At 48.3% G+C, this 133,286-nt stretch overlaps 1 protein-coding gene and 2 long non-coding RNA genes across 5 annotated transcripts; 1 reads left to right on the forward strand and 2 right to left on the reverse strand.

Annotated features, from left to right (window-relative positions):
* Positions 1–6,415: 6,415 nt before the first annotated feature.
* On the reverse strand, positions 6,416–32,719 carry LOC143824262 (uncharacterized). The gene is made up of 3 exons (XR_013226742.1): positions 32,624–32,719; positions 17,568–17,790; positions 6,416–6,568 (listed from the first exon to the last, which is right to left on the reverse strand). It is a non-coding gene; the product is annotated as an uncharacterized LOC143824262 (long non-coding RNA).
* On the forward strand, positions 27,268–75,983 carry LOC143824258 (uncharacterized). Of its 2 annotated transcripts, none has more exons than XR_013226741.1 (3): positions 27,268–27,328; positions 69,968–70,053; positions 75,603–75,983. It is a non-coding gene; the product is annotated as an uncharacterized LOC143824258 (long non-coding RNA). The 2 variants fall into 2 exon arrangements; XR_013226740.1 differs by lacking the exon at positions 75,603–75,983 and adding an exon at positions 70,746–70,879.
* On the reverse strand, positions 70,836–93,579 carry OSR1 (odd-skipped related transcription factor 1). Of its 2 annotated transcripts, none has more exons than XM_077311314.1 (3): positions 93,449–93,579; positions 79,136–79,811; positions 70,836–72,033 (listed from the first exon to the last, which is right to left on the reverse strand). In XM_077311314.1, exons 2-3 carry the CDS (start codon positions 79,780–79,782, stop codon positions 71,898–71,900), a joined length of 783 nt encoding a protein of 260 aa, XP_077167429.1. In that variant the 5' UTR covers positions 79,783–79,811; positions 93,449–93,579; the 3' UTR covers positions 70,836–71,897. The 2 variants fall into 2 exon arrangements, with proteins under 2 accessions (XP_077167429.1, XP_077167437.1); XM_077311322.1 differs by lacking the exon at positions 93,449–93,579 and adding an exon at positions 81,212–81,292.
* Positions 93,580–133,286: the final 39,707 nt, after the last annotated feature.

Consider the following 133,286-nt stretch of genomic DNA (forward strand, 5'->3'; position numbering starts at 1 on the left):
ATGAGAAGCCAGAATAATATTACAAAAGTGGCCTGTTTTTCCTAGTAAAGCTCCACAGGTACAAGAGAAAATGTTTACCTGCATACCGCAGATGTCAGATAGTGCACTTTCAATGCACTTTAGAAGTAGACTTTCCTGTTCTGCACAGGAAAATCCAGCTGCAAAAGCACATTGAAAGTGCATTAAGCCAAGGTGTACGGAATGGGCCCTGCTCTCACCAAGAGCAAAGGTAGATCATTCTGATTTGTGTATCCAGCAAATCTTACTAATCTTTGAGCTAAGAAATGATGGCCTAGTTTTATGAGTTGCTCCATTAAGACAGCAGTTCCTAGGACTGCAAACGAAGGGCTGGTAAAGAGACGTTTAGCCATTGAACCGTCAGGGCAGTGCGGATACAGTTAAGTACTTTACAGCTGATGTTCCTTCTGGAGCACTCTACCGCCATTTGAGAGGTGTAGGTATGAAGATTCTGATACATACACATTCAAAATTAAGTGTAACAAATGCCGTCGTAGTCATAATATAGTGAGTGTACTGAATCAGATTATAGATATCCATTGTATTCATTCTTGGCATACTCGGGGTATTATGCAAACATGGCAAGGACAAATTACTTGACAAGATGGAAGGGGGAGTTGTTTGTTGTTGGTTGCCAAAGATATTCACAATCCCCTTACTACTTATAAAAAAATGCTCAGTAATGGAAAGCACATTGCTGTGCCTTATTTTGCGTTGTTAATTGGCAGAAGATGGCCTTGCAGAGTACCAAAAACTTGGGGAGAATCTTTGCATCTCTAGGAAGGTTAGTCAAATACCAGAATGCTTCCCCAACTATGTCCTGCCCTGTTTTTCAGCTACAGTAGGTTTCTTACAATCAAGAATGTGCCTTCAGGAACAATTTTTTTCCACCTTCAGGGAACTCATTCCATGAACATATGTTTGCTATGAACATCTTGCACATTGTAGAAGCTCTGGGGACATGTTTGAAGGTGGTAGGACAATTTCGCTTTATCATTGCCCTTCATGCTAGAATACCTTCAATGGAATTCAAAGCTCGGCATTGCAGGACTGTTTTTTCAGCGAAACTGGTCTCCCATTACAGATCTTCTCATTGAGAAACCACACTGATCAACTTCCAAGGAGCTGCAGGATTTCCTATAGGGATGAAATTCTAGTTTAAGAAGAAGGTAGACCCCCATGGACAATGTGAAGTCACTGCCATCTATCAGGAATCATCCAGACTAGCCCAATATGCCATAAACACAAACCAATTACTAGAAGCATGTGTGGAAGAAAGAACTTTGTAGCCTGTGTAATGCTCTGTTTAATTTTTTGATGAAAAAAAAATTATCCTGATAGTCTGACTCCCAGAGGGCATGTGGGACACATACCTGTTCTGGGGCTACTTGGTCATTGTCCTCTCCCTTCCCCGCAAACACACAGAGGGAGACTCCATTCTCTTTCCCCCTCCAGCCTTACCTGTTGGTTTCCCAACCTCCTCCATGGTTCCTCCCCCTCCCTCATTCACAAACACACAAACACAGCCACACTGAGACCCCCCCTTCCCTTCCCCACTCCTGTTTCCCCTTACCTGTTGGATTCCCAACCCCCTCCCCTCCCTCCCTCCCTCCCTCCCAATCAAACACACACACACTCCCTTCCATTCCCCCTCCCATTTCCCCTTACCTCTAGGTTTTCCAACCCCCTCCCTTCCCTTCCCCTCTCCCTAGCAAAAGCACATGTGTGGACACATACATACCCTTCCCTTCCCCCCTCCCCTTCTCATTTATCTTTTGACCCTGGAGCCGCCTCCAATGCTTCCTCACCCCCCACTGGTGTTGCAGGCACTGGCTGAGCTTTGGGGGATGGGGTGGCATTGATTGGGTCCCCGGGGAGGGGGGGGCGCCGCAGCCTCTGCCGTGGCCTCCTCAGCTTCCTTGGCCTCTTCTGATGCACTCCCTGGGGTGAGACTACGGACATCACATCCATATTCATATCTGTTTCAGGAGGCACACCAGAAGATGTGTCCCACATCAATAAAATAAAAATAAACTGAAAATGTTTCTAAGCATTACCGTTTGGAAACATTACCACCCCAGCTTGATATCAAAACAAACAAACAAAACCCTGCCACTTTATGATATGTTTCAAGAACTTAGGCTTCTGAAAGTTACATCATGAGGAGCTGGTAGGATTGCAAGTTTACCTAATAGACAGAAAGGTCTCCCTTGGCAGCCTCCCAGCCTCTACTCCTTGAATGAATGGCTGGAGGAAAAAAGGGGTGGGAAGTAACATTAATTGACTTTACAAGACTCTAGGCATCCCACAACACTATATGGCAAAAACTATTAGAGATTCCTAGCACACAATGATGTCACTTCCAGGTGAAGCCCAGAAATGATGTCACTATGTTAATCAACACTTCCCTTCTCTGCCCAGCACCCAAATTATCAAAGGAATTGAAGGCATAGGTCTGGGAAACCTAAGTGCTGAATGGTTTTATTCTTTCCTTCACTGAAGAAGCCGAAAGAAAGATGTGGAAACCAGTTCCATAACCCTGAAACTATAATGGTAGGTAGGTAGGAAGGTAGGTAGGTAGGTAGGTAGAAAGAAAGAAAGAAAGAGTTGGTTCTTATACCCCACATTTCCCTGCCCAAGGGAGTCTCGAAGTGGCTTACAATCACCTTCCCTTCTTCTCCCCACAACATACACCCTGTGAGGGAGGTGAGGCAGAGCTTTGACAGGACTGCTCAGTCAGAACAGCACTATCAGGGCTGTAATGAGCCCAAGGGAGAGGAGCAGGGAGACAAACCTGGCTTGCCAGATTAGAAACCACTGCTCTTAACTGCTACACTAGACTGGGGGGCTTTTTGCACGGCTTCAAAATCGCACAATGGTTGCTAATTGGAAACGCTATTGATTTGCCTTAACGCACGACGTCGTAGACAATCTGCAACACTCCTGAAACCGATCAGCAAAAAGCGCTTCGTTGTAGCGCTTTCAGGGGAATCCCAAAAAGTGGATTCACCCTCCGGAAAGCGCTACACTCTTGCAAACAATCTGTAACACTAGCGATAAAGACCTGTGCGTTACCATTGTTGCGGTTTCTTCAAAGTCCCTCCTCCTGAGCCTGTCCTCCAAACTTCCGGCGAAGCGATCGCCATTTTTTTTTCTCCGAGCGAGCGGGGATAAACGCACCAGCGAGCCTCTTTCTGTTTAGAGGCTTCCCTGGCTTCAGTCCTTTACCTTTAGTCACTAAGCACAAACCACATAAAAGCCCGTTTGCTGAAATAAAGTCCCTTTATTTTTTACACATTAATTCAGCCGAAAATCGGGCCCGTGAGAGGGGGGGGGATTTTTTATCACTCGAGGCAGCGTGGCAACGATCATACGATCAAACGACAGCTCACATTAGGCAGCTGGATGGGTCTCTCCGTTGCAACGAATCTACCTAGATTCGTTGCTATGGGTCTGTTTTTTTTTTAAAAAACCTTTCTTAAAGGGAAAGGGGCTGTTTGGGAGCATGCTAACGGCTGCCCATTGGCTGCTTGACGGCCAAGGGCGGGACGAGCTTGGCAATAGCGCTTCCTTTCTAGCGATTTCTGCCGAGACCGGAAGCCTGTGGGAAACGCTAAAAAACGCAACTGATTCCACTACAAAGGCAGGTATGCATAACGACGAATTCCACTATTTTAAATGGCGATTTTTCATTCCGCAAACAATTTGCAACAAAGATCCCCGTGCGTAAAGGCCCTGGCTCTCAGGGGGGAATAAGCGAGTGCAGGGACTGAGAAGTGAAGAGTCATTGGATTTTGTCTTCTCAGTACCCAAAGCAGTTCAACTTGGAATGATGTAAGTTAAACACTGAGGTTAGGCACATACACCCCCCAGGAAAAAAAAACCCAAATCCCATTAACAGAAACTTCCCCAGAAAGGTATATATGTTTCACAGCTCACCTATCGAGGGGAGGAGGGCCGTTTGCAAACCCCACAGTGATCCATGAAGCACAGAATGATGAATTGCAAGAAGTACATAATCCAAAAATAATTGACATGGCCCTCAGTTCAAGAGCGTCCCATTGGTTGTAGCCTGTTTGCACAGGCCATTAATTTAATAACAAACACATTGGTGAAATCACCAACACAGACAATTTGCTAAGAGAAGCAGAATGCTAAGGGCATTAGATAATTTGCCCTCCTCGGAGAGTTCCTCCAAGCCCTAATTGGGATTACCGTGCACATTTTTCACCAGAGCGCTAAGCATCCATCACTGGCGTGGAGGCAACTACCTCCATCCCTCCTCGCCCCTCAAGAAGAAGAAAAAAAAACCCTGTCCCAAGAGCTGTAACAGTCCTTTAAAGCTTTTCTGCGTTCTGTAAATCTTTCTAGGCCTAAAAGTGGAAACAAAGAAATGTACCTTAAAGATGTGTAGAAAGAACGGGGGGAAGAGGGAGGGGAGTTTAACAGGTTCCTGAGCCAAACACGTCCAGCCACATGGTTTACATTACAGGCCAGCGTATTAAGACTTCTAGACCACCGCAACTTGCAGGTGGGAGTGTGTCTGGGAGCCACTGAAGTCTGAGGACAGAGCTCGGAACTTTCCCAGCGTATCACAATTACAGAAACATCTGGGCCCCGGTGGCTTCGTGCGTTGATCGGCTGTGAAAATTTAGTGCTCAGCAGCCCTCCGCATTTCTCGTGGCTTTGCTGGTCACAGGGTGGTCTCTGCAGAGCCAGCCGCTACACCGCCCCCATTCGTTCAAAATGCCAACATTATCTTTGAATCGAAGAGGGAAACTATCCACGGACCGTGCTTTACATATAGACGGTGTGTGAATACAGACGGGCACGTCGCCCTCTTGCATGAGCTCTGCACCTCTTAGACCCATTATGCACGGGGGTTTTAGCGCACATTCGGGGTGGAATCACGGATAACGCACGGAGCAGGCTGCAACCGGCTGCAGCTTCGGTGCATGCCGCCGAAAAAGCCGCGTCAGTGAAACGCGGAAGAAAGCGCAGCTTCCGGGTGAGCGGGGCGCAACCAGAAGCGGCGCCCGGATCGGCGCGTGCATAATCGGTTACTCTGGGTTTTGCCGCCGTCGCGCCCCGCCCCGTGTATAACCGGTATGCGTCGCGTCTTCCCCTTCCGCGTTTTCCATGTGACCCGAAATCGCCGTTTCGGCGGCCGTGCATAATGGGCCTAAGACAGCGTCAGATGCTGGCAGTGGAAAATAACTCGCTGGGAAGCGAGTTTCAAAAAACATGCTGAAAAGACGATGAAAACACCCACGGCAGGGTTTGAACGTGCAGGGCGAAAATAAAAACGCCCGGTTTCGCGGAGTAAATTCACTCTCCAGTGTAGAGCTCTGAAAAACGATGACTCTATTAGCGAGTTTTCACCAACTTTTCCATCGTGCAGAAGTCCCCCTGGTTTCAAATATTTATTTGCTTCTCTTATACCCTGCGTTTTTCCCCAAAGCAGCTTAGGTCATTTCCCTCAGCCTCCATTTTATCTTCTCAGCAACATTTGAGGCAGGTTAGCTGGAGAGAGAGAGTGACTGGCTCAAGGTTACTGAGCAAACTTCCTGGGCAAAGTGGGGGTTTGAACCTGGCTCTCCCAGGGTCTAGTCCAACACTCTAACCATGGTTCTTGATATCAGTATCAGCATCAGAATACCATAAAAGGCTCAGGACAAATTCTCCAGATGGAGTAACAGAAGGTAATGGTCCAGGGTGGAATGCCCCTGGCTAAATCCAATTTGTTCTGGGACTAACATTTTCAGTTAACCATGGCTCCAACTTCTGTAGAAGATGCCTTCCATAGAGGAGGAGGAGCATTGTCTTTTGCATCCTGCTTTTTCCTACCTGAAGGAGTCTCAAAGCAAAATACAATCACCTGTCCTTCCTTTCCCCACAACAGAGAATGGTTACTCTAAGAGAATGGTTACTGATCCAAAGTCACTCAACTGGCTGCATGTGGAGGAGTGGGGAATCAAACCCAGTTCTCCAGATTAGAATTCACTGCTCTTAATCACTATGCTAAGATGGCTCATGAACCTTATCACTCAATATTTAGCTGGATCAGAATGTTCCTCCTTATACACTGGCACAGTAGAAGAGGTCCAGACCCAGGGCAACCTATCAGGAATTCTTCAGATAGTACAAATAGGTATGGCTGACAGCTTGCACACTGCCCTCATGGTGCATGCATGTACACTTGCGTTTTCCTGGAAAGGGGAATGGAATGCTAATCTTTCAGCTCAAGAGTAGGTTTCACATGAGTAGCTCCTTTAAATTCCATGAGTACAGACAAGGTTGAACAGAACGGCACTCTTCTCTCTCCAGCATGGAATAGAAGAAACTATTCCAAAGTCACTGGCCACATTACAGACACCATCACTCACCTCCGGTTGGAACGGCTGGGATGAGTGACTGGTGGTGAACCCTTTGTGAACTCCTGCCTTCCACGTGCAGGCCCCACTGGGCCTCTTTGCAGTGTCCTAACATCACTCCTGATTGGTATTCAGAAATGATGTCTCAGTACTCTAGGAAGTTGTCCAGCCCTACACTGAAACAAAGAAGCAAAACCATAGAGATTAGTGAACTCCTAGAACATTGCGATGTCACTTCTGGGTACAAACTGGAAGTGACAGCAGGACATTGAGTGTCGTTGTGTGATGTTTCTCCCCATCCACCAATCCTACTGGTTGGCAGTATTCAGCTAGCAGCTTTGACAATCCCTGACAATTCTCTCCTGGCTAGTTCAAGCCCTCTGACATTTACCAGAGAAACCATTTTACACTGAATGAAATATTAGCTACTGGAAGTAGGTAGGAATGAGGTGGCAAATTTCAAAATAGAGTTGTACTTATCACCCTTAATGGGGATGGTCAAGTAGCAGCTCATGGGCAGCTCATTAATTTACTCACTGTTTATTTATAGGATTGGCTGCCAAGTAGGGAGCAGCAAGGCCTCGTCTACTAGGATGAGGGGAAATGAGGACTACCATCAGGCTATGTAAGAACATGCATTCATGAAATACTGCCTTTTATATGCAAAAAGTAAGCTACTGAACAGATTCAAGCAGCTTCTGAACAGCCTATGGAAAAAACATCTCCCTGCTTCCCATCAGCAAGTGCAACATGACCCAAACGACGATCAGGAGTCGCATTCCTTTTCAAACCATTCCGTTCCTCTCACTACATTTAACTGGCGGGGGTTTTGGTACCCCTTATCTGGTGCCCAGACTCCAAAGAGGAAAAGGCAACAGTCCTCAAAAATACTGATGTTGGCTGGCCCTCATCTCTGGGAGGGAGATAAACAGTGGAATTAAAAGAACTGGCTGCAACTTGGATTCTGCTCTTGAAACAGAGCTTGGACTTTCCCTGCCTTATCTTGGATCCTATTCCCAAATTCTAAGCCACAAATACAGCTTCATGCTCCCCAATAGGCATGTGCACCCCACAAAAAAATGTGGTCCAATTCCGGTTCAGAAGAACTCAATTTGGAATGTTAAAGGGCCATCTGAATCAGCTGATTCAGATCTAGCTTCAGCCAAATTGCTTCGGATGTTCAGCTAGAGGCTCCAAACTTTCAGTGTAACTGAAAATTCAATCAGGGGTCCCACCCTAGCTGAGCATCCCTTGTAATATAATAAACTAGTGCTGATTTGTCTAGCTGGACTCAGTAGATTGTGTTGGGATAGTCTGTTTCCGCCATCTTGTGGGTCGCTATATGTACTGGTACTGGTACTGTTTTAATGGGGGTTTAATGGGGTAATTGTTATGGTTTTAATTGTTAGCCGCCTCAAGGTAACAAAAGTTGTGAGAGGTGGGATATAGATCCAAGAATAAATAATAACTTGAGGACCATCTTTTCTAAAGACCCCCCAAGTTTCAAGAAGACTAGACCAGGAGGTCCAGTTCTAGGGGCACCCTAACTTGTTGCCTCATCCAGCCTTCATTGTATCCAATGGAGTGAGACTAGACTTGAGAGCCTGCATTTCCACCAAAGGATACAATGGAGCTGGATAGGGGCCCCTACTTTGGGTGCCTTTAGAATTGGACTCCCTGGTCCAATCTTCTTGAAACCTGGAGGGGGGGTCTTTAGAGAAAAGGGTCTTCAAGCTACTCTGAAAGTTTGGAGTCTCTAACTCAAACCCCCACCCCCCAGGCCTCAGAGAAGATGGAAATAGGAAAATTCACATTGAATATAATGGCCGAATCACTTTGGAGACATCGGAATCACGATTTGGAGTATTCAGACGGCTGTGATTCGGCCATGCAAATTTATGGCATTTGTCACTTTGGACCAAATTTGGCCGATCTGTGCCTGAAGCAGCCCTGATTCGGACATTTTTCAGCCAAAGCAGTGCTAAGCGCACATGCCTACTCCCCAACCTTCTCCTCAGAACCTTTACTTTGCTGTCACTTTCCCAAAACACCTTAAATGGCTACCCCGTTAAGACAAATATAATATCACTCTACTTGCTCTCTGGCTTTCTCAGGGCCTGCAAGATGGAGGGTGGGAAGTGTGAAAAGGCATCAGACTAGAGCAAGACACCAAAAAGGTGAGGAGTAGCTGGGAGGTGCGATAATATTTAGCGCTATACTATTTTTGCCGATGTGTGGAAATGCCCTCAGCTTCATGATGATGGGAAGATTCATGTGAGAGTTGACCACGTAGGCCTACTTTGCCATCAAGTCACAGCTGACTTGTGGGTTTTCAAGGTAAGAGACATTCAGAGGTTGTTTGCTGTATTCTGCCTCTGTGTTGCGACACTGGACTTCCTTGTGACATTGGACTTCCTTGGTCTCCCACCCAAATATTAACCAGGGCTGACCCTGCTTAGCTTCCCAGGTGAAACAAAATCAGGCTAACCTGGGCTATCCAAGTCACAGGGCATGGCAGTATTCAAGAAAAAGCTGTGCTTGGAAGTAAGGGTTACTCCATAGAAGCAGCTTGGAGGAGAAGCCAAACCACTGCCTCTACTGCCACAGAGGATCAGGTCACACCAAGCGTGGTCTGCTCAGTGACTGTCCAAAAACTTCAGAAAACACCAGCAGATTTATGATGTAGTGGGGGAAAAAAAACCATGATCAGGAGTCGCATTCCTTCTCAAACCATTCCATTCCTCTCACTACAAAGCCAATGGCGATAAACTCGGAGCTGAGAAGAATGAAAAGGAAGAACTGTAGCCGAGCTCCCGGCAAGCTCCCCGCAAGCTGACTGCCACTTGGACTCTGCTCCCGCATGCTCGTGCTCATGCGTGGTGTTCCAAACTCTCCACCGTGCTGCTTAAAGCAAACAGTGGAGATGATGGACAAACACTGTGAGCCAGATGTGTCCATTACAACCAGCGTGACACTCGACCTCCCTCTTTTCAGGCTTTTGATCAAGAGGAGTGTTGTCGCTTCTGAGAATCCAAGTGTTCCTGGCTGAGAAACAGCAGTAGGATGTGAGTACAAAAGGAGAGAAGCTGTGATAAGGGGCAGGGCCAATAATTCATTAACAATGCCCCCCTCCCCCCCCCCTGGACTACATAGAAATAAAGGATCTATTTCAGAATTCCCATCAGCTCCACTCTCCTTCCTCCCATCTCTTTTTCTCTCTTGGCAAGGATTTTCGTTTTCATAGCAGGGGGTGGGGTGGGGAGTGACATTTTTACCTGATAGTTCTGAGAGGATGTACAGGAAATAAAACCAAGGGGCTCTTGAAAACCAGCTTGGATGTGAGTCAAAATTCTGGATAGGGTCATGGGAACAAGGGGCTTGCCTTAGGATTGTATTATGACACTATACGGCAAGGGAGATTTGTTTTCTGAGAGGGGAAGAGATCAGACTTCTTTTAAGTATGGAGATGAGAACCTCAAACTCAACGGGCTTCTGGGTTTTTCTTTTAGGTTATTTTATTTTATTTTTGCCTTAATACATGTTCCCAGTGGAAATAATGTAGAATCTGCAAAAGTCTCTCTGTAGTTTGTTAGTGGACAATTTATTATACGTTTTTCTGGCACATGCTGTTTTTCAAATGCTGATTAGTAAGAAAAAGAAGAAGAGTTGGTTCTTATATGCCACTTTTCTCTACCAGAAGGAGTCTCAAAGTGGCTTACAGTCACCTTCCCTTTCCCTTCCCCACAACAGACACCCTGTGAAGTAGAAGAAGAGGAAGAGTTGGTTCTTATATGCCGCATTTCTCTTCCTGAAGGAGGCTCAAAGCGGCTTACAGTCGCCTTCCCTTTCCTCTCCCCACAACAGACACCCTCTGAGGTGGGTGAGGCTGAGAGAGCCCTGAGATTACTGCTCGGTCAGAACAGCTTTATCAGCGCCATGGCGAGCCCAAGGTCACCCAGCTGGCTGCATGTGGGGGAGCGGGGAATCAAACCCGGCTTGCTAGATTAGAAGTCTGCACTCCTAACCACTATGCCATGCTTAAGTAAATTGTGTGCTTAATCTTAACATAACTCCACATTTTACTGGTCTTCTAAATCATATAGAATAGAAAAGATAATGGAATAATGTGGTATATTGTTCAGCCAGGGAGCAGACATAGTTATTGTGGGTTGTCAACCTCCATATGGGGCTCATGTTCTAACAGAATTACTACTAGTCTCCCGAGGACAGTTACTCGTGAGCAAATGGCTACTTTGGAGTTTGGAATCTGGCATTAAACCTCACTGAGGTTACTCTTCTCCCCAAACTCCACCCCCGAATCTCCATCAATTTTCCAAGCAGAAGTTAGCAACCATTGCAGGTAGGGTTGTGCAGCTGGATATCCTTGTCAATCATAATGATTCCCAAAAGTGGTGGGGAACAGGAAGCAGGAGTTTAAATGGCCCATGAACCAATACGAACTGGTTCTGTTCACGAACTGGCATATCGGTTCGTGGTTCACCCACAAACCCAAATACAAAAATGTGGTTTGTGCCCATCCCTGTCAATTTTAGCTCTGTAAACAATCTTACCTTGGCCAATCAGTGTCTTCCTTTCGGGGGGGGGGAGTGTTAAACTGTACCCACCCATGCATTGGCTGTTTTGCACCTTGTGTCTGCTGTATGTATACTACACTCATTACTCTTTGAGTCTTGGGAGAGACACCTTTCTTGGATTACACTGGACTAATCCCATCAGTGTAATTTATTAATACTGTCTAGCCTTTCCCTCTTCCTTTTGCCCTGGGTAGGGTTGGTAAGAAGAGTCACCTTTGTTAATAGGGAGAATCTCGGAGATTGTTTCTACTGATGATTTGAGTTTTGTGAGGGTTAATATTTTACTTCTTTAGTTCTTCTGCCCTTCATCTTTTTTGCTTATGAGATGTTGATTTCTTGGGTTTCATGGGGGGGGGGTTCCCCTCGGTTTGGTTTGTTGGTTTTTGTGGTTGTCATCAGTTGGGAGGTTACCTGTTCCACGTTTTTTCAGATTAATCCATGATTTGGGGTCATGTCACATTTCTCATGGTTTGGGTTTGAATAGGTAAGCTGCCTTTCCTTCATAACCTGCACAGTGGGGCAGGAGGTGCCTCACAAAGCAGACACTGGAAGGACTACTCTGGAAGAACTTCTCCAACATGCAGAAAAGATGGCTGGTGGCATCACATTCAAGGGGTTCAACAAAAGTAGAGTCCAATAGCACCTTTAAGACCAACAAAGATTTATTCAAGGTGTGAGCTTTCGAGTGCACAAATAAATCTTAGTTGGTCTTAAAGGTGCTATTGGACTCTGTTTTTGTTGTGCTACTTCAGACCAACACAACTACGCACTTGAATCTATTTGAGGAGTTTTACAACTGAACCCCCTTTTCCAAGTTACTTCCAGTTTGGGAAGGCTTTCAAAGAGAGGGTGGAATAGGTTCTCTGACATTTTGATAACGTGGTAAAGAAACATCCACACAGTCTTCAATTTCTTAATCCCTGGAAATCAATAGGCAGGCATCTGATCCATGAATGAAAAAGGAAATGTGGAACACAAGTCTTCACAATATAACAACATTTTTTGAAGTTCTTAAACCCAAGACACTTTCCCTTCATGATGCAGAATTAAAACAATCATTTTCCCAGTGAACATCCCTTAATTCTGGAGATGTGGGAAAGGAAACCAGAAATGACCTCTGGAAGACTAGAATAAGGGTGGGGCTTTGTGATCCAAGCCTCACCGATGACTATATATGAATTTTCTACATTGTGTTCTTTAACAGCTAATGTCTAGTAGGCTGCATGCAGAGGAATGGGGAGCCAAACTCAGTTCTCCAGGGCAGAGTCTGCACTTACTTTTTTAATTCCATTGTCAATCCTGTTGAATTCAGATCGCTTTGAACTCGGGTCTTCCTCTCCCCCCCCCCCCATTGAAACAGGAAAGTCTTCTGCACGTGGTTAGGGAGGCTCAGAAGAGGGGGGGGGCAAATGGAGACTCTTTCTTTGTTTTCTTGAAGGGAGGGGGAGAGGATCCAAGAAGTCAGAGGAGGGAGGAAAAAATCCTTTCTCTTCTTGAAGGGGGGGGGGGAATGAAGAAGGCACAAAAAAAAAATCCAAGGCCGACAGAAGTTGAGAGAAATTAGGGGCTTCTCCTTTGAGGCAGGCTTGTCACATGACCACCTGTAGCCAATCACGGGTCCTCTACCACGGAGGAGAGCCCAGATTCAAAACAATGCGAATATATTAGCAACAGTCTGAGATATCCCACAATAAAGGTAGGGTCACTCCGGATCAATCCTTCTTGCTACAGAAGGAAAATTTAAATCACCCCAGATCCAAACAGAAATTGCATTCTGTGTAGAGGGCAGGGACTGAATCGATCTGGGGTTGGAATAAAAGCTCCGTGCAGTTCACACCCAGGTTAGAGTCGGACGCTCTTAACCACTATACCATGCTGGCTCTCACATGCATGGCCCTTTCATCCTATTTTTATATTTTTCTTTTCCATCTGGTGGAACGAGCTCCCTGAAGAGATCAGGGCCCTAACCGAACTCCCAGAATTCCACAGGGCCTCCAAAAGGGAGCTCCTCCCCCAGGCATTTGCGTGAGGCCAACCCACTCAAAACATCCGCTGGTCCCGTTCCCCTCCCCCCCCCCCCCGACGCCCTTCCATGACTGAACAATCTGACCTGCCCAGGGATTGTCATTGTTATGGTTCTGTTGAAATACTGCTCCGGTTGTCCTGTTAGGTTATGATTATGTTATGCCATGTTATGTTATGATTGTTATTTATTGCATTGTTATGAATACTCTATGTAACCATTCTACAACGTTTAATGTAAACCACCCAGAGCCGTATGGAAGGGCGGTACAGAAATCTAAATAAATAAATAAAACCTCCCATATAAAAGTCTGGCTGATTAAGACCCACTACATAGGGTTGCTAACTCTGCAGTGGGGAAATACCTGGAGCAGGGGTAGTCAAACTGTGGCCCTCCAGATGTCCATGGACTACAATTCCCAGAAGCCCCTGCCAGCGAATGCTGGCAGGGGCTTCTGGGAATTGTAGTCCATGGACATCTGGAGGGCTGCAGTTTGACTACCCCTGACCTAGAGGTTTGGAGGTGGAACCTGTGGAAAGTGGAATTTGAGGAGAGGGTATAATGTCGTACATTCCTCCCTCCAAAGCATCCATTTCCTCAACAGGAGCTGATCTTGAGCATCTGGAGACCAGTTGTAATCCCAGGGGGCTTCCAGCCACCACCCAAGCTCCAGTTCACAGAAGGGGAGGCCGAATTAAAATGTATTAGTCTATGAAGAACAACAACTGTTTACATTTTTTCAAGCTTAGTTTTTCACCAATAATTTTTTTTTGGGGGGGTGGGGAGTGTATCTAGTGAAAAAAAATGTTTTTATAAATGTGTCACAAAGAAATCAGAAACACATTTAGAGAAAACGGGTTACACAAGGAGTTTCACAAGGACAACAGGCAAACAAACAAGCAAGCATGAGAATGAATGAATGAATGAATGAATGAATGAATGAATGAATGAATGAATGAATGAAGGAAGGAAGGAAGGAAGGAAGGAAGGAAGGAAGGAAGGAAGGAAGGAAGGAGGGAGGGAGGGAGGGAGGGAGGGAGGGAGGGAGGGAAGGAAGGAAGGAAGGAAGGAAGGAAGGAAGGAAGGAAGGAAGGGAGTCCCTTCTTCCCTCCTTTCTTTTGGAACTCTTGTTTTCAAATGTCTTTCTTAAATATGCATTTAACAAGCATCCTTTCCTATATCCTGTTGGCAAATCAAGAAAGAAAGAAAGAAAGAAAGAAAGAAAGAAAGAAAGAAAGAAAGAAAGAAAGAAAGAAAGAAAGAAAGAAAGAAAGAAAGAAAGAAAGAGCAATGCCCTATTACAGAAAGTGATTTGAAAAGGCATCTATGCATGTTTGTGTGTCCTATATCAGAGCTTGCCTGTGTGGGATGTCTTGTAACATTTGTTGGTAAGGATTTCCGTCAGCCAGGATTGATGCTAGACTTCTCTATGGGAATGATAAAAAGAGCAGACTTTTAACTACCACATACCACCGTGAAACTGGAATGATTTATTGGTCTATCAGGCTTTTGAGGGGACATTGAGGGGCTGCCATCGAAGCGAATGAATTAGCATGGGAAACTCCTTTTTTTTCAGGAGAGCTCAAGTATTACCTAAGAAGCCACGAGCTGGAAAAAAAATATAACTTACAAATGGAAAACTGGAAAAAGCTGAGATCTTACCAAGAGCTTGGAGACTCACGTGTCCCTTGGAATGGCTCCTGGGCTGGCAGAAGGGAATGGGCACTGATCCCGGTAGCCTATTAATCTCTAGTCATGAAGCTCACACAGGAGGGTCATTTAGATATTGGGGAAATAAAACAGGTTTTATAAACTCGGGTTTGGTACTAATCATAGAGAGATTAAGCTCTTTGTGGGGCTGTTTGGGGCTGTCTATCTGATTTACTATAAGAGAGAAGAAATGCTGAGAAGCAACAGGACATGGGAAGCCTCCTAAATGTTAACAAAGAGACATGGTGGAAGAGTTGTTTTTTATACCCCATTTTTCTCTAACTTAAGGTGTCTCAAAGCATCTTACAGTCTCCTTCCCTTCCACTTCCCACAACAGGTAGAAGATTTTCATATTACCTTTCTAAAATGGGTGATATTCATTGTTGGCCTGGGCAGAGTCTGCACTTACTTTGTTTATTCCGTTGTCAATCCTGTTGAATCCAGATCACTTTGAACTCGGGTCTTCCTCTCCCCCCCCCCCATTGAAACAGGAAAGTCTTCTGCACTTGGTTAGCGTAGCTCAGAGGGGGGGGGAGCCAAGGCACTTTCTTTCTTTTCTTGAAGGGGGCGGGGGGGGGGAGGAGCCCAGCAGGGAGCCTCTTTCTTTTCTTGGAGGGGAAGGGGAGAGGATCGAAAAAGGTAGAGAAGGGAGAAAAAATCTAGGACCGACAGAAGTTGAGAGAAATTAGGGGCTTCTCCTTTAAGGCAAGCTTGTCACATGAGCATGTGTAGCCTATCAGAGGTTCTCTACCACGGAGCTTGCTTTCCCAATCTGGATTTGAAAAATATTGAGGGTTAAAAGCACTCTATCACACAATAAAGGTAGGGTCACTCCGGATCAATCCTTCTTGCTGCAGAAGGAAAATTTAAATTGCCCCAAATCCAAGCGGAAATCGCATTCTGTGTAGACGGCAGGGACTGAATCGACCTGGGATTGGAATAAAAGCTCCGTGCAGTTTACACCCTGATTTCAAGTAAAGCAATACAGGGTTTCATCCAGCAAATTTGTTTCCATTCATGAAGAGGATGAGAAGGAGGAGGAGAAGAAGAAGAATAGTTGGGGGTTTTTTGCTTCCCAAAGGAATTTCAAAACGGTTTAAAATATCCTTCCCTTTCCTCTCCCCACAACAGACATTCTGTGAAGTATGTGAGGCTGAGAGAGCCCAGAGCTCTGTGAGAACAGCAATATCAGGATGGTGACGATCTGAAGATCACCCAGCTAGCTATATGTGGAGGAGCCATGGGACATGCTCCTCCTCCAAGGCCTTACCAGAAATATTAAGGGGAACATATAATTAGAATCTTGTGAAATAAGTGGAAATCTTAATTGAGGCAAAAAGCTATCCGAACTATTCTAGGTTTTCCTTTTACAATGCAGTATCCAATTCCTACTGGTATAATAAACTTTTGGTTTTGAGTGTTCATCTTAAACTAGCAACATTTATGAGTCTATCAAAATGCCTCCTTCTCCCTTTGTGATATGGAGGCAACATTTCTCAAGTGTTTCATGAGGATGACTAAAAGACTCCTGGTACGGTTCTCTTGCTCTGCATTACTGATTCAATCAAGACAAGCAATTGTCTTCTAGAGAAAGTGTGAATCTATTATTGGGGAGAGGGTGTTCCACTATCTCCAAAGAGAGCCTGGAGATCTTCCAGAATCATATCCAGTCTCTAGAGCAGGGGTAGTCAACCTGTAGTCCTCCAGATGTTCATGGACACTGGCAGGGGTTGATGGGAATTGTAGTCCATGAACATCTGGAGGACCACACGTTGACTACTTCTGCTCTAGACTACAGGGATCAGCTCCCCTGGGGGAAAATGGCTACTTTCAAGGGGTGAATCTGTGGCATAATAACCCAGCAAACTCCATCCATGACCCAAACTACAATCCTCAACCTCTACCCCAGATCTCCAGGAATTTTCCACCCTAACAGTAGTGTTGATGTAGCTCAATCACACTATCCCCAGTAATTTCCGGAACTATGGCTCCCCTCCAGCTCAGGGTAACAGTGGACTTCAACCCATTAACTGGTGCTATCACAAGAGCCATAGGGACCACCTTTTTGGTCATGAGACTCTAATACAGGGGTAGTCAAAACTGCGGCCCTCCAGATGCCCATGGACTACCATTCCCATTACCCCCTGCCAGCAAATGTTGGCAGGGGCTCATGGGAATTGTAGTCCACGGGAATCTGGAGGGCCACAGTTTGACTACCCCTGGTCTAACAGAATGGCCATTTTGTCACTTTTTGGAAGAGCCACTTCAAAGGTGTGAATGTAGAGAACAGGGGCAAGAGAATTCAGTTTTAAGACATGGAGGTTCAGAGGAAAAAGAGTACCTCCTCTGCCTGTCATGTGACCCTGATGTGGCATCTTATGTCACATACAATTAGGGTTGCCAGGCCATGCTCTACAACTGCTGGGAACCGGGGGGGGGGAGCAGGAATATGGGAGCACAGAGTCATTTGGGATGTGACGTCACTTCCGGGGGGAAAACAGAAGCTACATTGCTATGGGGATTGGGGAAAACTCTATGGTAAAGACATATTATTTTCAGGAATTCCTGGAGTAGTGTAAATGTTTGCACTCGATAGGAGAGTCATAATTGAAGCCACTGTTGCTTGCAGAATCTATGCTGAAACACCAGGGAATTAGCACAGTTATTGATGGGAGACACATTTTCATGGTCCAGTTTGTACTTATCTTGTGGAGGGCTGGAGCCTTTAAAGAATTTTAAGGAGAAAAATACACGCACGCGCACACACACACACACACACGCACACACACATACATACTTTTTTTAAGTGTGCTGATAGAAATCCAGAGATTATACTTGGCTACTTACCATGATCATGGTACAATTCTTTGTCTGGCTTGTTCCTTGAGTTTTCATCTGCTTTTGTTAATGACCCCAGCTAGTAGAATATGTGGCCGCAAGCCCAGATGCACCTATTGTTGTTCCACCTGGTTTGTTGAGCTCTGTCCATTTTGGGCTGTTTGTGCAGCTGTCCAAGCCTACAGTGTGGATCATTTCACCACTTCCATATACAGGCAGTTGCTGAAATTCTCTGGAAGATATCGATATAAATACAAAACACTGAATACCTTCCAAAGAAAGATTTCATCAATAAGAGAGTCGCACCCATCAACACCTGGGAAACAGCCTTTCAGGTAACGCTCTGGCAATTAAATGCAAGGGTTCCTTCTAATTCAATACCAGGTAACCATATAGAGAAAGTCATATGGGTCAATGCTGTGTACCTTTTAGTTCAGATAAACTTCTGTATAAACACTCCCTGGTCTGTTGTTCCAGACTTAAAAGGCAGCACAAGGCATATGACAAGTGATTCTGCTAACATTCCCAGTCTCCAGGTGAGATCAGGAGTTCTCCTGGCATTACACCTGATCTCCAGGCTACAAAGATTTAGTTCCCTGGGAAGAAATGGCAACTTCAGAGCATGGACTCTATTGCATATCTAAGTTCCCTCTCCTCCCAAACTACACCCTATCCAGTCAGCATCTGCCCAATCAGCATCTCCGAAATTGCCAGAAATTCCCCAGGTGGCTTTTGGCAACCCTAGGTACAGTTGAAGTTCAGAACTGGGCAGCTCACAGTACAAACTTCCCCCTGCTTGGAAGTTTTGAACTAATTTTCAATAGGGGTGGGCACAAAATTGCATTTTTGCACTTTCATTTGTAGTTGGGGGCTGAACCACAAACGACACCATGAACCTTTATGAATGGGGAAGTTGGTTTGAAAATCAACTCAGTTTGTATCAGCTTGTGATCCATTTAAAGCCATGGGGAGCAGAAAGCAAGGGTTTAAATGGCTCCAAGCCATTTAAATAAACACCAAATGTATCTGTGCCGGCTCAATAAGCAATTTAATGAAGGAACCTCCTAATAGGAGTGTGCCAGTTTCCAAAAGAATAATAAACAAGTCCTGGTGAATTACCCTTGTTTTGATATACTTCACCAGTGTATAATGTAACAATCAATGGATGAAATGAGACACAATGGCAAGTGCCTTGTGTTCTCTCCATCTTCAGGAACGTGCAGTGGCCCGTGAGGGTATTATTTCTTGATAGTGCAGATATGAAAGTTTGATTGTTTGGTTAGAACTGCATTATTGTTTATATAATTATAAAGAGTATATCAAGGACTAGGGGGGAGGAAACGTAAGAAAACCTGGACAAGATCTTTTTAATTCCCATTTTAAAACTGGAATTTAAAAATAAATTTAAAATTCAAAAGGCACTTTTAAGGTATATTCAAGTGGATTTAAAAAAATTAATTTAAAATTTAAAAGTAACTTTTAAGATATATTCAAGTGGGAAGCCGTGTTGGTCTGAAGTAGCACAACAAAAATAGAGTCCAATAGCACCTAAGATTTATTCAAGGCATGAACTTTTGAGTGCATGCACTTTTCTTCAGACCTAATGAACAACCATCATGTATATATAAATTAAAATTCTAGTAGGTGATATGACCATAAATGGTTATGTTGACCCGTTTTCCCCCAATGGCCAAAGTGGTGGAAAGGGGAGGGGCCCTGGTCATAAAAATCCTTGCTGGCCAAAGTTCATCACATGTGGTAGCGATTGGGAGTCTAGAGATGTAAGTACTCTCATTTTAACTTAACTGCATGTGGAGGGAGTGTTAGAGGGCAACAGAGTGGCAGATGCCTGCCCAGACCTGTTTCCGGCCCAACAGTGTCTGAGTGATGTCACTTCTGGGGGCGTGTCAGGGAGGTGTGGCCTGCTGACATCACTTCAGGGGTTTGTCAAAGCGTGAAGAATGTTCCCAGGGTTTCTCAACATAAAGGTGACTCTAGAGAGGCACTGACAGTCAGAGCAGTCAATGCCGACCTTCATAGACTCATGGTCCGACTCAGGATAGGGCAGCTTCATACGTTCATCAGTGTTCTGAACTATGCTGCTATGTCCCACAGCAGCATCTTCAACACTAATGCCATTCAGTCCAATAGGACTGACCTTTTGCAGGTAGAGCCCAACCCACTGTATGTTACAACAAGTCTTAAAGAGATGCTCTTTTTTCTTCTCTTTTTAAAACTGTTCTCTGCAAATAAGATCAATGGATAACACACACCCCACACCCACATACAAAAAAGAAAAGAAAAAAAATCCAGAGACCTAACACTAAACATTTGAACTCCCAACTCCCTTCCCACCTCATTTCATGTCAGTTCATTTTTGGACTTCGTACAACCTCCAAGAGGGAGGGAGACAGAGATTAGTCGGCAAAGCAGGCAATAAGAATGAATCAAATTAATGCCTGTTCTTTATCGCGTGAGTCTATTTTTAATGTACCGGAGTAAATTAGGTCTGTGTCACTCTCCAATCTCAAACAGCCGTAGTCAGGAGAATAAAATATCCATTAAAAAGATATTTTTAAGGCTTATCAGAGAGTTTTAAGAGCCAAATGAACAATATTCTGCAAAGAACAGAAATGTGCTAGTAGTCCTTTGATCTCTTTAGCATTCTCGAATTTGGTTGGTAGCCAGAGGTCAATTTAATGCTGTCTCTTTACAGATTACCAGGAACAGGAAGAAATAAATGAGTATAAAAAAATTTTTTTTTTACTCTTTTTCACATCTCACTTACACCAGCTCTGCATGTTTGGTTCCAGATACTTCAGTGATTTACAACTGGTATAAGAAGAGCCATCCAAGCCTGCCATTTAGGCAGGAACATTGGAGAGGAAAAAATGAGCCGGTCTTCTGCTTAAAAGGAGAAGGAGCAGATTTTTAAGATTCTGTTTACACAACTCTACGGTTTCTGACTAAAGCTTCTTCTCTTTTAACAAGATCTCAGTTTGGGCTTTTAAGGAGCAGGTTAGGGTGACCAGGAGCTTTATTTCTTCCCATTTCACTGGCTTTCAGGTATTGCCAGAGACAATTCTGGTGATTATTTCCGGCCCAGGGCCAAAATGGAGTGGAGGGGGGAAAAAACCCAGACGCTATTTCTCACACCTTTGTTTGATAAACTGTCAAGTGAATATTCACGGGCTTGGTTGTTCCATGTCCACTCAGTATGCAAAGCAATGCCAACAACCTGGGGGGGGGGGGGAATGCCCTGCCTCTTTAACAGAGTCAGAATAGGTAGTTCTTTAGGCCTGAACCTTGAATGCCGATATGCATCTCTTAGGGCATGAAAGTTTTTTTTATCCTGGTGGTTGTCAAACCTAATTGTTTGTTTGTTTGTTTGTTTGATTCTATACCGCCCTTCCATATAGCTTCGCACCCTCTGATTGGGCCCTCACCAGGACATACCAGAGTTCCATCCAATCGAGAGGTGCCCACCCAGCCCAGCCAGGGGCAATCTGGAAACATCGCTGCCAGTCTGCTCCTGACCACCGCAGGGAGAGGAGGTCAGTAGGGCTGCCAAGGGGGATGAGAACAGAGGCTTGGACAGGATGCACCAGCCCTTTTCGCCCCAAGGCTGTCCTAACTGCCATGTCCAACTGCAAATTGCCTCAGAGCCCTGACAGAGCTGGCAGGAGGCTGCAGAGTGCTCCCCCTCCCCCCCTTCAGGCCTGCTGTGAAGGAGCCTCTGACAGCCCCTGACTCAGGGGAGCAGGCCTTTCCAAGAGCAACGCAGGGGAGCCTGAGGGCCTTCCTGTTGAGGGGGGGGGGACTTTCCCCTTCTGCCAAACAGTTGCCTGACAGGGAGGCCACAGAAAAGCCCCTTCTCACTTAAAATACTGCTCTGGCCGGGGGTTAGACACAGCCAAGCCATGTGTCTTTCTTCTTTGCAACTCTCTGCAGATTTGAGGCCTACTGCACAGCGTTATTCTGCAGATGAAATTGGATGCTGTTGCAGAGGTTCTTTTGTCTCCTGTTTCATCTGCACAACAACCCTGTGCAGTAGGCCTCAAGTCTTTCAATTCAACAACAACCTGTGTGGGAGGCCTTAAATTTTTCTTCTCTACCACAACCCTGTCCAAAGTAGCCCTTTCTGCCTGGGGTGGCTGATCTTTATACTATGAAGATGAGCTGCAATTCCAGGAGCTCTCCAGGCCCCACCTGGAGGTTGGCTACCCCAAGGTTGGAAATATTCCTTGAGTTTTGGAGGTGGGACTTCAAAATCGTACAATGCCTCAGAGTCCAGCCTTCAAGGAGGCCACAGGTGCGCTTCTGGACCCGGGGGTGGGGGAGAAGCCTTCCCCCTGTCCCCAAAAACACACCTAGCACCCGTTGTATTTACAAGTACAACGGGCTTGGTCCCTAATCAACAATAATCCAACAGTGGTTCTGAATCTTAATCAGCAACAATATAACAGGAACAGTAACTTAGCTAAGGCGCCTAGAGAGGTGAGACTGGTTCAGTCCATGGAGAGGATGTCTGAGGGGGGACATGTGGGACTCCACATGAGTCAAACACATTTTGTCCATCATTCCAAAAAAGAAAAAAAAATTGTCCGCTGTGAAATAAGATGGTTGCGCTTAGGAATCCAGAAAAGAAAAAGATAGGGGAAAAGATAAAATGAGGAATACAGTTTCCTTTCACATTTCCTAACTTTATTTTATGTATGGGCCATGCCACTGACTGCACGGCTAGTTAAATTTATTAACTGATTCAAACGAAGCTGTACTTAAAACAGCCATTTTTGTCTTATCACTTTGCTCAGAAGCCTGTGGACGGAAGATACCTTAAGATGGATGGGTTCCCTTTGCGGCAGTATAAAAATAATCCACCGGGCTCTGTTTTTAAAAGGTTTAATAATGCGAATCTTGTGTCTTCCTGTCCCTTCCCATGTTAGTACCTCCCGGCCATCACCATGTCAGTTCCTGTTCTAAACACAATTCAGCTGACTGACTTAACCCCTGAAAGCTGTTTCTAGAGCTCCTGTGGTCCAGGCCAGGTGCCCTAGATCAGTGGTCTCCAACCCCGGTCCAGGAACCTGTGCTGGTCCATGGATCAGTCAGTACTGGGCTGCGGCTCCTCCTCATCCTCCTCCCCAGCTGCTGCCTCGGGGGCTGCCCTGCCACTCTGCCGTCAGCTCACCTTTGGTGCTCTCCTGTGGCCGCCATGGCTGGGGCTCCCTCTCGACGTGGCACTGTGCAGCTGCTGCTGGCAGCGCCCCCCAGTGGGCGGCGGGAAGTCAGGGGCGCCGGTGGGAAAGCAAGCGGAGCAGAGGCTCAGGCGGCAACGTCCCTCAGCAAAAGACTACCCTCCCCCCTGGGCCTCAGTAAAATTGTCAAGCGTTGACCGGTCCCTGGTGATAAAAAGGTTGGGGACCACTGTTCTAGATAAGACAGCTCATATCCATCAGCCTTTTTACCTGAATCTTCTGCAAAACAGTGAGAGGCAGTAAGTGTCTGTTGCTTCCTGAGCTGCACCATTGATTCTACACTGTTTCACTGTCCCTGGGACTGTCCCTGTTTTTAGGTATGGTTTTGATAAGGAGTTTCTTACTTTCCTTTAAGCTCCTTTGATATAAGGGTCTGGAGAAGCAAATAGAGAGCCAGCTTAGTGCAGTGGTGAAAAGCAGCGGCCTCTGCTCTGGACAGCTGGGTTTCATTCCCCATTCCTCCACGGGCAGCCAGCTGGGTGACGTTGGGCTAGTCACAGTCCTGGTAGAGCTGATCTCACAGAGCAGTCTTGTCAGAGCTCTCTCGGTCCCACTTACCTCACAGGGTGGTCTGTCATAGGGAGAGAAAGGGAAGGCAATGGGAAGACGCTTTCAGACGCCTTTGGGCAGGGAAACGTGGAATATAAAAACCAACTCATTTTTATTTCTGTAAGAAAATATGATGGAGAGAGATTTGATCATGGCAAAATGCATTTTATGCATTTTATTTTTGACTGTAATTTCTGGCTGTGTTTTAAGGGGAAGTTTTATTGGGGTTTTATGCACATTTTGTAACCTGCCATGGGCCTTATTGGGAGTGGCAGGTAAGAAATTAAATCATCATCATCATCATCATCATCATCCTTGGTTATCTATCCACCAACAAATAGAAGACTGTATTTTAGCTAAAATAGGAGCAATCCTTAAGTCGTAATAAGAGTTATAGCAAGGGCATTCCACTATCATATGAGATAGGAGCTGGTCATTTCATATCACATTGGCAAAATCTATCTGAATAAGGCAGGTGACAATGACTATTTCCGCACAAGGAAAATGTTGCTGGACAACCTTCGCATGTTGGCGGCATATAGAGCCCCCCACACACACACACATCCCAGGGCTGTCCAGTAGCCATATAGCAATTTGGCTGTTTTTAACTCGCAATTTTTGAAATTGCCAAAACGGGATTTACCACCCTAAATCGCACGCACCACTGGTGAGCACTAGGGATAAGAGTGTATGAAATGGGAAATGCAAGATAGCCTGGCCAACTTTGTTCTTGCTCCCACCCTCCCTCTCCATTTCCTTCTTTGAGTAATTTTTTTTTAATGGTATGGTCCGTGTTGCAGTGCAGCCGCAAACCCACATTGTCAAAGGTGAAATAAACTCTTCTTTAAGGTGTCCACAGTCTTTTGGGGATCATGCAAGCACAACACAACCCCTTTTCTGTTTTCTGGAGGTGGGGAATGAGCTGGGAAAGGAAGGGGGGTGGCTGCCTTCTCTCGATCAGACGGGGTTCTGAGCACTCTGTTTTAAAGCCAACTATTAGCACAAAATGTCTTTTTGGGCTCCAGTTATCATGTTCAGGGTCTCAGAAATCCACCCAGATATACAGCAAAAAGAACATGAATTCCAAAGGGGGGGGGATGCTGTATCGTTCTTGTCTTTCTCCATAGCAATAGGGCAGTGTTGATTTATATTAAAGATCTGTGGCATTACCGCATAGCAATGTGGAAGTGCATTTTTTAAAAAAATAAATAATTTGGGGGCTGGGGAGGGGGGAGAAAGTTTCAGTCCAGGAGAGAACTGCCATGCTGTGATTGGTGGTTTGCTGTGATTGACAAGCCAAGGAGCAGAAGGAGAATTTTGTATTGCTTTCCCTTGCAGCCTCATCAGGAGGCAAAAAGCCGTGACAGGGCAGAGGGAAACTGCAAGAGGGGTCTCCCCATGAGGAGGGCTGCAAATGCAAGATTCACCATTCCTCGTCTGCAAGCAGGAAATCATTACCCCTGCATGCGGAAATGGTCTATATCTCCCATATAACACTGCTGAAGGGACAGTTAGGCGTGCAGGCATACTGTACAATAGCAAGGGCCTGTCAAATTTCTAATATAAATTGGGGTAATTAGGGATGGAAGAATGTCAAAGAATAGGGTACAGCACATTCTCCAAGTTCATATAACTGAGCTGGTATAATCTAGGTTTTTTATGGATTTCTTGATCGTTAATAAAGATTCGCTTCTTACCACATCATCCTTTGCTAAGCCAGAACTATGTAATTTCTTATCTAATTCTTGCATCCAGCTAGCGTGAAGCTGGTCTTGGCTGAGTTCATAGAGAAGGCTGTCCTTCATTGGAAAGATAAGCTTTAATCTGTGTTTGGATGCTTGCAGCCATGCTTTGGCTGGGATAGAGCCCTGGCCCAGTTCTAACCTTCAAGTTACCCCTGCTAGACATCTTGAGTTCCCCTGCTAGACATCTTGAGTTCCCTATATATATATATCTATCCAGAGTCTTTATTTAGAAAATATATATGCTGCCACTCCAGAGATCTATTCAAGGTGGCTCACAAATCTTTATCCATGGTTCCTCTATATATTTGTGAAACAGCCTGGGGGGTGGAACGTGTCCGGCTGTCCAAGTTGGAATAGGGCCAATCAGGGTGCACTCGCTGGCCGCCTCCCTCCCAGCCAAGTCCAAGGCGCCCCCCTCCCTGGCATTCCCCTGGCTTCTGTGTGGGCCTTGGAGCTCGGAGGCCCGCACGGAAGGCTCCACCGCCTGGGTGCCTACGTGGCATGTCCCCGGCAATTGAGCGAAGGTTGGGAACATTGTGGGGTGTGGGGGGGGGGTGGGCAGGTCAGGAGGCACTGCACGCTTCCCGACTAGTCAGTCCTGGGCCAAGTCGTTGCCCCCCATTCCGGACTGAGCCCACCTCCACACCCCTTAGCCTTTTATTTATACTGGAGAGCAGTGTAAATATATATTTCTGGTAAGGCCTTGGAGGAGTGTGTCTCATGGCTTAAATGCCACACAGCACTTAACACCCACTCAGGGTGGTTGTCCCGCCCCTGAGTGCCTCCTTCAACCGGATTCCTTGTTTGTCCAGCGGCCAGCTAATTGCCTTCCCTCCCCCCCACACCCCTGACCACCCCTTTCTCCTTCCTCTTCCCTCCAAGGCTTGGCAGCTGCAGATCCCTGCTGCATGAGAGCTGCCCGTGCTGGTGAGTTCCCTGCCTGGGAGCCTCCAGCCTCCAGCCTTTCCAGGTCCTGGGAGGAGGGAGAAGCCATCTGCAGAGTTCTTCCACCCTACCCAATTTAGTGCCCGTTGTATTCCTGAAGGGCTTCATAGAGATGCTTTGCAGAAACAAGAATGATAAAGTTGAACAATTACCAGTAATCCAAGTGTGAACCACATGCCATTTAAGCTAGTGCCTTAAAACAATAGCATAGGGTGCTCCTTATTGTGAGACCTCATGTAGGCTGCTACCTATTAAAAGTCTCACAGCATTTGATATTTGGATCAAGGAAATGTTATGGATTATAAATCAATGCCTCAGTTATCAGTAAGGATCTTAGCCTTCAGGTGAGGCCTAGCAATATCCTGCTGGTCCTCAGACAACATAGATCAGGTCCCTTGGAAAAAATGGCTGCTGCGGAGGGTAAACTCAAAATTTATATTCAGCTGAGGTCCCTTCCCTCCCCAGTTCCCATCCTTGGAAGGCTCCCCCCTCCCAAATCTCCAGGTGTTTCCCAACCAGGAACCGGGAACGCTAGTTATCGGTCATGTTAGGTGGATCAGTTCAATGTTGCAAATGGGGCTTCTTACATAGTCTCTTCATTGATCTCTTGCTCTGAAGTTTGGTGTAGTTTGGCCCTTTAATTGCAAAAGGCAGCAGACTTCTGCCTTCATGGGGAAGTAATCTGGAATACCCCCAAATCATAAACAGTGGCACCCAAAATCTTGCTGCACATCAACTGATCAGACCCAACTGGTCATATTATCGGGCTATGAAGGCATGGCTATTGTTCCAGTTGTTGTGGAAGATCCAACTAGCCAGCTTTGTGTTGCGCTTAGGAGTGCAGACTTCTGATCTGGTGAGCTAGGTTTGATTGCACACTCCTGCATATTAGTAGCGATTACAATTTGCCACACTCCTGCTACATTAAACTTGTGCGGAATGGACCTGAGTGTTGCTTGTGCAGGAGTGTAGCCCAGCTGACTAAAACCTGAGGGGCATCAAGTGAATTTGGCCAGCCAGTTCAATAGTGATGCTATTTATATGACTTTTGGTCTTCCTGTTGGTATTATGTAACTGTAACAATGCCCGATGATAGTAGGAGGAAATGTGTCATAGACACAGGTAACCAAGACTCCGAGTATTATGGTGTACACAAGCAGAACTCTATGGGCACGTTTCCATTTTACATGTCCTTTTGTTTTGGCCCCGCAGGGCTCCTATAGGGGAGTGAAATGCTGAGGGACTGATTGAGAGGAGAGGAGAACGGAAAAAGGTCCAACCGAGAGAAAGAGCTAAATTTTAAGGGCTCAGGCTCATTTCATTGTTATACATTTTATCGTTTACCATGAATACCATAGTCCCATCAAAGACACAAAGGAAAGATTATTACCTTTCTACATATTCCACTGTAACTTTGAAAGATTATCAGGTTGCTACAGATTCCACCATAACTTTATTAATATGGCACATTATAAAACTGTTGATTCACAAATGCTTGCCTTTTTCTCTGTCTTATACATTTCATTGTTTAACATGAATAACATAGACCAAATCAAAGAAATACAGGAAAGTTTATCAGGTTTATCAGGTTGCTACAGCTTCCACCATAACATTATATGGTACGTTATTAAACTTCTTCTTCACAAAGGCCAAATACAGGTGCCAATGTTTCTGAAATTTTTCTGGCAGTGTTGTATTTACGAAGCTTGTCAATTTTGCCATCTTACTCAGTTCACCAATATTGGCAAGCCAGCCAGTAAATCCCAGTGTGTTTTCTTGCTTCCATTTCTATGTTATTATTAATGGTTGTAGCATAGAAAAACAACTCCTTTCTGTCTGGCTTCTCAGAGCTGCTGGAATCCCCTTTTACTTCCATATGTGACTCAGGGATTTCCTCATGAGGGCTTCCTGAATTCTGGTGTGTCCCTTCTAGAACCTGTCCTGTAACACACAGACCCTCCATAAAGCCCCCAAAGATCCCCCCTGGGCTTATGCTGTATATCAGTGGTTCCCAACCTCCCTAATGCCGTGACCCTCTAATACAGTTCCTCATGTTGTGATAACCCCCGAGCATAAAATTATGCAAATGTTCTTTCGCGGAAATCAAACCAAGACTGACCAATGGTGTGAAGATTCATTGTTCATGATGTCATATAAATGATGTCATATAAAGGCCAGCTCATAGGGAACCAAAAGTAAAAGGATTCAGATGTCTTTATACTAACACCCGAAGCATGGGCAATAAAAAGGAAGAGCTGGAACTTCTCATGCTGATGGAAAGGTATGATCTAGTAGGCATCACAGAAACTTGGTGGAATGATTCTCATGACTGGAATGTAATGGTGGATGGATATGAACTGTTCAGAAAAAACAGAATAGATCGAAGAGGTGGAGGAGTGGCACTGTATGTGAAGAAAGGGCTTACCTGTCAGGAAATTCTAGTGAAGGAGAGCATATCTACAGTGGAAAGCATCTGGGTGAAAATGAGCAAGGGGAAAACAAACAGTGTGGTGGTTGGTGTCTGCTACCGACCGCCTGACCAACGAGAGGATGTGGATGCTGCACTTTGTGAGCAGCTTGAGAAAATATCCAAACGGCAGGACCTTGTCATCATGGGTGACTTCAATTTCCCAGATGTGTGCTGGGAAACAAACTCTGCGAAGCGTCCTCAGTCATGCAAGTTTCTGACCTGCCTGGCTGACAATTTCATTTATCAAATGGTAGATGAACCCACAAGAGGTTCAGCCATACTGGATTTAATACTGACCAAGAGGCAAGAGTTGGTGGATGAGGTGAAGGAGGTGGGGACCCTAGGGGGAAGTGACCATGTCCTCATAGAATTCCTTTTGAGATGGGGAGCCAAGGAAGCTTGTAGCCAGACGCGGATGTTGGATTTTCGTAGGGCAAACTTTAATAAACTCAGAGACATGATGAGTGTCATACCATGGACGAGAATGCTGGAAGGGAAGGGAGCATGTGAAGGGTGGGTGCTACTCAAACAAGAGCTATTGCATGCTCAATCAATGACTATTCCAGAAATACGAAAACACTGCAGGAGCTCTAAGAAGCCTATTTGGATGAACAGAGAACTTCAAGAGGAACTAAGAAAGAAAAGGAAAATGTTCAGGAAATGGAGGGAAGGACAGAGCTCTAAAGAAGAGTACCTACAGGTTACTAGGCACTGTAGATCAATCATCAGAAAGGCCAAAGCTGAGAGTGAGCTAAGATTGGCCAGGGAAGCCCATTGTAACAAGAAAAGATTTTTCAGTTACGTGAGGAGCAAACGTAAAGTAAAGGAGGCAATAGGCCCGCTGTTGGGTGCGGAAGGACAAACTCTAACGAAAGATGCAGAGAAAGCAGAAAGGCTTAGTGCCTATTTTACATCTGTTTTTTCCCACAGGTCAAAGTGTTTAGGCTCATCTAGAGATGGCTGTAGCCAAAGGATAGTGTCTGGGTGGCAGGTTAACATGGATAGAGAGGTTGTCGAGAGGCATTTAGCTGCACTGGATGAGTTCAAATCCCCTGGTCCAGATGAAATGCACCCGAGAGTACTCAAAGAACTTTCCAGAGAACTTGCACAGCCCTTGTCCATCATCTTCGGAACCTCTTTAAGGACTGGAGATGTCCCGGAGGACTGGAAAAGAGCAAACGTTATTCCGATCTTCAAAAAAGGGAGGAAGGATGACCCGGGAAACTACAGACCAGTGAGTCTGACCTCTGTTGTGGGTAAGATAATGGAGCAGATATTAAAGGGAGCGATCTGCAAACATCTGGAGGACAATTTGGTGATCCAAGGAAGTCAGCATGGATTTGTCTCCAACAGGTCCTGCCAGACCAACCTAGTTTCCTTTTTTGACCAAGTAACAGGTTTGCTGGATCGGGGAAATTTGGTTGATGTCATTTACTTGGATTTTAGTAAAGCTTTTGACAAGGTTCCCCATGATGTTCTGATGGATAAGTTGAAGGACTGCAATCTGGATTTTCAGATTGTTAGGTGGATAGGGAATTGGTTAGAGAACCGCACTCAAAGAGTTGTTGTCAATGGTGTTTCATCAGACTGGAGAGAGGTGAGTAGCGGGGTACCTCAGGGTTCGGTGCTCGGCCCGGTACTTTTTAACATATTTATTAATGATCTAGATGAGGGGGTGGAGGGACTACTCATCAAGTTTGCAGATGACACCAAATTGGGAGGACTGGCAAATACTCCGGAAGATAGAGACAGAGTTCAACGAGATCTGAACACAATGGAAAAATGGGCAAATGAGAACAAGATGCAATTTAATAAAGATAAGTGTAAAGTTCTGCATCTGGGTCAGAAAAATGAAAAGCATGCCTACTGGATGGGGGATACGCTTCTAGGTAGCACTGTGTGTGAACGAGACCTTGGGGTACGTGGATTGTAAACTAAACATGAGCAGGCAGTGTGATGCAGCGGTAAAAAAGGCAAATGCCATTTTGGGCTGTATCAACAGAGGCATCACATCAAAATCACAAGATGTCATAGTCCCATTGTATACGGCACTGCTCAGACCACACCTGGAGTACTGTGTGCAGTCCTGGAGGCCTCACTACAAGAAGGACATCGATAAAATTGAAAGGGTACAGAGGAGAGCGACGAAGATGATCTGGGGCCAAGGGACCAAGCCCTATGAAGATAGGTTGAGGGACTTGGGAATGTTCAGCCTGGAGAAAAGGAGGTTGAGAGGGGACATGATAGCCCTCTTTAAGTATTTGAAAGATTGTCACTTGGAGGAGGGCGGGATGCTGTTTCTGCTGGCTGCAGAGGAGAGGACACGCAGTAATGGGTTTAAACTTCAAGTACAACGATATAGGCTAGATATCAGGAAAAAGTTTTTCACAGTCAGAGTAGTTCAGCAGTGGAATAGGCTGCCTAAGGAGGTTGTGAGCGCCCCCTCACTGGAAGTCTTCAAGCAAAGGTTGGATACACACTTTTCTTGGATGCTTTAGGATGCTTAGGGCTGATCCTGCGTTGAGCAGGGGGTTGGACTAGATGGCCTGTATGGGCCCTTCCAACTCCATGATTCTATGATTCTAAATTGTTTTTTAGGGGGCTCTGCTACAAGGCGACGAAGACAAAGAGTTCTTATATTCCACTTTTCTCTACCTGAAGGAGGCTCATAATGGCTTACAGTCATTTTCCCTTTCCTCTCCCCACAACAGACACCCTGTGAGGTGGGTGAGGCTGAGAGAGCCCTGATAACACTGCTCGGTCAGAATAGCCTTATCAGTGCTGTGGCCAGCCTAAGGTCACCCAGCTGGCTTTTCTCAACTTTTTATGATTGAAATATTTTACCCTGAAATATTCTTCAGGCTTTGACAAACCCCAGAAGTGGGATCTCCAGGGATGACAATCTCTAGGTGGGACCTGGAGAATTCCTAATAACAACAACAACAAGCCTTTAATAGCATATAAAAGTAGAGAATCCCTAATATGAAAGCTCATCTCCAGACTACAGAGATCAGTTTCCCTGGAGGAAAGGGCTGCTTTGGATGGGTGTGTGTGTGTATGTATGTGTGTGTAGCACTCCCTTCTGCAGACAAACACACAGAGAGAATACAGAAGAAAAAAAGCATTCCTTCCTTCACAAATAGCAAACCTTATTAACCACAAAATCACCTTTTCATGTAGGAAATACCTGAGTGTCTCCCACTTTGGATTGCTTTGAGAAGCCATTGCTAGAAAGTCTATATTTAAAGGGAAAGAATTCCATAGCAGTCAATGAGCAAGTCAAAAAAGACTTACACCATCCTCCTGCAATAGCTTCTTCTGCCTGTGCTCTAGCTACATCTTTTTCACGCAATGGCAATTTGTACAGCTATGTGTAGTAGTTAAGAACAGCAGCTTCTAATGTGGTAAGCTGGATTTGAATCCCTTCTCCTTCACATGCTGGATGACCTTGGGCTAGTCACAGTCCTATTAGATAATGTTCTCACAGAGCAGTTTCTCTCAGAGCTTTCTCAGCCTCACCTACCTCACAGAGTGTCTGTTGTAGGGAGGGGATGGGAAGGCTGTTCTAAGCCACTCTGAGACTCCTTTGGGCAATGAAAAGAAGGGTATAAAACCAACTCCTCTTCTACTGGAAAGGTACTACTGGAAAACAGTGTCTCCCCCCCCATCCACATGACCTCATGGCATTTCTTTGCCCCATTTATAGTTCTCCCATCTTTCATGCCATTGGTCTCAAATCTGCTTTGTTGTGGTGGTCTTAGGAAGACTGCAGCAAGACCAAGGTGGTATCCATACTGAAAGGGAAAGTCTAGTCCCACCCACATCAGCATTAATTTCCCTGCTGCAATTGCCTGTGATGGTTACCCCCAAGGAACTCCACCCTTCTCAGACTGCAAATTGCAAACCTCATATGACTTACGCATGAATAAACATTCCCGGGGCAGAGGCTTTTCCTGGCCCACCCTGGGTCCCAGAGGGTCAGCAGGGGGCTGTTTCTGAGCCTCCCACATCCTCCCCCTCCAGAAGGCACACAGGAGACAGCTTGCTTTCCCCCATGTCCTCTGAGTTAAAAGAGGCCAGGAGGCCAGAGCAACTTACTGGCAACAGGGCATGCTCTGTTCCTCCTCTTCTACCCATCAAACTTCTGTAACCGGCAGGAAGTTGGAGGCAGAGAGTTGATCCCTCCTGATGAGGGTTATACGACCAGAGTAGATCAATTCTGCCTGAGGGCCATCTTTTATTGGGGGAATATTTCTGAGGAGACGAATCGGGTAGCGAGTAAATTGTCTGCTTACAATTTGAGCTGATTGGCCCTCACTGGAAGGGTACAATTTGAACTGACTAGCCCTCATTGGCAGCTTGCAATTTGAACTGATTGGCCATCATTGGCAGAATACTCTCTCCCTATTAGCAGCACACTCCCAGGGAGGGCTAATCAGGTAGGCCAGTTTCAGCTGGTAGCTGTGTCAATCTTCAGTAGAACAACTAGAATTGAGCCCAGGAGCACTTTAGAGTTCAACAAGGTTTTTAGGGAATGAGCTTTCGAGAGCCGAAGCTCCTCCCTGATGAAGGGAACTTTGACTCTTGAAAATGTATACCTTCACATTCTTGGTGCCTAAGGTATTACTGGGCTAGAATCTTACTATCAGTTTGGTGTAGTGGTTAGGCATGCGGACTTCTAATCTGGCATGCTGGGTTCGATTCTGCACTCCCCCACATGCAGCCAGCTGGGTGACCTTGGGCTCACCACAGCACTGATAAAGCTGTTCTGACTGAGCAGTGATATCAGGGCTCTCTCAGCCTCACCCACCTCACAGGTTGTCTGTTGTGGGGAGAGGAAAGGGAAGGCAATTGTAAGCCATTTTGAGCCTCCTTGGGGTAGAGAAAAGCGGCATATAAGAACCAACTCTTCTTCTATCACCTTCTAATGTCTGTTCCATCTTCAGTATTTCAATATATATTTTTAATTGTACATCTCATTTTAGTTTTCTAATGATTACACCATGTGAAATCATAGCAGGTTAATCACAAAAGCAGTGTTGCTGCACAACTTTTACAATTCTGATCCAGCACTTTTAGAAGTCCCACCGCAAAATCTGTTTCTAGACATTGAAATGGCAACTTAAAAGCTTGACACACATTCCTGTAAAAGATTTAATTGAGTAGAGCCCACAACATTTGGATCTTGTGTATAGACATTTGTAATATTGTGTGTTCTAATTCCATTGCATACCTCTGGCATTGCAAAGTGACTCATGCATTTATGACATCCTGGTTTCATGGAAGTTAACACAACGTGCTGAAGCTGCATTTTTCGTGAAATGACTTAGAAAATGTACCTGATCCAAAATGTTTTGGCTAGGGTGTTGATAAGCACCCCATGCACTGAGCATGTTATTTCTGTATTGAGAGATTTTGATTGCCTTTTAGGCAATCTATACCACTTCTATACCACTTCTCACTGAAGTGCTGGTTTTGAGCATTAAAGCCCATAATGGTTTGGGGCCAAGATATATGAAGAACCATCTGCTTCCATATTGTCCAGCCAGTTTTGGTCATTGAATGCATCTATGGGGACTGTGCTCTTTGTGCCTCCAATGAGTTAGGGAAAGTGAGATGGGAGAGAGCTTTTTGGAGGTGGTGTGTGATGATTCTGGAATAGGTTCCTCTTACAGGTTTAGTTGGAGCTGAAATTTTTGTTTCACTTAGCATTAGCATATTGTTGGTGTATTGTTCTGTTGTTGTCCTTGTTTGGATGCTCTTGAGTTTAATGTGCATTTATTCTATCTGCTAGGCATCCGTCCTTAACATCACCTTTTTCTTTAACTAAGATAAGATGTTTTGTCTGTATTCCAAAACCCCTTCTTAGAAGTAGTTTTTATATATCCTGCTTTTCACTATCTGAAGTAGTATTAGTAAACCAATAGTAAAGCATTAGTAAGGTAATAGTAAAGTAGTAGTAAAGCAACAGTAAGGCAATAGTAAAGTGGTGGCAAAGCAATAGTAAAGTCATAGTAAAGCAGTAGCAAAGCGATAGTTGAGTATCAGTAAAGCATTAGTAAGGTAGCATTAAAGCAATAGTAAAGCAGTAGTTAAGCATTAGTAAAGTAGTAGTAAAGCATTGGTAAAGTAATAGTAAAGTAGTAGTAAAGTAGTAGTAAAGTGGCGGTGAAGTAAAAGTGGTGGTGAAGTAATGGTAGAGCAATTGTAAAGTGTTAGTAAAGCAGTAGTAAAGCAGTAGTAAAGCAATAGTAGTAAGGTATTAGTAAATAGTAGTTCAGGTATTAGTGAGGTAGTGGTAAAGTAGTAGTGGTAGTAGTAGTGAAGTAGGAATGGTAATAGTAGTTGTTGTAAAATGAAGCTGTGTGGCTTTAACAGGAAAGTGGCATCTGCCCACCAATTTTGCACTAATGGAGCAAGCTGTATGAATGTAGCTAAAGCTTTCATAGGGCAGGCAGTAGGGAATAGATTTGGAACAATATCAGCTTTTTGTAGCAGCCCACTTGTACTACATGTTGGGAGGTCCCCCTAATCTTAAGCAGTAACTTTTCCATTGGGTGCATGATTTGCTGTTGAAACTGGTTGCCACGATCTTGTTCCATTCACAACCCACTGAGAATAAATTTCAAAACTAATTATTGTAGGCCACTTAAAAGTTACCATTAATACCTTTTCTCTTCAGACAATTCAGAATCTACAAGTTATTTGTATTCATTACAGGCATACATTTCTGTCTAGTTGTAATGCTTATCTTTGATTTAGTGCTAGACTTTATCAATGTTAAAATCTGGTATCCTTACCAATATCATACACTGGGTGTACTTACTATTGTTATTGTTGTTGTTAGGTGCAAAGTCGTGTCCGACCCATCGGGACCCCATTGACAATGATCCTCCAGGCCTTCCTGTCCTCTACCATTCCCCGGAATCCATTTAAGCTCGCACCTACTGCTTCAGTGACTCCATCCAGCCTCATCATTCTCTGTCATCCCCTTCTTCTTTTGCCCTCAATCACTCCCAGCATTAGGCTCTTCTCCAGGGAGTCCTTCCTTCTCATGAGGTGGCCAAAGTATTTGAGTTTCATCTTCAGGATCTGGTCTTCTAAGGAGCAGGCAGGGCTGATCTCCTCTAGGACTGACCGGTTTGTTCGCCTTGCAGTCCAAGGGACTCGCAAGAGCCTTCTCCAGCAGTGCTTACAATAGTAGCTATTTATTTGTATATCTAAAAAAGCAGAGCCGCCTTTCCTAATTGCCTTGTTCTCCTTCCGGAGCTGCCTGTAGCTTTTGGACTTCTTATAGCAAGCTGTCTAACAAACATGCTTTCCATTGCTGCCTCTGAAGACTCAGGTCATTGCGATGCTGGGAATATTTATCTATTAATACTGTGTAATTTCCATGGTGATAGTTTACTTCTGTATTATATGCAGGACTGGAATTTTGCAGTTGGCTAATCACGTGTGCTGAATTCAGTTTGCTGAGTACAGCTTTCCCCCAAAAGTTCTTTCCACCCTGAAAGGACAATATTGTTTCAGAAAATAACACTGAATCATAGCAGAGTATGAAATAACTAGTAATCAAGCCCGCTGTACTCACAATACAGCGGGTGCTAGGCAAGGGAGCCCCTTGCCCCTCGCTGCGCACGGCTGGCGGGGGCTCCCTTGCCGGCGGCCTGATGCGTCAGAGGCGCTTTGCGCCTCTCGCCACGTCAGGCCGCCAGCAAGGGAGCAACTGCGAGCCGCGCACAGCGCGGCTCGCAGTTGCTCCCTTGTTGGCAGGGCGGGAATCAGAGAGGCCAATCGGCAGCCACTTCGCGCCTGCCGATTGGCCCCGCCGAAGGTCTGTCCGGAGGAAGGGGCCAATTGGCACCCTTCCTCATCCTGGACAGAGCCCGCCCTAACTCCTCCCTCTAAGCCTTTACGGCTTTATTTAGTCCACGGCGCCCTTGGCGCCGCGGGCGGGGTTAGGATTATCACCCTCTAGATCAGTGATCCCCAACCCCCAGTCCTGGGACTTGTACCGGTCCGTGGATCAGTCGGTACCTGGCTGGGGCTCCTCCTCATCCTCCTCCCTGGCTGCTGCTTCGGAGCCTGCCCTGACACTGCCACCGGCTCACCTTTGGTGCTCTCCAGTGGCCGCCATGGCCGGCTCCCCCTTGGCATGGCAGCTGCTGCTGGCAGCGCCTCCCCAGCGGGCAGTGAGAAGTCAGGGGCACTGGCAGGAAAGCAAGTGGAGCAGGGGCTCAGGCAGCGGCGACGTCCCTCGGCTAAAGACTACCCCCGCGCAGGGACTCAGTAAAATTGTCAAGCTGGTCCCCGATGATAAAAAGGTTGGGGACCACTGAGATAGGGAATTGTCTGCATGCAATTTGAGCTGACTGCCCCTCATTGGCAGAGTGCTCTCTCTCTATAGGTGGGATGACCTCAGGGTGGGCCAACCAGGTAGGGAGTGAGTTGTCAATGTGAGTTTTTATTATGTTTAATGATGATGATGATGATCTGAGGAGTTCCAGCAATTCTATTCAAGTTTTACAGATACAAACCAGGCAAAGGGAAAGAGAACAAGGACCCAGGCTTCCTCCTAAGTGTAGCTTCTCCACTGCTTTATTCAACAACGCCTAAGTGCTGAAATGAACTCTAAGTCTTTAGTCCCTAGAGGCAGAGGCCGACACTTTATTTCAGTTTAGATTTTGTTTATTTAGATTTATTTAGACTATGTACAAATGTAGGCAAAGGCCTCTGTTGTCCTTGCTGGATTTATATGCAGCTTTTAATTCAGTAGGGACGTTTAGGGACTTTCAGAGAAAGATCTCCCATCTGTACTGTTCTAAGCTTGTGGACTTCAAATGATTTGGAAGAGTGTAGCTCTTCTTAGGATGGCAGTGTTTATGTACCAATGTTCTAAAAGGACTAGTTTGAACCATATTTTACCAAGAGATAAAACTGAAAATAAAATATTTGCATACTCAATTAATTTTAGAAATACAAAGAGAGAATACATAAAAGGAAAGACTATCCACAAACTATTTCAGGGCAGGAACCAAGTCATGAGTAAAGCAGTCCAAAGAGCTGCCAGATGACACCCAGTTCTCAGTCTTTTTATACAGTTGTGGGTTTGTTTGTTTTTACATTGGAGCTAACTACTCAAATCTAACTTAAATGGCAATGCAAAGTTTTGAGTTTCTATATTAGTATAGCACTGATATCCTGTAAGTATCCTGTGGCAGATTTGATGTTAAGAGGTATGATGGTTCACTCACACATACAAATTATCGGGATGTACTAAAACTAAAGATGGCAACAGCCGATATACAATACAGCAAAAGCTAAAGCTCACTATAAGCTTAGGCTAGCAAGAAATGAATAGAGACATCATAGGACCACTGCAAGGACAAGAAAGTGAAATTATAACAGATGATGAAGAGTGGGCTGAACTGCTTAACTCCTATTTCTCCTCAGTCTTCTCTTGTGAAAGAAATAGTGATCAATGTGGCAATAACGTAACACAACACAGGGGACGGGAATGGTGGCCTAAGATCACTGTGGGAGCAGTCCACAAACACCTAGTTTCTTTAAATGAAACAAAGTCTTCTGGGCCAGATGGACTGAATCCAAGGGTACTAAAAGTACTTGCAGATGTCATCTCTGAACCTCTGTCCATTATTTTTGACACTTCTTGGAGAACAGGTGAGATGCCAGATGATTGGTGGCGGGCAAATGTTGTCCCCAACTTCAAGAAAGGGAAAAAGGAGGATCCAGGTAATTGACCCGTCAATTTGACATCTGTAGCTGGCAAAATAATCAAACACTCGGTCCTTGAGCAGCTGGAACTGAGAGCTGTGATTTCTAAGACTCAGCAAGAACAAGTCCTGTCAGACCAACCTTATCTCTTTTTTCGAGAAAGTGACTACCGTGCTGGATCAGGAGAATGCAGTGGACATAGTTTATCTGGATTTTCAGGAAAGCTTTTGATAAGGTTCCACATGGCATTCTTGTTCACAAGTTGGTAAAATGTGGTATGGATCCTAATTCTGTCAGGTGGATCAATAACTGGTTGACAAATCATACCCAGAGGGGACTTGTTAATGGTTCAGCATCTTCTTGGAAAAGAGTGACAAGTGGAGTACCCCAAGGATCTGTCCTGGGGCCTGTGTTGTTCAACATATTTATAAATGATTTGGATGAGGGATTAGAGGAGATACTTATTAAATTTTCAGATGATACTAAACTGGGATGGGTAGCAAACACAACTGAAGACAGCAACAGAATACAGGACGATCTTGATAGGCTCGAGAAATGGGCTAAACTGAATAAAATGAAATTCAATAGGGACAAATGTAAAGTTCTGCATTTAGGTAAAGGTATCCCCTGTGCAAGCACTGGTTCATGTCTGACCCTTGGGGTGACGCCCTCCAGCGTTTTCATGGCAGACTCAATACGGAGTGGTTTGCCAGTGCCTTCCCCAGGCATTACCGTTTACCCCCCAGCAAGCTGGGTACTCGTTTTACCGACCTCGGAAGGATGGAAGGATTGAGCCGGCTGCTGGGATTGAACTCCCAGCCTCATGGGCAGAGCTTCAGACAGAATGTCTGCTGCCTTACCACTCTGCGCCACAAAACACCAAATACACCAATATAAGATGGGGGAGATTGTCTTGGCCATAGCATGTGCACAAAGGAACTAGGTGTTTTAATAGACCATACATTGAACATGAGTCAGCAGTGTGACTCAGTGGCTAAAAAGGCAAATGGGATTTGGGGCTGTATCAAACGGAGTATCGTGTCCATCTCTATGATTCTATGATTGCCCATAGGGAATACATACTTGCCTATAGGGAATAATGGAAAGCATAATTGCCTATAGGAAACAATGGAAGAAATTTCCCCATAGGAAACAAGGCAATGCAGGAACTCACAACTACTTGCCCACGTACCGTGACCCTAATTTCATGCAAAGTGATCCCTCCCACCCAAAACCTGATCCCTGTATTATTCCAGATACAATGTGAACAACTCCTTGTTCATTTCTTCTCAGCATGTTAATTAATACAGGGGTCAGCTTTTCAGTAAGGCTTAGATATTTATGGGCCCTGTCCAAGAAATGAGGTAGCACTGCACTATCCAACATCAAGCAAGATTTTCCTGGTTGAGAAAAGAAACTGCTTTACAAAGATCTAAATCAACAGCACAGGATGGTTCCTTCGAAGCTTCCAGCTTGTCGTCTACACTTATATTTACAGAGTTTCCAGTGACCGATTGGTTCCTCCATCCAGGGTGATTTATATGGAAAAGGAAGCATGATCCCATTAAGAATCCAATAAGGACCATGGAATATTGTTTTACATTTGCTGTCAGTCAACAGGGGTTTAGCAACGGGTTTGAAAATGACCCTCGCGCTCATGTCAAAAACACATGCAGCCTCTGGCTTCAGCTTTTGCTCTACTATTGATCTTCTGGAAGGCTGAGCAGGATCCTCTTTGGTTCCTTTTAGAACAGTCCGTAACATTTCAATAAAATAGGTCACGTTTGCATGCCTATAAAAATTGATTCCCCTTCTACGAATGCTATTGCTGCAATATTTGTTTTAATGCAAACAAGTACAGGAGTACTAGTCTTTCTAAACAAAAAACAAAAAAAAAGCCGTGAATAAAAATAAAGGTAAAAGTATGCCCTGTGCATGCACCATGTCTGACCCTTGGGGTTTCTTGGCAGGCTCAATACGGGGTGGTTTGCCAGTGCCTTCCCCAGTCATTACCGTTTACCCCCCAGCAAGCTGGGTACTCATTTTACTGACCTCGGAAGAATGGAAGGCTGAGTCAACCTTGAACCGGCTGCTGGGATCGAACTCCCAGCCTCATGGGCAGAGCTTCAGACAGCATGTCAGCTGGCTTACCACCCTGCGCCTCAAGAGGCTTATGAATAAATATACTCTTTGCAATTAGGGAAATATTGAGTGCACATCAATCAAAATGCCCGTATCTGTCTAGAGTTAGAATCCATTTCATGATTTCTTTTTCCCCCCCTGAATATTGAGTTATCACCAGATTAGAAGCTGGCGCTCCTAACCTCTACGCCAAGCTGGCTACACTACACCAACCACTACGCCACTCACTAGATCTAGCATAAGAGAGGCTTGCCCTTGAGCCAATCAAAAAAGGTAATAAAAATGTACAGTCTACAGAAGATATACAGGTTTTGACATACTTGAGGGAGTATCCAATTATGCAGCAAAATGTGACTTTGCAAATTAACCAAACCAAAATGTCAACTATAGCACAGCAAACTATTTATTTATTTATTTATTGCATGGCATATGGGTAGTATATGGGTAACTGAGTCTGATCTATCCTTTCTGAGCTTATAGCTGTTAGGCAATGTACAGGATTTTTAGATTGTTCCCCCTTCTGTGATTCCCCATGGACTCCATAACTGTCTGTCATAGTTGCTTAAACAGAAGGGGAAGACAGGAAGGAGGAAAAAGCAAAGAGGAGAATAGAGAAACTCCTTCCTGCTAGAGATGTGAGCTCAGATATATCCAGTCCAAAAATATAACCCTAAAACGCCCTTTTTTTGGGGGGGGGGTTATATTCCAAAGAGAATCCCAATCAAAAGTGGTATTTTAATGACAAATATTCCTGGAAATATTTTTGGCATGTTTCCTGGGCCACAGGAGCTATGAGCAAGATAAGGTTTCTCAGACAAATGGGATCTCACATTATGGAAAGTTTGTCCTGTTGTTCTACTGAGATTCTCTTGATTCTCTCTTCTGTTGAACCAATGCCAATGTGTTATAAGGGTTAAGAGCAGCACTTTCTAATCTGGTAAACCATGTTTGATTTCCCGCTCTTCGACATGCAGCCAGCTGGGTGACGCTGGGCTTGTCACAGCCCTGATAGAGCTGTTCTGAGCAGCCCTGTCAGAAGCTTTCTCACTCCCATCTACCTTACAGGGTGTCTGTTGTGGGGAGAAGAAGGGAAGGCAATTGTAAGCCACTTTGAAAATTCTTCAGGCAGTGAAAAGCATGGTAAAAAACCCAACTCTTCTTGATTACTCCCTTTCTTTGCTTCAGTTGGTTAGCTTGGATTCTTTGGATTGACACTGGATCCATTGGTTTTGCCACATTGATCTCTTGTGCTGTTGGGATCCTCTGGCTGGATGTTTGTTCTCTTGTGTTTGTTGGTTCTGTTTCCACTGGAAAGCCTTTTGCCAGTAGTTGCTTGCTCTTGTGTTTTTGGCTATTCTTTGCCCCATTGAAAGCAGTGATTACTTTGTTCAGGGATCCATAGGATTGTGCTGCCTGGTCAAATTCACTTAAAATTTGGGGGTCCTTTAGTGGACAGGTAGCACCATCTCTGAAGCAATTTTACTAAAAAAAAACTACCACTACAGCCCTCTGGAAAGATTACCCATAGAGAATAATGGACCCAAATAATTTAGGAATCCTGGGGCAGGGAGCCCAAATCTAAATATTGAACTTATATAGGAAATCTGAGTAATTCGCAATACCAGCTCTTATCCCCTCCATAAATTCCAGATCTGAAAAAGACCTTTTTTTGTGGGGGTCACAATCTCCCTCCCCACCCATGATTTGTGGAGAGGGCATGGCTTGGTTTGTATGCCAAAAGTCCCAAATTCAATCCATGGTATCTCCAGTTAAAACAATTTGGTTATAGGTCTTGTGAAAGACCTTTACCTGAGACCCAAAGCTACTGCCCGTCAGACCTTGATAGGCCAAACCTCTCCCTTGATAGGCCAAGCCTCACAGGATAAGACGGCTTCATGTGTATTCATTCCTCAGGGATACCAGCTGTAGACTATGTATACCAAAAACTTTAGGAGAAATTGCAGGAAGAAGACAGGCATGAAAGTAAAACTGTTTCCCCTTTACAACTTGATGTGCCCACTCCCTGCCATACCACTGATTGTATTACTCACTTTCTCTTGCATCCAGAACTTGGAAATGCATCATGGAACTCAGGTGTACCTCGGCTGAAACAACAAACAAATTACACTTCCATCCCCCTAACACTAAATACAAATCTCATGGAATTTCTGACCTGCCTCTGGATCCAGACATTAATGTGATCTCCTCTGCGCATCACAATCTATATCAGGGGTAGTCAAACTGCGGCCCTCCAGATGTCCATGGACTACAATTCCCAGCGTTCGCTGGCAGGGGGCTCTTGGGAATTGTAGTCCATGGACATCTGGAGGGCCGCAGTTTGACTACCCCGATCTATATGTTGGGTCTTTTGATATGCTTTCTTGTATGGGTCCCATGGTGGATTCCATATCTAGTTGCTCACAATTACAGATACTTTCCTTAGGATTATTTGTGTGTGTGTGTGTGCGTGTGCGTGCGCCTGCGGTGTAAAGTTTCAGATGATGCCCGCTTTGATCATCATGTTTTGCCAAATGTCTTCTCGTAAAAGAAGGGTGGCTGAGCGTCCTGAGTTTTATTTCTGCCTCACTAAAGCTTTGTAATAAGTAGTTAGTAATGCGATTCCAGGATGGTTAATAATGGGACGGATTGTCTGCCGTATAATTTGTCGCTCGTAAATCGAGTTAATTAGCCGTCTAATTATATCCTTGGCAAATGGCATCCCATTTAAAGGGTGTATCCTTTTTGTTAAAAAACAAAACAAAAACCATATTCTTATTGGTGCCCAGGAAAATAAATGTTCCAAGAGAGCCGAATGCTTCTTTTGCCGGATTATTTCACTGTGTGTGGCCTTTTGTTGGAAATGGAGCATTTTAAATGTACCATACAGGAGATCCTCAAAGAACTCTTGGTGCAGTTAGTGTGGAAGAGATGACTTTTTAACCTGTGCCCCATTTCTAAAAGTGATTCTTGGAAAATGAAGCTCAGTGCTTCTGGAATATTTACTTGGAGGCTCTCGACCCACCTGTGCCTCCATTAAAGAAAATATTTAGGCAGAGGCTTTCACCAGGGCATTCATTCCTCTGAAATCAGTGAAGCTGGTTGCATTGAGCACTCCATGTTTTTTCTTTCTCCCCCCCCCCTTTTTTTTCCTTCTTTTTCCCCCTGGACCCAGGATTAAAACAATATATAACTCAAACTGCGCTTGGAATCCCAGTAAAACTCTGTAAATCCCAAAATTGAAACATAATTTTAAATTTCCACCACAACAAACGGCTTTTCAAATCTGTAGATTCACCATTTGGAACTGAGCATTTATTCTGTGGGACAGAATAATTCTGTTTGTATGCGGTTTGCAGAGAGACAAGTGAGTCAGATTTTAATCAAGTTTTTTTTCCAATGGAACAGCAAGGCTGTCTTTAATAGCAGTGCTTCCTATGAATTCAGCACTTTTAGACACTTCAAAGCACTTCATGCGCATTATCCAGTAATCCTTACACTAACCCCATGAGGTAGGCCATAATTTTTATCTATTTGGGGTGGGGTTTAAAAGTACAGATTAAGGATGAAAGACAATCAGGTTCCTTTAGACCACTTGCAGTGTGATCCTAAGTACAATTACACCTTTATCAACCCATGGAAATCAATGGGCTAAAAAAGGGTATGATTCTACTTTGGACTGCACTATTGGTGAGTTTGTGACTGATGCAAGAATTCATCAAGGGATGGCACAGTTGATCAGCCACACTGTCAATTGATACCCGTTCTTTAACCCAGTGGTCCCCAACCCCCGGTCCAGGGACCGGGACCGGTCCGTAGACCAGTTGGTACCGGGCCGCAGCTCCTCCTCATCCTCCTCCCCAGCTGCTGCCTCAGGGGCTGCCCTGCCACTCTGCTGCCAGCTCACCTTTGGTGCTCTCCAGCAGCCACCATGGTTGGGGCTCCACCTCGGTGTGGCACTGCACAGCTGCTGCTGGCAGCGCCCCCAAGTGGGTGGCAGGAAGTCAGGGGCACCAGCAGGAAAGCAACTGGAGCAGGGGCTCAGGCGGCGGCGGTGATGTCCCCCGGTAAAAGACTACCCCCCCCCGGTCCTTGGTAAAATTGTCAAGCATTGACCAGTCCCTGGTGATAAAAAGGTTGGGGACCACTGCTTTAACCGAGAAACTCCCAATTAAAGTATTCCATTGGATAGACATTGTTTGCAGAACAAGTGCTCTATAAAATGCAATTGGAGGGTAGAATCAATTTCCCAGCACTTGTAATGACGATACGTTTGATTTCCTGACTCCCTCTAGGTCAAGCTTTCTCAACCAGGGTTTTGTGTGTCTCCTGAATGGATGGGGGTTAATCATAGAACCATAGAATCATAGAGTTGGAAGGGACATCCTGGGTCATCTAGTCCAACTCCCCACACAATGCAGGACACTCACAACCCTGTCGCTCATCCACTGTAACCTGCCACCCCCTTGAACCTTCACAGAATCAGCCTCTCCATCAGACGGAATTATTAACCCCACCACAAAACCCCAGGGTTTCACGGAAGCTTGTTGAGAAAGCCTGGTTCTAAGGATTGGCTGATGATCCACTGGTCCCTTGGTAGGTGCTAGGCTGGGCCAGGCCTGCAAGCCTGCAAGGTTTGAGTCCCTCACCAGTTCTCAGCTGAAACCACTGTTTTGTTAGGGACAAGATGGAGGCCCAGAGAGCCCAGCCCTGAACTCCGTGGAAGAACAGTGGGACAGAAGCACACTAGACAGCCACAGAGTCCTTGTGCAGCTGGGTGTGTCTGAGCTTACAGGTCTTCTGTTTTAGTCGCAGTTAAGACTTTTGCACAGAAGCGTTTTTCATGGGATAATTGGCTTCCATTGGGTTCATTCTGTCCTGAGGGGAATAAAAAGTTTAAAAAACCCTAGCTGAACAAGGACCCATGTGTTGCCTGGATGCCCTGCAACCGAATGATGGATTGCCCCAATTAGTTGCGGGTTGAAGACAGTCCATGACGGGAGCCTGCCTCTTGGCAGCTACGCAACCACTCAATCTAGCTTAATCTCAAAGATACGAAGCCTTGCCCTTGCCCTCCCTCTCCCGCAATGCACTGGAAGTTCTAAGAGGGTCCCTAACATTCGGCATTCAGTTTGAATAGCTCCTTTACACAGCGCCAGCTGGAAGAACGTAGCCCCAAAGGAAACTAAATCACCTTGAACAGCCCTCGCAAGGTCGTTGCCTCCTCATTCTTTCCTCTTGGCTGCATCAACCGAGGGCATCCCTTTCCCATCGTTTTTGCATTCATGGACATTTCCAGAGGTGGCTTGAAATGAGCACTCTGGCCTCTCAGCAGCAGCAGCGACAATGTCATGGCAAATAAGCCAGGGCCAGCGGGGGCCAACCTACAGGTGGGACTTGGAGACCCACTGGAATTAGAACTGAGCTCTGGAGGAAATGGTACCAGTTTGGTGTAGTGGTTAAGAGCGGTGGCTTCTAATCTGGCGAGCCGGGTTTGATTCCCATCTCCTCCTACACATGCAGCCAGCTGGGTGACCTTGGGCTCCCCACAGCACTGATAAAGCTGTTCTGACCGAGCAGTGATATCAGGGCTCTCTCAGCCTCACCCATCTCACAGGGTGTCTTTTGTAGGGACAGGAAAGGGAAGGCGACTGTAAGCCACTTTGAGACATCATTGGGTAGAGAAAAGTGGCATATAAGAACCAACTCTCCTTCTCCTCCTTCTTCTCCTAAGGTCCTTTCCCTCCCCAAATCCTGCTATCGCCAGGCTACACCTCCCCCCCAAGAAAAATCCCTAGGAATTTTCTGACACAGAGTGGGCAACGCTAGCTGTGAAGGAGGCACTGCATAAACCAGATCCACGTTCCTTGCAGATGCTGGACCTAAGGCCGTTCAATTGGCATACAGTGAATTTTTTGGCAATCTGCAGGCCCAGTTCAGCCAGACACAAATGTGCTCTCTAAATACCCACAGTCAAAGAACCTGGCTCGAGGTATCTTGTTGCTCAAAGGTGCTGCTGAGCGCTGGGCAATCAGCCGCTAGAGATCCCTACCCCTCAAAAAATCCACAAACATGCCTTTAACGAAACCACTTTGGGTATCCAGCCCAGAGAGGCAAGGCTATAAATCCTAGAGGTGCTGACTTTGGAGGAAGCCCAGTAGATGTTTAGAACTCAGGTTCCAAGAATTACCTATTCTCACAAAGTGAGTCAGCCCTCCAAGTCATTTAAGGGAGCCGCCAGTGCAGGGGAGAGGCAAGGACAAGCTGGTGATTGCAAGACATTCACAAATCAAATTTAGCTTTCTTTACCGTTCTGTTTTTTTTTTTTCTTGAGCCAAACATCTCATGCATCTGCAGTTCAACATAAATGGGATTTCCAGGGGGTTGCAGCCCTGCTAGGGGAACGTTCCCAGTGCAGCCGTAAACCAGGGCAGAGTCTGCACTTACTTTGTTTATTCCATTGTCAATCCTGTTGAATTCAAATCGCTTTGAACTCGAGTCTTCCTCTTCCCCCCCCCTCCCTATTGAAACAGGAAAGTCTTCTGCACGTGGTTAGGGAGGCTCAGAAGAGGGGGGGGGGCAAATGGAGACTCTTTCTTTGTTTTCTTGAAGGGGGGGGGAGAGGACCCAAGAAGTCAGAGGAGGGAGGAAAAAATCCTTTCTTTTCTTGAAGGGGGGGGGGGAACGAAGAAGGCACAAAAAAAAGTCCAAGGCCGACAGAAGTTGAGAGAAATTAGGGGCTTCTCCTTTGAGGCAGGCTTGTCACATGACCACCTGTAACCAATCACAGGTCCTCTACCATGGAGGAGAGCCCAGATTCAAAACAATGCGATTTTCTGAATATATTCAGGATTAGCAACAGTCTGAGATATCCCACAATAAAGGTAGGGTCACTCTGGATCAATCCTTCTTGCTGCAGAAGGAAAATTTAAATCGCCCCAAATCCAAACGGAAATCGCGTTCTGTGTAGAGGGCAGGGACTGAATCGATCTGGGGTTGGAATAAAAGCTCTGTGCAATTTACACCCAGGTTACTAATAGTGCAGCATGCTGGCTTGCTTGGCCCCAGGCTCATCATGGGTAGAGCACGTACCATTGAAAACCAACATTTTAAGGACGTGTGCTGTTTTTGCCCCTGTACAGTATGTTGCCATTTATCAGTTGGTGACAAGAATGCATAAGGTTTAGAAGCTGGTTTAGAAGACCGGGATGCAAGATGAACATTAACAGATTAGGAAATCAGGTGGCCAAACCAGGCAGGCACTGAAGGCTGGTGTGTATAAAATCGGTTTCATAAGAAACTGGACCAGAAAATCTGTTCCATGGAGTCAGAAACCTTCATCTACTCTAAAATGGAGATTACATTGATTCCAGAGAACCAGGTAAAAGTCAGAAAGAAAAAACAAAACTCTTGAGAGCCAGCTCGGTGTAGGCTTGGTGTGAACTTCTAATCTGGTGAGCTGGGTTTGATTCTGCACAATCGCCCAAAAAGGAGGAAGAATGGGTAAATCCATGGCTTCAGAGAGGGGACGGTGGCAACATCCCCCTGCCCCTGGTTTCAATGGTTCTGTCAGGCTGGTATGGCAAGATAGCTCTGGTTAAGTCTAATAACTGATGTGACCGGCTGTACTCATTCACAGTCCCAACCGTTCTTGAGCCCCATGTTCTGACTAGGTGAGTGTGGCCTCCTCCTGAGGGTCACCTCCAGTCTTTCCCAGGGAGTCAATTGAATTGTGGAAGAATGACCTTCAAAAAGCAATGACTTGCTGACTTTGAATTCGAGGGCACTGATTGGCTGTTTTTGCAAAGAATTATATATGGCTGCATTTGGATGTTGTGACACAGTTTACTAATTTACCAGAATTAACTTTTGCTTATATATTCCCACTGTCATGATGGAAGTTCATAGTCTGAGGAAGAGTGCTTGCACTCAAAAGCTCACGCCTTGAATAAACCTTTGTTGGTCTTAAAGTTATTCCTGACTTGCCCTGGCCATATGGAGGAAAGCCCCTTGGGGTTCCAAAGAGTTTGCACAGTCTGCAGCAATGATACAGCTGCCCGTCCCCCTATGTGCATCTCATTTACCATCCTTTTGAACCCATCCCTTCATACCCAGACGATTTACAGGCCAAGACAGGGGATCCAGAGTTGGTGATGAGTTTTTGGTAGAAACCAGGCCTGGTTTAAGGATTTGCGGGGCCTTCGCAGAGCACAAATTGCACTGTTACTTTTGCTGCCCAAGTAACAGCCTGGAGGAGGGGGGGCTCCAGGGATGGTTTGAATTTTGGAAGCAACTAACAGTTTCGTTTTGATGAACCTTGGTGGGATGAGACTGTGCCCCATTATCTAAGGCAGGGGTAGTCAAACTGTGGCCCTCCAGCAAATGTTGGCAGGGGCTCCTGGGAATTATAGTCCATGGACATTTGGAGGGCCGCAGTTTGACTACCCCTGATCTAAGGGGACCTTCACACTTAGTGGCTTGTGGTCCTCACACATCTTCAATGAGCAATGTGCATGCTCCGTTATTAAAAGAGCATGCGTATTGCCTTATTTTTGTTCTCATTGTCCACAAGCTCCATATGAAGCCCCCCTAACAATCACAGTGTGAAAGCCTCCTAACTGTACAGCACTGTGGGGGCCCTGGAACTACTACTAGGATAAACCACCTCTGGCAGCAAACTGAGCATTTCTTCTTTTCCTGTGCAATTTATTCAGATCTGAGAAGAAAAAAAATTCTTCTGGATCCCCATCTGCATAAGAAGCCCGCTTGCTCTTCCAGTTCTTATCTAATGACCCTGTTAGCGGATCTGGGTTGTAATTGAGCTGTGTGTAAAGATGTAGCTGCTGCAATGAAATGTAATTTTTTAAAACGAATATTGCTCAGCAATAATGTTTTCTTCAGATTCCTGTCTTCTTCTGGTCAAACAGCCTCTTGGCTTTAAGATCTAGTTGGGACAGGTAAAGTGTACCTAGTGGAAATGAAGGGACACTTTCCTGCCATGTCAGCATTGCATTGTTTCCAGCTTGACCATGTTGATTTGTGGTCAGGTTACTAGATCTGCAAGGCCACCTCAAGCTAAGGCCTTACCATGGACTCTCACACCTGCATTTACCTCTGAAGGCAAATGCTGGCTGCTCCCCGAATGAGGATGGCCTGCCAATCAAGATCTGAAGCTGGCTTTTTAACCACGGTTAGTCTGAACCGTGGTTTCATGTGATACATAGACATTCTGGTTTGATCCCGGCATGATGTCCAATAATGTCCTGTTGGGCTGCAGGGAGAAAGCCATGAAAACAGTATCAAGGATTCGAGTCAGCCTCTGCCAGCTGAATCCAGGTTTCATGAACAAACCACAGTTTAAATAAACATGGGTGCGGCGTGAAGTCTGAACTGAACCCATAGTCTTTGCTGGTTCGCTTTTCGGCAGGGTTAACACCCTCTAGAGCAGGGGTAGTCAACCTGTGGTCCTCCAGATGTCCATGGACTACAATTCCCATGATCCCCTGCCAGCATTTGCTGGCAGGGGTTCATGGGAATTGTAGTCCATGGACATCTGGAGGACCACAGGTTGACTACCCCTGCTCTAGAGTCTATGGCTCCTACATAGGCAAGCAAACCCGTGTTCTCAAAACGGAGGCGATTCCCAGCCACTTTCTTCCCACTATTACAACAAAAAATCTCCTGTCTGGGCCATTACTTCACCTCCTGATCCTTTCCTCCGGTCCTCTTGAGAAAGGCCATTGGCCTCCCTGTAGTGCTTCAAAACTGTGTTATTAATCCAGCAAGGGGAGTCAACAGCTGGACGTCAACAAGTCCTGGATCCTAGAGAAATGCCGCCTCCTTCCTGCCATAGAGGTTGTCTGGGCAGAAGGCACAAATGATGACTTGGCTGGACCTCTGCCTGAGCTAACGCAGCGATCGGCCAACAAGCATGGTCAGTGAATCATCCCTTTGGCGTCGTCTGACCCTGTCCCACCACAGGAAGATGAAACGTTTCAGCGGGGGGGAAAGCAAGGGACAACTGCAGTTCATGGGCTGCTGTTCGGGGATGAACTGCTGCTGGGGGCAGGAAAGAATTCCAGAAGAAGGCTAGACAGGAAGCAGAGGCAGCCCTGTCTAGTCCGCTGACATCTGCCATGTCCTCTGCTGGTCCCCCTTTCTGCTGTAGCCGAGTGCGTTGGAATGACGGGTGTTGCTCTGCTTGTTCAGTATGTGGTGGCTTTTCCTTCGGCCTGGCCACCAAGCTGCCCTTTCTGTGCAAAGTCTACTTGGAAGAATGTGGGAACTACAAGTCCCAAGGGCCCTTGAGGCGCAAACCGACCAACGGGAAAGCACCTGCAGCCGAGAGAGATTGACAGGCCAGTGAGCATGCTGGCTTTGCAGCATTTGGAGTTGTACCCAATAAGGCAGGAGGGGAAAGGCCACGGACCTCTTCCAGACCCCCTACAGACCCCTGGCTGTCCGGGGACCTTGGCTGGGAATTTCCGGACTAGAGGCTCATTCCATATACATGGGATAATGCACTTCCAATGTGCTTTTGCAGCTGGGTTTTCCTGTTATGGGCAGGAAAAACCAGTCGCATTATCCAATCTGTGTGGAATGAGCCTAGGTGGACAACTTCCCGTCCGCCTGGCAGGAAGGTGAAAAACAGGGACCTAATTAGGTATTCTGTTTTGGCTGGGTTTGGTCACAAAAGGGTTCTGAGAGCTCGGAATTATTCAGGGGTGTGTGGACAGGGGGAGGGCTGTTTCCAGTCATCATCACGGCCCGGAGGGAAAGGGGGCTTAGACCTCCCCCCACACCATTTTCCAGATTTGAAATTGCCCCAGGGAGCCAGCAGTCACACCTGCTGGACAAACGGACATGTAATTGTTTGCACTGGGGCAGAGAAAAAGAAAAGGAAAAGCTCTGCATTTTTGAGGGCTGGCCAAAAGGAACAGAAGATGTGGTGGGGCCAAAGAACGGCTTTTGGACGTAGCGGGCATTTAAATATCAGCACCCCTTGGGCTCTGCTTTGTCATGTAAATCCCTTCTTGTTGGGTTGTTGTCCCTGCTGGCTGCCCTCTGCAGTGCCACAGTCTTTTCGCTGTGCCCGCATGACTGCCAACTGCAGGTCACCCTTCGTGCATCTAGTGAATGAGGACTCCGGTTCACCCAAACTGATGTAATGATAAATTAGCCTCTGAAGTGCCCCAAGAACATTTGCTGTTTTGGCTGCAATGCGCTAACATGACTGTTCTGTTGGACAGCTGCCCTGGAACTTCCTAACACTTGGGAGAAGCCGGGACAGAAAACATTGCTGTTAGCAGAACTCACCTCCTTTTCCTCCCTGTCCTTTAAGGGATCTCCAGGGCTTAATTTTGACCGTCGGCATTGGTATTGTTAGAGCTCAGTGCTCTGCCATGACATAATACATTCCTTCCTTATTAAGCATCCCCAACTTACCTTTAATCACAAACTGCCCACCAAGGGCTGTAGCTGAACCGAGAGCCTGTTTGACGTTGGTCCACCAATGCATGAGTATTTACAGTCAGCTCCCAGAGAAGCAAAACTTTCCTGGTTGCTTGTGAGCGAAGGCTGCATACACCGCAGTCAAACATTCAGCCTTTGGAGCAGCGACCTGTCTTAGGCTAGAAGTAACCAGCCCGAGTAGCCCTCTAATGAAGATTCACTTTAAAAGGAAGGCCCCTTCTGACTATGCTTCGTGGAATGGTAGGATACAGACCCTTATGAACAGGGGTAGTCAACCTGTGGTCCTCCAGATGTCCATGGACTACAATTCCCATGAGCCCCTGCCAGCAAATGCTGGCAGGGGCTCATGGGAATTGTAGTCCATGGACATCTGGAGGACCACAGGATGACTACCCCTGCTTATGAAGATGCAACATGTTGGAGTAACGTGGTGTTCGTATTCCAAGGGCTTTTGATGTTTGGCTTCTCCAGCGGGTCCATCTCATGCCTGAGTAATTTTGGAGTATTAATTTACCCAAGGAGTAAAGAATCAGGCAAAAATTGCTCACAAATGTCTGATAGAATGCAGAGAACCTGCAATGTCCAGAAGGGTTGGCTTTCCTTCTCCGATGTGGTTTCCACCTTAGAGTTATATTAGAGGGGCATGTGTAGCCCTTCGAGCAAGCAATAGGCTAAAATAAGGGTTTTCCATGGCAGGCACTCACCAGAATTCATCAGTTCTGATTAAGGATCCTTTTTTGCCAGAAGACAAGTTGAAACTGGTTTCTACCTGAGTGTGGTTCCTGTCACTCACCTGCGTTACCATTTTAAAGGCCAAGCTAAGCTAATGCTGTGGATCTGTTTCCTCACAATAGGCCATTTTGCACAGATAATACACTTTAGAAAAAGATATTCCTGTTCCGCCCAGTGGCTTATGTGCACTGGGCTTTTAAAACTCATTGGGTTCAGTTTTTAAAAGGTCATCTGCACCTCCTGACCTTAATCTCCACTCTGATGTTGTTCAGGGTTTTCCTTCTATCTACACAGCTGAGGATTGACTCTGCAGTCACACTACTAATTCCTCGGCATATTCAAGACTGGATTTTATCCACTTCATCAAGGAAATACGGGAGCACACACTCTCTTCCAAGTGCAGATGCCTTGCCTTTTGGTTTTTCTTCAGCCCCACCACCGCAGCCATGATTCCAGCATGGACATTGTGCAGATGTCCCTGCGGATTGGTTGGCTCCTAGCAGCAGCAGACCCTTTCATTTCCATTGCTGCCTAAAATATGTCTGAGCTTTCATGCTGTGAAGCTGTTCCCCCTAATTTACAGGTCTTCTTTAAGTATTGTGAGAAGCACTCGTATCAGAAGGATTTAAAGATAAGTCATTTCTACCCCAAACTGCCTTCCACACATGCTTGGGGGGGGGGGAGGGGGAGAGAAACAGGTTGCTCTCTCTTTCCAAGTTTGGCAATTTCTTTCTTAAAGTGAGGAGGATACATTGCCTATCTTCCTTTGGCAAAAAAAAAAAGAAGTGAGAGAAAACACCAGAAAACCTGGCATAGAGACCTGGAGATTTCCCAGAATTACAGCTGATCTCCAGACTACATAAACCAGTTCCCCTGGATAAAATTGCTGGGCTGTAAGGCATTATACCTCTCTGAGGTTATACCCCTCCCCAAACCCCACCTTTGGGTTCCATCCCTAAGTCTTCAGGAATGTCCTAACCTAGAGCTAGGAGACCTAGGGGGAACTGGCTAGCAAAACTGGCAGGAAATACTATCTCAGGCCTCACATTTCATTCTTTGTTTATTGCTTACTTAAGAATATCCTTAAGAAGATAGTGAGTCCTGGCAACCTCTTACCATGTTCCCCTCTTAACCCCTTCCTTGCCTTGCCCTGCTCCTGTTGGGTTTGCCTCCTGCTGCCCACCCAGCCCCCAGCCAAAGCTGGACTCGGTCTGCCATATCTCATTGCAACTGCTCTCAAAGGACAGTTCACTGTGTAAAAGAACAGTGCACTGAGTCTAACCCACTGTTTCTCTGGAAGGAGCTTTTTTCAGTCCTACTGGAGTAGCGACGAGGTACAGAAAGAAAGAAAACAGTTGATTTTAAAGGCATGGAGTCTTTGCAATGTAACCGTGTCAATCCAGTAAAAGGGTTGGACCTTGGTAAATCTTGCTCTTCCTAATGAAATGGTGTAGTAGTTAAGAGTGTCGGCCTCTAATTTGGAGAACAAGGTTTGATTCCCTGCTCCTCCACATTCAGCCAGTTACGTGACCTTGGGCCAGGGACAGTTCCCTCAGATCTCTCTCAGCCTCACCTCCCTCACAGGGCATTTATGGTGGGGAGAGGAAGGGAAGGTGACCGTAAGCTGTTTAGATACTCCTCTGGGTGGTACCAGCTCTTCTTCTTCCCTGTCCTTGCAAGGCTTCTCTGAAATGGTGACCCTGCCCCCAAAGTAGATCGGACACAGAAAGGTGGATTGAGCCACGGAAGTCGAGAAAGAGACTGATCTTCGTGAGGCGAAAGCCAAGGGAAAAAAATTGCAAGACAGGATTGATGAGGGCTGAGTCAGAGATGATATATATTTTTTCTTTTTTGCAAACAGCACGGTACAAAGAGAAATTGAACTGCGGCCAGACCAAAATTAAGGCCAAAGAAGTGTTGCTATTTAAAAGTCTGGGAGTGAGGCGAGGCAGCAAGGTACGCACACACAGATAATGGCTGGAGTCTGAAGTCAGAAAAATTGAAACTGGACGTGGGACAAAACTGCCTAAACGAGGATAAGTCACTGCTGGAGCAGCCCACCGAAAGGAAACAGTAAATTCATCACGGCTTGCAATCTTGAAATTGAGGCTGGGCGGCTTTCTGAAAGATAGGCTCGATTTCGAGAAGGAGCGGTCGGGCTCCATCGTTTTTCACTTGTTTCTCGGATTGTCAAGTCATTCTTCCCAGTGGCCCATTGCCCAAGTGGGGAGGGGAGATTTCACCCCCTGTGGTGAAGGGGAAGGTCAGACAAGGTGGCAACAGTGCTTCAGGACGCTCAAGGGAACTGTTGTAGATAATCCATAAAACAGTCGTAATCTCTTGTCTTTTCCGTTCATGTTAAGAGCTTCACTATGTCCGTTCTCCGGGACGTGAGCTTATCTGCAAACCCCTTTATCTTGCACAGTAATGTCACTTGCCAGGGTTGGCCAAACTGTTGCTCTGCAGATATCCAGGGACTACAATTCCCACGAGCCCGTGCCAGCATAAGAACTGTAGTCCCTGGACATCTGGAGAGCTATAGTTTGGCCACCACTCTCTTATGCCCAGCTCTTGGACTGCAAAACCTTCTGATCTCACTTTATAAGGACATCCCCACCACCCACTCTGTATTTGGTTGTGATGCACCAAACCAAGAAGGCTCTGGCATACACACGTTTATGTTGTTAGCCTCGAAGATGCTGAAAGATGAGCCCCTTACATAAAATAAGACTGTAAGGTTACTTGAAATGGCTTAAGAAGTAAGAGGCTTTGGAGTGTGCAAGAACTGTAGTGGGTGTAATTGAAGAGAATACGGGGAGCATCAGAGGAGACAGACTTAGGTCAGGTAATTCCTGATATTTTTTAAACAATCTCCTCCAGCATCCTGATTTGCTTATTTGGAGACTTCCTGCTCCTTTGGACATACCTCCCAGACAGAATGAGTGCCAGCAGAACAGTTAGATAGTCAGAACTCTCTCCCTCTCTCTCTCTCTCTTTCTCTTTCTATACATAATTTCTGCTGCGTGCTTGTACTGTAAGAGCACCGGGACAGATAAATCAAGTCAAATGTTTAAAACGGGAATGTAAATCCTGCAGTTAGATTAAACTGGCCTAAATCCAAATGCTTCTTTTGGATATTGCAAGTTTATGGATTTCATCCGCCCTGCCGAAAAAAGTCCCTCCTACAAAAAGACACAAATCTCTGTTGGACTGCCTTTTATGTTGATTCTATATAAGGAGCCTGAGCTAGTGGACAGATAGAAGTTTAAAGCATTTTAATCTATGTCCAAGGGTAGGAGGTCTTCCCATTTGGAAACGTTTTTCATATGAAAGGGAACAAACGCAGCAAACATTGGCCCAAGCTCAGCCAATTGACTCCGGCGCAAGAAACCCTCCTGCAAAAACTATTGAGTTCAATTAGGTTCCTCCGGGGATGAATTTGACTCGTGGTGCTCCATCCATTCAGAACCACAGTACATCTAGTTATGACAGAAAGGCATACTGTGCTCCAGGACTGAGTGGAATTCCATCTCTGCCGAGATCTCCTAATACTGACGCAGATAACAGGGATGCTAGAAGCCTCCCTTTCAGATTCCACTGCAGGATCTGGCTCACAGAAACAAAAATCTTAAATGAAAACATGGTGAAGAACTCCAGAGCCAACGGTGTGGACGGTAATATAAGCAGAATGGAATCAAGATGGCTGGTGGAACACGAATTCAGTTTCTCATTTTTCTAGGGTGGACAAAGGCAAATGGGATTTGGAATCCCCATCAAACATTACTGAACACTTAGCCCTCCACTAGCTACAGTGTGTCAGAATGTGCAAGATCAGCAGTGTGCATAATCCAAGAGCATATGAGGAAAGTCCTGCAGGGGGTATAGGAGAAGATGTGTTTTTAGCATAGTTAGAATCAGAACTTACTGATTTTTTACCCTCAAATACTCTCCTGCTCTGTCCTGATTGGCTCTTTGGAGATTTTCTTCTCTTTTAAGTGTACTTCCACCCTGCTTGCCTCCAGGACAGACTGAACGGATGCAGAACGGAACAGCAGTTAGACTACTAGGACACTATATTTCCTGTTTCCATACAAAGTCGTTTCTCTTCTTAGTTGAGTCAGTTAGACTAAAGGTAAAGTTAAAGGTATCCCCCGTGCAAGCACTGGGTCATGTCTGACCCTTGGGGTGATGCCCTCTAGCGTTTTCATGGCAGACTCAATACGGGGTGGTTTGCCAGTGCCTTCCCCAGTCATTACCGTTTACCCCACCAGCAAGCTGGGTATTCATTTTACTGACCTCGGAAGGATGGAAGGCTGAGTCAACCTTGAGCCGGCCGCTGGGATTGAACTCACAGCCTCATGGGCAGAGCTTTCAGACTGCATGTCTGCTGCCTTACCACTCTGTGCCACAAGAGGCTCTAATCAGTTAGACTAATAGAACACTATTACCATGTCCGCATGGAGGGCCAAATCACACAATGTCTCCTACCCACAATTATGGGATAGTCAATTACGCCATTTCTCCCTTCCACAATGTACAGCCTTCCGGCCGCCGTGTCTCACCGTTGCCGCTCCTCACTAGCAGGGGGGAAAGGCACAAGAGAGAGCAACGCGCTTTTTTACTTACCTCTCCTGAGCTTTAAAAATGGCTGAAATGTGACCTGCTTACTGGACAGCCTCGGGATGTTGGCAACGTCATACGGAGAGGCCTCCACATGCCGCCAAAATTAAGAGGCTGTGCAGCTACATTTCCCTTGTGCAGAAGTCGTGCATCTCTCCACTTTCTATAAAATTGTTGCTTGTCTCCTTTATTCTTTGAAACCACCTAGTGCTTTGCCCCTCTTTGCATATCCAAGCTCTGCTAAGCCAGTGAAGAGGAGGCCATCCCATAGCAGGATCTCTCCTCCCTTGGGCTTCAGTAGGTCCTGTCGTGATCTGGTAAGAAACAGCTGCAGAGTGGGACCCTAGGAACAGGAGGGCATCTATACCTCACTCAGGAAGGAACATACGGCTGTCTATTATGATCCCCCCGTGAGACCTGCATGAGTTGACTGCTGGCCAGGGAAAGCAGGCTGACCAGGGAGAGCCCTCCTTGCGTGCCTGGGTGTGGATCAGCCGCATCTCGTATCGCCCAGACAGAACATTCCGTTGCAATGTCATCGGCAAGCCCAACCATCGCTCCTCTTTCGAAAGCAGCAGCAGCACGGTCCAAGAAAGAACGTTGAAGTCACACTTATTTCAACTGGAAAGCGTTTAGAACATGTTTAGCCTCGGGATACGAAGACCTGACTCGAAACATCGAAGCCAGAAATGATTCTCCGAAGCCTTTCCACAAAACAGAGACTGATCTCCAAAACCTAATCCGGTGTAATGTCACGGGGGCCTCGTGAAACCGTCCCCAGCTCTTCCCCGTCCACGTATTTCACACCCCATCGCCATCTCTGATAGCCTCCTTCTGGACACGGGTGGGGATGATTGTTTGCTCCCTGCCACTGCTATGATTCCAGCAGCACAATCCTCGACCCAGTTGCTCCCCATGAAGATGAGGGGCAAAAAGAAGCTCAAGTGGCAAGGGCAGCAGAAGCCAGGTCTGAGGAGTGGCTGCAACTGGAGGAGTACTGAAAACAGTTCACACACTGCACATTGACCTTGGAGTATGCCCTGTTGTCCAGCGTGGACTTTCTTTCTGGTGCTGTGATGCATTGAGGGAGAGCAAAGAAAAATCCTAAGAGAGAGTAAAGCAAGTGCTGCTTGCACGCTCCCCTCACAACCTGAGCACTGTGACACACCGTAGCCACCTCCAAACCACCCCTGTGGGCACACTTGCAGGTACCTGTTGGATATGAGTTTACTAGCCTAGTTCTCTATGATGGGATTTGCACCTCCTCATCTTGAGCAAATGGCGTTGTGAGCCACGTCTTATAAAACAGAAGCGAATTCCACGTTGCTTGCCGCTAGTGATGGGGGCATTGCACTCTGATTGCTCTTCCTTATCGGCAGAATTCATAGATAAGTAGCATTGTCGCTGTGTTCTATTTGGACCTTGTTTCTTGCCCCAAACTTAAAGCCTCTGCGGGGAGGGGACAGAGCTGAGTCAATAGGTTAGGGCAAACCATAGTTTCCTTGAGAACATTTACCCCACCACAGATAGATATGTGCTAGAGATAGACAAATTGCTGGCATTACAATCAGCAAGGAATTGGGTGAAAGCAACCCCGAAGGGCTGTTCTTAAGCTGTTTAAGCAGCTGAGTTGTACCTATGTGCTCACTAGTGACGCCTAATGGCCACTCTGATGTTGCAGTGGAAAAATCCCAAGCACATGGCTGGGGATTCCTTTGTTTATGGTGGGCTCCCACCCACTTCCTCTTTCTTGAGGAACATCAGATCAGTGTATGCGCTCTCTGCACTCTCCATCCAATGATGTGTAGGCATGTAGTCTGCTTGAGCCAACCATAGGGGCTTGCAATACATTTTCTTTATAACTACTTTTTAAGCTTTTGTACTCTGCTTCAGTCAGGAGACCAAAGCAGATGAATATGATATATTTTCATGTATATTCTTTCCCTGTAAAGATTAATTATCTCTCTTTTAAACCTCAAAGCACTGTGAGCCTGGATCTTTGCCTCATCCACAAAGGTAATTAATAACAGCATACTTTCAAAGCACGCTGTTACTCTGTAGCTCTGTTTTTCTGGAGGGACCTAGAATTGAATCTAGTCTAAAAGCCTCAACACAAACAAACCCCCCAAACCACTACAATAGCAATGGTGGATGTTTTCCTTTATGTTTTTATATCTTCTAACATCTTGGACTGGAGTATTGTGAAACACCCCACTGCTGCTACCACAAGCATGGCTTTTCTGAATAAACTCAAAACAAATTGGGTTACATCACCAATCTCCTTCTCCATTTTAAGTTCATAATGACCCTGCAAGGTAGGTTGGGCTGAGAGGACCTGAATGCCACAGGGTCACCCAGCAAGCTTCCCTGGAAGAGCTGGGATTCAAAACAGGGCCTACCCTGGTTTAGTGAAGGCATAGTGTAGTGGTTGAAGTACCAGACCAGAAAAGCCCCGAGTTGAATCCCCGGTGTGGGGTAGGGGTTAAGAGCACTGGACTGGAGAATCAGATTTCATTCCCATTCCTCCACATGCAACCAGCAGGGTGACCTTGGGCCAGTCTCAGTTCTCTTAGGGCTGTTCTTGCTGAACGGTTCTCTTAAAGCTCTCTCAGCCCCACCTACCTCACATGGTGCCTGTTGTGGGGAGACTAAGGTTGTGAGCTGCTTTGAGACTCCTTCGGGTAGTCAAAAGGAAGATATTTAAAAAACAGGCCTTCTCCTGTCTTCCATGAAAGCTTTTGGGCTCATCTCGTACTCTCGGCCTAACTGTCCTCTCAGGGTAGTTGTGTAGATAAGGCTGAGGAGAGGGAAGCAATGTCATCTGCTTTGACACCTCACTTGGGGAAAAGACAGGATATTAATACTTTAAGTAAATAAATAAAACTGAAAAAATATTTGCCTGGGGTCGTCACAATCAGACCAGGGTCCATTCCGCACACATAGGATAATGCACTTTCAATGTGCTTTGGCAGCTGGCAGAACAGAAAAATCTACTTCTAAAGTGCATTGAAAGTACATTCTTCTAAAGTGCATTGAAAGCACGTTATCTATTGTGTGCGGAATGGGCCCTGATATCCGGTGTCAGTTTCTTTCCTTCTTTAATTTAAATCACGTTAAAATAATGCTTGGAGGGACAGTCAAAACCTCAGCTCAGGTCTTCAAGTGCCCATCTCTAGGTTGCTCCTTTGCTCAACAGCTCCGGTCCCTCCCCCTCCCTCGCTCAGGGGCCGTAGATCATCAGATCAATTTCTCTCCTTGGGTTGAATCCCCTTTCAGAATTCAAGGGACCGACTCCTGGCAGAGAAAAACTGGAGCCCGCGAGCTTAGGGGGTTGCATCGGACTGAACCTCTCCTTGGTCTTAAATCAAAGACTCGGATAAAAAGATGACAGGACTCTCAGTGAGACGCGTCTCCTCTCTCCTCCCCCGCCACGCATGGCCTGCAGGGAGACGGAGGCATCCCCACTGAAATGGCTGGAGCAACAGAACACAGATAGGTGTGCATTCCTGGCTTTCCTTGACACCTACGGAATCTTAACTCTTCCTTCCTTTCATGAAGTTACATTCTAAGGGCTGCAGCCCACACTTTCCAACTGCTCCCAAATGCTTGGCATACCTTCTCAAAGGCAGCAACATCCAGTAGCCCTCCCCTGGATTGCATTTTTTTCGAGCAACGAAACTGGCCTATCACTCTGCTCAGATTCTCTTTTCGCTACTTTTGGGGTGACCATTTTCTGTCTGTGCCCATCAGGGATCCCGATGCAACTTCTATTCCTCCCATTTGACAAACCAGAAGGAGAGTTGGAGTGGACATTCGTTCGTTCGTTCGTTCGTTCATTCATTCATTCATTCATTCATTCACCCACCCCTCCCAGTATAGCTGGCTCGGGACTGTTTACAACCAGTCGATGAAAACAACATTTAGTGCATAAAACAAGAAAACCAACATTTCATCATGGTTAATATAACATTAAAACCAATTAACAATAAAAATCAACTGATGGCAAACAGTATTCTTGGATGTTGTTCGGTGATTCCAGCTGATTCTGCATCTACTTTCCGGATGGTGGTTTCCAGACGGGGGGGGGGGGATCCTTGCGGAGGGGAGTCCAGTGATGTTCTAGATGGTAGTAATGCAGGAATTTATGTATTGATTTGATTTTTAAGAGCCTCTTGTGGCGCAGAGTGGTAAGGCAGCCGTCTGAAAGCTTTGCTCATGAGGCTGGGAGTTCAATCCCAGCAGCCGGCTCAAGGTTGACTCAGCCTTCCATCCTTCCGAGGTCCGTAAAATGAGCACCCAGCTTGCTGGGGGGTAAACGGTAATGACTGGGAAAGGGAATGGCAAACCACCCCGTATTGAGTCTGCCATGAAAACGCTAGAGGGCGTCACCCCAAGGGTCAGACATGGCCCAGTGCTTGCACAGGGGATACCTTTACCTTTACCTTGATTTTTAACCCGCCATTCCCACACAGTGGCTCGTGGCAAGTAACAGCATATATTCCCACAACAAAACCCATTAAAATTATAAAATCAATTAAAACCCAACTATAGTGGTGATTAATAACCCATCCCCTGCTCTACACACTACAATCCAGGGCCTCAGAGGACACTCCCAGGGTTGGCCGATGACCTGGCTGCTTCAGGGAGGGGCCCAGGTGTTACTGCCTTCGTCTTAACCAAAAACCTAGTGGAAGAGCTCCATTGTACAGGCCATGTGGAACTGGGAAAGTTCCGTCAGGGCCCTCAGCTCTCCTGAGCTCATTCCACCAGGTCGGGGCCAGGACCAAAAAGGTCCTGGCCCTGGTCGAGGCCAGACGAACTTCCCTTGCGCCCAGGGTCTTCAACAGATTTGCACTCACAGAGCAAAGTGTCCTGCAGGGGGCATAAGTGCCCTGCGGGGGGCCCAACCAAATGCCTGGTGGAAGAGCTCTGTTTTGCAGGCCCTGCTGAACCAAGGCAGTTCTGACACGTCTCTCAGCTCTTCCGGGAGCAATTACACCAGGTGGGGGCCAGGGTCAGCCAGTGAGCAGGGATCTGAACCCAGCACACCCAGCCCCCTAGTGGGACCATTGGGACTTCGTAATGGTGATAAGGAAATGTCTGGATCTTCATCTGAACAAGAAGTCTGCTTGCTCTTCTAACTATAATTTAATGACTCTGTTAGCAGGTCTGGAATCCCCAGGGAAGTCCAATCCCATCAGATCTCAGAAGCTAAGCAGGGCCGACCCTGGCCAGTATTTGGATGAGTGGCTTCCAAGGCTTTGGGTAATGGTTCCTCCAAAGAAAGGTTGGGGTCATGATGCAGGGCCAGGCAATGCCAAACCACCTTCGAACATCCCTTGCCTGGCTGCCAGACTATCCTCGGCTCTCCTGGATATGCTACACACGTGCCATACCATAAATAAGTAGCAGACCCAGATTGCAATGTAACATCCGAGGTATGCAAATCGACAGCTGCTGCAATTAAATGTTGTTTGTTTTCAATGAGTCCTGAACGGCAATAACGTGTTGATATAGTGCTGCTTTTTTCTGGTTGAACAGTTTATTGGCTTTGAGGCCTCAAAGGGGTTTGCATTGTGCTACCATCTTTGCAAAGCAAGTCATGGGGGTGTGCTGGGTATGGCTGCCAAGTATCCAATACAATAGCTATAGGGTGCCCGGCATCTGCCCAACCTGGGAGGTAGAGCTTGTCCCGGTAGAGGTTATTGCAAGGGCAAGGGCATGTTTCAGCACGATCCGCCCAAGTGACACCGCCCACAGTGACCAATGCAGAATATCCATGGCATTATTAAGGCCAGGATAAGCAGCTGTGCCCATGAAAGCAGCTGTACCCATTAACAACATAACCAAAGGTACACTGGTGTTAATGGTCTGTAGACACTGTACCTCTGAAGAGCCGACATTCATGTAGAGCAGGTTTTTCTGAAACCCTGGATGGCCTTGGAAAGGTTTCCTGAAAGGGTGGGAGTTAATTTAATTTAATCTCAGCCTCACCTACCTCACAGGGCGTCTGTCATGGGGAGAGGAAAGGAAAGGCGAATGTAAGCCATTTTGAGACTCCTTTAGGTAGAGAAGAGCAGCATAGAAGAACCAACTCTTCTTCTAAATGTTGAACATTTATCACGTGATATGACCATATACGGTCGTCAACTCCCCCCCCCCCGCAAATAGCCAGTTATGGGCCTTGAGGGGGCAGGAAGGGGAGGGGCCCTAGGTGGACATGTACACAGCTTTGCTTCCCAACCATATTCTGCATGATCCTGCCACTTCTGGGGTTTCTCAAAGCCTGAATAATGTTTAACAATGTTTCAGGGGTTTCTCAGTGGTTAAAAAGTTGAGAGATGCTGCTGTAGGGGTTAGGAATGGGGTTGTGACAAGACAGGCTTAGTGGGTCTTATGAGTTGGTTGTTTCAAATGTGTACTCACTGCCCCTCTGGAGACCACTCAAAGCAGCTCACAAAATAAAAACAATCAAATAAAACCCTGAAAAACCAACATCATACAGATTGTCAGCAAGAAAAGCCATAAGAAGAGCATAAAATAACAATCGGCAGCCAAAACATATATCCACAAAACAGTCCTCAGGCCAGAAGCTGACAGAGCTTTAAAATATAGAACCCCTCCCACAAACGCCTGGGTGACTTTGACCATAACAGAGGCTTCAGGAACACAGGCATTCTCAACCAGGGTTCCTTGACAGCCCTGGAAGGGTTTCCAGAATGGGTCCGAGTTAAATAATTTGTAATATGTTTTTAATGTGGTTGTGTTGACCCACCCCTGCCTCCCATGACCCATGATGGGTCTGGAGGGAGTGGGAAGGGGAGTGGCCCCGAGTGGGCGTGTCTCTGCATCCCAACCATATTCTTCACGGTCGCTCCATTTATAGGGTTTCTTGAAGCCTGAAGAATGTTTCAGGGGTTTCTCAATGGTCAAAAAAGTTGAGAAAGGCTGCTTGAAGAGAAGAACAGTCTAAAGATACAATGCCACCATTAAAGATGTAAACTTTCTGGACATTTGATTCCCCCCCGTCCCGTTTTGCAGGCAGTATAGTAGACATATTGGTGTCTTTATTGAAATATATGATAGATCTTCCTGACAAACCTAAAAGTATTTTTGCGGCTTTAATGACATAAAATGCATCATTTATAACTAAGACAGACTTTTTGGCAGGCTTGTGGAATTTAACAGTTTTGGTATTCAATAAGCCAATTTTGCAAATCTGCTGCAGTAACCTGAAGGTTAATCCCCTGCACTGCGAGCGGCAGGGTCCAAACATTATTAAACTTGGTTCCTACCAGAAGGCTGAGGCTGTGTCTATCTGTGCTCTCAGTACTAGGCCCAGCTAACAACACAGACTCAGCAAACTGCTGCACCCTAGGCAAGGCGAACAAACCGGTCAGTCCTAGAGGAGATCAGCCCTGCCTGCTCCTTAGAAGGCCAGATCCTGAAGATGAAAGTCAAATACTTTGGCCACCTCATGAGAAGGAAGGACTCTCTGGAGAAGAGCCTAATGCTGGGAGCGATCGAGGGCAAAAGAAGAAGGGGGCGACAGAGAACGAGGTGGCTGGATGGAGTCACTGAAGCAGTTGGTGTGAGCTTAAATGGACTCCGGGGAATGGTAGAGGACAGGAAGGCCTGGAGGATCATTGTCCATGGGGTCGCAATGGGTCGGACATGACTTCACACCTAACAACAACAACAACAACAACAACAATGCTATATTAACATATTTCACTCATTCCCGAAAAGGGGGGATGATACCTAAAATTCACATTTTTTTCAATGAGTGAATGGGTTTAAATTGCATGTAGAATGCTACAGGCCAGATATGGGGGTGAGGCAGAATTCACAGGGTAGTTTAGCTGTAGAATCGGCTGCCTAAGGAGGTGGTGATCTCTAAGCTTCTCCTGGATGCTTTAAGCTGATCCTGCCTTGAGCCAGGGAGCTGGACTCAATGGCCTAAATGGCCCCTTCCAACTCTGTTATTCTGTTATTCTAAGCTCCTCCCCCCCTCCATGTTTTCTTTCCCCGGTTCCCCAAAATTACCCATTTTTTCCACTGGAAAGGGTTTTTTTAAATAACCTTGAAGAGAAAACTTGCTTCTGCTGCATAGGGGACTTTGACATTTTTTTATTATTTATCCATTCATTTATTCATTTGCTTTTTTTCCTGGACCTTTCGAGCTACCACTGAAAAAGCCCTGTCTCCATTTGCCACACTCCTCAACTCTGAAGGAGAGGTATCTGGTCGAGGGCCAGATGATAAGCAGGCAGGACTCGAACAACCCCAGTGCCAAGCTGTTTATAAATGCACCTTAAAGCTAGGATCGAGGGATCTGAAGCTGCATCTCCCAACGGTATAGATACCTAACAGGAAGACTGGATTCCTTTCTGAGCGATATCTTTAAATGGTATTATGACCTTCCCATATCCTTCACTTCCAAGTTAGCCTTACAACACAGGCTGTGAGGACGGCTAATGCCTGGACACTGCCGTCCTGCTCTTGTGTTGCATGACTCCTAGGTTCAGATTACGGGCACACCCTGACCTTCCAAGTGCGTCTGGATGGCGGAAGGTTGAACCTCCCCAGCTGTCTACAAGATATTGCAGGCAGAAAGTTCCAGTCGATCTGACCCAGTTACAACCAGAAACAGGCCAAACCAGAACTGTCTTTATTGGGAAAATATCCCACCCCATTTCTTACACACATTTTTCAAAGGGCAGAAGTGACTTTGCGGTTTTATGACTGTTTTCCTACCCTATTACTGCTGAGGAGACATTGTGTGTATTAGCCCTTATCGCACAACAGTAAAATGTATGCAGAAACATTTTATTGACTACGTAAACTTTTTCTTCAAGAGCTTTTCCCACAAATGCTTCTTGTGGCGCAGTGGTCAGGCAGCAGACATGCAGTCTGAAAGCTCTGCCCATGAGGCTGGGAGTTCGATCCCAGCAGCTGGCTCAAGGTTGACTCAGCCTTCCATCCTTCCAAGGTCGGTAAAATGAGTACCCAGCTTGCTGGGGGGTAAACGGTAATGACTGGGGAAGGCACTGGCAAACCACCCCATATTGAGTCTGCCATGAAAACGCTAGAGGGCGTCACCCCAAGGGTCAGACATGACCCGGTGCTTGCACAGGGGATACCTTTACCTTTAAACTTTTTCTAATGCAGAAAGCTAAAAATGCTTCCTTCTTCTTCTTCTTCTTGCATTTTCCAAGTTACTCTTCTGAAAATCCTGAGACACTAAACACAACCAAGTAGATTGCATTGTATGGAGACTCTGGCCTGATTCAGCCTCTGTTAGAAGGATGCGCACACAACGCTCCTTCCACCCAACTACACCAAACGCAACAGGCCATGATTCTGGGTTCCAGCCCCCCAGCCCCAGCTCCCTCTCTGGAACATGCAGAAGGTTCACACACCATAGTTCAACAGTCCCTGAACTGGGCTGAAACCAAGCCCTGTCCCTACTCCTTTGGCAGTGGAATCACGCAGCCACGACGGGCATACCTTGTGGCCAATCATGAGAGTCATGCACTGCCCGGAAGGCGGGTTCACAGCCTGCTTTCATTCATTGCCAGCTCCATCTCTTGAGCAGTGCTGCACATTCTGCAGGAGCGGGAAGCAAATACTTCAGACGATAGATCGAGATAGATCCCAACAAGCTGGACAGCAGCACGCACGGGGAAACACGATCAGCATTTCAGAAAGGAAAACTGTAAAGTGCCATACATAGGAAAAATAAACTTCAAACACAGATTTGAGATTGTGGAGTAATTTGTAATATTTTTATAACTCACCAAAGGGGTAACATTTACCATCAGGGCCAATTAATCCAGACAGTGTTTGAATGTCTCCATTTAGTTTCCACAAGATCGCCTTGTGGTTAATGCAGACCGCTGTTTTCCCTTGCACTTTCACTGACAATTTTAATAAACACATTTTTTTTAATTAAAAAGATGTGAGGGAATGAATGGTGTTGGCCAAGATTTTGCTCTTACCTGGGCTTTGGAAGGGAATGTTTGCAAACGAGATTTAAGCAACAGAAGACGCTTGGGAGTCCAGTGGCACCTTTAAGACCAAAAAAGGTTTAATTGAAATCTTAAAGGTACCACCGGACTCCCAAGTGTCTATTGTTGCTTCAAGATTTACTCTGATCTGTTTCTCAGAGTGTGTTGTCAAAATCAGCATTCTTATCGAATCATTTCTATCAGGCTGCCCCTGTGCTACGTTCAGTGACCAAAATGAAAATTTGCACAACAGTGATCCTATCCTGATAACATTTTAGAATTGTCAAAGGCTTTCGCGGCCGGAGCCAAATGGTTGTTATGGGCTTGCCAGGCTGTGTAGTAGTTTTAGGCCCTGAGATTTTGCCAGTGACTGAGGCATCTTCAGAAGTAGAACATGGCAAGATGGGAACCTCTCAATGACAGCCACTGTTCCTGACAAAACACCAGGGACCAGAACTGCCCGCCTGGAAAACCCACAACAGCCAACATTTTAGAACTTCTCTCACCAAGAAAGGTCAGACAAGGAGAACAGGGTGGAGGAACCTTCAATAAAGCGTCTCTAGACACACTGTATATTTGTACATTTATTATTCAGCTCACCAGTCAAGAATTTAAGCTAATTGGTGTTGAAGATCTGTATTATTTTAATTTATTTGTTTTTGCAGTTCTAGTCAACTCTTCCTCAGAGGCTCAGTGTGGATTACATTTTAAAAACCTACAGATTTCAAATTTTCAAATTTAAAACGGTTCTCTCCAACACCATGTCCAAAACAAGAAAAGGGGTGTGGGAACAACGGCACAATATAATCCCCAGGATGTTGGTTGATTGAGGTCAACTTGAATAGGGAGGCCAGGAAATTTTTCTGATGTTGTTCGGAGGCCTCAATCGTAGGCCTGGCGGAATAGCTGTTTAACATGCCCTGCGGAACCGTCTAAGGTCCTGCAGGGTCCTGATTCCTTTTGAGGTCATGGCTCACTTTGTCTGTGAGGAAGATCAGCCTCTTCAGGGGTGTCTCCTCTCCCCAACCCATGCCAATGTCCTTTGCCACAAGCCCTTCTGGAACCAGGGTGTCTTAACCATTAATCCTCCCCCCCCCCGTGCTGGATTCCCCAAAATCAAGCCCCAGAAAGCCCAGTATTGTTCTTTTAAAGAAGAAGAAGAGGTGGTTCTTATATGCCGCTTTTCTCTACCCGAAGGAGTCTCAAAGCGGCTTGCATTCACTTTCCCTTTCCTCTCCCCACAACAGACACCCTGTGAGGTGGGTGAGGCTGAGAGAGCCCTGATATTACTGAAGAAGAAGAGGTGGTTCTTATATGCCGCTTTTCTCTACCCGAAGGAGTCTCAAAGCGGCATGCATTCACCTTCCCTTTCCTCTCCCCACAACAGACACCCTGTGAGGTGGGTGAGGCTCAGAGAGCCCTGATATCCCTGCTCAGTCAGAACAGCTTTATCAGGGCTGTGGCAAGCCCAAGGATAATTCTGGGCACTCACTCCATTCCTAGAATTCCCACCATCTCTGGGATTTTCATGATCTGCTACTTGTTTTGAATCCCGGCCAGTGAGATGCTCTTGAGAGGAGTCACTGCTTGCTTTTTCTTTGCCAGTAATGGAGAAAGCCTCGCCCCACAACTTCGACTGCCCTTTGCCCCTTCTTTATAGGGTACTTATTTTTGTTATGCTTTAAATAATGCCTTTTATTTCTACCGGCTGTGATATGGATGGCCCAGGCTAGCCTGATCTTGTCTGATCTCGGAAGCTATGCTGGGAGTCCTTCAAGTAACACCAGGGTTGTGACGGGAGGCCAGGCAATGGCCAGCCACCTCTGAACCTCTCCAGCCTTGCAGACATTATGGGATCCCTGTAAGTCCGCTGGGACTCGAGGGCAAAAGAATCAAAATATTACCAGCCTTTTTACATTTCATGGAAAACCCATTTGAGCCACCTTTTTATCTCTACCTCCCCAATTCAATGAAAAAAACAGATAGCTTAGGCATGGGCCACAACTCTTTGGACACTTAAGTGAGAATAAACCTGACTGGACAAAGCAGGACTTACTTCTGTTCTCAACCTTTTTTACCATTGAGAACCCCCTGAAACATTCCTCAGGCTTTGAGAAACCCCAGAAGTGGTGCAATCATGCAGAATATGGTTGGGAAGCAGAGCTGGGTACACAGCCACCTGAGGCCCCTCCCCTTCCCACCCCCTCCAGGCCCATCATTGGCCACTTTGGGAAGGGAGGGCGGGTCAACATGACCATATATGGTCATATCATCTGATAAATGTTTAACAATTTTTTTAAATATGTAGAAAATTCATACATCCCACCCATTTGGGAAACCCTTTCTGGGCCATCAAGAAACCCCAGGCATACACGCTTAGGTGAAGCAAACATTCCTAAGCAGTTCTACTGTGAGTCCTTGTCCGGTCTCTCGTGGGCCTTACTTCCAGGAACGTGTTGTGTTTTTAGGATTGCACTGTACAAAAGCCTACAAAGTATGGCACACAGATGAACATCAACCTTGTGACCAAAGCTGGATTTCATGTTCGTAAAAATGGGACGACATGGATTACTTGGAAGGTTTCTGAGAAGTGTGGCATTTTATAGATGATCCCCAAATCTCTCTCTGCCCCTTTCCAGACCCACAACCAGTATGTATCATTTTATTTTCATCAACTTTGATTGTTGATTGAAATCCAGTTGATAGATCTCCTTGCATGGCTGTTTGTTCACAGGGTGCTTGCATGGTATTCAGAAGTCACGTCGCTCTCAGAGTTACCAAATGCTAGGATCTACACTGATGGTTCTATGAGAGGGCCAGGTGAGTCATTTCACATGATAATCCTGGGCTCATTCTGCACACATAGGATAATGCACTTTCAATGCACTTTGGCAGCTGGTTTTTCCTGTGCAGAACAGGATAATCTACTTCTAGAGTGCATTGAAAGTACATTATCTATTGTGTGCGGAATAGGTCCAGGTCTTAAAATAATGTTGTCCTCCAGAAGACATCACAGAACACATTTCTCTGGTATGTCATTCAGTTACTGGAGCATCCCAATATGACTGTATGGATGAATGAGCCAATAAGAACAACCCTCGAGTACAGTGAATGCAGACCACTGTCTAGTAACAGGGGTTATCCGCATTTACATTCAAACTTTTTAGTGACTGAAGTGTTACACACTGGTTTTTTTAAAGGGTTCGGTACCGATAGGACTGTGTCTATGTGCAACAGACACACCTGGCTGCTGTGTTACAATTTCCTCTACAACCAACTTTCTCCCTTTTAAAAAAATGTGAAATAAACCCTTCGCTATGAAACTGGTTAATGTCCCCTCTTAATTTTGCAGTGGCTTTTTGCAGTCCTGCGCATTGACGCTGCAGAAAGTCCTACCATATTCAATTTCAAGAATTCTTAGGAATACAACCTTAATTAGATAACTCATCTTGTTTTAAAAAAATGTTTTTATGATTAACAAATGTTAAAAGTAGCTCTTCTCACACCTACAGCTGCGGATTACATTTTCGGAAAGTGACGCAGCACCAGGATGTCACAATTTAAAGTTCAGGCAGAGAGTGGAAACATTACCCGACGAAGACTTGCCTGTAAAATACCGATTTATTTTAATACTTAAAAAAAAACACACACAAATAAATCCAGTGATAAATGTTCATTATCAAGAATCAGCATAAAGTGCCACTTAGCAAGAACTTTAACCAAAACAAAACAAAACAAAACAAAAAACCACATATTGGAATGTCTCAATTCTTTACACTGCTTAGGAAACAAAACAACTTCAGATAAAGCTCTCAGGTTGAGATTTGTCACCCTGCCCCGGGAATCCACTCATTCCCCCCCCAAAAAAAAATCAGGGCAGACACTCACTTGGAAGTACCATTAAAGCCACCCTGCACTCACAGTCACTTTGATTTATTGCTGATGAGCCCTCCCTTCACCCTTCCCACCTTGGGTTTTTTTTGTTTTTGTTTAAATAAAGCCACATAATACAAACCACCTCTCAAGGCACCAGAGCACAAACAAACAAGCAAACAGAATCACCAGGGGGCTTGCCGAAGTGCACACAAAGGGCACTTCCCCACGGAAGACTGAAGAGGCACTGAGATTTGCAGTCAGCCCCAGGATCTGTGCTTGGGAGAATTGTTCAGGCCGTTGTCTTTTTTTAAAAAGGCAGAATGCATTCAGCGGACTTCCCGTCTGTCTCAGCAGTGCCCACAGGTCAAAGCCGGGTTTTCGTTAACGATCTTCTATAAAAAAAATTGTCTCATCTGAAGTGTATAAGCTTTTAAACTGACGCGCACAGAAGGATAAAACTTTTTTTTTAAAAAAAAATTAAAAGCGATACTTTCAGAAGCGAGTTGGGAGCTGTTTGCGTCTTACCGACGGGAGGTTGCTCTCCGACGCTTGAGCACCACCTTTTGATAGGAAGTTTATCAAAGCGATGCTGGATTTTACACTCGGAAGGAAACCAATGTTATTGCTCAAGGTGTGGGAAAGCCGGCTGTATTTTGTGTGCATTCGGTTCTTTAAAAAAAAGAACACAGAAATTAAATTAACGTTCAGCGTGTCCCCCCTTTGTCTTCGGTCTGAATTTGACCTCAAAAAGTCAGAAAGGGGAATGAAGTCCTGGGGAGCTGGAAGCTTTAGCATTTGATTTTGGAGGGCTTGAGCTCTTTGACTTGTGTGTGGAGCGTCTTGTGAACAGCGAGAGTCCTGGACTGGCAAAACCCTTTCCCGCATTCTTGACACTTAAACGGCTTCTCTTTCGAGTGGATATATCTGGAGAGAGAAAACAAGAGAGACGTATTTATGAAAAAGTGGCCGTGTGGCCTTCCTGCTTTAAAATGGCTCAGAAGAAGGGGGAGGGGGTGTCAAAGGGCCAATGGAAATCCCTCCAATGGAAGCCTTGAGACTTGAAAAGCAAAATGTATAATAGCAATAAATTTAGACGGGGAATAACATTGGTGTCGTGGTTGCCAGCCTCCAGGTAGTAGGATGAAGACCCCCCCCCCATAATTGCATAGCATCTCCAAATGACAGAGATCAATTCCCCTGGAGAGAACAGCTTCTTTGAAGGGCTACTGTCCAGCATTATGCCCAACTGAGGTCCTTCTCCTCCTTTCCCCCAGGCCCCACTGCTGAATAGCTGGGAATTTCCCCAACAAGAGCTGATGATCCTATTGAGCAGGGGTAGTCCATGGACTACAATTCCCATGAGCCCCTGCTAGCAAACGCTGGCAGGGGCTCGTGGGAATTGTAGTCCATGGACATCTGGAGGGCCGCAGTTTGACTACCCCTGCTATTGAGGATACTTTCAACCCACGCCGTGCTCCTGTAGCTTCAGTATCTACAAGTCTCTTGTACACACCACTTGCTGTGTTCCATGTGCAAAGCAAGGTGCACTTGGGCTGAATCCTTCTTTTAAGCAATTGGGCTGCAGGAGAGTTCAAAGGCACCAGCAGAGCTTTTCTGTGCCCACAGAAGAGAGCTGGGTGGAAACTCTCAGCTGCAAGCACGCACAATCGTACAGCATTATGACCGGGCTGAGTTCCTTGCCCAGACTGCACTTTTCTTAGAAGGGTGCAAAGGCAAGTGGTGGTACAACCTTGTCCTCTTACGATACTGTGACCTGTGTCCGTACGATAGGGAACAATGTCTCCAGAGTCCAGTCAATTACTGCTCACATTTTGGTGAGATATGATCAAAATGGATGCTGGCCAGAGCACGATAAAACTAAAAGAAGCAGTGCAGGATCGAAAGACGTTGGGACTGCTAAGCCGTAGGATTGCCAAGAGTCAAACACAACTGAATGGTTAACATCATCAAATTGAAGAGCACCCACATAAGGACCAGAGATCTCTGCAAATTACCCTTGGGCTGCTTCTTTTTTTAAACTTCTAGTCCATTCAACCTTTTGGGGTACAGAGTCAGAAAACCCTGGTCTAGAGAGCCATTTTAAAGCGCTCTGGAGAGATACAGCCTTTCACGGTCATTTCTGAAAGCCTGGAGGATATTCACCTCACCACAGAAAGACATGTTCTTGGGGGTCGGCAAATACCTTGGGAGCCAAAAGCATTAGACATTATTGCAAGAGGTTTCCTGTTAAAATTCATGCAACCTTGTGTTACATTTTCTAATAGCTTATGTTCAAAGCATAGTTCTGTTTATTTCAATCTTTTTTTTTTAATTGTAGCTTTGTCAAATGCTTCTTCTATATCAGGGGTAGTCAAACTGCAGCCCTCCAGATGTCCATGGATTACAATTCCCATGAGCCCCTGCCAGCATTTGCGCTGACACGTGTATCACCGTCCTTCCATTTGCTGACAAGGGATCATGGGAATTGTAGTCCATGGACATCTGGAGGGCCGCAGTTTGACTACCCCTGTATTATTCATTATAGAAAGGATGAGGCGTGTTTATACCAAGAGAAACATTCTCCCTCCGTGGCCCAGTGTTTTTGTTTTCGTCCAAGGTCTGGATGAAATTGTACTGCAAAATGCGATTCCTTTTGCCGCCACAAAAATAAGGACTTTGTGACAACTGTTCTACCCCAAGGTACATCAGGGATTTGGCTTGGGAGAGAAACATCTCCCAAATGCCATGTCCCTTTTTGGTTACAGGTTTGATTTTAAGTCCTGCTGATCTCCGCAGGATCGTCCCGAGAGCCCATGCTCGCTCGGGAATAAATTTAAAAGGGGCTTACTCCAAGGGAGAGATTAATAAATCCACGAAATCAAGTGGTTAGTGGTCATAGAATCATAGAATCATAGAATCCTAGAGTTGGAAGGGACCTCATGGGTCATCTAGTCCAACCCCCTGCACTATGCAGGACACTCACACAACCCTATCGCTCATCCACTGTAACCTGCCACCCCTTTGCCTTCACAGAATCAGCCTCTCCGTCAGATGGCCATCCAGCCTCTGTTTAAAAATTTCCAAAGATGGAGAACCCACCACCTCCCGAGGAAGCCTGTTCCACTGAGAAACCCCCCCTGTCAGGAACTTCTTCCGGATATTTAGACAGAATTTCTTTTGAATTAATTTCATCCCAATGGTTCTGGTCCGTCCCTCTGGAGCAAGAGAGAACCACTCTGCTCCATGCTCTATATGGCAGCCTTTTAAATACTTGAAGATGGCTACAAGATCCCCTCTCAGTCCTTGTATCCCAATCCACCATTTCAGCCTTGGACTCTCCAGGTACCCCTCTCCGCCTCTGTACAGACCGAAGAATCATTGTGAACGTGCAGCTTGACTTAAATAAACACACTGTTCCTGAAGCCTGTGGTAGGGCAGTCTATAAATTAAATAACTAAAACGCAAATCCTATGGGATTCATTGTTGGTGGGTTTCGGAAAGTTCCTTAGAAGTTCACTCATGCTTTATTGCTCACCATCATTGTCAGCAAGTAAAAGTGGGAGGGCGGGAGGGGGGGTGGGAGGTACCCATGGAAACAAAAGGCCTGAAACCTCAATACTCAACTAATAGGAAACAGAAGGCACCTCTTAATGTTCCTAATTTAGTACCTTGTACATATTTACTGGTGTGATGCCAGCTTAACTGTCAAGGCTCCCCCCAAGAGGACTCTGGGAATTATTGTTGTTGTTTTTTATTTATTGAACTTATATCCTGCCACTTTCTGAAAACTCACGGTGGCTGAAAACATAACTCCCCCATGAAATCCCCCACATAAAACTTCTTATATCCAGGGCTCTAAGCCCCCTGTAGCCACAGAAGACTGGCAGCCTAAAAAAATCCCTCCCCCAGAGCAGACCTCCCTCAGGGTGGGAGTGCAGATGTACAACTGAGTCCAAGGAGGGACTGTGATATTCCTAGGAAGGGCACTAGCCTCAACCAAAGGCCTGGCGGAAGAGCTTCGTTTTGCAGGCCCTGTGGAACTTTGATAGCTCCATCAGGGCCCTCAGCTCTCCAGGGAGCACATTCCACCAGGTTATAATTTTTCCCCCGAGGGTGCTGAGAATTCACTGCCAGTTTCTTGGTAGAGAGCCATGACTTGGAAATAGGCATGCAAATCCTGGAGGATGAGCATTGTTATAGCTTGCGCTTATCCATGTGGACATCACTAGAGAGCAAGCACACGGAAACCTATGGGAAAAAAGAGGATTCAGTAGCCAAGGATTGAACCAGGATTTGGTATTGATCTGTCAAAATTCATAATACCTTCAGCAATCTTTGTCCAAGTGTGAACGTTTAAAGGATAGATTCCAGTGGGGAGCTGTTTGGGTCTGAAGTGGCACAACAAAAATTGAGTCCAATAGCACCTTTTAAGACCAACAAAGATTTATTCAAGGTGTGTGCTTTCAAAATAAATCTATTTTTGTTGTTCAAAGGATAAGCTATCATCTTTTCCTGAACTATACTTCCTGATGTGCCAAACATGAATATTTCCTATGCACTATGAAGAGGTATGAATATAGATGCACAAGACCCAGGTGGGATTTGTGCTCTTTTAGTTCAACACAGAACTGGGGTACATGGCTGCCGTGCTCCGACACACTAGAAGAAGAAGAAGAAGAAGAAGAAGAAGAAGAAGAAGAAGAAGAAGAAGAAGAAGAAGAAGAAGAAGAAGAAGAAGAAGAAGAAGAAGAAGTTGGTTCTTATATGCTGCTTTTCTCTACTCGAAGGAGTCTCAAAGTGGCTTACAATCGCCTTCCCTTTCCTCTCCCCACAACAGATACCGGGTGAGGGAGGTGAGGCTGAAAGAGCCCTGATATCACTGCTCGGTAAGAACAGCTTTATCACTGCTGTGGTGAGCCCAAGGTCACCCAGCATGTGGGGGAGCACAGAATCGAACCCGGTTTAGAAGTCCGCACTCCTAACCACTACACCAAACTAGGAAGCCAGCCCCATGGAATTTGCAGGAAAGCAGGACTGAAAAGAAATTTGCTCCACCTTGGACTGAACTACAGATCCCTGGCACTACCTGAGTTATAATGAGAGGGATCTCCCGTCTGGTTCAAGCCTTGGTGCAAACTCACTTTGAATACTTAATCACTCCAGACATATTGCACATATATGCAATATATGCACAGTAAATAACCAAGTATGGTCAGTTCGGCCTCCAGGAACCAGCTATCAGTATCAGATTTATATGGCACAAAGTAAAGGAATCTGACTACATGCTGGGGCACATTCTCAGATAATCAGCTTGGTGTAGTGGTTAGGAGTGCGGACTTCTAATCTGGAGAACCAGGTTTGATTCCACGTTCCCCCACATACAGCCAGCTGGGTGACCTTGGGCTCGCCACAGCACTGATAAAACTGTTTCAATCAAGCAGTGATATCAGGGCTCTCTCAGCCTCACCCACCTCACAGGGTGCATGTTGTGGGGAGAGGAAGAGAAGGCGAATGCAAGCCTCTTTGAGACTCTTTGGGGTAGAGAAAAGTGACATATAAGAACCAACTCTTCTTCTTCATCATCATTGTTGCCCTGTCATGGGCAATTCAGACTTTTTCAGAGCCAACAATATGAAGCTGGCAGAGCTTTACTCATCAGTATATCCACGCACAACATGGTCCCCGTTGGCCCTTCAAATTGCTTCATGGGCTTAACGTAACGTTGTGGTAATTCTGTGCCCCTTACACTGGGGGACTGAGGGAGGGATACATTGGGTATTGGTCACTGGGAATGGATCCTCTCCCACACCCACCTCCTGCCCCCCTGGCAGCGTTTCCCTGCCCTGAGTACACCCCAAAAAGCCAAATGTGATGCGAGGAAGACTTCTGGTCTTTCACACAGAGAACAAAACCGTTCTATCTGCTTCCACCCAGATAGATGCCTGTTGAAAATTGGGTCTGGTGTATAACAACCAATAATCGCACACTGCAGATCCAGGAAACATAAAGGCATTTGACTTAAGATGTTTTTTACCCCCTGGTTGAAAAAAGAATGTTTATATTTCTATTCTATGTATAACTGCTTGTTACTATATCAGCTCCTTGACTTTTTAACCATTCAGAAACCCCTGAAACAGTCCTCAGACTTTGAGAAACCCCAGAATTGGCTTGATCATGCAGAATGTGGTTAGGAAGCAGAGCTGTGGACACGCCCACCTGGGGCCCCTCCCATTCCCACCCTCTCCAGGCCCATCATTGGCCATTTTTTTTGGGGGGGGGGAGGTCAGCATAACCATATACGGTCATATCATCCAATAAACCCAATAAATATTCAACAAATTTAAAATATATATAAACAATTAATTAAGGACCGGCTGGACAGATACTTATCCTGGGCTTTAGGCTGATCTTGCATTGAGCAGGGGGTTGGACTAGATGGCCTGCAGTTTCCCTTCCAATTCTAGGATTCTGACAAGGCTGACAAGAAACCCCAGGGTTTCACGAAACCCTGGTTGAGAAACCCTGTACTATATTGACCTCTGGTGAAGATCTTATCGATCAAAACGTGTTTTTGTACTTAAGGTGTGCAAGTTTTGCTGACATGTGTGACCTCTAGGGAAAATAAGAGTTCCCTTTTTATGGTTTTTAATTAATTAAGAATTAATTACTTCAAGTTCTGTTTATTTAAGATATATTTTGATCCTTTGGTACCCCTCAACCTCTTTGGTTCTCAACATAGCTACCCGCCAAAGCTCAGCATCTCCTTTGCATGCACCAGGAGGTTCAATCCCTGGCACCCATAGTTTTAAAAAGGATCTCTAGGGGACCTATCTGTCAGACCAGACAATACTCACCTGGCTAGAGTTTCACTCAATATAAGGCAGCTGCATGTGCAAGTTGACCTTTCACAAAGGTCATTACTAGCTGTGCACAATTTTGGAAAACAGTACTGGCGGTGGAACATACCCTATTACGGAATATTTAACTCAGGCCCCCCTGATGTTTTTGAGCCTGAGGCCACCTTTGGAATTAAAATGTTTGCCACCACATGGCTGGGCAGGAGCCAGCCACAAAATGGCCGCTGCAGCTTACCTTCAGTAAGATCTTTGTGCTGAGGCGGCAGCCGTTGCCCAAGCAACGTATTTAACAATCTGCACAGCCAATCAGATCTCCAGGGGCAAAAGCTTCCTTTGTTGCTGTCCACTTTCCAACAACACTGGATGGGCACCAGGAAAGGCAAGCGCCCCACTGGGGATCCCTGGTTGAAAAGTTTTACTCTTGGGTTTTTTGGCTGTAAGCAAGTTAAAGAAACCGGAAGAGAACATCATAGAAGCCTCAATCGGGGCCATGGCCTTCTCTGTCCTGGCCCCCACCTGGTGGAATGAGCTCCCGGAGGAGATCAGGGCCCTGACGGAGCTTAAACAGTTCTGCAGGGCCTGCAAAAGGGAGCTCCTCCATCAGGCATCGGGTCAAGACCAGGTGACCAGCAACATCTACAGGGCCCCCTGCTCCCTCCCTCCCAGAAATCTACCCATGCATTCTGCTCTGGACCTGTTTACCTCTGTTACAGTTTAATGTTAATAATGTTAATATTATTATTACTATGAAAAACTAAGTTCCATGCACTGTTTTCTGCATTTTATGGAAACCTCCCTGAGCTTCAGGGCAGCACGTAAATCGATAAATCGATAAATCTCCAGATAAATCGATAAATCTACCTCACACCAAGGAGAAAAGGGAACAGCTCTGACTCACAAGGATGAAAGCCCATTGCATTTCCTTTTGGCAAGGAGGTGGCAGGTTACAGTGGATGAGCAACAGGGTTGTGGGTGTCCTGCATAGTGCAGGGGGTTGCACTTGAGGACCCATGAGGTTCTTTCCAACTCTATGATTCTATGATTCTAAGTCATTCAAGCCGTAGACGGCGGGCCTATCGGAAGCTACGTTGTACGCTATGACTGCCATGCACACGATTTTGTCACTCCGACAGGCCTTGCCGCGAACTCAGCAAAAGCACGGACGTTACCTGTGATCTCTCAAGTGATCCTGTCTCCTGAAGGCCTTGTGGCAAATGTCACAGGTGTACGGCCTTTCATCCGTGTGGGTTCTTTCGTGAATCAAAAGGTTATAGGACTTGGTGAAGTGTCTGCCGCAAAATTTGCACACAAATTCCTTCTTGGTTTTGGAAGGTAACCTCCCGCGGGTGGGCTTCTTCTCGGGAGAAAGCTTGGTCACCTCCAGCAAGGAGCCCAAAGCCGGCGAGGAGCCTTGGCCGTCGATCTGTCCGAGTTTCGAAGGGTCCTCTTGGGTGGCGGCCACGGCAAGGTTGGCAAAATCAAACCTGGGCTTGGCTTTCAGCGGCATGCCTGCGGCCTCTTGCTTGGGATGAATGACGTGTGGGAAGAGAGGGAAGGCCGGTAGCTGAAACCTGGCATCCACCAGGCTGGCCATGCCGGGCACTTTGGAGAAGGACGAGCGGGGCAGATGCATGGCCGGGTAGCCCAGGGTCCACTGGTGGAGGTGAACGGCGTGCAGGGCACTGAAGCCGTAGAGGTTGGGGAGGTGGTCCGAAGGCACTGCTGGAAGGCCATTGAAGGCTTGCAGGAAGGAGTAGTTGGTGAGCTGCAGGGAAGGGTGGATGGGCACTGGCGCGGGCAGAGTCTTACTACCCATGGCGGCGAAGAAGCTTGAGCAGAGGGGGCCTGCGGGAAAGAAACAGAAGATTCCTGGGCTAAGAACAGATTTATTTATTCATTTATTCGTATTTATATACCGCCCTCCCTGAAGGCTCAGGGCGGTTTACATAGAACTGAAAACTGTACATGGAACCATACACATAATGACCATAACATTAATATTATTAACTGATGATAACAAGGTAACAGTATAACATTAAACAATAGTAATACAAACAGGTCCAGGAATCTCGGTGGGTTTCTAGGAGGGGGGGGCAGGGGCCCTGCAATGTTGTTGACTGTGCCTGGCCTCAGCCAAATGCCTGGTGGAAGACACAGAAAGACACAGAATCCTAGAGCTGGACTGGGCCAGACAGGCCATCTAGTCCAGCCCCCTGCTCAATGCAGGATCAGCCTCAAGCATCAAGGATAAATATCTGTCCAGCCGCTGCTTGAAGACTGCCAGTGAGGGGGAGCTCCCCACCTCCTTAGGCAGCTCATTCCACTGCTGAACTACTCTGACCATTCTGCACATAGTTTAAACCCATGGCTGCTGGTCCTGTCTTTTGCTGCCAGCAGGAACTGTTGTCATGATGAGGTTCGGTACCCACAAAGGAGACCTTCCTACTGTTCCCATTTACAGTTCACTGAAACCTGACGTGGGAACAGACGGAAAATGAGCAATTGAAATGTGGGGACTTAGGGATGCCAGCCTTTTGGCAGGACCTGGGGATCCCCTGGAATTACAGCTCAGCTCCGGGCGACAGTGATCAGTTCCCCAAAAGAAAATGTCTGCTTTGGAGGGAGGACTCCGTAGCATCATGCTCCACCCAATCCCACCCACTCCCGGCTCCATCCCCAAAGTCTCCAGGTATTTCCCAACCCAGAGCTGGCAACCGTAGGTGAAGGACTGGCTGGGGAACCCCGCACTAGCTTCTGCTCTCTGAAAGGCATCCCTGCTTTTTCATTGGCTCTTTAATTTCTCAGGCAGCCAATGGGCGTTCTCTCTCTCTCTCTCTCTCTCTCTCTCTCTCTCTCTCTGAGCTGCAGCATGGAAAGAGCAGATTCAGAGCCACGTTTCTCGCGAGAACTCAAGAACACACGGGATTTGAAACCGGCTGCTTTGGCTTGCGGCCGCCTGCAGCCACCTCCACCTTGACCTCCAGTTTGCCCTGGGAAAACAGAGGCTGCAGGTTAAGAGCCTCGCAGCCTTCAAGACCTTGCCCCGGCGGAGGGGCTTCCTTCCCCCGCGACAAGAAAGGGGAGGACTGAGTTAGAATTTTCTTGGGGGAAGGAGGAGCCGGTCGGAACCCCGGCGGGAGCCGCCAACCTAAAAGGGACCTGGAGGCGACTTGATCACATGCTTCCCCCCCCCAATAAGGTTAGGAGGGGAGCTCTTCGGCTCAGCGGGAGCCGAGATTTCTGACCTCTGCCTGGTTGACGTCGGTGTCAAAAGTGCAGCGGGGTGGCTGCAACCGTGTCGGCCTTCTGCCGCAAGCATCTGCCCCGTTCTGCACGCAGCACATCGCCTTCAACCTTATGGGAGGTTAGGCAGTTAAAGGGGTGGAGTGTTGTAACAATTAGGAGGCGCAGGGTTGGTTTGTGCTTAGATGTGTGTGGGGAGGGGTTTTAAGTTTTTAACAGGTGCTATTCTGCTTCTCCTAACTGGCGAATGGACTCTTACTGTCCCTTTCCTTAGATCCGAATTAGACCTCGTGGCATTTCTCCTCCTCCTGGTTCTGCATTTGGCGAGGACCCACCCACCCCCGCTGGACCAGGGAGTTTATTTGTCATGAAGCTCTCTCCTCCTTGCCCCTGAAGAAGTGAGTGGAGTCGAAGCCAGGAAAGCTCATAAGGGAATGAAATGTTGCAAATTCTTCAAGCACATGCATCCCTGTGCATCCTTTCACCAAGCCCAAGAAATGTCCCTCGTTCCCTTTGGAGCCAAAGTGAAAAAGCAGCTCGGTTCGGACAGGTCTAAATGCCCTCTGCACTACCTTGCACTATAATACGGGAGGGGGGGGGAGCAGAGAAATCTCTGAAGAAACGCACTATATTTGTCCTCAGTGACCAGTTAGACAAAGACTTAGAACGTTTGCAGCATCTTTTTTTTTAAGTCCTGTGAAGGGCTAGTTAAACTGCGGCCCTCCAGATGTCCATGGAATGCTGGCAGGGGCTCATGGGAATTGTAGTCCATGGACCTCTGGAGGGCCGCAGTTTGACTACCCCTGGGCTAGAGTGCTGGGGCACCTGGGAGAGTCTAGGGGGCTTCAGCCCGCCTGGCTCTTCCACTGAAATAAAAAGGTTTAGTTTTCTGTGGGGTCGTGTGCTTGATGCATGGTGCATCCAAAAGAGGATTGGGGCTAGCTATTCATATAACTGATTTTTGCCTCAGAGGTTTACCATTTCTCCCACCTAGTCTCTACCAATGCTTAACCTGTCCTGCACACGGGCAAACACAAGTCAACATAGAAAGCCTAATTTTGCTGTCGGAGACAAGCTGCTAGTTTCAGAGGGGAGCCCTGCTGGTCTGCATAGGAATAGCTCAATCCGAGTCCCCCAGAAAAAGAGGAGTAGAAGAGTTGGGGTTTGTACTCTGCCTTTCACTCCCCAGAGGAACCTCAACGCGGCTTACAAATGCCCCCCCTCTCCCCACAACAGATGTCCTGTGTGGCAGGTGGGGCTGAGAGAGCCCAGAGAGAAAGAGCAGGGGTAGTCAAACTGCAGCCCTCCAGATGTCCATGGACTACAATTCCCATGAGCCCCTGCCAGCATTCGCAGGCATGGGAATTGTAGTCCATGGACATCTGGGGGGGGGGCACAGTTTGACTAGCCCGGGTCAAGAGAGTTGGATTTTGAAAAGCTGCAAAAGGAGTTTGAACAAGGGGTGTGTGTATGTGTGGGGGGGATGATCACACAACGTCTTCGAGGCCCCAAAGCAGCAAAAGGCGCGGAAAGGGGGGACGGGGGTCTCCGGGGAGGGGCGAGGAGCAAGCGGGTCCCCCCCCCGGCCCCAGGGCTGCCCCGCGCCCACCTTCTCCCGCCGCCTGCCGCAACCCGGCCTGCCGAGCGGAGGAATGGCGCAGCCCCCAGGAATGCCTTCGCGCTGACCCAGAATAAACGAGGCTGACATTTCGCCCGGATTTGCCTTTTCTAATTGGACAAATTTGGGATCGCGCTCGATGAAAACGCAGCAGCCGCAGGCCCGGCGAGGCGTCCTAAACCCCCCTCCCCCCTCTCTCCGCCTTAACTCGTTCAGCGCCGGCGAAGAGCGGCCAAAGCGGAGCAGGCCGCTTTGCCCCAAATCTCCCTCTCGCTATCCCTTAGACTCGCAGGGGTAGTCAAACTGCGGGCCTCTAGATGTCCATGGACTACAATTCCCATGAGCCCCTGCCAGCTTTTGCTGGAGGACATCTGGAGGCCCGCAGTTTGACTACCCCTGCCTTCGAGAGAGATCCAGAGTGAGAGCGAGCCTGGCTCCCAGCCAGAAACGGAGCCCCTCCACGGCCGCCCTTCCCCCAGGCCTCCTGCCCCGGGCTGAGCCGAAGCGCGTTTACACGGGAGCTCAGCCTCCGGAGCGCAGTCGGCGTCGGGGCCGGAGCCGCCCGAGGCTGGGCCGGCCACGCGAAATCGACGGGTCCAGTTGCCGTCTTCTGGCGAAGCGGAAGGGCCCGGCGGGGACTGGCCTCCTAAGGAAGCCGCTTCCAGTCCCCGCGTGAGCGCGGTCACCTTGGCCTGGGCCGGTTCGAATCGGGCGGCGTGTGCGCCGCGAAGTGAAAGGAGCCAAGATCCGCCGCGTGGCCGCTTTCACTTTCCCCTGCGCGCGCTCCAGGGGGCCACCGGCCTCTCTTCCAGGTCTGGGAGGGAGGGGGGCTTAGGGCAAGGTCTTTGGCCTGTTCCCCCACCCCACCCCCCATCTCGGCCTCCCCCTCTGTCTGTCGTGGATTCTGGGGAGGGCTCCTCGCGTCCCAGCCAGGAAGGCAGCCGCGATCCTGCCTCCCGGGGCTTTTTCGAAATCCCACGCAAGCCTCGCATCACAGACAACGACCCCCTCCCCGCACACGCTCCGGCACGGGAGGGTCTGGGCTCCCCGCGCCTTTCCAAGCGCGCGATTCTTGGCAGGGCTCCCCCCCCCAAGCCCCCTTTTCCACCTCTTCGGACGCGGGACCCGATCCTCGGCAAAAGGAAACCGCAGCGCTTTGCACGCGACTCCCCACGGGGGACGAGTCCAGGGGCTTCGCTTCCCTTTTCCAGGACGGAGTGTCTCTGTCCTCCCCCCCCCCCCCCACACACACACACACCACCACGCTGCGAGGAATCCGGATCCCGTTTCTGGTTTGGCACCGGCCGTGCCACGCCGGAAGGGCTGCCTTGGACTGCCGAGGTGGCTTTTTTGAACAGGCGGCCGGATGATTCGAACCTGTATTCGACTTGGAATGGGTGTCGCCTCACGCACCCCTTCTTTGACCCACTCCGGCAGAGGCCTCCTCTGTGCTCCGGATCCCGCGCTTGGGAAAGCGGCCTGGCTCCGAACAAAGGGCAAAGAGGCGGCGGGGAGCGCGGCAGGCAGGCAGGCAGACGGGCCAGGCCGCTCCAGAGCTGTCGGAGACCCCCTTGGGCGGCCCGGCTGGGCTTCGGCTCAGCGGCGGCGGGTCCCCGGTGGGACATCAAAGGCGAGAATCCCGCAAGGTCGGCGGGGACCCGCCAGAAAGAGCCGGCTGTTTATTTCGGTGTCACCTCCGCCGTTCCCTTCTGTTTCATGTCAACAGATCTTTATCAACAGATTTCTTTCTCTCTCCGCGTTTAATGAGAGAAGCCTGGGAGTCCTCAGAGCCACTCCGCGCTCCCACCTTCCCCCGCCCCCGCTGCAATGAAACCAGAGGTCCCCCGTGAGTTTGGGAGGGGAACACCCCAAGTCTCAAGAATCGCTAGGTATACTGAACGAATAACTTCTGGGCCGGCAGTCTGGCAGAGATATTATTATTATTATATTACTACTACTACTAGTAGTAGTAGTAGTAGTAGTAGTGGTAGTGGTAGTGGTAGTGGTAGGGCTACTGCTAAATCCTACCACTAAGGCTATTCCGGTGGGCAGCTGCGTTGGTCTGAAGTAGGGGAACAAAATTTGTGTCCTGTGGCAACTTTAAGACCAACCAAGCGTAATTCAAGGAAGGCGGGAACTTTCTTGTGTCTGAGGAAGAAATAGTAGATGCTGCTTTTCTCTCCCCGAAGGAGTCCCAAAGCGGCTTACAGTAGAACAGCAGGAGTAGTAGCCGAAGAAAACGTGCGCCCAGTGGCCCCTTGAAGTTTTGCTCAAGGGGGGAGCTTTCGTGTTTCCGAAGAAGGGTGTCTGTCCAGGAAAGCTGCCACCTTGAAGAAAACTTGGCTACTGTTCCCGTTGTTATTATGAATTACCATCACAGGAGAAAGGAAACGGCTGAGCTCCTTACTTTATTGGGAAGTTTATTGGGATGAAGAGTCCAGGAAAGGGGCAGGGGCAAGATGGGGCAAGATCCCGCAAAAGGGGGGTCCTTCTGTCCATGGCTGGCAACTCACTTCAATCCTTGGGGCAAAAGGATGGTGATGAAGACAAAGAGTTGGTTGTTATATCCCGCTTTTCGCTACCCGAAATAGTCTCAAAGCGGCTGATAATCGCCCTCTCTGTCCTCCCCCCCCCCACAAAAGTTCCCCTGTGAGGAAGGTGGGGCTGAGAGAGCTCTGAGAGAACTGTGACTGGCCCAAAGTCACCCAGCTGGCTGCATAGGGAAGAGCGGGGAATCAAATCAGCTCTCCAGATTAGAGGCGGCAGCTCTTAACCCCAACCCCACGCTGCCTCTCTTTGGGGGCTCTAGTCTAGTCCCCAAACCGTGGCTCCGCTGCTGCTCAAAGTGTGGCTGGACTCCTGCAATCTTTGGGGCAGGGCTGAACCCTGCCAGCGAGGCACCGGACGCCTCTTCCCTTTCAAGCCCGCCTCAGAGTGTCCCACAGATTCTGCGGAGTGCCCCCCCCAGCTGCCCCAAACTGCCTGGACAGAGCGCCCCTCAGTGGGGCCAGGCGCCGAGCGGAAGAGCCCCAAAGCCCCGGCCCCGAGGAGCCTGCCGTCAGGGGCTGTGAAGAGGGGCAAATAAGGCTGCGCTATTCGCTGGCATCAAGTCCCACGCATTTCCAGGGACCTCCTAAACAAGGGGGAGACCTGCCAGGCGAGTCGGGAAATCTCTCTTGGGGTAATTTCAGGCTCCTTCAAAGGGCCACCCTTTGCAGCTGGAGTTTCCTGCGCGGAACAGGAAAATCTGACTCGCAAACAAGTGCTGAAGCGCATGGGAAGCGGGTGCGAAATTAGCTTGGGATTTTAGTAGCCTCCGGAGCCAATTTGGTGGCTCCTTTTGAAGACCGACAGGCTGGCAAGGCCTGCCAATACAATCCGAAGGCATCTGCTTTGCCATGTAGTTCCAGGAGGAGGGCCAGCCAGGCAACCAAGCCGGCCTACGAGGGTTTACTCAGAAGGAGGCACTGCTTTGTGTAAGGCACCATCCCAGGGATTAGAGCTGTCTGCCTTTCAGGTGCCCCCAGGAAGACTCCCAGACTCCTGTTTCAGCTCCATAGTATTGACTTCTGTTGCAGACTAGCTTTGCAGGCCCGTAGGCTTCTGCCCTTCACTCGGCTATAAAAAGGAAGTCAGTTGAACTACAGGCGTTTTCGCTCTCTCCCACGCCACCCCCTCCCCGCAAATGGTACATGCAGTCCAGGGCTGCGCGCATAAAACGTTTACACACCCTGGATGATGCACTTTAAATGCACTTTAAATGTAGGTTGTCCTGGGTCATTCCACCGATCCTTGGATAATGCACTTTCGATGCACTTTAAATATGGATTGTCCTAGCTCATTCCACACACCCTGGATCATGCACTTTTGATGCACTTTAAATATGGTTTGTTCTAGCTCATTCCACACACCCTGGATGATGCACTTTAAATGCACTTTAAATGTAGGTTGTCCTAGCTCATTCCATAAACCCTGGATCATGCACTTTCGATGTACTTTAAATATGGTTTGTCCTAGCTCATTCCACACACCCTGGATCATGCACTTTCGATGCACCTAAAAGCGGGTTTTCCTGGTTCGCCCAGGAAAAGCTGCCAAAGCACATTGAAAGGGCATTATCCGACAGGTGCAGAATGAGCTCCTTGGATTCATTAGGGCCTGCTCTCAAGAGACCCCCTCCGTGTAAACCGAAGCAAAGGATCCAAATCGGTGTCTTCCTCCCAAACATCCTTCCATTCCCTGTCACCTTTTCGACAAACTTCCAAACAGATCTGCCTATCAGGGGGATGAGAACGCAAATCAAGCAAGTGGAATATAAATAATCCTTTTAAGGGAGGAAGGAATAGTAAATTGGATTTGAAGTGTCCTTATACATTCAGTCTAGGCACACTCCAGTTCCGGTGGAAATTTCCTTCCCCCCCCCCCAGCGGTCCTCTACGTGCCGCGTTTAACCTGGGTCCAAGTCGAGCTGGTTGACTTAACCAACAGCTATTGGTAGAAACATCTGGAAACGGAGCAATCCCCCCCCCTACTCACACACACATACAAATTGCTTAGGTGCAGATCAAATTACACCTCTTTGAGAGGAGGGGCCGAGGCTCCTGGGGGGGGAATCAGCGGGCTCCCAGGGCCCTTCCCTGATTTCCCCACCTTTCCTTTTAAAGGAAACTACAGGTTGTAAATGCATTCCAACCAGGTCGCTCCCACGTCGATCAATTCCAGATAAATATATTCCGGTCCAGGCGGCCAAGGAAAGCAAAAACGGTGAGATCCTGTCCAGATTCCGAATACTCATTGAGGAGGAAGAAAAGGAGAGGGAGGGGGGAAACCCACCAAGATTGATTCTCCTATTCCCTTATCTATTTTTAATTTTAAAGGCCCTTCCTGCCCGGCACTGATCTCAGGTCCCGCGATCATTGCTTTCGGCCTATCATAAGGCGACCTTTTTTTTTGGGGGGGGGGAGAAGGGGGTGACACGTTTCCAATTTGCCTGGCGAAGAACCCAAGGCGCGCACCCTCCCGTCCACCTTACCCCGCCTGCAGGGGATCCTTTGCACCTGTCCACCTGCTGGCCCGGCCCTGCCAGCACCCTGGCCGCCCCTTACCCCGCACCCGCACGCCGCCAGAAACGCAGGGGGGAGCGAGAGCCGGCCTGATCCTGCCATCTGAGTCTGTCGACGCAGAATCAATTCCCGCTGGTCCGCCCAGCCCACAACGGGAAGCATGTGCGCCAAGAACAGTCCTCGGGCCCCGAGGAACCGGGTGGCGCTGGGGAAGGAAGAAGGGGACCCAAGGGACGTCCAGGCGACGTGTCGCGAGGCTGGCCTCCTTGCGGGAAGACGAGGCAGACGCGGCCCACGCGATTTTATTATTTTTGCGGGGCGGGGAGGGAGAATAGCCGGTGGAGAATCCAAGCTGAGCTTCGGCTCTCCAAAACTGGCCCCCCGCCCCGAAATCTCGTTCGAGTCTAAACTTGCGGCTGAATTCGAATCGAGCTGCGCTTTCCCGCTCCACGGTTGAGACCCCCAGGAGGCTTTGCTGGGCGCTAAGGCGTTTCTGGACTCGAACCCAGCTGGATCGGCCCCAGGGGCGCTCGCTTGCGACAAGTGAAATCGGCGCAGCGGGAGAGGAGAGGGCTGCGCGGGGTCCCAGTGGCAGCCAGTTCCGCCGGCCTCCAGGCGCGCAATCCGGCTCTGGCGCCGAGGGCAGATCGATGGGCTGTTTCGGGGACAGGGGGCTGTCGATCTCTTTGGCCCCCTGGGGTGAACCTCTTGCCCCAGCGAGCTCGGCTGCGGCCAGCGCTTTCCTCCTGCTCCCTGTCGGCCCAAAACGAAGGGGGGCAACGAATCTCCCCGTCCGCCCCGTCCATATTACGGCCGTCTTTCGGGGATTTTTCTGTCTGAATTCTCAAGGCGCCCATAATGGCCTTTGCTCGCCCCCCCCCCCCTCTTCCTTTTCTCCCTCTATTTTTTAAAGGCTGCAGATGAATAGCTCGACTCCTAAATCATGAACGGGGGCTCCTAAATCATGAACGGGGGGGGGTCCCCCCCACACACTTCGGATTGGTTCCGAGTGCAGCAGTGGGCGAAGTGGCGGAGCTGGCTGGCTTTCCCGATGGCAAAGGCGTCGGGGGCGCATGGAAGGCGGCGGCCTCCCCCGAGGGGAAGGGTCAGCGGGAGGCAAACGCACAAGAGGCTCATCTCTATTGGCAGGCACTGTTTTTTTGGGAGGGGAGGGCTAATTTCTGTAAATCGGGCGTCGCCCTTCGTTGGCGCTCAGCATCTACTCGACGGCACTTTTTCAAACCCCAAATGCCTCGGATCCCACCGGCCTCGTCTTAAGGGACGATATATCATCGTGGCCGCCTCGGAAGGGATTGTGCCCTTTGGGGGGCCTGCTCGGAAATCCACCTCCCGGGTTCCGACGTGTTCCGACGGGCCGCGTTTCCAAGGAGGGACCCCTAAGCAAAAGCCGCCTGGCCCCTTCGAGGGAAGGCCAAGCGAAAGAGCGCCCCGGGAGTAGCGGGGGCGGATTCTCCCGACAGCTCCTTAAACAGGGTGCCAAAAAAGAGGGAGTGGGGGATGAAAGGTCCCGAGAGCTGCCTCGCTGGGTTGTGTTTTGTTGGGTGGCCTTCCTAAAAAGAACGACGGGGTCAACCTCCCCTCCCCCGGCAATCCTACACAGGGTTCCCCCAAACCAACTCCAACGAAATTCACACCGGAATGACTCTGCCTAGGGTAGCGCCGTATTTAGGGTTGGAAGCTTCTTTGAAACAGAAGTTCGATCCGCAGCAAATCGCAAGCGACGCTATTCGCCTCCTTGCCCTATGAAGCTCCATCTGGCCCTTCATTGCCGTATAAAAGGAAACCCCCCCCCACCAGCACCACCCCCACCACCCCCTGCCCTTTTTGGCACCCCGCCACTCTGTCCTGAGACCGCTTTGCATGCTCCTCGGGGCGGGAGGTGACCCTGGCCGCCCCTCCGCCGCTTGGGCCTTGCGAGCGCTTGCAAGAAAGCGAGAATCGCTCCGAAGCCGCCGCGAGAGTGTTGAGGAGCGCGGCTTCCCCCGGAGCCGCCTCTGCCGCCAACGCCCGGGCCCCGGGCAGGGCCTTCCGAAAGGCCTCGCTTGCAGGCGGCGGCGGCGGCGGAGAGGAAACGGAGCGCGGCCTTGTACCTGCGCGCAGGAAACAAAACAGGAAAGGGCACCGGGGCCGGCCCGGGAGAGGCGGCTCCGTCGGGGCTGGGAAGGGGCTTGGCGCGGCACCCCCTCCTCGGCGGCTGGGAGGGAGAGAGCGGAGGGAGCCTTCATTGCGGCCCCTAACGAGAGCTGGGCGGGCTCCAGAGGCGCTGCTCGGGGGGAGGGGAAGGAGAGGGGGCGCCCTCCCCCCCCCGAAATCATTCACGTGTTATCGAGCGATCGGTGCTGACAAGCCAGGCGGCCTCCCTCGGGGTTGTTTGCACACACCGGCGCAACCCTTGCCCTCCCCCCGCCACCTCTCCTTCCCCGACCGCTCGAGGCGTCGGCTAAAGGCTCACGGGATCGGGATCCCCACACGCCCAGCCCCGGGAAAGAAAGGCCCTACAGAAATAGGTCCGTTTCCAAACGCAACCCGCGTTCGGGGCCCGGTTGGAGTTTTTGCTGCGCGAAAGGAAGACGGCGAGAAAAGGGGGTGCCAAGGATTTGGGGCGGCGTCTCTGCCTGCAAGGGGAGAAGGGGAGAGACTGGGCCGATTCCAGAAACCTGCAGCTATATGGCAAAACAAATCGGATCTAACAGCCCCGCGGGGAAACCCTGCCTGTGTCGAAATGGAAAGCGAATTTAGACCCGCGGAAGGCCGCGCTAAACGGAGCGGCGAGGGTGGAAATGTCAAATGTGGAGGCCGAGTTGTCGGAGCCGAGTTTTTAAAAGAACAAGGTCTCTCACTCTCCCGTCCTTTCGATAGGGCTGGCCGGCCTCGGGCACGGCTGCGTCCCTTGCAAAAACCCTCTCGCTCTCTCTGTTCCACGTCCCTTGGGTAATGCCCCTTGAATGCCCTTTAGAAGGAGATTTTCCTGGGTTGCGGAGGAAAACCCAGCGGCAGAAGCACATTGAATGCGCATTAGCCAACGTGTGTAGGATTTGCCCATCATCTGTGAGAATGTTCAGAGGAAACAGAAAGCTCTGGGAGCCCTCGGTGGCTTTTGGGCTTGCTTCTGCCGCCTTCTCGGACAGGCCTTGGGAAAAGCGGCTTACAAATGTCCTACGTAAACAACGACAGTAAGGCTTGAAGGACTTTTGGTGAAATTGACATGCGGAAGAAGAAGAAGAAGAAGAAGAAGAAGAAGAAGAAGAAGAAGAAGAAGAAGAAGAAGAAGAAGACTTTGACGTGGGAGGACAGGACTAGAAAGAGGCAGGGTTGGGAACCCCCCAGAAAGGATGGGGCGACTTTCCCCGACTCCCGAGAAAGGCCAGGGCTGCATCCTGCGGGACCCTTCTTGGCACCGGGATGCTAAAACATGCCTGGCACATATCGCCCCGCATTCATCCACACAACAAAATCGGCCTTCGGGTCGAGGCTGTGAAGAGACCCCCCCACCACCACCACCACCCGCGGGGCATGAAGAGTCGTGCTGCCGGGAGTCCCATCCTGCGCGTGTTTACTCGCGAGCAAGACCCGCTGTTCCATGGGCTTGGATTTGAAAAGCAGCCCGCGGTTGGCCTGGCCGAGCATAGCCCGTAGCCAACTGCAAGGTACAGAAAAGACACCCCCCCCCCCCCAATAAAAAACCCATAAGAAAGGCCCCCTCTGGAAATTACTACACCGACATCTACACAAACACACGAATACACACAGAGGTGACAATGTCGCCCTCGTCGGAACAGCACGGCATCCAAAATAGGCCCCCTGCCTCGGTGGGTTTGAGCGACAGGTCTAATGCTCACATTTTGGACCGGCCCCTCGCCAAGGTCTGTTCTGTCGAATTAAATCATTTCAGTGCCGGGAGAAGGACGGGGCTGCATCGCTCCTGGCAAACATGGTGCTTTTTCTACACGCCAATTGGGGAGTGGGAGGAGGGAAGTATTTAGACACACACAAGTACATCTGCCCCCCTCAGAGACTGAACCCAGAGGCCCAACTGTGACAGGGATGCAAAAGTCTTTAGGAGAGATCAACTGGAAACGGATCTCAGAGAGAAGCCCGAGGATTGAAGGACAACCAAGTTTCTCCACCCCAATCCGAATCAACGTGGCCGGCCGCCGCCTAGAATCGGGTTCTGGGCTAGGGAAAACCGATTTCAACGGCGTCGTCTCAAAGGAAGAAGAGGAGCGTGAAGAAGCTCCGGTAGGCCTCGCGGATCTTCACGAAGGACCTCTCGACCGCTGAAATCGACACTCCTTCCCCGTTTAGACGCATGTTTTGTTTTCCCCCCAGCCAAACCGAATCAGCTTCTAAAACTTCCTTTCTGTTGCACCCGCGTCGACACACAGCAGGGAATCAATCTTGGTTGGTCACAAAGGTGCTTCCGGACTCTGATTTGATCGTGCCACTTCAGACTAACACGGCGACCCACTTGAGCCGCATCAGGGAGAGTTCTGGCCACACAAAGGCTCCGAACGGACCGGCCCTCGTTTTGCAGAACAGCGGAGCGATTCGGGTCGGCCCCACGCTACACCTGCGCCCTGGCCGGACCGTCTCCCCCGCGCTGGACCCGGACAGGCGCCTTTCGCCTCTGCCGCCCTCCTCCCTCCCCGCTTCTCCCACGAGTCGGCCTGGTCGGCGGAAGAGGGAGCGAGCGCAGCCGCCTTCCCAGGGCTCCGGACTGGCGGGGTGGCGGAGCTCCCGGGGTCCGTCCCCGTTCAAAAGGGCTAGCTTGAAAGGGGAAAGAAGCCGCTTGGCTCCCAATTGTCCCTCCGAGCCTCTCACTTGGGGAGGGAGTGGGGGGTAGCGAACTCACTTCGGAGTGAAGACGCATCGGATCCGGAGGCCGCGTTCTACCCTGGACTCTGGACTTTGGTTTCATCCCCAACGTTGGTTGCTACGGTATGGGGGGTGGGGTGGGGTGGGGGGAGACTCCAAAGCTGCCCCCCAGCAAAAGGTGGTTTTGGGGAAGCATTGGAGTGCCGTCTCCCCAAACCCACATTTATCCCTATATGCAGAGGCCCCCTGACCCTAAGTATGCACAGACAGAAGATGCCATCAGGTCACTTGGCTTGATCCCCCCTCCCCAAAAAAGGATGGGGTGCTCCACCCCTCCCCCCGCGCCCGCGCCCGTTCTCGTGGCCTTTGCGCCCTTTCCGCGGCCCCCGGACCCTCCCAGCGCCCGGCCGGCCCTTCAGCTCCCGTGGAAGCGCGGGGGAAGGCAGGCGGGCGAGGCGGAGAAGGGCGGCCGAGCTGGGGCAGGCGTCCCGGGGCGTCCCTCCCCGCGGGGCTCCTCCGGGCTGCCTCGGTGGCGGCGCGCCCGTTGCGCCTGCCTGGCCGGAGCCCGTCCGGGAGAGGGACCCCTCCGGCGGCCGGCCCGAGAGGCGCTTTCGCTCGGATGCCGGGAAGGGACGGGGCGGTCGGGGCCCAGGAGGGAGAGCGGAGGGCGCTGCGGGGCCGGCCGTGGGCTGGGCCAGGGGGAGAGGCGCAGCGATATTTACCTAGTCGCGATCTCTGCTCCGCAGAAGGCCGACGGTCCCCGATCCTGCTGGGCGACGCCGCGCTGGGCCGGGCCGGGCCGTGGGCGCCGTCGGTGGGGCTTGGGGCGAGGGCAGGGGGCGGGGTGGGGCAGGCCGAGACGCGGGCGCCGGAGCCGGGAGTCCGGGGGACGGGCGCCCCTTCTTTCCCCCGCCGGGCAGGGAGGCTGCAGGCGAGGAGGCGCCTGGCGGCAGGAGAGCTCCGACTGAACGGAGCCCTTCCCGCGGCCGCCTCCTTATTTCAACCCCCTGCCTGCCCCCTCTCCCCTCGCCTTCCCCACCCCCGGGCATGCGCACTGAGGCGGGGAGGGGAGGGGAGGGAGAGAGAGAGCAAGAAAGTTTCGCGCCGGGAAGCTCCGGCTTCTGGACGCTCGCTCGGCTCCCGGCTGGCCAGCCCGGCCCGCCCTCCTCCCCGCCCCTCGGGGGACGGAGCCCTGGCGGGGGACCCCCCCTCGGAGTATCCCTCCCTCCCCCCCACCCCGATCTCCGGGGAAGAGAGGCGATCCCGGCTTGGGATCTTGCCGGCTTGGGATCTTGCCTCCGAGGGGCACTTTGCAAGTGACGGCGCGGGGGGGGGGGGAGATGCCGGGCGACTGGCTCAGCCCGGGCGGTGTGCTTGGGTTGACTCGGACTACTCGCGAGTAAATCAGCGGCATGTTGGGACCTCTGGGAGCCCCCTGGAATAACCTTTCCGGCCTTCCCTGCGATCTCCGAGGGGCTCCACGCCTCCCTCCAGCGCAGCCCCGAGGGGACGCGCCAAGGCTCGGATCCGCAGTCGCCCTGCCTCGGATCGCGCTGCCGCTGTTGACGCGGGTTCCCCGCGGGTTGGGCACCGACCCCTTGGAGGTCGGCTCGATTCCCCTCCGAACAGCCCGCTGTCCGGCTCCCTTAAACAAGCAAACAAAGCAAAACCACCTCCACCTTTTGCGGAGGTCGGCAGCCTATGGTGTGTCTGGAAAAGTGGACCCCATGAGGATCTGCGCAGGATCCTGAGATCCCGAATGCGGGCTGGAGGAGAGGACCTTGGCCAGCGCCCTCCTGCGCAAATTCTGCTCGTCCTGATCCGGGGGACGATCCTTCCTACAGGACCTCGGCGCGAGCGTCGCCCGCCTGTAGGCAGCCTCTCCGTTCCCGGAGTCCGTGCGGGGAACCCAGTTTCTTTGCGAACAAACACCCTGCGGGCCGCCCCTTCTCCGAAGTTAATGGCCGGGATCGGGGCCGCCAATCGCGATGGGCAGGGTATAGGCAGCCCCACATCCCTTCCCTGCGCTGCCCCAGAGCCAGAGGCGCCCCGACGGACTGTATCACGGACCTTATCACTTCCCTACCGGCTCCCTTCTCCGGACAAGATGGGTGGGTGGGGGGCGATCAGGACCTGGCGGAGGGAGAGGGAGCCACCCAACGCAGGCTGCCTTCTTCTGAGTCCCAGGCAGGAGTCCCGGAGCCTTGCCCCGGGAAGACGCAGAGTCGGGCGGGGGTCTGATGACCCCCACCCACCTACCCACCCACGGGGGAGCGGTGTGATTTCTACGGAACAGATCCGAGCAAATCTAGGGGAGGAAGGAAGGCCCGGCCCACCCAAAGGCACCGATTTCCCCCTGGACTGACTACCCTTTACCCATGGTGGTGGTGGGGGGGCAAAAAACCCTAGACGCCCCCCTTTCCCTCTGAGCCAGCTGAGCCAGCAAAGGGTTCGGTCTCTGTTCTGGGGGGAGGGCTGTGCTTTGGGGGGCATCTTTTTAGTTCTGCCGAAACACAGGCGGGCTGTGTTTGGGTTTTTGGGGGGTGATGACGGACAGCTACGCCAAACCCGAGAGCCGCGGGGGGGGGGACTTGCTGTCTCTCCAGCCAGCCTCAGACGTGACCTCCCCAACCCCAAAACGCACAGGGCCAGCGGCTGAGGAGAAAGACTTCCAACGTGGACAAGGATGGGCCGAATTGGGGACGCCGTCGATTTCCATGGGGGGAAATTCAGCGCCCGCTTCTCCCGGAAAGGAACGGGATTGCAGGGCGATCGAGGCGGGCCGGATCCAGGGATCTCGGCACAGCAAAGTGCAGCGGCCGCAATCTCTTGGTTTTGGGGTGGTTGTTAATGGAACACCCCCCCCCCCCCCCTTGTTTAAAACACCGACGGGACATCCGAGAACCCTCCGGGCTCAGGCTGCCTCCGGGAAAGGATTTCTGACAAGGAAAAACGTCGCCGTTTCGGGTGGCTCCGGAAGCCGTAAAGAAACTGGGGTCGCTTCTGGTCCCCTAAACCCTCAGACGACCCCCGCCCCTTCTGTCCTGGCCGCCCAGTGAGGTCGGGGTATCCCTCCGCGTCCGCCAGCCTGTGCAATTTCACGCAGCAGAACCCAGGGATTGGAAGCGCTTCCTCGAGCCTGGGGGGAAAGCCCTCGTGTTTAGGATCGCACTGCGCTGCGGAAAGAAGCGCCACCGACATGCAAGGCGATTGATACCAATTTCTGCCCGCCCCGCGCACTGCTCGATCCTGAGCATTGCATGAACACGCCCCTCTCTCTCCATTCAAGGTGATTGCCGGTGCCATCCTAAGCAGAGTCCCTCCAGTGAGTTTGGGAGGGTGAAGCTCTGTTTAGGATGGCACGCTTACCCCCGTCGGGAGTCCGCCCGAGACGGCAGCGGGCTTGCAAAGCAGCGCGACTGAAAACCAAAGACGTCGGGCGCCTTGAGGGCCCCACGTACGAGGGGAGGGGAATCGAAAGCGATTCCCTCCCCGATCCTAAACCTTTGGATCCCACCGATGCGCACGGAATCGGTCAGCAGAAAAGGCGCTGGGGGAAAAGCCCCTGAAATCCAACCGGACAATTGGAGGGTGCGGTGGGCGCTCCCTCGGAGCTCGTTCCGGCTGCCTTTCGGGAAGCCACGGGAGGAGCGGACCCGGGCGGCTCAATCGGGTGGCCTCGGGCCGCCGTCCCCGGGACCCGCCGCCCCTGCCCGGAGGGACCGTGGCCGTTCTCGGCGGGAAAGGCTGGCCTCCGAGGCAGAAAGCGGAGAGGGGGACAGAGAGAGACCCCCGTCCGTGCCCCGAACGTCGGGGACGGAATGAGCGTCTTTTCCAAGAGGCAAAAGGAAACCAAGCCCACCGCCTCGCAGACGGGGCGGGAGGACCCTCGCCTTTCCCCGGGCGAGTCCAAAGGCGGCCTCCGCTCGGAAAGGGCCTCCGGGAAGCCGCCCAGCAGCCCCCAGCAAGGCAGCCTCGCCGCCACCACGCCAGGGAAGCGAGCCGGAGCATCAGACCGCCTCTCCTGAAGAGGATCAGGCGACTGGGGGGGGGGGGAGGGAAGGGGGGCTCTCTCTCAGAAGCAGGGCCAAGCCTTCCCCTGGGGAGGGGAAGGAGAAAAAGAGCGCGCAGGGGGTGAGGGGTAGAGGTGGGCGGCCACGTAGGTCGGCATCCCGCACGCCCCACGGGAGAGATCCTCAAATGCTGCAATTGATGCGCGCAAGGGGAGGGGGCGTCGCTGGCAGCCTTGGCGGATGGCGCGCAGAGCAAGCCTACGTCGCCGCACAAATCCACTCGGTCCGGCTTGGATCTGAGCGGAAACGGGTGAGCCGAGATGCAGGCGGCTAGCCGCCGTGGTGGGACTGGAGCAGCGGAGAGTCCAGGGGCCGACCCCGTTGGAGTCCTCAGCCAAAAGCTCGCCCTTCCCTAAGGGCCCCATCGCCCAGGCTCGACTTGGGTGGGGGAGTCGCAATCGCAGCCCCGCGAAGGCTCCTTCATGCCGGGATCCCGGAGCCCAGGCGGCTGCGTTGGAAAGGCTTGGGGACGCGTAGGATCGATCGCAAGGCCGAAGTGCCGGCTGTCCGGAATCGGAGTGACCCCCAAACAAGGAAACCAGGCGGGGTTGACCTTCACCAGGAACAGTTTGCCCAGGGAGGTGGGGAGGAAGGGGAATTTTCATTTTCCGGCCCCTGAGCCCTGCCATGCGCGCGTTCCTGAAACGGTTTGGCGCCGTTTCCTTCCGGCCGTCTTGCAGGTGGGATCCAGGGGCGCAAGGGATCTCTCTCTGCCGCCGGGCGCAGTTCGGCAGAGACCCCCTGGCAAAGACGCCCGATCAGAGCTCATTTCCCCGCCGGCGATTTGGGGATGTTCGCCCGGGCTGCGAGAAGAAGGCTTTCTAGGGCAGAAACACCATTTAGGGCTGGCAGAGGATCGGGGTTTGAAACCGGTTTTAAATCCAGGCCCTCGGGTTAGCCCGGGAGCGGCCTTGGTGGATAACCGCGGCCGTTTAATCAGAAGGAAGTCCCAACGAGTGGAGTGGCTCGCTCTTCCCAGACAGTGTGTATAGGATCGCCGCCTTCGGACCGGAGCGGCGATCCTAAGCAAGTTTCCTCGGAGGGCAGTGCCACGGAATTAGAAGCGCGGCCCTATTCCGTGGCAGTTCTGCCGAGAAGGCTTCCCTGTCAGCCGGCGAATCATTGCGGGACAACCCCCCAAAAATTGCCGCAACGGGATGCGGATCCGCCGCCTTCTCGTTAGCTCCGGCGGTCTGTAGTCCGTAGTGAGAAAAAGGAATATTTCCCCAACCAATTCCGTCTCCACAGCCTTCCTTCTCGATTCATTTATTCGATGCACTTTCTTTTCGCCACCCTTCCTGCAAAGGGTTCGGGGCCGTTCATAAGATCCCCTCCCCCTTAATCCCAAACCCAACAGCCCAGCCAGGCAAGAGAATGAGCAGCCCCCCCCCGCCCCCGCGAAGTTCCCTATCTGCCGGGATTTGAACTCGGGGCTCTCCGGTCCTAGGCCATGACTCTAACCCAGGGGTAGTCAAGCTGCGGCCCTCCAGATGTCCATGGACTACAATTCCCACGAGCCCCTGCCAGCGTTCGCTGGCAGGGGCTTATGGGAATTGTAGTCCATGGACATCTGGAGGGCCGCAACTTCACTACCCCTGCTCTAACCACTAGGCGACAGATGAATCTTCCTCCCCCTTCTGGAAACAAAATCAAAGCGAGAGATGCGCTACTTTTGCATGGGCTCAGAGCAGACCCCCCCCCCACCAAAGGCTCCCGTGGGGTCCGGTCCCTCGCAGGGGAAGAAGCCCCGAGGAGCCGGGCAGCGAGGGGGCTTCTCTGCAGATGGACCGAGGCCTCAGGTGGGCCTATACAGGTGCGGCTGCGAAAGCCTCTTCCCTGCTCCCCTCTTCCCCAGCTCTCCTTTCCTTTCCTTTCCTTTCCGCGCTGGGTCCGCAGTGCGCCGCCTGGGCGCATTTCGACAGTCCGAAAGGAAGGGCGCGCCGACGGCAGCGGGATGGGGATTCGGGATCTGCCGCGATCGATCGATCGACAGTTTCCCCCATCGGCAAACCTCCCCCCCCCCCTCCACATACATCCCCCTTCAGCATTTCAGTTTCTCCACTGGGTGACCTTGAGCTAGTCAGGACTATCTCAGAGCTGCTTCTTCCTGCGCTGTCAGCCCCACCCATCTCACAGGGTGTCTGTTGTGGGGAGAGAAAAAGTGGGGTATAAAAAGACCAGCTGTTCTTCCTCTTCTTTTGCTCCCTTCAAGATAAACTGCCCTTTCACGGTCTATTTAGGGGGAGTCAGACTGTGGCCCTCCAGATGTCCATGGACTACAATTCCCATGAGCCCCTGCCAGCGAATGGGAATTGTAGTCCATGGACATCTGGAGGGCCGCAGTTTGACTACCCCTGGAATTGAATAGCAGCTCAGAGTACGGGAGGGGGGGGGCGAACCCCACCCACCCACCAGCAGCCATCTCAACCCTCTTCTTTGAAGCTTTCTTCTTGCCTTTCTCTTCTTGGGTTTGGCACCAGGAGAGCCTGATTGGGGAACTTGAGCAGGGTGAGCCCTGGGATTATTTGGAAGATCCTGGGTCACGTTGCAAACCCCACGTTCAGCCGGTTGCACAACTCAGTGGCTATCCCCCCCCCCAACATCTTGGAGCCAGGACCCTCTGAGAGCCCCCCCCCCCTTAAGAAGGGCCTATTAAAAGGCTCCCTTTGAGCTGGGGGGGTTAATCTCTGGGCTGCCGCTCGGACCAAGGACATGAAAAAGAGCTCTTTTTTGGATACCCCGCTTTACACCACTCGAAGGAGTCCCAAAGCAGCTCACAAACACACCTTCCCTGGCAAGAAGATAGACACGGCTGGGCAGCCCTGTCGGTCTGAAGCAGCCAAACAAGGTTTGAGTCCAGTGGCCGCTTTAAGAAAGCTCACACCCGGAATGCAACTTTGTGGGTCTGAAAGGTGCCCCTGGACTCAAACTTTGTTCTCCCCCCAACCGACACCCTGTGCGTGCAAGTCACTGGGGATGAGAGGGCTCTAGGAGAACTGCTCTGCCAGAACAGCCCTAAGAGAACTGTGACTGGCCCCAGGTCAACCAGCAGGCTGCATGGGGAGGGATGGTGGCTGAGCTGGGGGCACGGGCTCCACAGCAACCGGATGCTGCCAGGGCGCCCATGGGGCGGGTTGACGGAATGGGGAGGGGGGCATGGGCAAATGGAAGGACTCGGGCAGGGGACCACAGGTACATGGAAGCTCCCTCCTGGGCCTCTTTACTCAAGTCCTTGGTGATGGGACTGAATGGGCCAGGCAACCGCCCCGAGGAGGATCCAGAACATCCCAGGGTAAGGAGGGAAGCAAAGGAACACAGGTATGGGGGAAGGGGAGGAGAGCATGTCCCTTATTTTTTGCAGGAGTACCCTGTTCCTGCTCACTTCCTCCAAGTGATCAGTGCCTGGCCCATCCAAAGAGGCTTCTTCCAGCTCCCTCGCCGGCCATTTTGTTTTAGAGGGGAGGGAGAGAGAAGCCCGAGCTAGCACCCCGTCAGCCTTAGAACTTTGGGGTAGGATCGGGGCTCAAATCTTCCCTGTCGCCGAGAGACCTTGAGCCAGGCCTACTCTCCCCCTCAGCCTACCTCGCAAGTCTGTTGTGAGGTCACAACGGGAGAGGGAGATCCCCAGCACTACCTCAGATTCCTTGGAGGCAGAGAGCAGAGAGGGATAAACATATTCCATAGATGGATTTCCCTCCTCTGTGGGATCCTCGCCACACAACCCTGAGATCTGGCTTGAGGAGAAAGAGGGGCAGGGGAAGGCAGGCATGGGTGTCCATTGGCCACCTGCAGACATGTGTGGCACAAATACGCCGCTGCCCACCCAGTGCCTGTTTCATGGGAAGCCAGGTAGCCTGTTGGTCTAGAATCTGAAACACGAATGGAAAACCAGCACATCGCTACAGACAGTCCCACAAATGACTTGCAGGGACCCAGGGCCACTGATTCTCTGTGCCCGGCTCTTGCTAAAAGAAGCCAGAGTCATTGAAAGCAAACCAGGCCCCCCATCAGCTCCAGCCAAGCATCCACTCTTGAAAGTCAGGAAAGCCCTTCAGTCTCCCCTGGTTCAGCCTGGAGAACTGCACTGGGAATGGAAAACTGCCCAAGCACCTTGCGTGCAAGGACAGGACAGTCAGGGGTAGTCAAACTGCGGCCCTCCAGATGTCCATGGACTACAATTCCCAGAAGCCCCCTGCCAGCGAATGCTGGCAGGGGGCTCCTGGGAATTGTAGTCCATGGACATCTGGAGGGCCGCAGTTTGACTACCCCTGCCCTGACACAGACAAAGACCATAGCAATGGACATATTTGTTTTTCAGGCACAAAGCTCCTAGGACTGGAGCTCCCCTTGTTCCAGGGCTAGGAAGCTCTGTCAGAGGAAGGCCTAGTCCTGTTTGTCGGTTCTCCAGGACAACGGGTTGGGCCTTTGTGTCAAACAGGATGCCGGATTAGGCAGACCGTGGGCCTCATCCACCAGGATGGGGCCTCTTCTCGTGTTCCCAGCTGGACGAAAAGGATCCTTGCCGGGCAGATTTACACAGCAGGATCAGAAGAATGCCGTACATTACGGGATGAGGGAGATCGTGTAACAGTGAAGTGTAATCAGAAAAAGTACACAGGCCATCCGCAGTTTGGTCTCCGATTCCCCGAGGCTAATCTGATGAACACTAGCCACATCCAAGTCTCCTTAGAGACAATAGAATTGAACGGCTTGAACACTAAAATTCAGGGGATTTTCTTGGGGTTATCTGATATTTGCCTCTTCTTTCTTCTTCCGCCTCCTCCTCCTCCCTTCTCCTCCTCCAAAGCCAGCTTGGTGTATGGTTAGGAGTGTGGACTTATCTGGCGAGCCGGGTTTGATTCCTCGTTCCTCCCCCACATGTAGCCAGCTGGGTGATCTTGGGCTCGCCACAGCACTGATAAAGCTGATCTGACCGGGCAGTAATATCAGGGCTATCAGGGCTATCAGTGATATCAGTGAAAGGGGAGGTGACTGTAAGGCAATTTGAGACTCCTTCGGGTAGAGAAAAATGACATATAAGAACCAACTCTTCTTCTTCTTCAGTGATATCAGGGCTCTCTCAGCCTCATTCACCTCACAGGGTATCTGTTGTGGGGAGAGGAAAGGGAAGGCGAATGTAAGCTGCTTTGAGACTCCTTTGGGTAGAGAAAATTGACATAAGAACCAACTCCTGCTCTTCTTCTTCTTCTTCTTCTTCTTCTTCTTCTTCTTCTTCTTCTTCTTCTTCTTCTTCTTCTTCTTCTTCTTCTTCCATGGTTTAATGTGCTGTGTACCATGGGCAAAAGACAGACCTCTCTTTTGCGACACCAAGCTAGGCTGAGCTCAGAGAAAGGCCCCTCTGACCTACTCTTAACCCTCATGCAATGGGGCTAGCGCTTAGAAATGGGATTGAAAAGTTACTTCTGTAAGCCCGCTTCTACAGTCTGTGGTGGGGAGGTAGGTGGAGCCAGCTTGGGGTAGTGGTTGACAGCAGTGGCCTCAAGTGCTGGGTTTGATTCCCTGTTCCTCCCTATGCCGCCAGCTGGGTGACCTTGGGTCAGTCACAGTTCTCTCAGAGTCATGTCAACGTAACCCTGGAAAGGGATCCTGGGGTACCCCATAATGCCTGGAAGGACTGGGCTGGTCAGAGAACAATTGCATCCAGAGCTCAGGGAAATCATCGACTGCTGAATGTTAAATGATAAACGGCTTTATTCAATACAAGTTCTCATTGCTCAAGATATTATTATATCTTTAAATTAAAGTGTTTATTGTGTTGCATTGTATTCTGAAAGTTCCCAAGGTAAACCGTCCGGAGCCGAAAGGGAAAGTAATAAAATAAAAAATAAAATAAAATAAATCCAGCAGAAGAGCTTCTTCCCTGGCTCCCAGCAATCTAGCTGCCGCATGCAAATCTCCTGTTTTCAAAACACCCCACCCGTCTCAATCTTCTGGACCTCGTAGTTGGGGCTGCAGTGATTCTCCTTCCACGGCTGCTGTTGATGTCAGCGTTTCCATTATCATTTCCTATTTCCAGGAGTTTTACGGTGGCCATAAAAATGAGATCCAGGTTCAAACTTGGTATCCTCGGGCTGTTCCCTGGAGCCCTCCTCTTCCCCTCTCTCTCTTTCTCTTTTTAGAAAAGGATGAGGTCTGAAAGAGGAAGCCATCTATCTGTTTTTATGTTAGGAGAGTCTACGGAAAGGAAGTGGCTGCGGGGCTTAGGAGAGCGGGGCAGTGTGGGTGTCTCTGGTTGCGGCAAAAAGGGAAGACGTCAAAATGCCCGGGGTCCTGTGCGGAATCCAGAGCAGCGCCCCACCCATCAAGGAAACAGTGGGCCACAGACACCCCTTTTTAAATCCTTCCCTAAAAGGCCTGGTTTTAGCATCGCCCCGTCGTCATGTCGCCAGTAACTCATCCGGAATATGAACTTGAAAGCCGTGAAGAATTCAACATCAAAAAAACAGCCGAGCGATCGGACTGCTGTGCCGAAGCGCGAATCCGTGTGAGCTCCTTTAGAAGGGCCGCAGATGTTTCTCCTGCAGGTTTCGGGTTCTCTTCTGTAGCCTCCTCTTAGCATATTCCTGCACAGCAGTCAAATAATCGGTGGATTTAGATGTCCCCAAGCAGCCATTGACTTGATGGATGGTAATGACTCAGTGGCTCCTTTGGAGCCATTACAGACGGTCGGGTCAAATACCAGCTTTTCAGAAATGCTTCAAAACACCAGTTGCGCAATCCGACTGCGCACTTGCGGGCTCTGAATTCCCACTGACTTCAGCACCTGCCTTGTTCAAGCACAGCTAGTCAACTCACGACTGCTTGAGTTCGAATGGTACCAGGGCATGTTTGCGTATCCTGGATTGCACCCGTAGACACCCAGTCTAGGAGCAGAGAAATAGGTGCAGGGGGAAAGAGCATGTTTCTCCATGTGCAGCTGGCGTGGGTGAAATATTGTTGTTTGGGGCTGCATGGAATCACAGGGAAAATAATAGGCAACTGAAGGAGCCATTTTCTGGGGAGTAAGCCCCATTGAATAGTCCTGAGAAGGAGTCTGAGTAGGCCTGTTTAGGACTGCCCTCTGCCTTGCCAGGACATTTCCTCCTTCTGGACCAAAACTCTAGTCCAGAATACATCCCCTAGGCAGCTCTTTGATTGAGCAATACCAACCAGCTAAGAATCCCAAAGAAATACATCTGGTTTCAACCAGAGCCACGGTCTTCTTTGCCCTGGCCTCCACCTGGTGGAACAAGCTCCCGGGACACATCAGGGCCCTGCCTGAACTTTCTGAGTTCTGCAGGGCCTGCAAGACAGAGCTCTTCGGCTGGGCCTATGCTGAGGCCAGCTAGATAGCAGCTACAACAAAATCCCAGGCCTCCCTCCCACCCCCTCTGCCCTGCATTCTCCTCTAGCTCCTCCTAACGCCCAACATCTCAGTGGCTACAAACTATTGATCTCAGTCATCATGTCTGACGATTAACCTGTGGCTTTTTAAAAAATCTTAATTTGATCTTATATATGTGAATTTTATTGGTTTTATTGGTTTTATTGAGTTTTTAGACTGTCTAAACTGCCCCGAGATGGTACGTCCAAGAGGGGTGGTATATAAATCTCTAAATCAATATTATAAGCCACTCTGACACTCCTTCGAGCAGTTAAAAACGGGGTACCAAACCCTTAGCTCTTCTTCTTCTTTTGGTTGCTTTTTGCCGTTCTGACTTCCTCCAAGTAACAGAGAGGCAAGATAGGTGATTAATTTGGACAAAGTGTTTGATGAAGGAGATTTGGAAAGGAATGTGGGTGAACAGACAAGGCTGCTTTATACTGGACCTACATACACAACCACTTCTTACACTGACTAAATGTGCAGAGAGGAAGAAGAAGAAGAAGAAGAAGAAGAAGAAGAAGAAGAGTTGGTTCTTATATGCTGCTTTTCTCTCCCCGAAGGAGACTCAAAGTGGCTTACAGTCGCTTTCCCTTTCCTCTCCCCCCAACAGACACCCTGTGAGGGAGGTGAGGCTGAGAGAGCCCTGATATCACTGCTCATTAAGAGCAGCTTTATCAGTGCTGTGGCAAGCCCAAGGTCACCTAAGCTGGCTGCATGTGGGGGAGTGAGGAATCAAACCCAGCTCGCCAGATTAGAAGTCCACACTACACCAAGCTGGAGGATGTGGGCTGGCCTCACCTCCCCACTTCTGCATGATCACCAGCCTGTGAACACTGGGCCTCTTCCCATAGGCAGTGTCAACAGGTACTGTCCCTCCTCATGGCTGCCTACTGAGTCTGTATGGTCTGTTCTGGTTCTCAGGCCCTTTGGCATTGACTGTCATCACATCCTTCTGACAGGGATCAAACCTGGGGGCTTCTCTATGCAAAGCACTTGCTCTGCCACTGAGCCATGGCTCCTCTATATGTGGGAAGGCCTCTAGAGACTGGAGCTGGCCTCTCCAGATGCCCACAGACTACAATTCCCATGAGCCCCTTCCACCACAATATGGACATCCCTGCTATAGACACACACAGCTCACCGCCATTAATCACTGCTTAAGCAAAAGCGCCGGAGAAACGACATCGGCACCCTATCCTTGCTGTAAGGCAGGGGTAGTGAAACTGCGGCCCTCCAGATGTCCATGGACTACAATTCCCATGAGCCCCTACCAGGCCTGGCAGGGGCTCATGGGAATTGTAGTCCATGGACATCTGGAGGGCCGCAGTTTGACTACCCCTGCTGTAAAGAGTTCCGTGAGGCCTACATCCGATCCCATTTTAGTTGCACAACAAGAAATAGGCCAAGCTCTCGTATTGGAAAATGGCAGTGCCAACCTATGCAGTTTAGAATTGCGTCATAAACCTCACTTGTATGTGCCCCGTGAATCTCGCTACGATGTGCCCCTCCTGGACAGCAGCCCGCGATAGAAATCTGTGGAGAAGAGTCCTTGAGAAAATGAAAGGAATGCCGAGGAGACCATCCGAGGCAGAGAGTGCAGCTGCAGAACAATGTGCAAGAAGAGAATAAAATGACTGGTTGTACTTGATGCCTGGTGCAGATGTTGGAGACGCTTCCGAATTCTCTCTGTGCCTTCTTCGTTTGCAAAAATCTTGTGTCATCTTTGTTAGGGGATAGTGGATGCTTTTCTCCGGATTGTGCAAATTATAAAGTCGTCATGGTAAAGTTTTATGCAAAAAAGGGGGGGAAACGAAAGATCTTAAGCTGAGATGTGGTTAGTGGCCCAAGATGGCACCTGCTTCCACCTTTATGCCAATGAACTACAAAGGACAAGGCTCCACTTGGGATAGTGCCTTCAAGGAGCTTCCTGGCCAAATGGGATTTTGAATCCGGATTTCCCTGGCCCAACATTTTGCTTTTTAAAAAAGTCTCTTTGTCTTATCTGTTGAATGCAAGGAATGAACAACTGTGTATGATCTTTTCATGAGTATGCCCCTGGAATTTGGTTCAAGGGGTGCATAAAAAGGCAGCCCTATCAAAGTATTGCATTTCTAGACGTGTGCATCAGTGGCCTACTATACAGGTAAGTGTTGTCAAACTGCAATTAACTCCGGGTGACTCAGGTGAGGGGCTTTTAAGGCTGGCGAGAAGCAGAGGTGGCTTGCCATTGGTTTTCCTTGGTGGTCTCCTTTCCATGTTCTTACTGTGCTCAGCTGCTGATATCAGGGAATTATACTGTGTTGACTTCCCTCCGTCAATGACCAGTCGCATTCTGCCGCCTTCTTTGCAGAGGGGGACAAACATGGTACATCTGATAAAAACCCAGGTTGGTCGTTCTGCATAAGGACTTGTACGCCAGGATAATTTAATACCCGGGGAAAATATCCTGCTAGCACAGCTTTGCTTACAAAAGTACACTTTTTTTAATTTTAAGAAGGGATTTCACTTAAGAAAAGCTTGTTTTTTATGCCCAGCTTTACACTACTTTAAGGAAGAAGAAGAAGAAGAAGAGTTGGTTCTTATATGCAGCTTTTCCCTACCCGAAGGAGTCTGAACGCGGCTTATAGTCGCCTTCCCATTCCTCTCCCCACAACAGACACCCTGTGGGGTGGGTGAGGCTGAGAGAGCCCTGATATCACTGCCCGGTCAGAACAGCTTTATCAGTGCTGTGGGGAGCCCAAGGTAACCCAGCTGGTTGCATGTGGGGGAGTGCAGAATCGAACCTGGCATGCCAGATTAGAAGTCCGCACTCCTAACCACTACACCAAACTGGCTCTCCTACACCAAACTGGCTCTCTTCCCTCTCCCCACTTTGAGGAGTCTCAAAGTGGCTTACAAACATCTTTCCAATAGGACCTTTAACACCAACAAAGATTTATTTAATAAATCTTGGTCTTATAGGTGCTATTGGATTCTATTGTTGTTGTTGGTCTTAAAGGTGCTATTGGACTCTTTTTTTTTGTTGTGCTACTTCAGACCAACATGGCTACCCACTTGAATCTCCCCACAATAGACACCCTGTGAGGTTTGTGGGGTGGAGAGAGCTCTGAGAGAACTGTGACTAGCTGAAGGTCATCCACTGGCTGCATGTGGAGGAGTGAGGAATCAAGCACGATTTTTAAAAGTCTGCTGCTTTTTAACCACTACATGTACCACACTGGCATCAACAACCTCCAGCCCATGTTTATAAAATAGCGACATGCAATTCTCTCCCAAACTGCCATTTTGGAGCCGGGTCCTACTCAAGCATCATTTCCCAGACTGCTGCACACAAACACCTCAACCACTTCTGCAGGGCCTGTGAAAAGGAGCTGTTCCGCTGGGCTTGTGGCCGAGGCCTACAATAACACCACCCAAGTTGGCTGGCCTCACCGCTGGGAAGAGGAAGAGAGTCAGAAGATCAGCTCCTTGCTAAAGGACTCCCCTGTCTGGGGAATTTCAGTTTGGGAGTGCTTTTGTGACAATTTTCGATGTTTTTAAATTTTACTTTTGTACGTTGATTTTACTGCTGTTACCTGTCCTGATCGACTCAGAAGGGCGGCCTAGAAATAATATATATATATATATCTGTTCTACATAATATATTTCTGGAGGAGGAGCTGGTCTCATGCCTTAACACCCGCTCAGGGTGGCTGTCCCGCCCCTGAGTGCCTCCTCCTCCAACCAGCTTGCCTGTCTGTCCAGCGGCCAGCCAATTGCCTTCCATCCCCCATCTGACCACCCCCTCCTCCTTCCACTTTCCTTGGAGGCTCGGAGGCTGCTGATCCCTGCTGTGAGAATTGCCCCTAACAGCTGGTGAGCTCCCTAACAGCGGCCTACAGCCTTTCCAGGTCCAGGGGGGGGGGGGCGTCTGCAGAGTTATTCCACCCCACCCCCCTAATCTAGCACCCATTGTATTCCTGAATGCAACACACTTGGCCCCCAGTTATTATTATAATTATAATAGTGTCTCACTCAGCATGAAATTTCAGAAATAACCTCAAATTCTGAATTTCAGAAATAACCTCAATCGACCAGCATAGACTCAGCGTCATGGGCTTGCCGACTGGGCCAGGCTGCCACGTCCTCTCCTGTGTCCCCCTCTGCACCCAACAGAGAGCCAGTGTTCTCATCTCAAGCCCCCTGGCCTTTCAAGAAGCCCCCCCCCCCAGCAGCCCAAGAAACCAAAGGAAGGTTCACTTCCAGGCCAGAAGCTCAAATGGATGAACATCAGGCCGAGGCCTTTATTGGTCTCACGTAGTAAAGTCACTTTATATTTCCTGGCTTTGGCATATTCTAAAGAAAGATTTTTCCACCCCGCGCTGATGTTATAAAAAGATATAAGAGCGCACAAACAGACGCAGATCCAATGTTAAAAATCTGGCTGAAACCAGCAGAGCAAAGGAAGTCTTCAGATTGGCAATTATGTTTGCAGAAGGGCATGCAGAGGTCATCGGCCAGGGGTTGTCTGTGCCTGTGGTGATCAGAAATACCAAGTGTGTTGTAAGATCTGGGCCCTGGGAGGCTAAGGGGCGAGAGCCCTTCGGCACTGGGAAAGAACGGCCTGTGAGTTGCAGAAGAAAGTTTGAGTGGGTCGGGCCCACGAGCTTCTTTTAAGACACACCTTGTAGACAAACTTGTTAACTGGAACACGGTTCTCTCCCCCCCCCCCTTGAAGGAATGAGTTCCTAAACTCTCCACAAGTATAATTTTGAAGAAAATGCACCACCTGCTGGTCACAGAAAGTACTTGATTTTAGGGGGGGAGATCACGCCTCACCGAATGTACCTGCTCAGTTATCCATTTCAATCAGATCGCGACTTCATTAATACCCAGTCCTTCGAGAATAGACTTGCTTCCTTCTGGGTTTTTTTTGACGACGTTTGTGTGCGGCTTTTTAACTTAAAGGATCAGTTTGTAAATTATATGCCCTAAAGATTTTCTTGATTTCTGTTGCCTTTACCTTCCCAGCTGGTTATATATTTCCCCGGAGCATGGGGTAAATTCTTTTTAGGATGTTTAGTATACTGCCATTTTGTACTTATATGTGTTGGAGTTGTTTTAATGGTATATTTTAAACTCATATTGCTGAATTTTTCTTTTTGCGAACCGCCACGAGCCAGTTTTTGGGAGCGGCGGTATACAAATGCAATAATAAAATAAAATGATAAAATTAAAAAGTCAACGTAGATTTCATCCAGAGCCACACTGAGAGAAGTCCTGGCTTTCCCCCTCCCAGGGTTGTTATTACTACTACTAATTCCTAAACACTGGATGGTACGCTTACATCCTGGACGGATTTGATCGGACTTAAAACCTCATGACAGAAAGCTGACATTTAGAAGCCAGTAAACATATGGACACGGAGGAGGCTGGCTCAGACCACTGGTCTACCAAATTGGGTACTATCTGTGGGAGCTGACAGCAGAGGTCATTCATTTCACCAGCTACTGGAGTCTGTGGAAAGAAGAAGAAGGGCTGGTGTTGTTTGTACCCCACTTTTTACTACCCAAAAGAGACTAAAAATGGCTTACAATCGCCTACCCTTCCTCTCCCCCTGCAACAGATACTCTGTGAGGTTGGTGGGGCTGAAAGAGCTCTGACAGAACCATGATTGGCCCAAGGTCATTCAGCAGGCCTCACAAGTCTCAAAGTGGCTTAAAATCACTGCATTTCCTCTGCCCACAACAGACACCCTGTGAGTTTGGTGGGGCTGAGAGAGCTCTGACAGAACCACGACTGGCCCAAGGTCACTCAGCAGGCCTCTCAAAGTGGCTTAAAATCACTACCTTTCCTCTGCCCACAACAGATACCCTGTGAGGTTGGTGGGGCTGAGAGAGCTCTGACAGAACCACGACTGGCCCAAGGTCATTCAGCAGGCCTCTCAAAGTGGCTTAAAATCACTACCTTTCCTCTGCCCACAACAGATACCCTGTGAGGTCGGTGGGGCTGAGAGAGCTCTGACAGAACCACGACTGGCCCAAGGTCACTCAGCAGGCCTCTCAAAGTGGCTTAAAATCACTACCTTTCCTCTGCCCACAACAGATACCCTGTGAGGTCGGTGGGGCTGAGAGAGCTCTGACAAAACCACGACTGGCCCAAGGTCACTCAGCAGGCCTCTCAAAGTGGCTTAAAATCACTACCTTTCCTCTGCCCACAACAGATACCCTGTGAGGTCGGTGGGGCTGAGAGAGCTCTGACAGAACCACGACTGGCCCAAGGTCACTCAGCAGGCCTCTCAAAGTGGCTTAAAATCACTACCTTTCCTCTGCCCACAACAGATACCTTGTGAGGTCGGTGGGGCTGAGAGAGCTCTGACAGAACCACGACTGGCCCAAGGTCACTCAGCAGGCCTCTCAAAGTGGCTTAAAATCACTACCTTTCCTCTGCCCACAACAGATACCCTGTGAGGTCGGTGGGGCTGAGAGAGCTCTGACAGAACCACGACTGGCCCAAGGTCACTCAGCAGGCCTCTCAAAGTGGCTTAAAATCACTACCTTTCCTCTGCCCACAACAGATACCCTGTGAGGTCGATGGGGCTGAAAGAGCTCTGACAGAACCACGACTGGCCCAAGGTCACTCAGCAGGCCTCACAAAGTGGCTTAAAATCACTACCTTTCCTCTGCCCACAACAGATACCCTGTGAGGTCGGTGGGGCTGAGAGAGCTCTGACAGAACCACGACTGGCCCAAGGTCACTCAGCAGGCCTCTCAAAGTGGCTTAAAATCACTACCTTTCCTCTGCCCACAACAGATACCTTGTGAGGTCGGTGGGGCTGAGAGAGCTCTGACAGAACCACGACTGGCCCAAGGTCACTCAGCAGGCCTCTCAAAGTGGCTTAAAATCACTACCTTTCCTCTGCCCACAACAGATACCCTGTGAGGTCGGTGGGGCTGAGAGAGCTCTGACAGAACCACGACTGGCCCAAGGTCACTCAGCAGGCCTCTCAAAGTGGCTTAAAATCACTACCTTTCCTCTGCCCACAACAGATACCCTGTGAGGTCGATGGGGCTGAAAGAGCTCTGACAGAACCACGACTGGCCCAAGGTCACTCAGCAGGCCTCACAAAGTGGCTTAAAATCACTACCTTTCCTCTGCCCACAACAGATACCCTGTGAGGTCGATGGGGCTGAAAGAGCTCTGACAGAACCACGACTGGCCCAAGGTCACTCAGCAGGCCTCACAAAGTGGCTTAAAATCACTACCTTTCCTCTGCCCACAACAGATACCCTGTGAGGTTGGTGGGGCTGAGAGAGCTCTGACAGAACCACGACTGGCCCAAGGTCACTCAGCAGGCCTCACGAGTCTCAAAGCATCTTAAAACCACTACCCCTCCTCTGTCTACAACAGACAGCCTGAGAGGTAGGCAAAGTCGAGAGAGCTCTGAGAGTACTGTGCCTGGCTCAAGGTCACCCAGCTGGCTGCATGTGGAGGAGAAGTGGGGAAATCAAACCTCCAGATTAGAGGCTGCCCCTCTTAACCCCTATACCACACTGGCTCTCATAAGAGATTGGAGCTGCTACCTTTTGCATGCAAAGCAGACATTCTACCCCTGAGCTACAGCCTCTCCCTGAACCCCACCAGGTTGTTCTGGTGCCCTCCACTTGAGTCTGAAATCAAATTCAGAACTGCATTTCATGATGTGTCAAAGTCAACCCAGGCTGAATTTTCAAGCTGATTTCTGTGCAAGCTCAATCCGTCATTACAAAGTGTTACACACCACCTCCCCAGTGTCTTGTAAAAATAGGCATAGTGGACTCGTGTTAACCTCGACATTTGATGAACCTTTCCACTAGTTCCAGCATGTTCAACCCCCTTGAAAAGTCAGCTCCCATTAATTGCGACATTTTAACATGGTTGAAACCAATGGGACTTAGAAGCACTTAACCTTGGTCTGATAGTTAATGACAGCCCACAAAGACACAATTCTCCAGAAATCTACTTGGGTGAAAATCAGCAGATTCAGAGTTCTCTTCAAGTAAATTTGTTTGTTAAATTGTAGCTCGGGATGTGCATTTGGGTATTCCAAGCCCAAAATAACCCCTAAAACTTGAAAAATATCTTATTGATATTTGGGGGCTATTTTTAAAAGCTGAATACAGTTTAGAGCAGCTGCCTGTGGAGAGGTTTAAACCTTAAAGGGCTATGAACTTTGAGTTCTCAACTCCAGGGGGTCTTTCCCGCCTTTTTCTCTGGTTTCCAGGACAACAGGAGGGAGGGGGAAGAGGCATCTCTGTAGCCCAGTAGGGGGAAATAAAGCCAACCATTGCAATGGTTGTGTAAATGGAATTGCTTTGCAGGATTGCAATTTGCAAGGTTGTTATTGGCTTCAAATGTGAAGTTCAATTCCTCATCCATTTCCCAAGGAACAGGAGGAAGATTTGACAAATAGGATGTCAGGTCAGGGAGAACACTGCTCTTCAGCCAACCATAGATGTCTGTTCTTCTTTGAAATCCTTCTGTGCGTGGTCAAACAGCATAAAAGCAAGGGTCTGGCTGTGCTTCTGTCCTCAGGTGCATTTACTGTGCATGGAGCTCACCTTCTGTACCTGGTGGCTAAGGATGACTTGGGGCTAGACAATGAGATCGTTAATTGAGGGATCTCCTCCAGAAATGCTAGCATATCACTGTTCACTTCTCTCACAGTGTGAAGGACACCCATCTGCTGCTCAGGAAGCAGACACTGACTGGCGTACCACTGGATCGGTGACGTGAGCACCCGCTGGAACTCCACCTATCCCATGCTTTAGCTCTTGTGGAGCAGAAGAGAGCCCTGCCTGCCCTGATCTTTGGAACTGGGGTAATTCGAGAAGACAGCCGGTTCACCCAGGAAAAGCGATTGACCATCTCTCGGACTGTGGAAGTTCTTAGGCCCTACACAGATACTCTCATCTGTCACATGAAGTCTGGCAGGGGTCATCCTTATGCTCCTTATGACCCAATGGCCTTTTTTCTGGAGCCAGCTGCAGGATGTGCAGATTTGCTTCCAGTAGTGTGTGTGCTTGTGAAAAGGCTGCAAGATGCCCACCTTTGGGCTGTCACACAACAGGCGACCGAACATTTGTGACCGACGCATCAAGGGCAAGACTGCTGAATGGGCTGACAAACTCATTCTCTGGAGAGACAAGCCCTCCGAGATGAGTACATGGAGGTCAAGAGAGGTATGTTGGTGTGAGCTGAGGAAGGGGGCATGTGGAAGCAGCTGTGCTGCTGACCACCCCCTACCCCTGGTGGGAGATGCGAACACTTTCTTTGGGTGCCTATAGAATTGGACGTCTCGGTTTAATCTTTTTGAAACTTGGGGTTTTCCTTGAGGAGAATGCTGCAAGTTTGCTGCCTCTCATAGAATCATAGAATGAAAGGGTTGGAAGGGGCCTCCTGGGTCATCTAGTCCAACATTGTCCTCTTGTGCCGTTTTGTGATATTGCTTTATTATTTACTAGTAAAAGAGCCCATTGCATTCCAAATACAATGGGCCCTAGCAGGGGGGTGGAGAGCGAGGGACTGGCGAGGGCAGGGTGAGGAAAGGTAGCTTACCGGTGAGAGGGCTGTAGCGACGTCGGGCAGCTCCTTCGCGGCGGGCAGCTCCCTGGCGCGGTCTTCTTGCCGGCGGCCATCTTCGTGTGCCGGCGATGCGTTTTTAGAGGCCGGGGGCTCCCTGGGCGGCGGCGGGCGCGGCCCGCGGGCGCGGCTGGCGGGCGCGGCCCGATCCGCGGGCGCGGCCGGCGGGCGCGGCCCGATCCGCGGGCGCGGCCGGCGGGCGCGGCCCGATCCGCGGGCGCGGCCGGCGGGCGCGGCCCGATCCGCGGGCGCGGCCGGCGGGCGCGGCCCGATCCGTGGGCGCGGCCGGTGGGCGCGGCCCGATCCGCGGGCGCGGCCCGATCCGCGGGCGCGGCCCGCGGGCGCGGCCCGATCTGCGGGCGCGGCTCGCGGGCTTAGAGGTTAGAGGTTTAGAGCTTAGAGGTTCTTAGAGGTTCTTAGAGGTTCTTAGAGGCCGGCTGGCTTGGAGCAACTGTGAGCTGCGCTACGCGCGGCTCGCAGTTGCTCCGGCAAGGAATCGGAGGGACCAATCGGCAGGCGCTTCGCGCCTGCCGATTGGTCCCTCCGATAGTCTGTCATGAGGAAGGGGCCAATCGGCACCCTTCCTCATCCCGGACACAGCCCGCCTTCCAAGGGCTTACTGTTTTATTTAGTCCGTGGCGCCCGCGGCGCCACGGGCGGTGTAAAGATAAGTAATAAGTAATGTAGGAGCCTCTTGTGGCACAGGGTGGTAAGGCAGCCGACATGCTGTCTGAAGCTCTGATCATAGGCTGGGAGTTCAATTCTAGCAGCTGGCTCAAGGTTGACTCAGCCTTCCATCCTTCCGAGGTCGGTAAAATGAGTACCCAGCTTGCTGGGGGGGTAAACGGTAATGACTGGGGAAGGCACTGGCAAACCACCCCGTATTGAGTCTGCCATGAAAACGCTAGAGGGCATCACCCCAAGGGTCAGACATGACTCGGTGCTTGCACAGGGGATACCTTTACCTTTATAATGGTCCTAAGAAGGCATAACGGACTCTTCCCCCAATAAAAAATCAGGGTTCCTGAATGTTACTGAATCCATTAGGATTTGGGAATATCAGGAAATACTGATATTTTCCAGGTCCATTATATAGGATTTTTATTTCATTTTCTCATTCGGCTATGTGGTATAGTTTGTTGCATCCCAGGAGAATAGCCGTTTTCTTTTGAAGAGGCTGATCTTAGTCGGCTGGAATGATCCCCCCCCCCCCCGGAAAGCATTGAGTCTTATTAATCTGTTATCCAGGGATTGTTGTTCGGAGGGAGAGAGTTTTGCCTCTCCTTTCTCCTCCCCTCCCCCTCTTTCCTAGTTCTTGTTGTTTCTAGTATTCTATTTAATTTAATTTAACCTAGATTGTGGCAGAGCCTGTGGTTTGTGTTAGACTGTTTTACATGTTTGATTTGTTGCTGATGTTTTATAGGGGCAGCTGCATTCTGAGTTTGCCCTTCTATGGTGCAAATGCATTAATATTCTCAGTCCATTCCAGTGATTTCATCTATTTAGCTTCATCCTAACCACTTAGCTATCAGTATACCTGAGCCGTAACTGTTGAATGTTAGTTTTAATTGTATAGCAATTTTAGCTATTTTTCATCTGTCCTTTATTATTATATTTTAAGAGCACATATTTTAAATTCTGTTCCCCATTAGGAACTATCTATGGGGTCTTTAATTTGGGGTTTTTCTTAGAGTTATATTTTAACTTAATAGCCCCCTGTATTTTACAAGGCCTATTAAATTTAAAGCCTTTGTTTTACTAGGAATTATTTTACTTTATTTATTTAATTGGTTATGTATAGGCTAGTTCCTGGTGATAGATCAATAATAATGGGGGTGGGGAGGTCTGTTCCTTATGAAGAGGAAGTGCCAGCAGCAGACCAAAGGAGGACAGAAGAATATTTTCATCCAGGCTCAGTTTGGTTTTCAGTCGCTGTTTACCCAAGCAAGGAAGCATTTTAGCTCTTCTGTTCTTTAATTTATATAGGACAGGAACCAAAAAAGGTTAACAAAAAGGGAAACGTCTATAGGTGCAGTAGGGATGCATCACGAAGTTTCGAAAATATAACATAGTTATAAAAACAGCAGTGTTGATTAATAATGCAATTTAAATTAAAAACACCCAAAATATTCCCATATATTGGGCTCCCTACTTAATTGGAGGACACCGACATGGATGCTCAAAGTGCAAGCTGGGGCACATTGAATGCTTGCCTTGACCAGGGCCTGTTTTTGAGAATTTAGAGGCCTCTGTTTATTTTATCCGGCCTACTGGTCCACATATGTGACAAACAGTCTACACAGTGTCCAAATCTGTTAAGATTCTATGTAAAAGAGCTACAAAATATATTGTATATGTCTTGTATGCTGTACTTATATGTACATGACTTGTATGCCAGACCACTGATAAAGGTGGCAATGCCGAAACGCTTTTGGTCAGTGGGGTTGCAACATTAGTATGTTCATAGGATTGGATCCTGGACTCTTTAAGATTTTTCTCCTTTTCATTGTGGATTTAATTCATTATGAATGATTTTTTTTGTTCTGTTACAAAAGGATTGCCACTCACCGTATCTTGTATTAGTGAAGTTGCCAGTTCTCTTGTATGTGGATGACATTAACTTGCTGTCTAGATCTATCTATCTATCTATCTATCTATCTATCTATCTATCTATCTATCTATCTATCTATCTATCTATCTATCTATCTATCTATCTATCTACACACACACACACACACACACACATATATATATATATATATATTCTATTTATTTATATCCTGGCACTCCCATACAATGCCTTGTGGCATGTCATAAGGTCCTCATTAAAAATCCCATTAAAACCCCCATTAAAAGGACATACTGATAAAAATACACATTGAGCAGGCAAAATAACACAAGCCCCATGCCCAAGACTAATATCCACTATTGGGAGGAGAGGGGGCCTAGCTGGCAACACCCAGATGCTAACACCAGCCCTGGGAGGGAGGGGGGCATGATCTTCCAGTGATCTTCCTCATTGCCCTGGCCTCAACCAAAGACCTGGCCGGAGAACTCTTGTGCCATTTTGTGATATTGCTTTATTATTTATAAGTAATAAGTAATGTAGGAGCCTCTTGTGGCGCAGGGTGGTAAGGCAGCTGACATGCTGTCTGAAGCTCTGACCATGAGGCTGGGAGTTCGAGCTTAGCAGATGGCTCAAGATTGAGTTAGCCTTCTATCCTTCTGAGGTCAGTAAAATGAATACCCAGCTTGCCGGGGGGTAAAACGGTAATGACTGGGGAAGGGAATGGCAAAGCACTCTGTATTGAAGTATTTGAAAGGTTGCGACTTGGAGGAGGGCAGGATGCTGTTTCCGTTGGCTGCAGAGGAGAGGATGCGCAGTAATAGGTTTAAACTACAATGATATAGGCTAGATATCAGGAAAAAAAATTTCACAATCAGAGTAGTTCAGCAGTGGAATAGGCTGCCTAAGGAGGTGGTGAGCTCCCCCTCACTGGCAATCTTCAAGCAAAGGTTAGATACACACTTTTCTTGGATGCTTTAGGATGCTTAGGGCTGATCCTGCATTGAGCAGGGGGTTGAACTAGATGGCCTGTATGGCCCCTTCCAACTCTATGATTCTGTGATTCTGTGATTCTGTGAGTCTGCCAAGGAAATGCTAGAGGGTGTCACCCCAAGAGTCAGACATGACTCCGTGCTTGCACAGGGGATACATTTACTTTTACCTTAATAAGTAATATACAAATAGAGTACAGGTGGAGGCATTGAGGAACTTGTGTTGGACAGAAGATCCACTATTGCATCCCAGATTCCAAAGAGAGAGAGAGATGCTATACTCCTGAAGTGTTCAGGTGGCTTACAAAAGTATCTATCGGCTTCTCTTTCTTTCTCTTTCATTACACATGGAAAAGTTCTCCCTGTTAGCAGAGTTTAAATATGGGCACCACAGTTGAAGAGGGATGTAGACAAACTGGAGCGTGTTCAGAGGAGGGCAACAAAGATGGTGAGAGGTTTGGAGACCAAGATGTATGAGGAAAGGTTGGGGGAGCTTGGTCTGTTTAGCCTGGAGAGGAGACGACTGAGAGGGGATCTGATAGCCATCTTCAAGTATTTAAAAGCCTGCCATATAGAGGATGGAGGAGAGTTGTTCTCTCTTGCCCTGGAGGGACGGACCAATGGGATGAAATTAATGCAAAGGAAATTCCATCTAAACATCTGGAAGAAGTTCCTGACAGAGTGGTTTCTCAGTGGAACAGGCTTCCTCGGGAGGTGGTGGGTCTTTGGAGATTTTTAAACAGAGGCTGGATAGCCATCAGACAGAGGGGCTGATTCTGTGAAGGCAAAGGGGTGGCAGGTTACAGTGGATGAGTGATAGGGTTGTGAGTATCCTGCATAGTGCAGGGGGTTGGACTAGATGATCCATGAGATCCCTTCCAACTCTGTGATTCTATGAATCTATGTGAAAGGAGCAGGGCCCTAGGCTCCATGAGAGAAAATAGTTTTATTTAGAAGAGAAACAACTTTGTATAGGAAGAGAGGAGAGAGAGGTTCCTAACAATCTAACTGTTATGTTCTGCATTTCATTCTGTTGTGGAGGCAAGCAGGGAGGAAGTATTCTCAAAAAAGAAGGAAGTCTTCAGTTGAGCCAATCAGGACATGGGAGGAGAAAAGTTGAAAAATATCACCAAGTTCGTGATCTAACTGTGCTAAATACACATCTCCAATGTCCCTTGCTTGATATTCTTCATATCCTTTTTAATCATGCGCTACAGGTCTTGTATATTCCAACACTCCTGCAAACCTTGATGGCTGTTTGAACAGAGCCATTTCCCAGCACCAAAAACTCATCAAGGAGATACCTACACTCGTGAATTCTGGCTGGGCCCACCATACAGATGCGTCCAGAGTAACCAGCCTCCAATTTTTAACATCACAATTCCCAGAGGAGACGTAGAGGAGAATTTTTGAAGGGAGAACGGCAAAAATTTCCTTCCGTTCTTAAGAGAGCCTGACAGCCTGAGAGGGGACGTGGGGGACGGGAGTGACTGGCAGCAGGAATCTCCAGACGCTTTGGGTTTCAAGACCAACCTCGATTTCCAGCATGTTTGTAACTCTGAGGTTTGATTGAGGGTTCGTTGTGGTGGAACAAGCAGCCACAGTCAATGCAGGTAAAACGTGAAGTTTCTGGCAGCTCCAGGATCCACATCTCTGGCCTTTTCTCTAGTCGGGCAGGTGAACAGGCAGAGTGCTCATTTCAATCTAGCCTGAAACCCTCAGACATGAGGCCTTGGCAGCAGCTGTGCACAGCTCTATTTACCTAAGACATTTTAGCCCTGAGAAAGTATTCCCCGACAGGTTGTCCCTGGACATAACAGAGGGGGGCCTACCTGGTGGTATTTGACCCAGCTGCTGCTCGTTCCTAATGCACAAGGCATTCTTAAATCGTCCCTCGAAAGCTTTTTCACCTTGTGAGTCGGGACTTGGGGTTTATGTTGGAAAGACAATCAAACGGGGGAAGCTTCAAAGATGGAGGCGGTGGGGGGGGGGAGGTTCTGATAATTCTCAAGTCTCACTTTTGCTGAAATGGAGAAAGAGACCACAAGAATCTGGTTTTGGACAGGTCGTGTTTCCACTTGGGATCCTGGAGCATCTTCTCCGGTGTCTGAAATAAGCAGTACAGCAATAGCTGTGACCACAAAGTAACTTGCACCTGGGCTCTCAGCATCTACAAGGAAGCTCGAGGCTCAGATGTTTTGAACTGTGGCTTCATTGTGAACATTTTCCTTATGCAATTCCAAGACTTGAAATTCCAGCGATCAGAAATACTGACTTGCCATGGTTACTGTTTCATGCGGCTGATTTCCCCCCCCCCTCCTCCCTTCTTCTTCCCTTGCGCCTGCTAGCCAAGTCGTCTTGCTGTGGGTGTGATCCAACTAATATTAAGCACTTTTAAATCACGTTTATCTCAGTGGGACTGAAACGGGGCTTGGGTTAAGTTATGCGTCTTCAACATGTTTCCTGTTTAATTTGCAGACCTTCTGCTGATTTGCGTTATGACTGTATCAAGAATAAAGTGACCAAACAGAGAAAGGACACATTCAGTTTAGTTTAGCTTACTTATTGTACTGCCTCACAGATATTTATATAACCATCTCTGCTTTTGCTTGTCATATTCTCAGACGTTAAGGGTGACTTCGCGTTACTTATTACTTGAACACAATATTGGAAGAACCGAAGAATAGTACAGTTTCCTGCCTCACACACAGACCGGCCCATTACCCTGAAGGATTAACCCCTCGACTAGAAACCAAAAATTTTCCCTGACGCTGCTTCTGAGCACTGGCATTCAGGGATTTCCTGCTTTGGTATATGCAGGATCCCATTGGTCACCATGGCTAGTAGCCATTGACTCCCTGAACTCAACTCTCTTTTCAAGGCACTTATGTTTGTGGCTACCACTGCTTGTATCAGTAGTGAATCCCACAGCTTAATTATTCATTGAGTGAGGAAATATTTCCTGGAGAATTATCAGATTGACTAGTACTTTATCATGGCATTCAAGTTCAGATGTCTTCATCTATGATTCCTAATATGCCTGATATTTAAAAGTCTGGTATTTAGAGGTTGGTGCAGGGTTGTTCTCTCTTGCCCTGGAGGGACAGACCAGATCCAATGGGATGAAATTAATTCAAAAGAATTCCATCTAAACACCCGGAAGAAGTTCCTGACAGAGCGGTTTCTCGGTGGAACAGGCTTTCTCGGGTGGTGATGGGTTCTCCATCTTTGGAGATTTTAAAACAGAGGCTGGAGAACCATCTGACAGAGAGGCTGATTCTGTGAAGGTTCAAGGGGGTAGCAGGTTACAGTGGATGAGCTATTGGGATGTGAATGTCCTGCATAGTATGGGGGGTTGGACTAGAGGACCCAGGAGGTCCCTTCTGACTCTATTATTATATGATTCTATGATTCTATGTTTTGTTTACAGAAACCTGGTGCTCAGGTGTCACTGAAAGTAAGAGGCCACTGAAAATTCCTGTGATTCTACACTGATTTCTGTCAATATAGACCCAGGCTTGGATCCCCCCCTCTGTCATGGAAGCAAGCTGGATGTCCCTGGATCAATCATGCCCTTTTATTAATTTATTTTAATCATAGTTCAATATATCACCTGTCCTCTCTCTCTTTAGACTCAGGGTGGAGGACCACATAGTGGGTATGCAAAAATAAAGTACATATAAAGCCATAAATTTTGTTAAAATCTTAACCGCTGAAAAACAATGAAATCATTATCACCGATTCCATTCAATGGAAAGGAAGGAGAGGAACTGCCATGAGGAACTGTTCAAGATCTCATAGGGCTCTGATTTCATTTGGAACAGCAGTCTGCTAGGCCAGTGGTCCCCAACCTTTTTTATCACCGGGGACCACTCAACGCTTGACAATTTTACTGAGGCCCGGTGTGGGGGGGTAGTTTACTCCTCTACTCTCAACCACTGCCCTAATGCTCTCTGATCGCTATGGTAATGTTTAAACATCCCTTCAAAATAAGATACAGACACGCCACAACAATGAACATTTTATTTTCATGGAAACTTTAACTCATGACAATGACAAATCAATGGGAACCCTGAGCTTGTTTCTCTGCAATGAGATAGTCCCATCTGGGAGTGATGGGAGACAATGACACCCAAAGTGTGTTGTAAAGGGCTGGGGGGGGGGATGAAGTAAAGGGCCGGGGGGGAGAGAAGGCGTTCTTCATGGCCCACCTCTAATTAGTCAACGGACCACCTGTGGTCTGCGGCCCACAGGTTGGGGATCGCTACCCTAGGCCATAAAGGCCCTGGCTCAGGTTGAGGCCAGTCTGATCTCCTTGGGGCCAGGAACTCTAAGCAGATTTTGTTTGTTTTGATCTTAATACCTAAGCGTGGTTGCTGCAATGATAAATCGGAGGAGAGGAGAATGGTGTACACTGCTTTGAGTCCCCAATGGGGATAAAGCAAGATGCGAATGAAGTCGATAAATAATATGTATGGAATGGTGGTTAAGTTACATAACCATGTCCGATCTTTCTATTTGTCCTAAAATAAGGTGACCAGATTGCCCCACTTTTGGAGGGACATCTGGGGGCACCTGGCAAATTGTACTAATGTTGAAATTATATATATATATATATATATATATATATATATATATATATATATATATATATATATATATATTATATATATATTACAATACTATTCTATGCGTTCTATGAAACTTTTTTTTGCTCCTTATAGACCAAATTTTTAATCAAGAACACCGACCCCCCCCCCCCCGATCAATGGTGCCCTGCTTTACCAAAGTTAAAATCTGGTCACCTTATCCTAAAATCAAGATCATGTCTGGCGCCATGCTGAGATTTGTCACCCCAAATCTTTTTGGAAAGGAGTATCACGTGGACAGAATGTGACAAAACTTAAACACAGAGCGACTGAGTTCTAGACATTCTGTCCAATAGGTTTGAACGCGAAGGTGCTAAAAATTTGCTGCTGGCTTTTGCCAGACAAAACGTATGTCCCAACCCTTGAGTCACACCTTTCTCTTGTTGCCTTATTTTATTCTACTTGACTAATAACAAGTCCCTGAGGTTGAAGTGCCTTCCATCACCTAACAATGCACACTCTCCTTATATTTTATTGTACCAGGCCCACTGTCAATTTTAAGTGTGTGGGACACTGTGGATTTCTCTTATTTCATGTTTCTGCTTTTACACAGGATTCCTGAGTCCTCTACCAGACAGTACAAAGGCTACAGATCTGTGATGGGATACACACACTGGCAAATCCCTTGCCTGTAGATAGCAGAGCACACAAGGCTAAAACACAACGGAAGCAAAACATGCCCTATTAGAGTGCAAGTAAGAAAATAACAAGCACAAATAAGCAGGCCGCAGCCAGTACTTCTTCAGGTGAATGTAACCACTTTATTATAGGAAGTCCATCTCTGGTAGGATAGGCAGGGATGCTGAGTTCTTTGTGGCTAAGCTGTCAGAGATGGATGACGATGCAAACCCCATGTTTTGTATCTTGCTGTCGAAGATGGAGAGTCTTCTCTGAGAGAGACAAATACCTTTTCCGCATGACGACTAAGGCCCGGGCTAGCGCCTTTCTGTTCATGGGGCTAATCCCTACTTCCAGATGATGTCGGCACTGGCCTGGGGCTGGCTCCACTCAGGCCCTCAATTGGCCTGCAGCAAGGGAACGTGGATATATTGTCTTCCTTGTTGCAGGTGACATCCAGGCCTATCTCAAGCCAGATCTATCTGGCAGGCAAGGGTTAGACTGTCCGGGCTTGGTTCCTCCCCCAGCTACGGCATCCCGGAAGAGAAGGAAAATGCCCCAGCCACCTAAACAAACACCCACGTGATGGAACCTTTCCACCCTGGCTCCCTTCTGTAGGCAAAATCCGGGGTGGACCAGGTCTACTGGGGAAATGCTCCCCTGTATGCACCCAAGAAGAGGTGGGGCAACCTGCCCCAGCTCCGACTCCAGAGTTGGTGTGGAAAGGGTCAAAGAGTTGTAAAAGAACGAGGAAGAGACCAAAATTCCCAGAGAGCTATCAGTCTACTCCAACGAAGACAGTAATAAAAGATCAGAGAATAATCAGGACGTTTGAACGCCTGATTGGACTGGCCCCTTAAAGTATGGAGTTCAGTAACTGCACAATTTGCTTTTCTTCTAATAATCTTTATGCCAATAAAAGGTTACTGACTGACTGACTTCTAATAATCAGGATCTCTTTTCTCTAGATCTGTTGTGAGTGTCCTGCATAGTGCAGGGGGTTGGACTAGATGACCCATGAGGTCCCTTCCAACTCTATGATTCTATGATTCTATGATCCCACAGAGCACGTGGCGAGTTATCAAAGCTAAGGATAACAAAGGAGACAGATATACCAAAACACACATGTTTATTTTGTTGGTAAGACCACCTGGTAGGGCCTTCTTATTCTGGTCTGATGTCTGACCCAGTAGTAAGAGGTGGGAGGTGTGTTCTACTTAAGGACACTAACGAGAAAGGTTTAATGATTTATTGGTTTTTATAGAGGAACAGCATCCAAACCCTTCCTGTCTAAAATCTTACAGTACAATCCCTACTGGTCTCCTTGTCTAGTCAGAATTCTCCCGTCCCTTCTCTCTTCAGATCTCAACTCATCTTTTTGGCTGTCGGTTGCTGACAGTTGAACTCTGCAGGTTTATTTTTTGGAATGCAGTGCAGCCTCTCACATCTGTCTGGCCCACGCGGAACAGGGAGGAAACGGCAGAATCTTCTTCTGTTCATCACGACTTCCCTTCAGCTTGCCCTTTTCCTGATTTACATTTTTGTAAAAAAAAACACTCAAAAATATTCTCGTGGTCTTGCCCTCACTGGTGCGTCAAAGTCTGTGGTGTATTCTAATCTAATGTACACTTTGTAAAGGATGTCTTCGGTATGGAAGGTCTCACCAAACTGAAAAACACAAGCTGCTTTCCCGGATGAACATGGAAGAAGCCAGTTGAACCACAGCAGTGGGCTCTGAGGAGGGGAAGAGCAAAAAAACAACAACAGATAGATAGATAGATAGATAGATAGATAGATAGATAGATAGATAGATAGATAGATAGATAGATAGATAGATAGATAGATAGATAGATAGATTGATTGATTGATTGATTGATTGATTGATTGATTGATTGACAGACAGACAGACAGACAGACAGACAGACAGACAGACAGACAGACAGACAGACAGACAGATAGATAGATAGATAGATAGATAAAGGAATTTTCCCCAATTGGTTTTGTGTTTAAACGTGACTTTTTTTTTCTTTTCTTTTCTTTTTTTGGATTTGATGTTTTCTTGTTGTTGCACATTACTGTTGTGGAGAAGCAATACAACGGGGTGGGGGGTTTAGATTAATTCAGTATTAGGAACCTAAGAATTCTGATTTGGTTCGAGGTCTGAGGAAACTCCTGAAGTGAATCCCAAACCATTTGGGGAGAGGGTGGCAGACAATAACACCCAGTGAATTTTTAACAGATTTTAAAACTATTGAAAAATTAATTAACCCATCCAGAAACCCTTCCTGCGCTATCGGGAAATCCTAGGGTTTCACAAACCCTGGTTGAGAAACCCTGCTGTACTGTGTACTCCTCCTATATATATTTAGAAAATACCTAGCATTGGCAGGTCCTACCTGACCACTAGGGGGGTATATGTGTGTTGCCAACATCTTGTTGGAAAGCTCCTGGAGATTGGGGGGGGAGGAGTCTTGGGACCTCAGTGGGGTACTTTGCAATAGAGTCCACCCTCTAAAGCATGTTTCCCCCATGGGAACCGATCTCTGTAGTCTGGAGATGACATGTAATTCTGGGGGAGATTCCCAGGTCCCACGTGGACATCCCTAGCAAAGGCCAATGGGAAGGGATCTCCAAGAACACAGTCAAAGGAAGAGTTGCGTAGAGCCCACGTGGTGACACAAAACATTAAACCACCCAGGATACTTAAAAGGGAGCCCATTCCCATGCATCCCTGTCCAACAGGCCTTGTCCTTGTGAAGTGAGGTGGAGGGCTACAAAGCCTTTGGGTGGCGCCCCACTTAGGGAACTCCCCTTGTACAGAAGCATCTGGCTCTTGTTGGGCAAATGTGAACACATCCTTGTTTCCCAGATCTTTGGTTGTGAAGGTGAGGAAGTTGTGCTCTTTTTCATCCTTCCTTCTCTCCATGGACTCCCATTGGTGGATCCAAGTTTATTGCACCAATAAATAAATAGATAGATAGATAGATAGATAGATAGATAGATAGATAGATAGATAGATAGATAGATATCACCCACCACCACCACCCACCCTCTGAAATATCAACAGACAGAGCAGTTACTCAATAAACAAACATTCTAAATTACCTATCAATACTTTGTTGTGCTCTGCTGGTGCTCTTGTTCAAAGTGGCTGCATTTTCCATCTAGACTTACTCAGTATGGCGCTGGAGTACTCAGGCTGGTGCCAGGGTTATATGGACCAGACAGCCTTCGGGTTGATCCCTTCTTTCCAGCAAACTTCGGCCAGGCGATGGTTGTATTCACCGCCAAGGAGGCCTCTCTCCAATCACTAGAAGCCCGAGGCCGTAGACGTCTCTGATGTCATGACTCCAAGAGCGATGCGACAACTCGGTGGATTCTCTTAGCCATAATTGTTCCCCCTCCTCTCCAGTTCTTGGCCAACATTAATCACCGACAGCATTTTTCTTCTGGCGGGAATGGAAATGTTCATCAGTTCCGCACACAAACAAAACTAATCAGCATAATGACAGTATTTATGTGCTGGATTCATTATTTTTTAAAAAGCGAGATTCTCTTGACATAATTTACAGCCAAGACTTTAAGGCCGCACGAAGGTACTTTTCTTCACCGCCTTGTTCTCTGAGGGGGAGGGGGAATCCATCGCATCAAGCCAAATTAATCTTTCTGCCACTGTAAACTCCGCTGAAGGAGAGAGAGTGGCTCTTTCTTCGGGGATTCTGGGAGGTGCCCAGAGAATGTCTATATTTATGATTTTCATGGCATCTGTCTCTAGTTCTTGCAACCAAGTTGGAGTTGGGCTTTCGTTTTACTCTCCTCGGGCTGCTACAACAGAAGGCTCACGGTGTTCGTGTTGACCTGGGCACTTAGCCCTTCATTGAATTCGTTGCTGATGAAACTTTGACGGTTACTTATGGCTGTATGTTAGCCATGAGATGTGTCATTGTCCTTTACTGGACAGACCTCGCATCGACTGATCCCATTCTAGGAACCTTGTGCTAAATGCTCAGGTACCCCCTGAATTAGGGCTTCCAAGTCCCTCTTGGCCACTGGTAGGGTTGCTAGATCTGGGTTGGGGAGCTCCTGGAGATTTGGGGATGGAGCCTGGGGAGGACAGAGATTTCAGTGGGGTATGATGCCATACAGTCCACCCCCCCCCTAAAAAATCTATTTTCTGCAAGGGAACTGATTGTTTTAAATTTTTCATTTTATACTTGTATTTACAACCCACCCCTCTTGAGCCAGTAATCTTGGGGTGGGTTACAACAGTGTGAACCCATAAACCCACAAAACTTTATAAAAACACATAAATACATTTAAAACCAATAAAAAACTAACAACAGGATAGCAAGTCATTGATATTCCTATAATCATAGAGTTGGAAGGGACCTCCTGAGTCATCTAGTCCAACCCCCTGCACTATGCAGGACACTCATAGCCCTATCGCTCATCCACTGTAACCTGCCACCCCCTTGAACCTTCACAGAATCAGCCTCTGTTTAGAAATTTCCAAGGATGGAGAACCCACCACCTCCCGAGGAAGCCTGTTCCACTGAGAAACCGCTCTGACTGTCCCGAACTTCTGGATGTTTAGACAGAATTTCTTTTGAATTAATTTCATCATTTTCTTTCTTTCTTTCTTTCTTTCTTTCTTTCTTTCTTTCTTTCTTTCTTTCTTTCTTTCTTTCTTTCTTTCTTTCTTTCTTTCTTTCTTTCTTTCTTTCTTTCTTTCTTTCTTTCTTTCTTTCTTCTTATTAAATGTATATCCCTCCCCTCCCGAAAAGTCTGTAGAAGGGGAGGATGTAGGAGTAGAACCCCAAACTGGCAGGGGAGGCCCATATGATGTCTTAGTTCTTTTGTGTGTACCGGCCTCAACCATATGTCTGTACTTGGAGATGAGGTATAATTCCAGGGGATTCCAGGTCCCACCTGGAAGCTGGCATTCCTACCCTGAACTTTGACCAGGTTGACTACCTGTTTAGGACCTGGGCTATAACAACTGTCTCTTAAGAGCGATCTGGGCAGATCCAGTCCAGCATGGATCAGCATTTGTGACTCCCACTCAATTTATTTATCCCTCCTATGTTTATTTTTCTTCCCAAGGCGGAGACCAAACTAGGCCACCCCATCATCGGACTCCGTATCCAGCAGCTTCCAATGCTCAGGCCTCAGTTTGGGAAAGCGAAGTCACCAAGTCGCTCTTTCACGAAACAGTTAACCAGGCTGGAAGTGCCCTAAGTCAGAAAAAAAGGGGAGAAAATGTACTGTAATCCCAGCTTGATGCAATTATTCTGACATGCATTTAAAATAAAATTAAAGTTAACAGTTTAAACTGATGTTTGAGGGTTTTAAAAAGATTTAGTTTCCCTTGGAACTCCTGCGTTATTTGATCCAGTATAATCTCAGGGTGGACCGCTCCTAACTTCTCTTCCCAGTGCCGTAAGCGCTAGATTATGCCCACCGGTTAAGTTACAAACGTCTAAAATCATCGTAAAATTATTAAACCTAGATTAAAGTGTTCAGAGAATACGGTGTTATTTTAGTCTCCTGCCATATCCTCCTTTCACCGTAAAACGGTTCTACTGGCGTTCTCCACACATGTCATAAAGTAAGTATGTAAGGAGGTGTTTTTGGTTTGTTTCAGAGCAACGCAAGCCAAGTTAACATGGCAACCGAAATGTGTAACAGAAACACTTAAATGTTGTGCGTGTTTCCCCCCCCCTTTTTTTTTTCTTTCACAAACTGGAAGCCTTGTAAGTCCATGAGCGCATGCTGGCTTCTGGGCAGTAAGTTAATTGAAGATTATGTGCGCACATTCTGCTACTTCATCTCACATCATATGTATAAAAAATTAACTCTCCGGAGCGGGAAATAACGTATTTTTTTAAGGCCGCATTCTACGAGGCTTACTCATGTTCCATAGCAACCTGTTCCACTCGTGTCATGTTGATTCAGGCATTTGTCATGAACAGCTCGGAGAAAGCAACCTCCTTGATTGAGCGATCCCTCTCCTCTTGTCATTAAGGCCCCCAAGCTTGAGAGTTTTCCAGTCCTTCTCTTGCATCTACGTTGCTCTGTACTTGGGCTGCCTCATTCCTTCTTTCAGAGTGTGCTTAAATAATCTCCCATAGATGCAGGCTCCTGACAGTGGGAGAAGGGGTTACCATCAAGTTAATCTGCAGGAAGAAAGAGTCAAATGTTTCTGTGTCATTCCTCTCAGGTGAGCGAAATCCAGGTGATTTACGCAGCTGCTGTCACCTGCACAAAGGAAGCCGTTTCTCTAGGCTGTCGAATGGATTGGCAGGTTACAGTTTATCACCGCCGAGAGTCTGCAAAGCCCGAGCAATAAATACATCTGCTGTAAAACAGCCGGAGTAGCTGATACAGCTTGCAAAGAGAAGAACGAAGGAGGAAGAAAGAGGTAGCACGGAGAACAGGCAATAGTGGCACGATCCAAGTTTGTGGAAGAGGGATTGGCCATTTCCACCAAATTCTCCCTGCCAGCACTGGCAAGGGCTCATGGGAATGGTAGTCCATGGACATCTGGAGAGCCACGGTTTGGTCATCCCTATGGTGTCGAACTGGGCTTTGTAAAACATAAGGCATGTTTATACTCTCCCCCCTTTGAAAAAAACCCCCTAAAAACCCTCCTTTATTTGGTTAGAGGCATATTTATTAGATAACTGATTTCCCTGGGAGAAACATACCCACCTAAAGCAAGTACAAGTCCCTGTTGGTCCATAGCAACAACAACAAAAGCCATTCAATCCCTTTTATTAAGACTACCTCCTTCCCTCCAGAAACCATAACTCAAGAATGTCAGCATGGACATTCATGGCTAGACCTTGGTATCAGGCTACAGCCTGACCTGGGTAGGGGGAAATCTTTCAGATCCTGAACTTGTGGCATCTTTGCTAGCTACCTCTGTAGACCTCTTGGGCCCTGAATGCTACTTCAGTGGGGCTTAGACTGGGGGAGCTCCGCACAGGATTGAACTGTTGCTGAATTCAATAAAGTGGCTTTCAGTCCTTGCTTCAGATCTTGGTGTGAAAGATACTTCGTATAGTTAATGACATGCTCCAACTTTCACACTAAATGCAGTCAGTTTAATTAAGCCACAATTCCATGTTGTGTTTGCAGTGAAAGTTAAAAAAATATATACAACTCCGAATGCATGACAAGGGGTTTCTTATCTTTGGCACCACCCAACAACAGAGCACTTTTTAGTGAAACTGTGGCATAAATTCAATTGCCGGCTATCTAGTATGGAATCACAAAAGATCATGTGATCCACCCATGGACTGCTCCTCCTTGTCCAGGTGACTGAGAGGCAGCATTGACCTACGTGCTTCCCACAAACCGTCAGATTTGGCAGGCCTCATTGTTTGTGGAGCCTGCATGTTATTTAAGTCTCACACTTCATAAATAGTGTTTGACTGGCAGGAGTGCTTCTGGGCTACAAAAAGGACACGCACCCCAATTGACCGGCTTAAACAAGGCCGCAGCTTATATTGACAAACCCCAGGAGTGTTGGCACTGCAAGGGAGAGGGAGACTGACCTGGTGGTGCATGACCACAGTCAACTGGGCCCCAACAGACCTGGTGACCCCCCCCCCCAGTTTCCATCCGGGAACGTCGGTCCCTTTGCCTCTGGGTCCCTTCCCAGGGAAGAGTCCACCTGGAGCACCAAGGGGAGACACACACCTCCCTCGGTCCACCCCAGGCCACCTGGCAGTGCGAGTCCCAAGCCTTTCCTCCTGGGTCAACCCCCTCTCACACCCTGCTACCCCTTAAGGAGGCCCCTAACCTGGAGAGTCTGGTACCCAGACCGGACTTCCCCTCCCCCAAAAAGCAGGCTCCATCCCCTGCACAATCGCAAGCTGTGACTAATTCAACTGCAACTGCCTCAATACGGACTTAATAATAACATCCCTCCAAATGAACATAACAGCAGGTAGGAGGGAAGCTGTCCCAGTGCTGATCCAGGCGAAAGAGGTCTGGCTGCACACATGCCACCTTATATAAGCCCACCCCTCCCCGCCCCTCCCCGCCCCTCAGCGGCAGGCCGCCTCCTTCTGTCATGTCATCCCAAGGTGTGCCCCTTTCTGATGCCTGTTTCCCCACCGCATCAACCCACTGCTCTGAGTACGTCAGAGCTGCGATTGTGAATCCCCTCGTCCCCACCCCAACAACATTCTTCCTCCTGGGAGGAAAATATTCCTTCTTCTCCATCAGATTTTGAGCACCCATATATGAGTAGCAGTGTATCATGTAATTCCTAGTAGGGAAGAAGAAGAAGAGCTGTTTTTTGGTACCCCACGTTTAACCACCCAAAGGAGTCTCAAAATGGCTTACAATCCCCTAATCTTCCTCTCTCCACAACAGAGACCCTGTGAGGGAGGTGAGGCTGAGAGAGCTCTGGGGGAACTGTGGCTGGCCCAAGGTCATCCAGCTGGCTGCATGAGGAGAAGGAGCAGGGGATTGAACTCGGCTCCCTAAATTACAGCCCCCCGCACTTAACGCCTATGCTATGCTGGAGAGCTATTTCTCAGAGGTTTATACTGGCTTCCAATTTGGGGTTAATATCATTATCATTGGTTTGCTTTACATAATAATTAAATGTGTTTTTTTAGTTTGGGGGATTATTCCGTTTTTACAACCAGATTCCGTATGTTCCGTGTTAACATTCCAATGCTACCCGGTCAAAACAGCTGGGACTCAAGCCTATTTTAAAGTTTGAAAAATGGCTTTACTTTTTCTTTTCTTTTTTAAATTCTAATTATATTTAGAGCTCTTCATAAATAGTTTAGCAGAAGGTGGAAAGTGTGCTAAGTGCCTCTTTCCCAAACTTTTCCCCCTTAATAAGTGCCCATAATGCTGCCTCTAACACCCTTCAGCAGCTCAAATCCTTCCCAAATCCAATAGATTTTTGTAATTTCCCTTTCTTTGTTCTGTGGGTCTTAGGCCCTCTGTGCAGTTTTGTACCTCATGTACCTTGGCAAATTCCCCCATTCTTCATTCCCTGTCCAGTTCTCCAGAATTTAGTATCTTCAAACGAACTGTCGGTCGATCAACAACAGAACTTTTAAGTCTTTCCCACACAGAACAAAGAGTTGGTCATATCGACCAACGTGCTTGCACAAGAAATCAGTCCAAAGCAATTATGTTAGAACAGTACTAAGATTTAGCTCACAAATAAAAGCAGTCGATTGTTTCAAGGCCATCTGGGCTGCTTTGTTTTCCTGGGAGCATCTTATGGTGTTTCTCCTCTTCCCTCTAAGGACACTCCTAGAGGGGGGACATTGGGAGTTGGGGGGGTGACGGAGGGGATGCTGAACTGTGGGGTTCTATAGATATATCTATAAGCGCTCTTTCTTGGAGGTAGTCAGGAGGTTTGGAGTTGGTGGCTGATGACAGCCAGCTCTCTTCTGCTCAAGACGCAACCAGCAGCCGGCTTCTGGGCCTTAGTTTCCTGTCTGGATGGCATGGTGGAATGCCTGGGGAAGAGCTGTCTAATGTTAAATCCATCAAAAACTAAGGACTTGTGGCTGGAGAAGGCCAGGACACAGGAATGGCCACTACCAATGTTCAGTGGGGCCCATCTAACTGCACTGGATGCTGTAAAGAGCTTGGGGAGAACGACTCTGCTTCATCCTCCATATTTCAACCTTTTAAATACTCGAAGATGGTTATCAGATCCCCTCTCAGTCGTCTCCTCTCCAGCCTAAACAGACCAAGCTGCCCCTATTTGCTGGAAGTGTTGGTTTCTGTCTGAAGAAGACTGCCGGGCTGCGCTTATATGCACCTATAGGCTGGGCCACACATACACTCCGGGAGAGACAGTTTCCGATATCCTTGTCATTGTCAATCAGACTATGTCACACTCCAAACCATCATAATTATCCGGCCATTTTGTGTGTGTGTGTTGCCGTTTCTTTAGAGGAAACATACACCTTCCCTTCTGCAGCCGCTGCTGCATTACAGAGCTCACTTGTAAAACCAGGTACTCGTAGCATTGCAAAAATCTTAGTAATTTCTTAATCAAATTCATATGGAATTTAGCAGGCCGGGCCAGCTATATGTCAGGATCTTTAACATGTTACAGTTGCATGAAGCACTAATTAAAGGCACTCATTGTTAACCGATATAAATAGACTCCACTTTGCCTGCCCAAAGGTGTGGGTTGTAAAACAAACAGTTACGTGACAGATGATCCATGTTACCGTAGAAAGATTCTCTAATGACATTTCTGTAATTCTGTAACCTCTTCAAACCGCCATGTGTTCTACATTAAACATTAACAGGGGTGCTGATTGGAGGAGTGACGTCCTTTTCCCGTTTGCCACTCGGAGTTCTAAGAATAGAGAAGGGCCTCTAAGCACCTCCATCTGATTTATATCACCTCTTCGGTTTGAGCAACGAAAGCCTTAATGCGCACTGGAGTCCTCGCCGCTCCCCTGTGCTCACCGTTCCATCCGCGGTTGCCAAACGGCAGCAAGATGTGCCACCTCCACCCACCCACCCAACCCGGAAAAAAAAAAAATCCACGGAGAGAACTGGGTCATTCCAGGCAAATGGCTGTCTTTTCTCGGACAGCTTCAACTTCCAAGCGTCCCGTTTCCTGTCCTCCCTGCGTAGAGATTAAAACTTCTCGGCAAAACAGGAAATGGAAGTT

Source organism: Paroedura picta, chromosome 1 (assembly GCF_049243985.1).
Source record: "Paroedura picta isolate Pp20150507F chromosome 1, Ppicta_v3.0, whole genome shotgun sequence".
In the NCBI taxonomy this organism is placed as follows: Eukaryota; Metazoa; Chordata; class Lepidosauria; order Squamata; family Gekkonidae; genus Paroedura; species Paroedura picta.

Bases quoted from the DNA above. Each gene is read 5' to 3' on its own strand.
- OSR1 (XM_077311314.1), bottom strand. From the start codon at position 79,782: ATGGGTAGTAAGACTCTGCCCGCGCCAGTGCCCATCCACCCTTCCCTG. The intron at 72,034-79,135 runs GTAACGTCCGTG...TTCTCTCTCCAG, and splicing joins GATCACTTGAGAGATCACAG to ATATATCCACTCGAAAGAGA.